The sequence below is a fragment of the Lacerta agilis genome, chromosome 11, assembly GCF_009819535.1.
Source record: "Lacerta agilis isolate rLacAgi1 chromosome 11, rLacAgi1.pri, whole genome shotgun sequence".
Classification (NCBI taxonomy): Eukaryota; Metazoa; Chordata; class Lepidosauria; order Squamata; family Lacertidae; genus Lacerta; species Lacerta agilis.
The window spans coordinates 41757168-41863459 of NC_046322.1; the positions used below are offsets into that span (position 1 = coordinate 41757168).

The following is a 106292-nucleotide window of genomic DNA, read 5'->3' on the forward strand; positions in this document are numbered from 1 at the left end:
GCAATATTTCGATAGCAATGTGTAAATTACGAAGAACAAAGTTTATAATGCTTCTGAAAATAGAACTGCATTTGCTAGAACAATTGTAATACAGTCATACCTCGGAAGTCGAACAGAATCTGTTCTGGAAGTTTGTTTGACTTCCGAAACGTTCGACTTCCAAAGCACATCTTCTGATTGGCTGCAGGAAGCTCCTGCAGCCAATCAGAAGCCACAGAAGCCCCGTCGGATGTTTGGCTTCCTAAAGAACGTTCAAATACCGGAACACTCACTTCCAGTTTTCAGTCGTTCAGGAGCTGGAACATTCAACTCCCAAGGCATTCAGGAGCCGAAGTACAACTGTACAATGTTGTTTCAAGTGTGTCTATTACATTTATATTTTGACTTTCTGTTGTCAAGGAACTTAATGCAGTTTAAGCCCTCCTCTGATATGCAAACCCTGCATTAAGTAAATGTGTGAGGGCCCCCCCAGCTCTGCTCATTGTTTCTGTCACTTTCCATAATTTGGAGAGGGACTGTCTGAAATGGGGGCCCTCCTGTACTTATAGATGCTCTCCACAGATTTGAGAACTTTGATTTTCCAGGATTCTAAAACACACATCAGAACCTTGTTTGTTTCTGCAATACAGTACCTTCTTCAGATTTAAACAAAAGGCATAAATTTCTCCTGATTACAACTGTATCGCTTTTGCAAAGTATCTTAGATTAGTTGTGCTTTTTTGTATTTTATGTTGAAAACTTTCTATAAAAAAAGATTATTAAACAAAAATACTTGACAATGTTTTTCTTTGCTTGATCCAAAAGATTTTTAGACTTATGGAGACACCTGGTGGTTTCTCAACAAATATGGGAGTATAGAGAACAGAAAGATTACTCTTGGTGCCTGATATAAAAAGGTAAAGGTAAAGGACCCCTGACAGTTAAGTCCAGTCGCGAACGACTCTGGGATTGCAGCACTCATCTTGGTTTACTGGCTGAAGGAGCTGGCGTTTGTCCGCAGACAGCTTCCAGGTCATGTGGCCAGCATGACTAAGCCGCTTCTGGTGAAACCAGAGCAGCGCACAGAAATGCTATTTACCTTCCTGCTGGAGCGGTACCTATTTATCTACTTGCACTTTGACGTGCTTTCGAACTGCTAGGTTGGCAGGAGCTGGGACAGACCAATGGGAGCTCACCCGGTCACGGGGATTTGAACCGCCAACCTTCCAATTGGCAAGCCCTAGGCTCAGTGGTTTAGACCACAGCACCACCCGCGTGGTCTATATAGACTGACTATCTATCTATCTGTATAGACTATCTCTATATAGTTGAGCCTTTATTATTTAAAAAATGATCCCTATAGGACTGAGTTTCAGATTGCAATTCTAAGGCTATAATCTTATGTGCACTTACTTTGGAGTAGACCCCACTGAATTCTGTGGTAAACATCATAAACCTATATAAGCACAGAATGAACATCATTTACATGTAAAAATAACATTAATAATGTAATAATATTTTTACTAATGCCAACTGAAGCCTTGTCAGGTGTGTCTGTTCTCATTTGGGAGCAAGCATTTTAATATAATATAATATAATATAATATAATATAATATAATATAATATAATAAATATAATATAATATAATATATATCATCATTGTTTCCGACTCTTCAGGACCCCATGGACCAGAGCACACCAGGCACTCCTGTCTTCCACTGCCTCCAGCAGTTTGGTCAGACTCATGTTGGTAGCTTACATAATACATATTTAGGTTAGATGTTAAAGTTAAAGCAGCACAAAAGTTGCAGGAAGGGAGAACAAATATATGTCCAAGGCATGATGTCTGCTTTCTGTAAGTCAGCCATCAACTTTCTGAGATACGTGTGGGATTTAAACATACCCTGTGCTCTGATCTTATTAGAGTTCAACTTGTTACACAGTATCCTGAGATGATAAGGTATTAATGAGTGGCCTGGTTACATTATCTTGAGGCTTGCTTCTGCAAACAATTGGTCTACTGAGAACAAAGGAGAGCTGATTTGGCAAAGAGAAGCGTTATTTCTAAATGCAAAAGGCAGAGGAAAGCCTTTTGTTGATTTATTATGATTTATGATTAAGTGGGAATAAAATATGTTTGGGGAAAGGAAAAAAAGTCCTGGTTGGGGAATTTGCTTTTTGGTTTGTGGTTCTCCAAGAAATAAAATTAATCTCCTGAAGCTTAATTTTTAGGCAAAGTTTCATAGCTTCATATTTTAATGACACTTTAAAGGGAGTATCTTGTACGTGTACTCTGTTTAACCAAAGTCAGCCAAACAGCCTTATTTTTCACATCCACAGATACCAACATGCTTTCTCTATTTTCTTTCTGCACCTTAGTAAAAAGAATTATACATTTAAGAGCGACATCTGTCCGGTTGTATTTCCTAAAAATAAAACAAGCATTTCATTAATAAATGAAGTGGTCTGTCGTGAATTACTCATACCAAAAAGTAGCTTAGAACATTTATTGGGCAACTGAATATAGGAATTCAGTCAGTGGATCCCTTTTATGGACTTTTGTTGGCATGCTCTGCATTCAGCTGGGGAAAGAGAAGGGCACTGAGCAAAATGCTCTCTGCATATATTAAAAAACACCTTAACAGCATCATCTTTTAAAAATTTAAATAGTTCAGCTGGAACACCATCACTTTCACTGGCCTTGTTATTAGCAGTGCTTTCTAAGTCCCATTTGACTTCACTCTCCAGGATGTCTGGCTCAAGGTCAGCAACCACACTACCTGGGGTATACGAGACCTCCATATCTTTCTGGTATAATTCCTCTGTGTATTCTTGCCACCTTTTCTTGATGTCTTCTGCTTCTGTTAGGTCCTTTCCACTTTTGTCCTTTATTATGGTAATCTTTGTACGAAATGTTCCTTAAATATCTCCAATTTTCTTGAAAAGATCTCTGTTTTTTCCCATTCTGTTGTTTTCTTCTATTTCTTTGCATTGCTCATTTAAGAAGGCCCTCTTGTCTCTCCTTGCTATTTTTTTTTGGAAATCTGTATTCAATTTCCTGTATCTTTCACTATCTCCCTCGCATTTTGCTTGCCTTCTCTCCAGTGCTATTTGTAAGGCCTCACTGGACAGCCACTTTGCTTTTTTGCATTTCCTTTTCAGTGGGATGGTTTTCATTGCTGCCTCCTGTATAATGTTACGAGCCTCCATCCATAGTTCTTCAGGCACTCTGTCCACCAAATCTGAATCCTTAAACCTGTTCCTCACTTCCACTGTGTATTCATAAAGGATTTGATTTAGATTTGATTGTATCTTACTGGCCCAGTGTGACCCCACGTTATGTAGCATATTAAAATAAAATAGAGCATGCACATCAGCAGAAACTGAAGTATTTCATCCTCTGTGGCCCACACCGGTAATCTGGTTTAACCACCAAATAAATAGAAAATGACAGAATGTGATCATCAACTGCTGCGCCAAAGAAGATGTTGTGCAGCGGACCGGTGGGGTAGCAGCTGCTGCAGACGGAAGGCCCCAGCATCTAACCATCAGCATCTCCACGTGCATTTTTGCCCCTCTCCTGCTGCAAAATGCAAACCCCAAATCAAAAGAGAAGAAGCGAGCGCGGAGCAAGTTGCGCTTTACTCTGCACTATTATCTCTAGGGTCCAGCAACCGTTTGAATGGGAACAGCGGGAAGAAGGAGGAGGGAGAGAAGCACAGTTGGTACATTCCATGTCCTCCTCATGTTTCGACAAGAGGGGGAGCGAGTGACCTGAGAGCGCGTTTGGTATATGCCAGACCTTTGAAACGTGTCTGGGCTACGATGGTTTCCTTCAGAAATCAATGAATGGCGCGGTCTGGCCTGGTCTTCTCTCTCTCCTTCCCCCAACACCCCCTCGCTCTAGCAGCAATGGTTTGGCCCGAAGCGGACGATATAAGAAGCGGCCGGAAGGGGAAGGGCGTCCCTTTCGTCGCTCTCGGCGCGCGCGAGGGAGGTGGCTGTTGAGAAAGCTGCTGAGGGCAGGAACAGAGTAATACCAAGCAGGGTGTTTGAAAAGCGCGGGAAGAGCTGCGGGAACTGGAGCCAACCAAGTAAGTAAGACTGGGGGGGGGGCACATCTGTGTGGCAGTTGGCAAGGGAGGCGGGAAACAGAGAAGGAGTGCAGGCGGGTGAGGGGAGGCGCAGGCATGGAGGTTTCGCCGAGGGGGGATCGAAGTGAGCCGGATTCCCACAGCCTCTGCCGTTTCGTCTCTTCCCTCGAAAGAATCCCGGGCTCTGCGCTTTATCCCCTCGCGGAGATGCAGTTCCCAGCAGCCCTTTTAAACGAACCGCAGCGCCCTGAGGGAGAAAGCGCTTCCTTCGAAGGCCGCAGCCTCTGCCGGCGGGAACTGCTTCAAGCCGGGGTTTGGCGAAAGCTCCGCGCGCGCCGCTTTAAGCTTCCGCGGGGCCCCGAGGTATGAACGCCCACCCCCCACCCACCCAAAAATAAATAATACCGGCGGTTAAAAGTATAGGCCCTACGCGCTATTTTTTTCTTCCCTTTCCGTCGGGGAACTGAGCAAGGCGGGCATGTAGGAGGCCTTACCGGCCCCTGAGGGAGCTCGTCCTCTCGCGCGAATGGGCGCGCGGACGCTGCGGGGCCTTGTTGTTGCTGCTTCTTAGCGCGTGGTGTTAGTGGGGCCGCGGGGGCACAGAGGCAAGTAATGGCGGCGTAGCGTGGCCGCCTCGGATTCGCACCCTGCCGAGCCTCAGGAGGCGGTGTTGGTTGGGTTTGATGGGACAGGCTAGCACAAGGTGGGGGGCATCACTTTTCGATAGGAAGCGGGGATATTATGCACGTGTGGCAAGTTCGCTGTGAGCGCAAACACGCACACACTGCACAGCAGCTCTTCTCCCGTTTCTTTTTAGAGAGAAAAGGGTAGAGGTAAATGAGATTTTGTGAGAAAGAAGCCATAGAGGAAAGAAAAATGGAGGTTTTTTTTCCACTTCAGTATTCTTACAAACAGCCAGGCTTTTTAAAATTAAGTATGCCGAACTGCAGGAAATGTATCCAGAAATGTAGGTAAGCTGTGTGTACATAAGTTCTTAGTCCCAGGTACCACTGTGTAGGCATGAAGGTGCAGGTCCTTCCTTGCTTGCCTGGTTTTGGTTCCTTTGTGTCATCTTGCCTTCAGTGTTGCCCGTTCGTTTTGGTTGCTAATGAACGTGGTGTCAGAGAAGGCATAAAACAAATCCCCCCCTTGCAGCTTTTTCCTATGCTAGGACTTGTTCCTAGCAGGCTTGCTGTATGTGGGACATCTCTAGGTTTGTCTGCCTGTGGCTCCTTGAAAGTCTTGTGTAGCTGCTTTGTGTTCATTTTAAGTTTTTAAAAAACTTTAAAGCTCCTGTCTGTATGAAGACTTAACACTTCAGCTTGACTGCAGTCCGTGTTTTCATAAGGTGGGTAACAAAGAGCAAAGGACCAAACTGGACACGACACAGTTAACAATTGCCTGAATTTTTTTTTAAAGTAAATTGGTGCAGACACCTGAGCAGTGGCATAGTGTGTAGTTTGCTCCAAAGACTAATCTCATGCCAGTGCTTAGTTAAATCAGCTTCTTTTCAAACTTCAAAATTACTGGGTTGTTATCCCTGGCATATTCCATGTTTATTCGGCCACACAGTACACCAGTACAGACAAAGCTTTCTCTGATTCAAGGAACCTGTGTGATTCATCCTCTCCAATGATATTATTGTGAATAATTGACTTCCTTGTGTGTTTGATGACCCTATATAATGTTGTATATATGTGACTAAAGCTTGGGTTCAATTTTATATCTGCTTACAGTGACTTCAAAAAACGGTTAAAAAACTGATAAATTTAAATCATTTTGTGCGTGAGGTTTTTTTTATCAAATCTCTTTGAAAGTAAGATTTTATCTAATCTTTAATGAAAGCTCATCGAATTATGATATAGGGAAATGAGGTTGTAAAAAAGTAATCACCCTATTGGACAGTGTTCTCGAAGCTACCAACATGAGTCTGACCAAACTGTGGGAGGCAGTGGAAGACAGGAGTGCCTGGCGTGCTCTGGTCTATGGGGTCACAAAGAGTTGGACACAACTAAACAACAACAACCACGTCTAGTGCAGGGGTCCCCAAACTAAGGCCCGGGGGGCGGATGTGGCCCAATCGCCTTCTAAATCCAGCCTGCGGACGGTACGGGAATCAGTGTGTTTTTACATGAGTAGAATGTGCCCTTTTATTTAAAATGCATCTCTGGGTTATTTGTGGGGCCTGCCAGGTATTTTTACACGAGTAGAATGTATGCTTTTATTTAAAATGCATCTCTGTGTTATTTGTGGGGCATAGAAATTGGTTCATATTTTTTTTCCAAAATATAGTCCGGGCCCCCACAAGGTCTGAGGGACAGTGGACCGGCCAAAGTTTGTTGACCCCTGAGCTAGTGCCTTCACCTGAAATATCATCTCTCCACCATTATTCCCATTGCCAAAGCCTCCCAACAGATGCTCCCTTTCATAGGCCTTCACCCTCCCTAGTCTTACTTATAGTATCATTCATACTGTGGGTGTCTCTTGCAAGAAAGCACTTAAAACTAAGATTTAAGTGTTCATGTAACAACACACTGTTGATGGGTGGTACACTTACACACACACACACACACACACACACACCCATAGTTATGGAAAGTTGGACCTTTGAGGGGTTCCATGTTGGGAATGTCACACACAGGCCACCAAAAAATTCATTCTCCCAGTCATGCTTTTTCTGTAGGTCCATGCATCTTGGTGCACTATGGCTCAGGCCTTTGCTATTGCAAAGGAGAAGGAGCTCAGAGGGGGAGCCTTTGACTTTGCAGTTTTCTAGGGAAATAAGTTTTCTTTCAAAATAAGTTGCTCCAACAGCAATGACAACTTTGCTTGTGATTTTTATAAGGATCTGTTACGTTTTGCAAAATTTGTGTCTAGAAGTTGAAATGAAACTTTTTTTCCCTTCTGTCTACAGTTGCCAGAATGAGTGAGCTACCCACTAAAAGACGCAGGATTTATACTTCTGATACAAAGTGGGAAGCGAATCCTTGTTTCACAGCAGCACAACTATCCCCTGCAGTGCAATCCAGGAATGCTACAATTGCATCTTTTAAAATTGCAAATTTGTTTGCTAAGAGAAGAAAATCTCTTGAAGATGCGGAGGTGGTGCAGAAGATGCTATTGGTTGTTGGGAAGGCCCTTTTTGAAGGGTTGTCTAATGAAAATGATACAATTACAGCAATAAAAATGTTGAATCTGTCTGGAGAAACACTTTCCAGAAGAATTGAATCAATTTCAAGTGACTTGGAGCATCAACTGCAGACTGATTTGCACAAATGTCTTTGGTTTTCACTTCAGCTTGATGAATTGACATACATGACAGACACTTCCCAGTTAATAGTCATTGTAAGGATGGTATTTGGTGACCTTTCTGAAAAAGAAGAGCTTCTCAAAATACTACCGCTAAAAGGAACAGGAGGTGAAGATTTATTTCAGACTTTCAGAAAATATGCCAAGGAAATAAACTTGCCTCTTTACAAATTGTCATCCATCACCACTAATGGGACACTAGCAATGGTGGACTGTATCAATATGCTCATTTCCCACTACAGGAAAGATGCATCTCTCCCAAAGTTTGTTTCATACCACTGCATTATTCACCAGGAAGCATTGTGTGCTGAAGTACTCCAGTTTAAACATATCATGGATATTACTACAGAAATAATAAATGCCATTCAGACTGTGTGCCATTCAGACAAACTTTTTAAGGCACTTGTTGAGGATTTGGATGCTGAATATAATGATCACCTCTTGTACACTGAAGGTGGGTGGCTGAGTGGAAAGGTTCTGGTCAAATTTTTAAACCTGATTGAAGATATAAAGGAGTTCTTAAAGTCTGAAGATCAGTACGTTGAACAACTTGATAACAGGCTTTGGTTGATTGACTTGGCTTTCGTTTCTGATTTGATGCAAAAACTAAACAGTTTGAACACTGAGTTTTGTAGAGAAAAAAGCCATATTTCTGGCATGATCTCTTCAGTCAATTTCTTCAAAGGTAAACTTAAGTTGTGGAAGTCACACTTGCATAGGAAATCATTACTCCATTTCCCTTCAATGAAGCAAGTTGTTGGTGAAGGTGATTTCAACAGCAAACCATTTGTTGACCAACTTGAAACACTTGAGGATCACTTCCAGGCTCGATTTCAACAACTGGTTGTTATTGAACCACTTGTCGCATTTTTAGAAACCCCATTCCAGTCTATTGATGTCCCAGATACAGCAGCAGTCATTGGGGAACTGTGTCAGGCTGGTTTAGAAGAAATAGAGCGAGAGCTTGTGGACCTTCAAAGTGATGTGGTTTTAAAATCTAATTCAAGGTATGACAATTTTTGGAATCTGGTTGATCCTCTAAAGTTTCCCTTTTTGAGGAAGGCTGCTGCAAAGATAAAATCTTACTTTGGATCAACTTACCTAAGGAATTCACTCTTCCTGGCAAAGAAATGTATTGAATCAGAAAACAGAGCACAGTTGACTAAAGAGCAGCTGCATGACTGTTTGAGAGCTGCATTGTCTTCATACATCCCCAATTATAACAAGCTTGCAGATGACATGGAGTGCCAAGCATCACACTAGTCTAGTTTAGAGTAGTGTGTTTCAGCACTGACCAGGTGAGTTTTTTCTATCAGGAATAATTAAACCTGGAAATACTATTACAAGACCTGATAACCTTGGCCTGCATTTAGGCATCATGCACATGTTCAAGGTATTTTTATAGCCTTTTGAACCATTGGTAATTTACAGCAGATTAGCAATTATTAGGAGCCTAGGAAGTGGGTGATGGTTTACCCCAAATCCTTTATCAGCATTTGATGATGATGTGGAGGTAAAAATTGAGGAACTGTTTTGAGAATAAGCCCCAATGGACGCCTATGGACCTGGAAATGCACGTAATCCGGCAGAAAAAGAAATTGACAGTTTGTGAGCAAAAAGGGAAAATTAAGGTAGAACACATAGTTAAGGACTATGCCCCACTGAATTCAGTGGGATTTTCTTCTTATTAAACACGCCCAGTCTTAAGTTGAAAGGAAGAAAATATGCTTGGGCAGGATATGAAGAAAAGCACAAATTGAGTGGGAGCAAGGTACAGGCACTTTACTTGAGGAAGGCTTCATTTGCTTTCAGGCAGATAAAGGTGGTGGCTTTGGTGAGTTGTATTGCAACAAACAAGTGAAATAACTTCTTGGAAATAGGGTAAGCAGGCAGGGTTAAGTCACAGTGGCTTGTCCATTATGTCAGCAAAATACGCATGTGTACCTTTATGTATACACCCACTTCATTCTGTTCCTGTTTTGCCAGGGTCTTGTTCCTCGCTGTTTTTACACTCCTTATTTTTCCCCTCTCCTGGGAAGCAAGGCTTCAAATCACCATGGTGTGAGGAGCAGGATGCACATCCTGGACATGGGAAGTGCCACAAGAATGTCTCACCATTACTGATCATCCATGTGGGGTGTAGCTATTTTAACTGCACAGAATCCTCTGTGCCTCAAAACATTTGCTGCTGCTCAAGCCAAAAGCCATAGATACTTTACACTTCTGCTTAATGGAAGAAAGTGGTTTGCCCAGGCCAATGAGTAATACTAATAATTTATAATAATTTATTATTTATACCCTGCCCATCTGGTTGGGTTTCCCCAGTAAGTAAGAGGTCATTCACAGCTACGGACCTGGTTATTGACATTGTTGCTAGGGCTGCTCCTGGATCCACTGCAGCATGGCAGGCAATTTGACAAGTGGGTTGATAAATGCTCTGATCTTCCCATGCTTTTGGTGAAACAAGCGACAGGTGATGAAGCTATGTTAGATAATTCATAGTTCACAGTGACAAAGGTTTGATGAGTTTCTACATTAGAAAAAAATGCCAAAATAAATTTGGCTGAGGCAACCTTCACAAAAATATGGTCATGGTTAGTGGATATCCACTTAAATGCTCTAAAAATGACTTTCCACCCTTTTCACATAACTGAATTGACACAGCACATAGTATGTAAATACAGGTTTCCAACATCAAGAAATTAGTTTGACATCAAACTAAAAAACAAAACTAAAAAAATAAGATGTCTATCAGTTAATAACTACTTCAAAAATTAGGGTAACCCAAATTCATTTCTTGTGGCACATTTTCCGTTTGGTTGCCGGTTAATTAATAGTGGAACATTTTCTTCTTTTGCAGGAATATGTATCTACAGCATCAGCTGCAACATGCTAGCAGAAGCCTGTATTAAGGAGGAGGGAAAGTAACATGTAAATATTACCTATTGGATTGTGATGATTGCACCTTGAAAGTAAATAGGGTGAACTGTTGTGAACATGCCTTGCTCCATTGCAACCACTCACCACCAGACCACGGACAGACTCTTGTTGATGGTATATAGTTTCCAGTCTATTGTTCCAGTAAGCTTTGCACACAGGGGTTTTAAAGTTAATTAACACCTGCCACTGAAATATCAGTAGTTTAACATGATGTGGCTTATTCTGCTTAACTTCTGTATCAGAGGTAATTTCATGTATAAGTATAAAGAAACATCTGTACACAGCATCTGTGTATGTTAACTTTAAAAATAAATCGATTTCAAAACACCATGGTTGCTAGATGATAAACAGTGTGATATACACACAAAAAACCTGCTACCATAAAAGTTACTAGGAGAAAAGCAAAACCAAACCAGTGTTTGTGGGCAATCCAAAGTTCTCCCCTGCAATTAAGATGTTCTGCTGTTTCAGGAAATAAAAAATGGGAGGATCTCACAATTGTAAAACCAAGGGGACAGCAACAATGAGCTAGCAGGAATGGAAAATGAAGGGCTTGACCTGCATCCCTTGTTATTTAATCATCCAGTTTGCTTGTTTCCTTGGAGTGGAAGGATGGAGAAATGAAACCTGTACTCTTTTGATATCCAGAGTTGGTGCTATTTGTAATGCCTCCCTCCTTGCCATTCTTTTCATCTGTTTCTAGGTCCTGTACACTAGGAAGCAATATCTGGAGGGACATATGCCCCTCCCTGCTCCTAAACATTGGTTGCTTAAGAATATTTCATTATATCATAGCACCTTAAGTCAAAGGTGGTGGCAACTCATTTCAAAATACTATAGCTACACCTTTTACAGCTGATCACTTTTCTCTGTTCTAAACTCTAATTTGATGCCTCATTCATAGCTCTATGAACTTCCGCAACCAGATGCCCTGCAAACATTTTTGACTTCATTCTCATGATGAGATATGTAGTCATTGGGAGGGTACCAGGTTAGGGAGGCCTGCTCTAGAACCACAGTAAAAGATCCTAAAAACATCGGCAACAATAGCATGAATCTTGAGGAGCTAATTTTAGGACATTAAAAATTGGAAGGCTGTATATAAGACAGTCTGCTTTTGTGTAACCAAGCAGGATGTAGAATTCACTGTACAGTATAAAGATAAGTTCTGATAAAATAATCAACGTTGCTGTGAATAAGAATGAGATCGCTAGCCAAGTATAGGCATATGAATTACAGCCCTTACTCTTAAATTCAGAAAACATTTACTATTGCACATTTGGCAAGTACATTGCTTTTGTATCTTTGCTGATACTTCCATTTTTTGAATCAAGTCACCCAGGGCATTGTCCATGGTTAGCAATCGGCTGTAACTGGTTTTTGCAACTGGAGTAGTTATTATCTAAAACCTTTACTTTCATAGATCTTCCAGTAAGCCAACAGCTGTTTTGTTCAATCCTCTGATCTTATTGGTGTTATCCTTGAGAGCAATTTCCCTCGTCCTCAAGAAATATTTCATAGTTTAAATCTTTGCTTTAATTTAGGTCAAAAATCCCAACTGTGCCGTTTAAGTGTCGTTGGACTTCTGTACCATTTGAAAATTCCAAGGAGCAGCATCCTCTCACAGTCCTTTGCTAGAAGAATCAAGTCTCTGTCTTAAGCCGTGAAGCTTGTACAATTTTTATTGTCTTTGCACTGTGCTTTCCATCCAGGTTGTTGATGGGTGCCTGTGCCTTTTCTTCTATTAGGCTGTCTTTAGATCCATTTTGCCTCTGAAGAAAAAGAAAATGCATTACTAAAAATTCAATGCACAACTGATGAGAATTAAGTCATGTTCTGTGTTCTGGTTACAGTCCTGAAAAAGGAATTACTGTATTTTTCCATGTATAAGACAATGCTTTTTGCTTTTAAAATTTAGTTTAAAAATTGGTTACATTTTATACATGGATGGTGAATGCACAGAGGCTGTGATTGTGGCTCTGACTCTGGTGTGGGAGGCCTGGGCTTGGGTTCAGGCTCTGACATGGGTGGTCTGGCTCTGGCCCGATTTCTTAATTTTGGGTTCAAAAAAATAGGGCTTGTCTCATAGGGGGGAGCATCTTATACACTGAAAAATACGGTACTACAGTCGTACGTCGGAAGTTGAACAGAATCTGTTCTGGAAGTCTGTTCGACTTCCAAAATGTTCAACTTCCAAAGCTCGGCTTCTGACTGGCTGCAGGAAGCTCCTGCAGCCAATCAGAAGCCGTTGAAGCCCGGTCAGATGTTCAGCTTCCGAAAGAACGTTTGAAAACTGGAACACTCATCCAGTTTTTGATCGTTTGGGAGCCGAAACGTTTGACTCCCAACGATCAAAACGACCAATGTTTGGGAGCCGAGGTACGACTACACTCCCAATATAAACACTGATTTTCTGAAAGCAAATTAACATTGTAATGCATGGGATTGAGAGTACTTCTGCGGAAGGATCCTAAATTAAATCCATTAAATTTAAATGTGGGAGCGAGGTGGCATTGGAATTGCTTGGCATTTGATTTCAGTAACATCCAAATACTGTTTGGTAAGTGTTAACAGCATATCCTAACAGAATCAATTAAGATGGAGGCAGGTGGCAGGATGGATGAGTTGGTGAATGACTGCAAGAATGAGGGAGCAAAGTTAGGCTAGGGCAGGCATAGGCAAACTCGGCCCTCCAGATGTTTTGGGACTACAACTCCCATTATCCTTAGCTAACAGGACCAGTGGTCAGAGATGATGGGAATTGTAGTCCCAAAACATCTGGAGGGCCGAGTTTGCCTATGCCTGGTTAAGTCCTTTCCTCTGTGTGCTGCAGTCCCAATGAACCACCACTATCCCTTGAGAGCATTTCAAGTGCGATAGTGTGGTATTTAGCACTAACTAGAGTCAGGCAATAATTCTAACTATAGGAAGCCAGTGCAACTTTCACTTGTGTATGTTACTCCTATTCTAAGCTCCATTCAGGACTATGGGACAGGCTACTGCCAGCAGCTGAATGTAGGTCCAAGTTTTAAGGCCTGGGTCCTAGGTCACATGACCTAAGCTGAATTACTGTAGATTTGGAAGCTGTGCAAGTCTCTCCTTGTCCTACCACCACCACTCCAAATATACAAATGCAACTTAAAATACTCAAATTACCAACCTGGTGAGATACTGCAATGGTGGGGCAGTGAGCATCTGAGGAACGAGTTACAGGTAATGGAGGTACGAGGTCTGTTTTTGAACTGAAAAAAAAACAAATTGCAAGATGTATGGCGCTTACATGTTAAGACAAGTTTTGGGGTTAAAAAATTATCTGCACATGAACAGGCATCCTATCAATGCTTTTCTCTCAGTAATAAATACAACTGAAGGGGATATATAGCTGAGTGTTTCTCCTATAACCCAACTGGAACCCAAATAAGAACTATGATCTTTGTTAGACCCCCCAGGATAGGATAGAATTCAATTCTAACTTTGAAATGTTCTTAAGTGTTTCTAATTAAGGTTTAACTGCTGATTTACAATCCTGTGTTCCAAGGGTTGCTTCCCATTTTATGATACAAGTGAGGCAGTGACCTCTTTTCCTTTAAGCAATAAAGGAGGAGTAGGAAGAGGACAAGTGCTTTCATATACTGCCCTGCCCTTTCCTCTAACAGGATAGCACTTCTGATACAAGTGTATTGTGCTTCCGGATATGCAGGAAGGTCTAATATCCTGTTGGTAATGGTGTAGAACAGGCATGTCCAACTCCCAAGAGACTGCGATCTACTCCCACTATTAAAAAAAAAAATGGCAGTGATCTACCTATTGGATTTACAAAAGTTGTTGAAGCTTTTTTGTCAATGGTTCAGGATCACAAGATCAACCTGGATCGACCTCAGGCATCCCGCGATCAACCATTAGATTGTGATTGACCTGTTGGACAGGCCTGGTGTAGAAGGTTCTAAGCAGAATGAGGAGTTAAGTAACAGGCCAAGGTGCAAATCACTGATCTCTCCCACTCAACTTTTTTTCCTGAGGAGTCAGCTAGGGAACATAAAATATTTTAACAAGTTGCTGCACAATAATTTCGTTAAATTGGAGTTGGGGGTAGGGACAGATAGCATTTATCATTAAACCACTGGCAAATTAAATACTTGACATACTTAACTTCTGACAGAACAGATCTCTCTCCGTCAGAGCACTGCGACCGTCTATACTGGCGATAACTTCTAGGGGAGTGGGAATGTCTGATGCGAACAGGGTCGCCTTGAGTCCTAAAGTGGAATTAACATTTCCAGGAGCAGATTAGTATCATAAACGATTCTCATCAAAAAGAATACAAAAGTTGACAACCCTGGAAAGTTGTTTAACCTCCACGATCAAGTTTGTTTGCATCAGGGTCTCCCAAACATGGGTCTCCAGCTGTTTTTGGATTACAACTCTCATCATCCCTAGCTAGCAGGACCAGTGGTCAGGGATGATGGGAAATGTAGCCCAAAAACAACTGGATACCCAAGTTTGCAAAACCCTGATCTAGTCCAACCCCTTGCAGGAATAAAAAGCTGTCCCATATGGGGTGTGAACCTGCAACCATGGCATTTTCAGTATCATGCTCTAACCAACTAAGCTAAGCTGTGTTGTGTCAACTGTCAAGTGGAATGTTTCAAGTTTTGGGAACCAGTGGTCAGCAATGTTGAGAGCTGCAGTCCAAAACAGCTAGAGACCCAAGTTTGGGAAACCCTGATTTTTATTAATATGTATAAGAAATTGATAAAATTATCAAACAGAATTTCCCCTCCATACAGTAGCCTCAGCTCTCAGAATTTTTTTTAAAAAAAAACAACTAAAAGATCCACGCCGAATAAGTAATGCTACCAATTAGTAATATTAGCATTGGTGAGCAAATGTTGCCAGCAAATGTCTTGCCCTATATTCAATTTTTCCTTCCTTCTATAGCCCATCCAAGTAGCCCATCCTTACCCTCCGACTTCTTAGGAAAGAGATTTGTTTCATTTGTATTCCACCTTTCCTCCAAGCAACTCAAGGTGGTGTACACAGTTTCCTTAAGTAATGCGAGCAAAATTATTTAAAAATATATTGGGGTGTGTGTACACACACAGGCTTAGGTAGGTGTGAATCGGGGTTGTTTGACTAGGGTTCAGACATTGATGACTTCAGGATTGGATTACTGCAATACACTCTGTGTGCATCTTTTGTATTTGGTCTGGAAAGTAGTACAGAGTGCTGCAACACAATTTCTGACAGAACCCTAGTCAGCATGGCTTTTCTTCAGCCGGAACTCATGGAACTCAGTCCCGGAACCTCTCAGGCAGGCGCCACTGCCATTCTAAGAGAACAAGGGAGGTGTACATGGTGAGTTGCAGCACCTCTTTTTCTAGAAAAATAGCACTGTTTGTCAGTATTTAACACCCTCGTCATAGATTGGGACTGGCTTCCAATTTGTCACTGGGCCAGATTCAATATGATTTATGTATAAAGCCTTCAACTGGTTGGGACCTGTTTACCTGAAGTATCTCCTCAACACATATGTCCTCAACCTAACTCGTAAGTGTCACATGATCTTGTCCTGCACTGACAAGAAGTTGATCCTTTAGTATGACAATCACCTGCATGTTGAAATTCCCTGTATTATTTTTGGTGCATGCTAAAAACTTTGGATGCCTACCCAGGCATGTAATTTTGACATGTGCTTTTATTAAATGTAAGTGTTTTAAAGCTACTGTTTTTATTTTCTGTTCCATAAATGTTTATGTAGCTTTTTTATTTCTTAATTGGTATTTTAACTGACTATTGTAAACAATCGTAAACTGCACAGAGGTCTTTTGTTCCAGTAAGTGGTATATAAATTTGGTTACATACAAATGTAAATTTTTCAAAATGCCATCATGATGGATTATGGCTTACTATGCACCTGGAATCAGAGCGGATTTAGGCAGCTACTTAATGAACACTGTGTACATGTGTTTGCATATTTCCCCCCCTTTGCGACACACAATCTCACTTGAAGGCCAGAGGCAAGTTACTATTCTCAGCCTCAATGTCGTCTGAAATGTAAGGTGATGGTGGTAAAATTGGGCTGCTTAGAAGGCCGCAAACAGGTATTAAAAAATAATAATGTATGACTTGGCTAAGAAAATTATGTGAGTGCAGGTGTTTTTGAAGAAGAGTTTTATGTTCCATGTCCCACCTGCAGAAGTTTACCACTGTTTGTTTATTTCATTCTCAGTGATGTGACAGAATTGCATTGTGATGTAAAACGTGATCCCACTCCTGTCAGAAGCACTTGCTCGCATCTCTACATGGAAGTCCCAAATGGGCTAATTACGAGAATGAAACGCGTGTTTGATCTGAAAGGAGCAAATGTGCTCTGGCAACTGATGACTATGTGCTAAGGAAGAAGGGTCAAGTGAGTCAACCAGTCACTTTAGGGGATCAGAGGAAGAGTAAATATTAAAGAGAGAGTTTATAAGTGAAGGTAGCTTGGGCTGAAATTCTCCCAAAGCTGCTCTAGATTTTCAGCATTATTCTGTATGCTGTTCAGCAAACTTGACAGGAGCATAGGGGATGCCACTGAGAGCCAAACTAGACAGGATGGTGTAAGTTCTGTGTAAATCCAGGTCCGTCCCAACTGCACAAGGTGGGGAGGGTGGTGGGCTTTGATGTAAACAGCACAAGGTCTATGATGGGTAAGGAGTGTGAAACCCCTTTGCTCTGTCTGTTGTTTACCTTGTTATGGTCTGCTCCCTAAGGTGATTTTATTTCAAAGTGATATGTAGGTAAACCGTATGCGGAGCGAGTCTGCCCCTGCAGCCTGATAGAGGTGGAAACAGTCTCTCATGTCTTGCTACAATGTCATTTTTATGAGGATATACGCTTGGTCTTTATCACCCGTTATACAGAAAATTTCAAGTGGGTCTGAACCTCAATGCTTAAAATCCCTGATAGAGGATAAGGCTCCAGAGATCACGCTAAGGGTGGCCAAATTTTGCGCGGCTGCCATAAAACTCAGGGAACAAGCTGTGCTATTACGAAGACCAAGGCCTCAGATGAAAACGCTAGATAATATTTTAGAGACTTAAGACCTAAACCACAATTCTAATGGCTGTCATATTCGTATTGTTTATTGTTATGTTTGGTTGTTAATTCAGCCTTAATTTTGTTGTGTTTTGTGTTCGATTGGTACTGTATGTGACTCTGGTCTGGGACCATAATAAATTTCATTTCATTCAAAGTGAGGCTCACTTCTGCCATCAAGGCTTGCTTGGGGGTGGAATTTGTGAGGGGGTGGCATACTGCAGAGAACTAAGCTGCAAGTGGAGGAGTATTCTTAAAAGTACAATTTATTGGCAACACAACACATATACGCCTGGCTGAATTGAAATGGAGCTCAGAGATTCACTTCTCTTTAAGGTCTGAGCAATGTTCACAGTGGATTGTGCCTCACTATTTAAGACAGAACTTTGCGGCTCTCTCCTATCTTGCATGATTCTTTCAAATACAAATCTCAGAGTTAGATTTATTTAGCTATATACAAATAGAAACACTCCTGTTCTCTAGGAGAAAAAAACAAACCACCACTTACTCTATTTTCGTATATGGAATCTCTCTTAATTGTTCCTCAGACATGCCAGATGGGTCCACAAGCTCCTTTCTAGAAAAGGATTGCACACAAAAAAGAAGTTATACAACCACATACATAAAAATAGATCTGTATTGTTCCATGGAAGGTCCCCACCCCTGCAGACATACTTACTGAATGTGTTTCCACAATTCTTCCTTTGCTTGCACATCTGGACTTCTCCTACATAAATGCAAACAAAAATATGCCATTTCATCAAATGCATATTCCTAGAGCAAATACAAATCCCTGAACTAAGAATAGTGATGCAACTAGCTAACATTTCTGCAGAAAAATAAGTTTTATGGTTTCATGACATGGAGTAGTGTTCAGAGTACACCCACTGAAATTAACAAACACGCCTAAGCTTGTTTCATTAATTTCAATGGGTTTACTATGAGTAAAACCTATTTTGACTAAGTAGTTCAGAGTCTGAACCACGGTTTTTCTTCCTCCAGGCAACTGTTTGACTAAGCTGCTCATAAAAATGGAGGCACTTCAGCTTTGTTTCCCCCTCCCATGTTCTATTAGCTGGAAAACATATGTGGTGTGTGTGTGTGTGTGTGTGTGTGTGTGTGTGTTTAGAGAGCAGGGTTAATGGTGACATCTCAGCTGACAGTCAACTAAAGTGTGCATGTGTATCGTAATAATACCACCTTCATACAAAGACTACCCAGCACAAGAAACTAATGACCCAATTTCTCATTCTATTTACCCCAAGGCTGTCAATGCCACAGATTATTTTAATGCTCTTTGTGTCTTTCACCTTTCTCCTCCTCCTCCTCCTCCTCCTCCTCCTCCTCCTCCTCCTCCTCCTCCTCCTCCTCCTCCTCCCTCCTCATTTCCCCCTCCCAGTGCCTTTGCCTTCCCTAAGGCAGAAGCCTGATGCATTACTTAACTGGGGGAAGGGTTAATAGTACTTTCCAGCCCTGAATGTTGAATTGCTTTATTCTTCCTTTTGGTCCCATTCATGCAAAGCAGCGGCAGCAGCTGTGTACTCCGCACATATCCCGAGGGACTGGCAAGCCCTTCTGAATCTATAATACTCAAGGCTCCAGGGAATGCGCATAAGCAATCCATGATTCACTGGGAAGGGGGAGTGAATGGCTTTGATAATGTTTATGTCCCAGCTACCATGGCGAGGGAATGCCCTGAGGCTCAGTGTGCTTGGCATGCTCACAGACCATGCTATCCGCTAGATTAGGTGATATTGGTACTTCATGAAAAATGAAACTGATTCAGGTGGGCCCTTCTACTGACAGCAGCCATAGGGATAAGAGCAGAGGTGTCAAAATGGCGCCCACTAGTTGTTGGCAATTTCAAATTCCCCCAACCACAGCCAGCGTGGCCAAGGGACAGGGATGATAGGGGCTGTAATCCAAAATCTGGAGGGCATCATAGGTTGTAAGAAAGACATTGGGGGGAGGGAAATGAACTTCAGCTTTTGATTATTCTAAGAAGGTTCATCACATACATCTGCACTCAGTGGCTTAAATGCAATGATGATGATGATGATTATAGAATACATTTATAAGCATACATGTGGCTCTGCAATATAGCCCATGCCTCTTTCATAATAAATGGGCTGTTTAGTTCTGCTACTTTTACAGTGAAACCATATTGGGAAATCTGTATTTGGACACAGTGATGATACTGCATGCATGCTATAAGCCCCACCTTCTCTTTCAAACCACCCTTATGTGAGTGAAAAGAACAAATGGTTAAGTTTGTGCTTATGTTTTAGGAAAATTGGGCTTTGCTGGATGTTAGCATGCTGCCAGCAGCAATAATATGCAAAGACACATGGTAATGATGTAGCAGAACAGAGGCAAGGTTTTAGTCGGCATGTCCTGCATAATATAAAATATTGCCATTAAGCCTCCACTGAAAAACAGAATGTAGCTGCTCTGCAGTTCCTAATGGCCTGTTCTTAGCAAGGGATGAGGAACCTGTTGCTGGACTGCAGCTCCCATCATTCTTGGTTAGTGGCCAAGCTTGCTAGGGTTGATGGCAGCTAAGTCAAGTCCAACAACTTCTGGAGAGTGGCAGGTTCTCTATCCCCACCAAGACAGCTGTTGCAACAGGAGCAAGCAACAGATGACTAGCAGATCAACAGGAACTGGGAGCAGGATCTAATTCCAGCCACATCACTAGTACAGTAGCACCAATCAGCATGCTTGCATACATCACTCCTTTCTCCTTTAATGTGTATAGAGAGTAGCTCAAATGAACAGTAGGCTTGCTTAGGGAGTAGTCAGGCACTCGAAGACACTTGTGCATAAACCTAAAACCCTAGATGGCCTGAACCGGCATAAAACCTGTACGCTATACTCATAATTGTGATTTTCGGGCTGGTTGACTTTGCTCCACTTGCAATGCCCTTTTAGCTTCAGTAACCGCTGAAGAATCCCACTAGGATCAGAGCTAATGCGAGGGCGCTTCCCTCAAAGCTCAAAGCAGCCCTGCACAACTTGTGACCCTCAATTCCGAAGTGCACAATGCTTGTACAGCAGGCCATCAGTGGCTCAGTGAACTTCACAGTTTTCTGCCTGCCCAGGACTATAAAGACATGAGCGAAATACTCAACTACATGGCTGGTGGTCTGTATTCAGCACGGAGAGCTGCAAGTTGTGCAGGCCTGCAGTTCTAAAAGAAATCTGTGGTGCACTATAATTTAATCGGGAGAGAGGTATGCGTGTGGCTTTTTGTTTTTTCTTCTCATTTTTTTTAAAGAAACTTTAACCAGCTCCTATATGCTGATTGTGTCTGTATTACCTTCTTTTTGCTTGCATTTTCACCTTTATTAACAATTCAACAAGAATTTATGATTTGCTACCAGGCAACGTTTTGTGCTTTTAACTATGGATTTTTTTTTACAGCTATTCTTAATTCTAAAAAGCCCTTTGGCAACACAGATGTTTTGTTTGAACTCTTAGAAATGATCCCCACAGCACTGGAACACTGAGCTTTTTATGCTCACTGTTGTCGTAAAAAAGAAACTTCTTTTAACCTTCCTCACCCCATCCCCAGACAAAACACAACGCACGCATCCCAAACACAAACCCACACACCCACACCAGATCACTAATATCCCTTATTAAGCCAATTAAAATTGGATGACCAGGTATATTCAAGCATTTATAAAGTTAACCCTGACTCTCTTAAAATGCATCTAAAACTTAAGTGTTTAAATGACGCTAAAGACAGCTTTCGGTGTCAGAGTGATAGCAGGTGTCTCTTTCAAATGTATTTCGTGTAGGAGGGCAAGAGAAACTACAGGAAACACTTTCATTTTGGTAACAGCTGTACCAAAACAGGCATGAAGCAATGCTGGTTGGCTGTTGCGGGTGGGGCTTGAGGGGGCCTTTAGCACACCTACCCCACATCCATCACTGACAGGCTACGAGAGGCTGCTTGGTCTCCAGCCCTTAAGAGTCTGCAAGCGTAGTACAGAGGGTGCACTTTTACTGCTAAGTGTGTGATTTTCCCAGGGGCGTTAATCTAAGTCAGTGTCACACAATCACTTTCTATGGCATAACTCCACAAACCTGGATGGGATTAGTTTAGGTGGGGTTTCCCAAACTTGGGTCTCTAGCTGGTTGGGGTTTTTTTTGGGGGGGGGACTACAACTCCCATCATCCCTAGCTAGCAGGGCCAGTGGTCAGGGATGATGGGAATTGTAGTCTACAAACAGCTTGGAAACCCAAGTTTAGGAAACCCTGGTTTAGAGAATGGGTGGGGGAATCATTGGCCTTCCAGCTGATGTTGAGACTTCGTCTCCCAAGTAGCAGGGATGATGAGACCTATAGTTCATCAACTTCTGGAAGACCAGAGGCTTCTGACTTACATTGGTGAAGTTGTCCATTAGCAGAGCAGATGCTCTCCATGTCTAAAGTCCCAGATTCAGTCCCTGGCATCTCCAATTAAAAAGGATTCAGGACAGAAAATACCCCTGCAAGGAGCAGCAGACAGCAGCTTCCTTACTCCCTATATCGTCTTTTCACTCATGGTACCACTTTGTAATGCTTTTTCCTATTGCATTACATTAATTTTTTCAGTCAAAGAAAAAGCCAGTAAAACTAGTCAGTTAACAGGCTGTCAAATTGACCACAAGAGGGAGCCTGTGCTGTCTCATTTAAGTAACAAGTTCATCCAACGAAATGAAGTGGAAAGTTAAAACAAAAACAAAAAACCTTCCTGCGGAACAGCAGTTCTGAGGCAGAGCAGGTTTTTCTCAAAATGTACAAGACTTGGTATACTTAATTATTCTGAAAATCAGAAGCACTCTATAGTCTTGCAATACGAAGATTTGCAAATACCATTTAAATTATGCCTGCATGTGTATTGAGTTAAGGCAGCATTTCTGTGCCGTCTTCAAGATGCAAATACATACTTTTAACACAGTTATTGATCTGATTCTCACATTTCCCCCACAGAAGTATTTCATTAGTAGAAAGGGCTATCTTGTAGGAAATTTACATAAAGTCACGTGCTGCAGTTCTTAAACAACCACTCTAGTCATGGGTATAAACTATAAGTCATGCAATCTATTTTTGGAAATGTATCTAAAGTAGGTGGGGCAATTGGGGGGGTTCTTTCTGAGCCAGAATTCAACAACCCCCTAAGGTCATTTTTTCCACCCATGACCCTGGAACTGTTCAGCTTATATGATCCTATATGATCAGTCTTGTTTCGTTTTTTTCCCATAGAACCAATATCTATGATTCGCAAAGGGTGTTTACACTTATATGGCAAACATGAATCAGATAGGAAAAATACACAAGAACTCATTCCCCATTTTTAAATATGCCAGTTTTTAAAAATCAGTGTGTGATTTGGAATGGGCAATCTGCATATTCAGCAAACTGCATAGCAATTGTTTAAAATCCAGCATGAAAATGCTTCTTAAAAATAGTGGCAGGTTTTGTAGATAATAGGAGTCTAGGACATTTTAGAGATTTCCAAAATAACACACACTGATTCTTTTTCAAAGAGTGTCATGTATTACAACATAAAAATAAGTAATCTATAAACCTTTGGAACGGGATATAGTAAGTGAGAAACTAAGCAACTGAAGTCTGGTTGTTTGCCCAGGAAAATAAAAAGTGGAACAGTGACTGATTTTAGCCTCTTGTCTTGTGATTCATTTCATTTTGGCTGGAATTGTACCTGCAATAAGAGTTAATAGGTCTAACACATTTAGTCTGAATTGATTGTATTATGCAGCTGACAGTATTTAAATTCATTTCCACTATAGATCTCTCTTCCTCTGCTCTGCAGACTCTATGCTAGATTTTGAAAATGCCATTTGTAGTTAGGTAGGAACTGCATGAATGAACGTAAACACGTACATATCTGTATGTATACATTTCTCTTGTTGGAGGATAGATAATAAAATATGTAGCTTTCACGTATGCAAAAGTAGAGAGCTGTAAAAACCTTGTTAGGAGCCATTATTTTAGATGCATTATAACAAGTTTAGCGGGATTAACATACGATCGAGATCTGTGCCTTGATCGCCGGTGGTTGGGATCTGATTGGTTTTTCTCTTTTTGCCGCCTCTGCACTGCTTCCCACTGGGGACCTGAATCAACCATGTCATTCTCCTGTCGTACCCTGAGGAAAGAGTGAATGTTGAGAGTGAATATCTGATGGATCAGCATTTTAGTGATTTTATACCACTTTCTGAGAAAGTACATTCAGCTTCAATTTTGTGAAAAGCTTTTTCATGCATGCAGGAGAGAGAAAGAACATTATGAGACATAATGCATGCCAGGTTGTATACACTTGTAACTCCCATTGATTTCAGTAGGAGATATTATATGCATAACAACATAAAAAAAATCTGCCTTAGAGTTGGTCAGAATATTTATCTAGTATGCTATTCTCTACTCTGACTGGTAGTTCCCAGTGCCCCAGAAATAAGGTAACAGACAAGACCCACATTGCTTTGATTTCTCTGTCATATATGCATACATGTGTACACACAATCATATTCATGCTGTTTAACTTGCCGTTATCACTGGAGTTAAAGATGCTGGGAGCAATTCAACATAATACTATGGGCAATCATTCTGTTAATACAAGCATTTCAGCTTGCCAGACATAACAATCCCTTCTCTCTTCCTGTTCTGAGGGTTCTGCGGATCCCCAGATGAAATTGGGGGGGGGGGGCAAGGGAGGCACAAAAGAGAGTGGGGAAGCTTTGTGCTAATGGAAGTCATTGCATAGACTTCTACTAGTAGGGCTCATTAAATATTGCCTGTCGCAATTTTCTGTACAACTAAAAACATATTTTTCATAAAGCAGCTTTGTGAAAAGTCCTATGTTCTTGCCTCATGGGATGACAAGGTTGCTAGACTGGCTCCTTGCTCACAAGCAGCTCAGCCTGAAATGGATGGGCTGGATCTGGGTACAGGTAGTGTCACTGGGTGGGGTGCAGCTGGGTACACTTGCCCTAGGCCTCAGAGGGCTCAGCTGGCTGGAGGGCCTCATCAGGGGCCTGCCAGGCTTACGCTGTCATGCTGTCAGGAGCTGGAGTCAGGCACAGGTCAGCAATAAAACAACAAAGCACCCAATGTCCACGAAGTTAACTATTTATTCAAAGAAACTAAAACGGTGCAGGTCTAATGAACACAGCGACTCTTCCCAGTAGATTTTGCCCCAATGAAGCAGTTGCGAGCACTGAAGGTTCTGCCTTCCCACTGCTCTCTAAGGCTCCTCCCCTGGTTCCTTCTCCAGCAGCCTTAGGCTCCTTCATCTTGTCTCTCATTGCTCTGCCCTCTTCATTCCTCTTTGTGTTCTGGGAGTCCACGGGGGAGGAGAGGTGGTCGGGGGAGAAGGGGGGAAACTCCCTGGCTTCTTCAGCAGCCTTCCTCCACTCTGCCTCTTGGCTACCTTCGTCTCCAGACTCCGCTTCAGCCTCGGAGTCATTAAACCCTGTTGCCTCTCCAGCTTCTGACACCTTCTCCTCCCAGTCTGCCCTCTCTTCTCCTTCCAATCACTTATCGTCATCCCACCACCAATCCCCTTGGGGATTCCCCAGCTGGTGCCTCCCACCAGTCCTCTGCATCCAGCCAGTCCATGACACATGCTAATAACTTTATTCTAACAAGACGCCTGACCTGGGCATCAGACAAGCTCTGCACAGGCCTGGGTGGTGCTGATGGGAGGCTGAAAGCTTTCAGACTCAGATGGCTTATGAACCTAAAGGAAGCCACCATGGAAAGGAAATATAGGCCAAGACTTCCTCTTGAGAGAGGACAAAGGGGAATGGTAGGCTGGGTTAGCCACTGTTCCCCTATGCTGAGCAAGCCTTCTCTGGTCTACCAGACAGGAAAGGATGTGAAGCCAGTGCTGCCCAATGCTCTGAGGAGTTTAGGACCTAGAAACTGTGACACCCCAATACTCCATGTTTGTTTGTGAAATATTAAAGTACTGAAAGGGCAGAAGAAATCCAGTTTTTACTAACAATGACAAGAAAAAAAACTGCTTCTACAAATTGATTAGCAAGGCAAAAATGATCCATATAGATTTATATTTAAACAAAGTGTGCCCTAAGTTAGACCAGTGGTTTTCAGCCAGTGTGCCATGGCACCATGGAGTTCCTTGAATGGTGGTCAGGGGTGCCATGGGCAACACTGGCCTCTGTCCCTCTTTCCTTCCGTCCCTCCCTCCTCTGATGCCCTCTCACATCTCTGCCTCCCAAAGGTTTGCACATCTGTTTGCTGCAGCAGCCCTGGCTACCAGCTCCGCAGGCGAATGGTGCCTCTGGGGCTGGCCAGGGGGTGCTTCCCAGGTCCCTGTGGGGGGGAAGGCATCTCTCTTTGGGGCGGGGGGCAGCCCAGAGACTAGGGGCAGCAGCAGTGGTTGGCTAGAGGACTCCCAAGGAGAGGGAAGAGGAGACTGAGGGAGCACTCCCCAAGGGAGGGTGTTTGAAAGGGGGTGAGGGGCTCTGTAGGTAAGGGGTGACATAAATGGGCTCCTGAGCCCTGCAGGGGTGCTGCAGAAAGAATGTAGTTGGTAAAGGGAGCTGTGGAAACAAATGGTTGAAAACCACTAAGTTATACAATTTGTTTCGAAAGCTGGCACCATTTCTTATTCACCTATGTCTCTTCTTCCGATGTTCTCTGTTTGAGTTTTCTGATTCACTACCACTGCTGGTATTGCAACGGGATCGTGATCTAGAAAGGAGGCAGGCGGAACAATGTTCAGAAAACAATTAAACTTGTCTTATATTATTAAATTACAACACAAAACAATGGGAACATTTTGCTACGGAATAATAGGTAAATTCTCACTGTTGCATCAGTCCTGCTATGATAAATGTTATGTTGTCCCAGTTCCACTATTCCTTTGCTGATGCACAAGGAGCTGTATCAACAGGCTTGGGAGAAGCCCGAGCTTTACAGAACAACAACAACAACAAAATACTGGGATGGGGGAACCAAAAATAGCTCAATGGCTATTGAGCATGCTCAGTAGCTGTGGAATGTCACTGTTCATTAGAAAAGACAAATGGAGTAGAATGCCCTGCTGGTTGACAAGAACCCTGAACATGAGCACCTCCTGCTAGGAAGAGACAGTGCACTGAAACATTTTATTGAAGACCCAAACTCTCACCTTCGTCTAAGTGGCACTCCAGGCTCATTTTCGCTCCCTCCTGAAGGGTGTCGTCGTCGTGAATTAGGAAATTTCGGAGATCTGTTGCGGTCACTGGGAGAATTATAAAGCCCACTAGGGTCAAAGAAGATTGAAAATCAACCAATAAACCCCCTTGATATTCACAGCAAGTATTGCAAGGACAGACTCTCCTTTATTTATATTATTACTTCGTTGATAGTGATGGCAAATAATGACATTTTCTACACTGATGCATATGTCATTTTAACAGGTACATAGGGAAGATTTGGCCAAGCTAAGATGAAATATATTATGGCCTTTTCGGAATAAATTAAATATATTATTCTGAACTCTGCAAGTAAAGAACAATTGTATAGAAATGAATGTTTACGAGACAGTAAACGCATTTCCACTGATGCAATTGATTGAAGTAGTCATAAAGCAGAAGGGGGGCATTATTTCATTCATAGGAGGATTTTTTGCACACACACAAAAGTCTTCGCATACACTATTTCCTTATAATATTAGTGAAAATAAGACCTGCACTGACCACTGAAGTCAAAAGATGTAAAGAACCTAGTTAGGAACAGAATTACAACTTTATTATCTGCATATATCATCTCCACAAATATCGTTCATTAATATTCATTAAGAAATTCCTAATGCCCCATAATTCCTAATGATATTAATGAATCACCAAGTATTCACAGTTCATTTACATGAAAAATATGCAAGTGGGGCCATGACATAACACTTGGATCACCTAGAGTTATTTTTTTTTCCTGGCGTCAGCCTAATGGCTTCAGGTACAGTATGTGTGCTGAAGTTTTGCCTCACTCATTCAATAATGTAAAAACGTACATTTACTGGGCTTTATATTTTGAGCAACTGAAAAGTGTTTGATTAATACAATCTGTAGATCTTTCTACAGACATAAATACTTGTTTACATCAATATGTACCGGTATACCCCGTATATGAAATGAATCGTGTCACATATTTTTGCCAGGAAAATATCCGAGGCACTCCTACTGTAAAAAGAGCTAAACATGGTGGGAAGGAGCAAAGGGATGGGTCTGCACTGCCACCATCATCCACTGTGAACAGCATGTTCCCACACATATTTGTGTTCAACCCTTACGTAATATGGAAGTGCACATGGGTACACCTAATGCATTTTTGCACCCACATCTGCACCCACAAAGCATTAGCAAAGAAGCCTCCTTCTCTGCCCTCTCCATACAGCTACCCAGAGGTGCTGGAGGGAATGGAACAGAGATAAGGAAACACTTTATCCTTCCCCACCAATGACCTATCCCCTGGAATTCCACATAAACACATGGGAATCCACTTTCCTATGCCAAAAAACCCACCCACCCACCACACTTCTTTCTCCTATTTTTTCCTCTTCTTGTGACAATCCCTGGTGCTTTTTGGTCTCAACTCTCCATCTACAGGGATAGCAGTGTCAAAGGAAAAGGAAGAACGGCTGCTGGCAGCTCCCCTTAAGGTGGAGATCAAGTTGAATGTGGGCAAGCACATTCCAACCTCTCATTTATCAGTACTTAGCAGGCAATGCCTAGGACTAGGAATTGGTTTCACACTCACACCCACACACATTTCGGATGCAAGGACAGGGCACCTCTACCATGGGCAGAAACTTCTCCTGCTTACCCAACACTCTTGTTTTTGTCCTGTTGTCAGCACAGCCTGAATGTGTTCGGATGTCAAAAGCAGTACACTCACAGGTTTTTAAAATGTATATACTTTGCTTAGCAAAGATAGATAGATAGATAGATAGATAGATAGACAGACAGACAGATACTACTGCTTACCTCTGTGGGCAGTTTTCTTCCCATGGTGCACTGGTTTTGCTTCTTTGGGTTTCTGGGCTGCTTTCATTTCTTAATTTTTTGAAACTAATAAAGTATAGAAAAATAAATCCCTTAAGAGGATCAAATCATAGAAATGAAGGAATACAAAGGTGTGTTAAAACTTTCTAAAATTTATTTCTACAGGTTTTGCTAAGAAGTGTGCATGAACATGAAAGCTTATACCCAGAACAAACTTAGTTGGTCTCTAAGGTGCTACTGGACTGTGTGTGTGTGTGTGTGTGTGTGTGTGTGTGTGTGTGTTTCAAATTTGATTACCTAAAGGACCAACTTCCTCTGTATAATCCTGCCCCCAAACTGAGAAGTTTCACAGAGTCTTTTCTGTAGCAGTCTCCTTTGCTCAGGGACTTCCTTCCCTGAGAGATCCATATGGAGGCCAGTAAACACTTTCAATTTTAATCAGGATTTTGATCCTGCCTAAATATTTTGGCTGCTGTGAGTTTTGTTGTTTGCTACACTTAGTCCATCTTGTTCATACAGTTGTTCTATATATATATTTAAAATAAAAGGAAGGCAAATTATAATTCCCAACATATCCCCCTGCTACTAAACCGAATTTGGTCCATTTTTATAAAGATTCCCCCCCCCCTGCACATTGATATGCAGAATGCTGTTATGTCTAAGGAAATTGTGTGTGTATGTGCACATGTCCAATATGGCTTTAAAGCAGAGTGAACTAATCCAGGCTGCTGGATTGTTTGCATTAGATTTCTAAGCTATTTGTCATTTGTAGCAGACACACATTTCACAGCAGTAATGCTAAATCGCAGCAGCTCTCTAGATACGAGGATTATCTCCTGCCGAACACTTAAGAAGGGGATGAACTGGTTCAGATTCTTCACAGAAGGCTTGGGATGTGTATTTCATGTGTGATTTCTGTTCCTTAATTTAGAGTGTATACAGATAGATAATTGGTTCTCTTTTCGGCAATGAACAAGAGGTTAAGCTTTGATCATTAGGCTTACAAGTATTACTTGGAAAGCATTTCTAATGTGTTCTGTGAGAGTGATTATCAGACCTGGAACCAGGTTAGACCCTCTTAACCAAATTAGTTGAAAATGATAGACAAGGGCTCCTGAAGTAAGATTCTCAACAGCAAAGCTCCAATACTTTTTTGGCTTTCTTCACCCACCAAGGCAGGACTACTGAAGGAGTTGCAGTCTGAATCCCAGAGGCACCACCTAGGCAGCCTTACAGGCCACATTAGTTGATTCAGTACTTGGTCTGATGACCTAGGGAATGATCTGGCCCTATCATTAGGCAGATGGAGAAAGCTGTCTCAGGTAGCAGATTTTTTTAGGTATCCTTCAGTAGCACTAAATTGTTATTTCAATTTACTATAATTATTATTGTATGCTTAGAGGTGAGGAGCAGAGTCTAAGCTTCCTAAGTAAGAAGGCCCAGACAGAAGACCTTTGGCTTCCCATCATTCCTCACAGCAGCTGCTGTTTTGTAACCTGACAGACAGATAACGTCAGGGTGTGGCTTGGCCTCACAGGCCAAATTAGGGCCCCTGTTTGACCTAATCATGTCTGCAGGTTTCCTGCTGCTGAATTAGAGCTTCCATATAAGGAAAATGACCCTTCACAACAGCAGCAGTTGGTGATATCACCAAATGCTACTGCTGCAAAGAGTCATTTGCATGCACAAGTTCTAATGCATTTTGGTGTTCAGCTGCTATTTAACCCCCTGCTTTCGATCCATGTCTATATATGTCACAAAAGCTTATAGTGTGATAAAATGTATTAGTCTTTAAAGTGTCACAAGATTCTTTGTTGTTTTATGTGAAATTCCGTGGTTGTGTTTATAAAGTGAGGCATGGCTACTTAATTATAATGCACCAATAAAATGCAAGCTTTTTAAAATAAACTCTCATTCATTCTTGCATCAAAATGCAAACATGCAGTTTAGAGAAGTAGACTCTAGACTAATTATTTGCTTATGGGCATTGAATAATTCCTTCGCTAATGTGGGTCTGGGACATAGATTTTCCAAATCCAAGAAGGCTAACAGCCTGGAACCAGTCTCTGGTTCTTTCTGCCTTTAAAAACTTATCAGCATTTCAAATACATTGCTTCAGACTTGCTGATTCACCTTATGGCAAAATAAAGCAATAATAATTATAATATCACTACCTTTTTATTGGTGAGGGTGCAATAATTTTTGTAGTTCCTTCATTTTCTCCAGTTACAGTGTGATTTGTACAATGTGATCCTGAAAGATAGAAAATCGTATTTTTACTAAATGATTTTAGTGGTTCTCTTGCACTTTGCAACACAATATGCACCTAGACTTTTGTTGGACTACATCTTTAGTTTTTGACGATTGTAACTGTGGGGTGGGAGGGAAAGCGGACTGAGAGCTATGAGGGGAAAGTAGATATTATGAACATTTCTAACTTTACTTTTAGTGACTGCCTTTGTTGAAGCAGCAGTGTAAGAACCACCAGTTAGATTCTGTCCATAAGGCACATTTCACCACACTTGGACTGTGGCTGAAGAAAATGTGCTGGTGGCATGTTGTGCCTTTACCAGAGTTCGACAGTAAACACTATATTGAAAATACCAATGACAATGTTCTCATGGGAGTTTTTAACCAAATGAATTATCATCAGTTTGCAAATAGCTCTGTAAAAACACAATTTGCAGACTCCGTCATATATTGGATCAGAAAGAGGTCCACTCAATCTAAGCAGCAATCATAATAAACTGAAGGTCTGTTTTATACAAAAGCAAAGCTTTTCCAGTAGGACACATAGTGCATTATTTTTATAATTTACGGTAAAATGTCTGGTGCCAGAAAACGGAAGTGCCAAATGACGATCCTTTTGTCAGGCATAACGCTAAACAAACTAACAAATGCACGGATCAGAGTTTTTGTACTCTAGTTTTTAATTCCTTCTTCATTTTATTTTTAATAGTGCTAGACTGTTCCATCTCAGTGGAATTCTGAAGTAGTGCTGAAGTTCCAATTCATGATTGTAGTAGAAACAATAACTGAGTAATGAGTAAGCTTTGGTTGCCTGTAAACATTAACCACTGTGATCAAAGAACGGCAATTTATCGACACTAACATAGACCTTCCCAATATTAATGCAAAGCATATTGGAAATCATGCCAGTTTTGTTAGTGGGATGTTAAGAAGGGATTTTCTATACCTTGGTCCATGGATAATACCCCACTATAAAACATGCAACCTATATTTAGGATGTCCAAATCTTCAAATAAGCTTACTGGATCAAGTTGTTAGATGCATGTTTGAGCATTCCATTATAAACCAGATAATATACTCTGTTATAAAAACCTACTGTCATATGGCCTAATAAAATAAGTATATACTAAACAAAAAATATAAAAGCTATCAGGGGCATTACACAGCAATATCTGAAAATCTAAAAGATGTAATCTTATAACTAGTTTAACATATGCTTATACAATTTTTATGAAAATCACATAATCCAACACTGTGCATGTGAAGCCCTTAAAAATAATTAAAGCCCCACCAATCAGCTAGCTGGCAGGGGGCTGGTTGTGGCATAGCCTGAAGCCAGACCCCTGCTTCTCCCCCAAATGGCGTAACAACAGATTAGTAACATTTTTGAAAGTGTTTCATGCACAGAGCCCAGCTGTTGAACAGGAGAGGTAAGACTGCACATGCAGTGCGTATCTGAATACATGATTTCCTATCCGGATGCATATACAGTATTGAAATTTCTACCATACCTTTCTATGCCAATTATAATTATAGCAGTACAATGAAAACCAACCTGCAGCAATCTAACCGTGGCAATAGCAGCAGTAAAAAAGATTGCAATAATCCAGTCCTGAGGTTACCAGAGCATAGAATTCTGCAGCCAAGTTATCCCTTTCCAAAGTTGCCACAGTTGGGTTTACCTGCTGAAGCTGATAGAAGGCAGTGTTGAACACCAAGGCCTCATGTGACAGCAGTGGCTCCAGAAGGGCTCTCAAACTACAAACCTGCTCTTAGGGAGCATGGCCCCATCTAGAGAAGGCTGCATACAACTCAACCAGGAGCCTTAGAAATAAGAGGCTTGATTCACAGGCAACCAAACAATTGTGGACTTTAATTTATTGGGGTCTTGTTATTGTTAATCAACATGCTACTTCTCTTGGGCTCCATGATCACTGCAGATGGTGACAGCAGTCACGAAATTAAAAGACGCCTGCTTCTTGGGAGGAAAGCAATGACAAACCTAGACAGCATCTTAAAAAGCAGAGACATCACCTTGCCAACAAAGGTCCATATAGTTAAAGCTATGGTTTTCCCAGTAGTAATGTATGGAAGTGAGAGCTGGACCATAAAGAAGGCTGATCGCCAAAGAATTGATGCTTTTGAATTATGGTGCTGGAAGAGACTCTTGAGAGTCCCATGGACTGCAAACCTATCCATCCTTAAAGAAATCAGCCCTGAGTGCTCACTGGAAGGGCAGATCCTGAAGTTGAGGCTCCAATACTTTGGCCACCTCATGAGAAGAGAAGACTCCCTGGAAAATACCCTGATGTTGGGAAAGATAGAGGGCACAAGGAGAAGGGGACGACAGAGGATGAGATGGTTGGACAGTGTTCTCGAAGCGACTGGCATGAGTTTGGCCAAACTGCGGGAGGCAGTGGAGGATAGGGGTGCCTGGCGTGCTCTGGTCCATGGGGTCATGAAGAGTCGGACACGACTGAACAACTGCTCCTTTATGTAAAAAACCAAGCAGAATTCTGGGGAAAGAGAGGGAAGCTTGGACTTTTGGGAGAGCTGAGTCCTCTTTTACGCCTTTGTTAAACAGAAGGAAAAGTTCTGTTGGGAAATTGACTGGAGTGTAACACATCCACCTCCATTTGTGAGGTGTATGTTCAAACATGTGGATTTTATCTGGTTGCTTTTTCACACCATCACTATTGGTATGCGACTGTCAGGTCAGTCAACCATATCAGGATATTTCATGAGTGCTGCAATGGTATGCCTTAACAAACACAATATTTCAGTAATTTTCTCATCAGAACATTGAAAATCCATATTTGGCACTTGGAGGTAATCCATGAAACTAAAATAACTGATAAATTTGGTCCACTTAAAAAGAAAAATTGAATTTCTCTAGAACTGTGATTATATTCTCTAAATCTAATGTAACATGTTAGTTTAACCATTATTATATAATCCCATGTACATTCTTTAATTGTTGGACTTTAATAATTTGTACATTGCCAGTAATAAGCAGCAGGAAAAGATTTAAGAGGCCACTATTTACTTTCAACAATTAAAAAATAGGGAGTCCCTTAGAGGACAAACTACACCTTTTGAAAAGGTCTCTTTTATACAGGTATTAAAGGTGCAGAAGCCTTGACTTCTTTTATACCTGGTCAGTCTACCACCACTAGTCATAAAGGAAAACATTACAAATGTGTGTATAGTCCATTAGAAAGCAGATACACTGCTTCTTTAATAATATGACTTGTAGTATTTCTCATTGAATATATTGAAACTTTACCTTGTCCTTGACACACATGATCTGCAGAGTGGATCAAAAGCTTTTTTTTTAATAATTCAAAGTATCAGTGAAATATTATATTTATTCTATTCATTATTCACTTAGTTAAAGTTGTGCTTGCAAAAATACCCACGGAAAAAGACAGGAAGTGTAATGCTGCTTGAACTGTAAGCAGAAGCGAAGCAAGAAACAGCATAGCTGATAGCTCAATAACATCAATGTTATGCTGCCCTATATTATCCAAAATAACAAGCTGTTTCCAGAGGAAGCTGGGCGCTTGTTTAAACCAGAAAATGTGCAATAATCTGTAAGGAAAGGAGTGTCTTCCTGATACAAATACACACCGCAAATCGCTTCTAATTTCAGAGAAGCAGAACTACAGTCTCTCCCTAGGTTACATCCAAACCTGGAGGGTGGAATAATGTTTCTGCTGGAAGCACTAACTTCTGCTAGACATCAAAGAGACCATAAATAATGTGGAATATTCCTGGACCATGCAGCTGCCCAGCTCTTCTGAACTCCTTGCTTTAATAAGGTGTTTTTTGAGAAATCCCATGAGAAGAACTTGTCAAGATTTCACATCCAGGTTTCCCCGCCCATTATTTTTAAAATTCACTGTGGTATTTCTCTACTCTTTATATAACTATTTAAATAAACATGTGTGGAAGTTACTAGCATTTAAATTAGATGCTTTATTTTCAAATGGGGTTTTCAAAATCGCTCAGTACCAGATGAATTCTCCTCCCATCAACTGTGAAGCTGGAATCTCTTGCTTCAGTTAACTTAGGAGCCAGACTCCATATGAATGTTGGTCACAAGTTTAAAGAATGTGCTTAACCTAGCTGCTTCTGATTTAGAGAAAATGCAGCTGCAGGGGCCAGATTCAGATCAGGGACCTATCTGAGGAGGTCAAGGGACACGTGCAGCAGGAAGTAGAAGGTGAAGCCTCAGCCTTGGATTCAATAATGGCCCTCTCCCCACCGCAGTTGAGTGAGCCCAATGACATGGAGATGGAAGCTTCCCCATTTCCACACTTTCTAGCTCCTCAGCCACCCACTTCCAACCACATCTTATCCACCCACTGACTGATGCCCTCCACTCATTCCTTCCATGGTCAGCAGCCTAGTGCAGAGACCAAGATGCAGCTCTGAGTGACCAGCTGTGAACTCATCCAGGCTGCCAAGTTCCTGCTGAGGATCTCCCTCAGCATCTTTATTACGGCCTCTCCTTCCTGCCAGGGTGGACTCAACTAGCCGCCCTACTCGCTCCCCTCAGCAGCCAACTTTGGAAAATTTGGAAGGAGTCTGAAACTAGTCAATCAATTGTAGTTTTGTAACTGACTAAAGTATTCCCTTCTGCTTAAATTTCAATGTAACAGGAACTGTTCTGTTCAGCAACGCTTACCAATCTGTTGTGTTTTGGATGCTCTTTTTGGGTAAGTCTTACTACGACTTCTTTCAACTGTTTGGTCAGGTCGAGGAAGCTGGACAGAGATGTCTTTGTTCATTTGCAAAGCTGTTCTCCCACTAGAAAATGAAACAAAATGTACTTAACACATAAAAGCTGCAACATTTTTTAAAAAAAAACACTAAAAAAACTTGTTCATATTTTAGGAATAGAAATTCATCTATTTTAGTTCCCTCCAAAGCTCCCACTATTTACCAAGTTTCATCATGAGTCAAGTAGGTTTTCTGTACTTCAAACAATTAAAAGGAAAAATGTGGCCCATTGTCCTCATAATATAACAACTTCCTTCACCACCCCTCCCTTCCGCTGCCCTGCAAGTTTTCCAGTTTAATCTTAAGGTATAACTGAATTCCCTTCCATTTACCAGTATGTGTGTGTTGAAATGACACAGCAAATCTGAATTTTGTACTTCCATAACTTTCATCTTTGTTTGGGCCAGCTAAGCACTAAGTGAATCTCTATCAAGCACTCTTGCTTCCCTCAACAAGGTAAGTAACAAAACTTCTCCTAGCAATAAGTCTTGAAAGTGCATAAAACAGATGCTTAAAGGAGGTAGTTTTCACTACTCCTTTGGAAACGCCAAAGGTTGCAAGGCATATGCTCTGCTATTGAGCCTTCCTCACCTGTAAGGTGTTGGGGGTGTGCTACTCAAACCAGGGCCTGCCACAGGCAGTCTCCAGTGCCTTCACCCCTGCACCAACAGCATTCTAGTCCTTAGAGGAAAACCAGGCAGATTAGGCTTCATGGATCAAGAGCAGTAATAGTCATATTTAGATTTCTTATCTACACTTCATCATGAGGTCCCAGTGGGGGTTAAAACAATTTTAAAATACATTGAAGTCAGTAAAAGCGAATTACGGTCAATATAAGAGTGGGTACTAAAATATTTTATGTATCAAGGCAGGGTTAAGATGTACCTGAAGGAGCGTCTCCACCCCCATCATCCAGCCCAGACACTGGGGTCCAGCCCCAAGGGCATTCTGGTGGTTCCCTCACTGTGAGAAGTGAAGCTACAGGGAACCAGGCAGAGGGCCTTCTCGGTAGTGGCGCCCACCCATCAGATGTCAAGGAAATAAACTATCTTTTAGAAGACATCTGAAGGCAGCCCTGTTTAGGGAAGTTTTTAATGTTTGATATTTTATCACTTTTTTATTATTAATATTCTGTTGGGAGCCACCCAGAGTGGCTGGGGAAACCCAGCCAGATGGGTGGGGTATGTATAAATAAATAAATAAATAAATAAATAAATAAATAAATATTATGTTTTCATATGATGAAAAGGAAGATGACACCTATGTGGGGAGGGAATTCCACAGCTGAGGGACTGTTATGGAGAGCAGCAACCTCCCCAACCCCAAACTTCTAAGGGCAACAGAACTACCACAAGAACTCCTTTTGTTGATCTTAACACTGAAGAGAGGTGAATTTTGTGGGATGTAAAACTGTAGTCAAGTACGACATTCCTACAGTGGACATGTTAGGGATTTTTTTGTACCACTCAGGAGAAGGCTTCCTGTTTGCTCCTGAGCTGGGACAGACTTCTACTACATGTGACTTGAAGAGGGTGTGGTCTGTTGTACTAGCATGGAGGAGCACACGGCCTCCATGTTCTGATCAGTTGTGTTCTCCATTTTGTACGTTGCTGTGTGTTTGGAGAAGTGACTGCTTAGTCGCAGTCACTTGGAACTAACTTCTTCATGGAATAGCTCTAGTTGTTATGTAACCTAAGCCTGCCTTCAGGGATATGTCTGTGAACCTGAATGAATCTGTGAGTAAACTACTTTTATATTAACATTAATCAGATTCTTGTGTTTATTCTTTTGAAGAGGGATTAGAAGGAATTTTACCAGGAAGGAATCTTTAATAGTAAGACTTGGATGAGTCAGCAACAAGCTGATCACTGAGTAATTTAAAAAGGGGGATGTTTGGAACTCTGCTAGAATATGGAACTTGCTAGTGCAAGTTAGGTAGGATATGATTAAATAATATATCCTCTCCTGCCTCCCTAATCATCCCCACAAATTTCAATAGGGGAAAATGTAAGGTTCTGCACTTAGGCAGGATGAACCAGCTGCACAAATACAGGGTAGTTGAAGTCTAGGAAGGCATCACCCAAGCCTTCAATCTGACTTGGAGGTCTATAGCAGACACCCACAGTAAGATCACTGTTGTTTCCGTTTCCTTATTTTGTTATCCATATACTCTCAATCTGCCTTCCATGCTCTGAGTCATGGAACCCTTCACAAGTGTACACATCCTTTATATATAATGTTCTTCCTCCTCCCTTCCTGTTTGGTCTATTCTTTTTGAGTCTCATTCCTCCAGGTTTCAGTAATACCTATGAATGAAAACACCCTTGATGTTATATTGTGTGTTTATTGGACTGATAAGTCCTGTCTCACTTGCTCAATGCACTACTTGATTACCAACCTTGGCAATCCTGAAGTCCCAGCTATGGCTGGTACTGGAGCTTGGCCAAAGCTTGACAAAACACTGACACCCTCCTAAGAACAAAAGCTGCTGTTGAAATCTGCTCACTGGAAGTGAACAAGGGTGGAATCATACATCCTCTAAAACCATGGCCACTACCAAAATCAAAGATCACATGGGTGAACCACTACTTAATCTGGTGCATTCCTGTGAACCAGCTTCCTGTGAACTGGCAGAGATTCTCACCACACCAGTGGAACCACTCTTGCTCAGCACTAAATCACCATTGCATCTTTCTTGTGCAAACATGTCTCTAGAATACTATGTTCTTAACTTGACCAGAAGCAAAATAGGTCAAAGCAGTTATTCTTGTAAACAGATGTGCAGAAGTGAGAACAGCAGCAGATTAAGCTTTCCCCCTCAGAAATGACAAGTTGCAGAGACAAAAAGTGCCACTTCTAAATTAGCTGTATAATTAACTACTACCTTAAATATATACCAAAGTTAAAAAGTGCTCCTTCCTTCTTTGTAAGCTCATCGCCCTATATGATTCTGCTTACAGTGGCAGCTGTCCCAAGAAAACCGATGGATGGCTTTTAAGAAACCTTGGGGATCTTAATTCAAGTCTTGTGTTTACAGGGCTACTGAGTATCATTTTGTTTTGAAGCAAAGCTAGTTGGTATTTTTCCCAAAGGAAATTATATTAGAACCCCCACAAAATGCTTCATCTTCTGGGAAGAAAAGAATATAGCAAAGGAAGGTGCTCATTTAGTGTGGTCCTATAGAAGCTGTTCCCTACCTGTTGCCCTCCATATGTTTTGGACTACAATTTCCATCAGCCCCAGTTGTCATCTTCTAAAGTATCAGAGGGTATCAAGTAGGGGAAGGCTGCCTTATAACACAGCCTACATCTTTTGAAATATATTTAGGATGCTGCCACTGAATCCTTAAAACTAATTTAGTAGAATATTTATCTGTACCAAAATGTGCATTCAGCATTTGCCCAAACTGATCAGATAAGTGACTGCTTCAGTGAGAGAAAGAACATGAGAGAAAAGAGTAAGTATCGAATATAACAAGAATTCCAGTAAATAGGAAAACACACTGTCTTCCATTTGCTACCAGAACTGCTTATTCACCATATAGACCAGAGATGGCTAACCATTTTGGCCTTGAGTACTGCCCACATGCACATACAAAGTGTCAGGGACTGGACTGAGGAGGAATGGTGAAGACCGCCTCCCCCCCCTCCTCAACCTTCCAGAGAAGAGGAAGACAGTATGGATTAACAATAGCAGTTTGCAGAAGGTCACAGCTCTGAGACAGAAGAGGGGCAAAGCTGGGAGATAATGGGAGAAGAGGAGGGGGAGAAGCAGAGCCAGAGCAGCTGGCTGACACATTATCACTAGAAAGCATTCCTGACCCCCCCCCTTCTCCCAGAACCCAGTGAGCAGTGAAAGTAGGAGAGCAGAGAGCAAAGAGGCAAATGACCTGGTGCTGTTGACAACTGTTCTTTTAAAAAAATAAAAACAACAACAACAAATCCCAACACGATAAAAAATAATAATAGAGCGATGGAGTGGGGAAAATTCCCCAACTGCTTCCTCAATTAAAATAGAATTATAATATTAAAACAGAAAATATTATTGTGAAGGCAGGGCAATGTTACATGACACAAAACAGGCCCAAGAGCCACCAAATCCAAACTCTCTCATGCCAGAGAATTCCACAGTTAGTATTAAAAAAAAAATTGGGAAAGGGTTAGTCTAAAATGTCAAGATTTAACTATCAAGCAAAATGTTCTGTGAATGGCATTAAGAAAACATTTTAAAACAAGGAGCCATTTCGCAGCTAATGTGCTCTTGTTTTTCCTGTCACACAATAAGATCTGATAACATTATTTCAGCTTCAACAAAAGCAAAATTCATTGACTTGCCAAGCTTTGTTCTTGAACAACCATTAATGGTGCAAAATACAGCACTTTCCCAGCAATAATTCCCAGTTGACAAAACATCTGCAGCTGAATGACTGAAAAACATCCAGGTGGATTTGTCTAATGAGTGAAGAGCAATTATACTGTATGTAAAGAAACAGTAATTACTGACGGACTCGTATGAATAGGCTCTGCAGGGACAGGTTCTCTTTTACCAACAAAATGCCAGAAGGCAGCCAAAGAAGAAAACTTAAAAAAAATTCTCCCTAAGCATCCCAACATTTGCTTAGACACGTGTGCATTTAGTGGGTTTACAATATGAACATTCAGTTGTGTAAGCAAGAAGCTTATTAGAAACTTAGCTTTATATACCTTTTTTAATGCCAATTTGCTTGTTAGCCAGAAAATATGAACTGCTAATTCTCAGGTCATTTAAAGCCTTGGTCACAAGTGGTGGACTTCCTTATTTATGAAGACTTACTGTACATGCAGGCTGCTAGGCAGTTTCAGTTTGACCCATTCACTTATGCAGAGCCAATGCTTTGGGGGAAAACCCACAGATTTTGATTGGCCATAGACTAGTTATGCAGGGGACTTGGGAAGATAAAACGTATGCAAATGATAAACCAGATAATCATGAAACAATTTACATTTAAAAAATTGAAGCCTTGCAAGACAAATACAGTATTAGCTCTTCGCCAAACAGGGCATACCACCCCAGACCATGGTCAGTGATGATGAGAGCTGTAGTCAAGGAACATCTGCAGGGACACAGATTCCCCAACAGATTCTGCACAACTGATCAAAGCATATTCTATTTTTCATGGAACCAAACACTGCATCTATTATAATTAGAGGTGGAGGTAGATGAGCTCAGGGAGCCCATTTTTAAGCTATGCCTATAATATAGCTACTCCAGAAAGATGTAAGGAACAGAAATACACAGTGAAGGACCTCTAAAATAATAATAAGATCATAAACATGAATATGTTAAAAAAAAAGAGAGAGAGAGCTTAGTATGAAGGTTTGGTATCATACTAACAAAGTTGCCTTACCTATACCGGTGCTTATAGCCAAGAGGCCCAAGTTTGCCAAGTTTTCTTGATAGAGAACTGGATTCGTTTTCTGGCATTCTGTATCAGTTTTAGAAATAAGTTAATTAAACATGGTACAAAGCTATGCAAGAGAACATAGATTGTCTGCAGGCTTCTCCAAGTGACAAGATGCACATTACTTCAAAGTGTATCCCCTGGAATTTTAAGCTTTTTGCTCCGTTGGACGGTAAGCTGTACTTCAACAGAACATAAATACTAAAAGAGTGCATTGAGATCCCACAGCTGAAAAGTTGTATGTTAAGGCTTCTATAAATATGGGGCACAATTCAGTCGAAGTTAAAAACGTCAGTGTTAATAACTTTAAAATGCTGCAGTCCTGCACACAGTTACCCCTAGGTAAGTCCTATTGATATCAACAAGACCCAAGTACAGGTAATTTATGTGCTGGGTTGCTTCAGATTCTGCCTACCACACTCATCTCATCTCAAGACCACTTGCATGAAGACTGAAGACTTTACCGATTCTATGAAACTAAGAAAAATCCTTCCTATATCTGTCTCATGAAAGTTCTGAGAAGAAGTTTCACAAATTCTATCTCTTGAAATTATGTGATATGCATAATAGAATATTTTACCCACTAGGTGGGGCCACACCATTTTTCAGTAGTATATATACTATTTGCTTGTAGAGCTTTATAACAGAGATTAAAAACCAGCTGTTCAGAGGAGCAAGCTGGGAGCTGCTCTCTCTAGTTTTAGAGAAACAAGATCTTCACAGTAACAACATGTATAGGTGCAAAATGGAGCTTCTATTGTATCAGATGGCACTTAAGGAGTGTGAGTGAGGGTGGGAAACCTTTTTCAGCCTGAAGGTCCTATTCCCTTGGCCCTAGCGGCTGCATGCCACTGGTGAGAGAAGTTGGAGGCAAATCACAGAATTGGAGAGTTGGAAGTGACCCCAAGGTTCACTAGTCCAAACTCCTGCAATGCAGGAATCGCAACTAAAGCATCCATGACAGATAGCCATCCAACCTCTGCTTAAAAACTTCCAGTGAAGGAGAGTCCACAACCTTCCAAGGGAGACCATTCCACTGCTGAACGTTGTGGGCAGAGCAATGGATGTATTTCTTACTTCTGTACAGTAGATCACACTGCAGCTATGCAAAAACCAGTAGTATACACAGACACCTTTCTCCATCCAGACAAGCAAGAGGCATCATCACAGTTCAAGGAGATATTCCAACTATGTGGAATCACTCAAGGAGGGACATGAAAAAGGGCTATTGAGGGTGGCAGCTTGGGGAGGGGGCATTGTCTAGGAAGAGGCCTGATCGATGGATAGAGAAGTCGGGGGGGCTGCATTTATTATTAGTATTATTTCTTATTATTTCAATTTATATACTGCCCTTTATCCAAAGATCCCAGGGTGGTGTGCAACAATAAAAACACATTACAGAATTTCAATGATAAAAACATAATAAAAAGCATACCGGCAGACAGTCTAATAATAAAATAGTCACAGGTCATGGATTATTTAATAGCCATAAAGGTAAAGGTAACCCTGACTGTTAGGTCCAGTCGCAAACGACTCTGGGGTTGTGGCGCTCATCTCACTTTACAGGCCGAGGGAGCCGGCGTTTGTCCGCAGACAGTTTTTTCTTTGTCATGTGGCCAGCATGACTAAGCCGCTTCTGGCGAAAACAGAGCAGCGCGTGGAGACGTCATTTACCTTCCTGCCGGAGCAGTACCTATTTATCTACATGCACTCTGACGTGCTTTCGAACTGCTAGGTGGGCAGGAGCTGGGCCAAGCAACAGGAGCTTACCCAACCTTCTGATCAGCAAGCCCTAGGCTCAGTGGTTTAGACTACAGTGCCACCCACGTCCCTTAACAGTCATAGGCCTCAGTAAAAAGGAATGTTTTTGCCTGGTGCTTAAGACAGGTAATGATGGTGCCAGGTGAGCCGCTCTAGGGAGAGCATTCCACAACTGGGGAGCCACCACAGAAAAGGCCCATTTGACAGTAGTCTTGAGGTTTCCTGAACCAGAGCTGGAACCTCAGGATAGGTGTCATTCAGAATGAAAGATGCCACACAAAATGCAGGGAGATGTTATAATGAAGGAAGAAAAGTATGTTGGCTTGGTATGTAGACACCCATATATATATGTGTGTGTGTGTGTGTGTGTGTGTGTGTGTGTGTGTTTTAAAAACTGGTTGAAGATGTAATGGGCCTAATGATTATCAGGGCTATTAAAAAATGAAAGGAAAGGAAAATAGTATTTTAAAGAAAACTACTTCTCTTTTTTGCATTAAAAGTTCTTGCAAAACTCAGTCCAAGCAGACAAAGCTGCTAAGTGAAATTTGGGGACAACTTTGTATGCTATGAGCCATACCAAAAGAGGTTAGCAGGACACAGCAACCTAATAGCCACTGTCAACCTAAGACCAGGAAATGAGCCAGAATGGCAGTTAGTGATACAATTTTTTAAAAAAAAATTCACTCATCCTGTGAGCACACCAGCGAGTACTGAAGATGCATAGTTTAGTCATCCTGGATAAGGGAGCATGTTACACACACACACACACACACACACAAAATGTGTGTGTGTGTGTGTCTAAATTGTGTGTTTCTGAAGTTAGAAAGAAATGAGAGAACAATTAAAAGGCCCAAACTAGTTCGAGACAATCACATTTTTATTGCTTTTAATTTTTTTCTTCCAGTATAAGTATGCTGGTTAAACTCCAGTAAGCCTTTTCCATTTGGTTGTTTAGACAGACAGCTTTTCTTCCATGAATGGATCCCTACCTCCTTTACCTCTGTAGCCCCCCTGCACACCCTGACAATCTGTTCCTGGGGGTTGATGAACTCCTGGGAATGGTGTGGGCTGCAGATGAAAGGAGAGTTGGTGGAAACTGCTCCCTTTCTTGCACAAATTGGATCCAAGCCAAAGACATTTAAAAAGATACTTTGTGTGGAAAAGTATTCAACCTTTTTTTTTTGTAAAATAGATCAACCTATGTCAATTTTGGCAATTCTAGGATTCAGAAGAATTTTGCCCTAATAGTCTGCTAACAAATGATCAGATAACAAAACTGTCAACACACTATATAATCTCTGTGAAAGCCTATAGATTGGGACAGCCAGCATTGTGCCATCCATGTGTTGCTGGACTATAACTTCTATCATCTCACATCATCAATCATGCAGGCTGGGGCTTGTGGTCCAACCTCTGCAAGGCACCACTTTGACTAATCTTGCTATAGATCAGTGTTTACCAAACTTGGGTCTCCAGCTGTTTTTAGGACTACAATTCCCATCATCTCATACCACTGGTCCTGCTAGCTAGGGATGATGGGATTTGGAGTCCAACAGCAGCTAGAGACCCAGATTTGGGAAACACCGCTGTACAGTAGTTGGAAGAGGATGACTTATTTAGACAGGATAAATGACAGGAAATTAGTAATAACACAGCTCAAACTGATTTACTGTTCTCCTTTCATTATTCTCATTTAAAACACTGATGTTCCTTCAGGAAAAAAAAGATTTGGATCCAAAATGTGGTCTTTTTTTGCATGCAGAAGGTATATTCTGCTCATTCAAAGGCTGTTTAAGTGAAACTGAATCCAGATATCTTCTTCCACTTCTTGTAAGAACTGTGCAAGAACTGCTATAGCATTGTGCGTGAACTCTTGCAAATGCATTTATGGAACAGAGGCAGTGGCTATTTATCTCCCATTCACTGGGGTTTTTTCTTTGGATCAAATCCAGTTTGAGGAAACCAGCTAGGGCCTCTTATCTTTTATAATACAACCAGGTCAGTTAAAGAGATCTGAATACACTTGCCTTTTAACTGCAGATAAGCACTAGCCTGAAGCTCTAAAGTGCACCGCCCTGCACCACCCATGCCAAGATGTGTCTGTCTTCTGTCATCGTTTAATAATAGACTCTTTACAGCTGTAGCTTACCTACCTGAAGAATGTGTGCTGCTCTACGCAGCATTTCCATAAATGCTTGCATGCAGTTTTGCTCTGTGCCTCGAAGAAGAAGGAAGTTTCATTACACTGAAATAATAAAAAGGAAGCGCTGTGAAGGATTATTCTGATAGAAAGGAATTATATTTAATAATCTGGGCACATGAACACAGACTCTTCTTTCATTTTTAACCATGTGGAATCAGGAGAATTACACTGATGTAATTCTACCGGCTTGATGTGAAAAATGTTCTCTTAGTCACAATCTTTAAAAATGTGAATAATTTTAACCATCTTATCATAATCAACACCAACTTCAAGGATCACTTCATGATTTTATATTTCCCAACACTAAGGTCACAGCCACACAACACATTTTAAGCACTTGTGCCAATTTCATGGCTTACCTCAAAGAATTCTGGGCACTGTGGTTTGTAAATGGTACTGAGTGTTAAGAGACTCTATTCTCCCCGCAGTGCTATAATTCCAAAGGTCCCCTGGGAAGATGGATTGACTGCTAAGCCATTTTGGGAATTGCAGCTCTTTATCTAACCTATTTATCTAGGTTAGCAGGAACTGGGACAAAGCAACGGCAGCTCATCCTGTTCCACGGATTCGAACCACTGACCTTACGATTTGCAAGCCCAAGGGGCTCAGCGGTTTTAGACCACAGCGCCACCCATGTCCGTGATCTAAGATTAATCATGTTGGGGAGGGACACCATTGTGAATTAGTAGTACAAGTGGTTTTGGGGGTCATCCTATGTGTGTGTACACACCAATGATTCCTCAACATCAACTTTGTTGAACTGTGCTCCAGCTGGAGAACAGCCTTTACCAAAGGCACCACAGACTTTGAAGATGCTCGAACTCAGGTCAAAAGGGAGAAATGTGCTAAGAGGAAGGCATGTTTGGCAAACCCTCACCATGATCAACTCCTGCCTGGAAACCTATGTCCATGCTGTGGAAGGACATGTGGATCCAGAATTGGCCTCCACAGTCACTTACAGACTCCCTGTTAAGACTGTGTTCATGGAAGACAATCTTACTTGGCCACAAGTGATCGCCAAAGAAGAAGAAAGAAGACAAGTGGGTTGTCTTTGGTCCATGCAGTGGACGGCATCAAACATACATCATAGTTTCATGGCAAACAGATACTTATTTCTAACATACACATTGACCTCCATGATATAAAACGTAAATGTGAAGTATATTCTGCAAGATAAACACCCAGGCCTCATTTAAATAGTAGAGTGCTTGGTATCTGGTGGGCGGGGCTTGTGTGTTTTGCTCCGGAATAAGCCCCTCCCTCCAGTGTGTGTGTTCCGTTATGTCCAGTTAAGAACGTCAGTTAAGAGGGACCAACTGCCTCTTCTTGTTTTCTTGCCTCAGACTTGCCTCATGTTGTTGTTTTAGTTTCTCTCAGACATTATGTTATTTTGTTAGTTTTCTCTCAGCTTATTATTAAAGCTTGTTTACATTTACGTGAGCCACTTATTTTTCTGCTGAAGAATGGTGGAATATCCTAAACTTGGGTGAGAAAAGGGATATTCCCAGTTTTCTGGGGGATTGATTTTGTTAATCATCCCACCACCTCCACAACGTATTCACCACATTACAGGACTGAACCTGTTAACTCACTAAAGAACTGAAAAATGTTTACATAATCAGAAACCCTCCAAAGTGGACATTTTTATAAAGAGTACTAGTGATTAACGGTAAGGTGTGGTATGTACGCAGCAAACAACGGTGACATTGAAGAATTATATAGTTACTTCAAGAAATAGCACCCATCAACTGGGTGAGTTATAGCTTTTGTCTGAAAAAAGGGGGGGAATGCAATGCATGAGAAACATCCTATGGCATGCCATAGTCAATTTAATTCACTGGAAGCCTTCAAAGAATGCCCCTGAATCTAAGGTAAGTTACTCATTAGACAGAACACAGTTAACCAGTCAATGAATGAAAAGCCAAGTGTGATTTATATAATGCCTAACTTTCTAAACTCCAAAGTCAATGAAAAGACTCACAGTGACAATAATGCGGCTGAACTGCATTCTAAAATGTACAAAGCCTTTTGAACCAGAACATTCATCATGCGTAGGATTACAGGCCTTAGTCACCCTTTCCAAGTTGCCTTCCTTTCCTGCCCTAACAGTACCTCCCCATGCTGTACGCTGGGCTGCAGAGAGATTTCAGTAACAGACACTAGCATGGTGAATGTGGCAATGAGTGGGGCTGAAAGAGAATACTAACAATTTGTGCCGAACCTGTGCAAGCCTTTGGTTGCATCTGAAATTGCTTTCTTCATTGATATTGTATGCTATGGGATTATTATTATTATTATTATTAGAATATTAAAAACACGATGAAACATCAAACATTAAAAACTTCCCTAAACAGGGTTGCCTTCAGATGTCTTCTAAACATCAGATAGTTGTTTATTTCCTTTACATCAGATGGGAGGGCATTCCACAGGGCGGGAGCCACTACCGAGAAGGCCCCCTGCCTGGTTCCCTATAACCTTACTTCTCACATTGAGGGAACTGCCAGAAAGCCCTTGGAGCTGGACCTCAGTGTCTGGGCTGAACAATGGGGGTGGAGACGCTCCTTCAGGTATACTGGTCCAAGGCCATTTAGGGCTTTAAAGGTCAGCACCAACACTTTGAATTGTGCTTAGAAACGTACTGGGAGCCAATGTAGGTCTTTCAGGACCGGTGTTATGTGGTCTCAGTGGCCACTCCCAGTCACCAGTCTAGCTGCCACATTCTGGACTAGTTGCAGTTTTCAGGTCACCTTCAAAGGTAGCCCCACGTAGAGAACTATTACTGATGGTTTAGTTTACCCAGGCTCTAGCTTTTGGGGCTTACCCAGGCTCTAGCTTTTGGGGCTTAAGTATTACTTAAAAGTACATAACAGTAAATAGTAAACACAGTTTTGATTAATAAACACTTCGCCTCACAGACCAGAATCCAAAACAGCATGCAACTAGCTCCACACATCCCAAGGGGGCTTTGAACTTGCATTTCTGAAACCGCACTTCTCCATGCCACTTAGGGCATTTAAGACCCAGAGTACAGTATTTTCAGAGGAAGTTTGTAACACAGCACAAGAGTCTGCTAGTTAAATAATAAAAGAAAAGTTTTTTTTTAATCTTTTATATAATCTCTTGGATCGATGACTTTCCCTCCTAGCAACAAGATTGGATCCCAAAACGTTTTTAGCTGAACTTGGATGTCAGTTAGAGAAGGCTGGGAAAGAGGGATTACAGTATCTTCATTTACAGAAAGTTCAGCACAGGAGCAAACCCCACTCGGAGCACAGAGCAGACCCAAATTGTTTTCATTAGTACAGAATTTGTGCAATTCTATTAAACCCAAATTCTGTGAACTTTTTTTTAAAGAAAAAGAACAAGCAAACTACAGTTTCATAGAATCATTGAGTTGGAAGAGACCACAAGGGCCATCCAGTCCAACCCATTGCCAAGAAGGAAGCACCATCAAAGCATTCCTGACAGATGGCTGTCAAGCCTCTGCTTAAAGACCTCCAAAGAAGGAGACTCCACCACACTCCTTGGTAGCAAATTCCACTGCTGAACAGCTCTCACTGTCAGGAAGTTCTTCCTAATGTTTAGGTGGAATCTTCTTTCTTGTAGTTTGAATCCATTGCCCCGTGTCCGGTTCTCTGGAGCAGCAGAAAACAACCTTTCACCCTGCTCTATATGACATCCTTTTATATATTTGAACATGGCTATCATATCACCCCTTAACCTTCTCTTCTCCAGGCTAAACATACCCAGCTCCCTAAGCCGTTCCTCATAAGGCATCGTTTCCAGGCCTTTGACCATTTTGGTTGCCCTATCCTGTAAACTTACTCAGAGAAGGGTCGGGAGGAGTAATAGATTGTAGGGACCAAAACAAAAAGTCTGGCAAGCTCTGCCCAGTAGTGTGACAGCAAACAGTAAGACAGCAATGAATATGGTGGGTGAAAAAATGGGAGTGTGTGGATCTTCATACACCACTCTGAACAACCTGTTTCCAAGATAATGCCCCCATCTGGACACAGCCTAAATAGGGACATTACTCCCTATGATCTGTCCAGGGTACTGAAGGAACTCTCTCCAAATACCACCTGTTTACATTTTATTTGCAGTCAACAGACCATTTAAGCATTACTAACAATTTTATAATAATTGACTATTAATAACATCACTAAAATATGAATTAATACTGTACAACTGAAAAGTGCAGAATAACAATGCTAAGCTATCTACATATATCAATCATAAGTGGTCTAATATAGCAGGCCATATTTGAAAACTTTGCCACTTGCTCTGTGGCTGACACAAGGGAGCCCTGAAGCAAAGTGGTCATAAATAAGAGATTCAAAAAAGCAGACAGGGAGAGACTGCATAATAGGATAATTAGGTCTTTCCTAGCCGCTTGACACAAACGTCAATAAAAAGGACATGCAAGATAGAGTCCACCTCAACTTTGTTACAAAGGCAGCATTTATGGCTCACTAAGGTTTTATTATAATGGAAAATATTAAACCTTGCCAAAGATAAAACCTTCCTATATTTAGGGTTAGTCAAACATACAAATTATGGCATTCCATTTTTGCAGGGGAGGCATGGTAACCCCAGTGACTAGGGAACATGGTGCCTCTGCAGTTCCTTAGATCTCTTGGAAATCCAAAGGCCTCTGTCTAATTGATTTGTCACCCATAAGATCCATAGTTAACAGATGAAAGGGTGCTACACCTGTTGAGATTACTTTTTGCGCCAAGCTTGTTTAAAAAACCTGAACATTGCTTTAGAAACCATGGAGTTAGAGTTGAGCACAATCCAGTAGCCAAGGCAAAAATTGATAATCTTGTTCTCCAGTTCAGTTCCTGCCCTCAGATGGGACATGCAGCCCTTACCTGTCTACTGGATGTCTTTACCCTCAACTGAAGACTGCGTCTTGGACCTGCTTCCTTGCAAACCTTTTGTGGACCTTTCTGGGATAGAACAGCTTTGACTGTGCCATCAGTAATATGTCTGCTGGGTTTACTGTTTGAACCAACAATTACCAGCACAGGAACAAGCAAAAACAAAACAAAATATTTCACCTCAATCGCTATAGAGACACAATTCAATTTAAATTTGCGGGGAGTGACAAGACTAAATTATTTGCTGTTCCCATGGAGGCCATGCCACGTGGTGTAATCAGTAGGTTACTCTTTCTTTCCAACCTAATTTGGATCTATGGTAAGGAATAAAGGGTCTGAAGCAGTATGGCAATATGGGTGGGTGTTGCCTGCCTGAATTAAACCTCAGCTGAGTAGCTCATTGACCACAGGTCAATGCAAGATACCGGTAGCTATTAGCCAAAGCACAAATTCCTTCCCTGATATTGCATAACTGATTGCTTGTTATCTTTTCTGTTGCAGAAGCATTCTGTTGTAAATGCTTCTATGAAATATTTGAACATACTTGGAAAACCAGAACTTAAGCTCTCAAGCAAACAAGCTTTAATTCCATTCAACAAAAGACAGAGTACAATAAGGAAGGTATAGGTTTCAAGAGGTTTCATAGAATCTGCCAAGATACAGCAAAATGGGAAACTGAAAGGAACATACTGTCAAACTTCCTCTTTTCTGTAGAAATAAAAGGGGTGTGGAAATGTAGAAGCGGCATGATTATAAAAAGAGAAAGCTCTCAAATCTACCATCACATTTATAAATATTTCCCCAAGTTAATTCACAGGTCAAGCTCCTTTATCTTGGTCATTGATTATCTACATCCAGTGACTGCAGAATTGGGTTCTGCCAGCCTGAAGAGATAAAATGTCCTTTTTTGCACAGAATAAGTGCAATTCATATAGAGAGACTGAAATTCTACTTTGGTGAAGGTTTGCTGCATCTCCAGCTTCTACAAGATTGCATCACAGAGGTTTCCACTATAACAAGCAACAGATTGATTAAATTTACCAAAGAATCTCAAACAAGATTATTCATTGTATTGCCTTTTTATATTTCTTCTATCTGTCTTGAGGTTTGGTTTCGGGTTTTTTCCCTCATCTTCCCTTCTCTCTGTTGCTGAGATACTATGGTGACCTGCACCACATGATGGATGAGATAAGGTGATAGCAGCAACCAGGAAAAAGCAAACTGTAAGATTGGAGCAGCAGGTCAGGCACTGGTCCTGGCTCACCTGACCACTTAATTAAATAGCCCTGTCATTCAGGATGGTCATACTGTCAAAGTGAATTAACAAAGCAGTATGTTCTAGCTTTGGCTTTTGTTTGCTTAGCTAACCAAAATAAAATCCTATAAACAGCTAGATCCATCATTACCCTGAAAGTTTCCTCATTAACATGTCCCACATTATATATTATATCTAAGCAAGACTTTAGTTATTAAATCTACTTTGTGGAATTGCTTGTCTTTTTTCCATTATCTCTAAATGAGAGTTGGATAAGGGCTTTGAAATTTTCACTGGTGTCTTATTTTTAATTTAATTTGCCTGGAGGAGAAGCTATAAGTAGTAACAGCTTCCCTCAGATAATTATAATGTGAAGTTTTATCACAGCAGGAATACAAAGTGCTAAATGCAACAAACTGTTATCTTATCTATTTGGTATTATCTGGAGAATAACCTACATTCCCCAGTCTATGTCAGTCAATATCAGCCTCCACTAACCAGATGCTGCCTAGCGATTTTGGACTCAGACTCCCATCAGCCCAGCAAGCAAGTCAAAAGGTCAGGGATGGTGAGGATTATAGTCCAATAATACATGTATGGCACCAGATTGGAGAAAATTGATTTATATTCAAGAGATGTTCAGTTTAAGATCAAACAGTAAAACTTTGTTTAAAGACTGTCCATTGATATGACATTTAAATTCCTCAAGAAAAATCAACTGTGCAGCATAATTTCTGAATAGGTTATTTAGCAGAACTAACAAATGTATTTAACCTAATATCCTGCGATAGGATCAATGCAGACAGAATCATTAACCATGGTTTTGGAGATAAACTCTTGTACCTGGACTGCCCCCACCCTCTCTATTCTTGTTCACAATGACACCTGACACCTGAATAAGGGCATTCCTTGACAGATTTCCACCGGAACTGGTAACTTTGAAGCAGAAAGTAGAATGGGTGGGACAAACTGGTGTGTGGTTCAGGGAGGGACACACAATTCCAACACCGAGTCCTAATTTCTATCCAAGTTTCATTAGTTCAGTGTAGAAGACATTTTTAAAAGACAGTAAAGTGTACATAATATTTTGCATCCTTGTTCTTTGAAATGCTTCCTTAACAGCATTCTTGTCAGAACTTGACATTACCAAATGCTGTCAGGTCTTTTAAGCACAACAATGAGCTCTCATTTTAAAAGCCCAGTCAGTCACCAGCCTTAAAACCAAAAACAACAGTGTTTCTTTTCTAAAGCTTCCAGATTTCCCATTTATCTGGATAATTTCAAAGCATTTACCAACAAGGTAACTGTAGCAGCACTTCCAAGCAATCTAATCTATGCTGTGTTAACAGATGGCAGAGATAAAGTCCCACTAGTCTAGTCCAGTCCACACATAATGCTAAGGCAACCATGGTTTACTGTGAACAAGCAAATGTGCAGCCTCATAGAAAGGATATCGCAGCTGCTTTGCTCATCCTCTGGTCATTCCACTGCTATACTATGCTACGCTAAGCCATGGTTTGGCTTAGTTTATAGGCTGAATCCTAACTCTTGGGATAGCTGGCTCTAGACAAATCATGAGCTGTAACCAAGAGAAGCTTGCATGTTTCGCTTGTTCACACTAAGCCATGTTTTGGTTTAGCATTGTGTGAATGAGGTTGACCTCTTCTAAGAACTTTACAAAACAAGCCCCTCAAACTTAATGGACAACAGAAACAAGCCTGATTGTGAACGCATCACTTTTGTCCCCCAAATGTTTCTCGCCTCTCAATGTTACAAGTAGTATTAACAAAGCAGATAATTTAAAGAGAATTTCTGACACAGACAAAGACCAAGCCTGTTTTGTTTTGTTTTGTTAAAAATCACTTTGTAACTATGAGTTAGATACAAATACCACACAATCCTATTCATGTTTGGTCTAGAGAGGTTAGGAATACATGTTTAATAAGCATTGTTTTCAAGCTACAAAATATAAACTTACATCTTTTCCCAGAACTCTGAGCTCAAACTGAGTTTCCTTGAAGTGGACTTTTGTAATTCTAGGCCTAAGTGTTAGAAAAACACACACAAAAAATACATGAAGATTAAGCCAACAGATACATTTAAAAAATTGGAACGGTTGAAGGTTTAATGACAAGTATATTCATTAATGAATTAGCCAGTCTAGCTATGAAACATGAAAGCCAGTAACGATTATCATATAAGTAGAAATATCAACCCACAGCCTATTTTACTTTTCTACAGCAGATATTCAGGAACCGCTTTCTTTTGAATGAAGTGTTGCTAGAAATGGCTCCCAATTAAAATTTTGCAGGAAGCATATTCATCACTGATGAAGTTTCTCTTTTTTTCAATTTGTAGGTTGGTAGGTAGCCTTTAGAGGGAAATATTTAAATGCACTCATATTAAACAACTGGGCCAAATACAAACTTCTCCCTCTCTGAACAGATGGACTGTTTCCATTCATAGATGGGGCTAAGACCCAGCAGAGGTTCCTGCTGCGCTAACTGGAAGCTCCTAAAGGCAGAAGGAAAAGGAGATATTTGGCACACTTTCCTTCCCCTTGTAGCCTTCTGCACCACTTCCCACAATGTTCCAGATGGACCCCTAGCCCACTGGAGCAGCTGTTTGGGTTATAGATGCTATTAAAGGAGGGGTAGAGGAATTGACAAAAATACTTCTTCACCCTGCAAGAGCACCCAGTTAGCAGAGCTCCACCAAAGACAGGGTGGACCCAACCCATTGTCTCCATGTTTCCAGTTTGAGATATACGAAACTGCTCTATGTCCAAAACATTTATAAATGGAAATATGCCATGCAATCTTTTTTTTTAAATGGGGGCTACAAGATAGATGAAACTTACCAAAAATACTTCCCAACTTGCTTTTTATTCTTGTAGACAACCACTCCTACAGGGGTTAACCCTAGGAAGTACTCAGATTTGTTTTCACCCTGCAAAACAGTTTTAACATTATAACATAAACACACACGTAAATTTACAGAGAGCTTCCTGTCTAAAAGATTAACTTGAGCCACTGTGAAAATAGGCACAATGAACGTTCCTTAAGCTGATGTAATGTGGTGGTTAGGAAAGGACATACAATGCAGTATGACACTGAAGATTCTTTTTATATGTCCTGCATATTGAAGGAACTTTCAACGTTAATATTAACAAAACATCTGTAGCTCTGAGCTACTAATTATCTATTATTTCTCGTTACTTTGAACTTTTTAAGGGCCTTACTCAGATTCTCGGTGTTGCTTTCATATTTCCTGCCCAAACACATTCTTTGCAATGAAACCCTTTTATCTTATAACAACACTTAGAATAAATCCCTTAGATTTGTACCCCATATTATTCTTCCAGAATAGTTAATTGCCTTTTATATGGAAATGCAACCACATTCTTTCATAGAAAGGCTCCTTAATCCATGGTTCTCCTAAGTATGTGTTCCTATGGATTTAGACTCTACTTTTTTTAAAAAAAGAAGAGCATGGGATTATGAAATAGAATAATTAGTGTTTTGCATTCTGTGGTGCCAGTCTTCCCTAGCCTTTTAAGGGCAATTGTTTTGAGGATTTTTCTACAATCAAGCAAATATATATGTTTTATGAAACAAACAAATAAATTGTTGAGATTGTTGAGGACCCAAAGAACTGCATAGCCAAGCCCATGTGCCGAAAGGAGCTCTCATTGTAGGGGAAACTCCTTTTGAAACATCCCGCACAGTGTGCGCATGCACGGCAGCCCGTATGGTCGCCATGTGAGAGGCAGCCCGTACGGACGCCCATATGGACGGCGCGAGAGAGCGGCAGTCCGTATGGACTGCGCACGCCCTCGGCCACTCTACAGCTGGGGGGAGGCAGGAGCCATCTTGTCAAACCCCCCCCCCAGAGTGGCACCCAGGGCTGACCACCCCCTCCACCCCACACTTCCTACGCCCCTGCTGGGAGCCAATGTAGGTCTTTCAGGACCAGTGTTATGTGGTCTCGGCGGCCACTCCCAGTCTCCAGTCTAGCTGCGGCATTCTGTATTAGTTGTAGTTTCCGGGTCACTTTCAAAGGTAGCCCCACGTAGAGCGCATTGCAGTAGTCCAAGCAGGAGGTAACCAGAGCATGCACGACTCTGGCAAGACATTCATTCATTCATTCATTCATTTTAAATTTGTATAGTACCCTTCATACAAGTATATCAGAGTGGTTCACAGCATAAAATATATATAATACATCAAAAATGCTACTTACATAAACAGGATGAAGATCAACTCCATACATTTCAAGTGTCTTTGCCACTCCTAAGTAATTCTGTTCTACCTCAGCCGGAACTTGTCCCCTGTTTAATATAATAAAATAAATTTTATATAGAAAAAATATTTTAGAAATTATGCTTGCCAAAATACTGACATAGCTGTTTCGTACATATGCCCTTGAACATGCAGATGATGTAACATATGAGCCTCTCTCTCACACACACCCTTAGCAAAATGCTCCCCTTTCCCCCTTTGATGGAGAGAAGCTGTGCATCAGGATCTCTGAGCATTTGTGTGAAGTCTGCCTCACAGTTATATCATTTGCATGTATGCCACAAACAACATATGAACCAGGGCATGAACTGACACTCTCTCTGAGGCTTATTTGTATGCTTGCTGCAGGTAAGGGCTTTCCAGGGAGCTTCAATCTCCCTTAGGTATTCTGCTAATAAGTCTTATAGCAAAATATTTCACTTAGAGTGAAGATTTAATACTGTTTGCGAGAATACAATTATCCGGAGATGTGTTTTAACCAGATATATCACAGACCGAAGATGATACCAAATTGTGAAGTCCCGTTTATTTAACAGAATTTTTATACCACTTAATTGTAAATAAAATCCTGAATAAGTGCTGCAACACACATATTAAGATTCTCAAAGAACCATCAGATGCAGGGCTTTTTTTTCCCAGCCGGAACTCACCAGAACTCAGTTTCAGCACCTCTTAGGTGGGTGCCATTGCCATTACAAGAGAACAAAGAGAGGCATTCATGGTGAGTTCTGGCGCCTCTTTTTCTAAAAAAAATAGCACTGGTCAGATCTATAACTAAATTTCCCACGTGACAGCACAGAATTTATCATTTAATATTACTTTGAATGGGGTTGTTCATTGCATCAGAAAAGCCCTCAAAATTATTTATATGTATGTTTTTATGTTTGTTTTTGTTAGTTTTAAATGTGTATGTGTGTACGTTTATTTTATGTGTTAAAAAATTTCAATAAATATAATTTTTTTAAAAAAAATTGTTTTTATCACAGAATAAGAACATTCATTTTGCAGCACATTTGGTAAATGTGAAAACATTCCTTGCCAATATCCCCTCCCCCCCCACTCTCTGCTTTCTCTCCCTGGCTTTTTTTATTATGCAAAGCTGTTATATACTGTATTGGCCCAAATATTCCAGCTTGCCTTCAACCCAAACTGCTGCAACCAGTCAGCTGAGGCAGATAAGCTACTAAATGACCACTGCAACTTGCTGCACCCCACAGTGGCATAATGCACAGTAATTTATGAATATCAGGTGGGTTACTTAAACAGATATCCCCACAATATTAACCAAAATTAGCATCACTTTTCATTATTAGTAAAAAATGATAATTCTGCTTTGTGTTAGGTTTTTTAAATTACTCAACTTATATTACACTCATACATGAGTTCCTAGTGATCCTTACTGATCAGGAGAACAACATCCTAATTTCAGGAACTGGGTCCCCACTGCATTTCCAATTCCAAGAGTGAAAAGGCCCAGGAAGCTAACAGGCTTAAAATCCTAGTTCAATTTAATTCTTGTTTTGGAGGAGAAAGAGGGAAGATTTCAAAATAACTTGTCAGAATAAGGTTACATTTTTCTGTTAACCTTTATAAATAGCATCTATAGTCACAGTATGTTTCAACACAATGTAATGCAAGTGTTTTTACAGAATCACAAGTTTTTGCATAGTTTTGCATATCTCACCAGATAGTTCACCTTATTTTTCCATTCTTATATATGAATAAATTCCTTTAAATCTGGTTTGCCAGCTCACAAATTCTGCCCATCACCCATCTCTCCTGATCAAGAGACATCTCCTCAGTGTTTTTCAGCTCCTACACATTTTGGCATTCAGTTCTGCAATCATCTTATCAAGGAGGCCTTATCTCTCTATTTATTTGGCTCCACATTCCATAACTTAACCACCTGACTCATCGCTCAAATATGTTTTTCCGTCTCTCACCTTTTTGATTAAGACATGCAAGATTTTACGAAACAGCTATTGCTGACTGATGAGCTGATAAATCTTATAAATTATAAACACTGACAACCTTTCATAAGTTAATTCTCCTGCCACTGTCTCTTTTTTCTTTCTGCCATATTTTTCTTCCTGAGCTTCAGCATCTATATCATAGAATCATAGAGTTGGAAGAGACCACAAGGGCCATCCAGTCCAACCCCCTGCCAAGCAGGAAACACCATCAAAGCATTCCTGACAGATGGCTGTCAAGCCTCTGCTTAAAGACCTCCAAAGAAGGAGACTCCACCACACTCCTTGGTAGCAAATTCCACTGCTATATAACTTTAAGATTGCCCTGCCTTCTATGTCTACCCATAATGTAAGAAGGTAAGATGAGCCTATTGGGTAAAAGTTAATGGCTCATCTAGCCTGGAATCCCAGTCTCACAGTGGCTAACCAGATGTCCGTGGAAAGCCTATACGCTAGACATGAACACAACAGCACTCTGCCCACCTGAAATTCCCAGCAACTAGCATTCAGAAGTATAATACCTCCAACAGGGGAAGCAGAACAGAGCCATCATGAGCAATAGCCATTGACAAGCTTGTCCTCCATGAATTTGTGTAATAGCACCTATGATTATAAGCTGAAGACATAGAATCATAGTGTTGGAAGGGACCCAAGGGTCATCTAATCCAACCCCCTGCAATGCAAGAATCTCAGCTAAAACATCCATGACAGATGGCCAAGCTCTGCTTAAAAACCTCCAAGGAAGGAGAGTCCACAGTGTCCCAAGGGAGACCGTTCCACGTTGAACAACTCTTACTGTCAGAAAGTTTTCCCATATATTTAGTCGGAATCTCCTTTCTTGTAGCTTGAAGCCACTGGTATGAGGACTCCTACCTTCCAGAGCAGGAGAAAGCAAGACTGTTCCCTCTTCCATATGACAGCCCTTAAGATATTTTGAAGATACATGGTAATGTATACATTGTAATGTACAAATGACAAAATGCCAGAATTAAATGCATTGGTTATATTTATGACCATTGCAGAGAAAAACAGCTCATAAGAAAGCTGATTTAAAACAACAGTCAACAGTTCGACTCACAAAGGAACTGCTTCTTCAGTGCCCTTTTCCTTGTACAGTTTTATTTCCCAAGCAACATTAGTTTATAACCTGAATTCTTACATCAGAGTTTTGTGTATCCGTTCTACAGCATCTTCTAGTTCTTCTTTCTGGTCTGGAACAAAGCGGTATTCCGAAACATAACCTGCAATATGCTTGTATGGATCATAGTCTCCAAGTTCAGCTGTATTTAAAACAAATTTTAAATACATATTCACTTTCTGACGTATTTTACACAATTTTATTTTATTTTCCTACTTTGCTGGTTGTTAAATATATTTTCCCACTTAATTCCTAGTAATAGTATTTTGTATTTGTGAACCTGATTTATGATATTTAGTGTCTCCTTCAGCCCACATAAGCTTCAAAGTGTGATCACTGTCACCCCATGAAAAAGAAGAGGAGATGTAGACACTCCCATTTAAAACTGGAGCTCTAACAGTGCTTTTTTCCAGGGGGTACTCAAGGGTACATGGTACCAGTACCTCTTTTATAGTTGTTAATAACTGTGGCGCTTACTGTAAAAGCTTCATGGTGAGAACCAGCACTTACTTTTCTAGGAATAAAGCACTAAGCTCTAGTATGAAGATGCAAGAGTGGGAAAGATTGGATCTTAGTGCTATCTCTCAGCTTTCAACTATTTAGCATGTGTTTTTGTATCGTGGAATTCCACAAGCTATAACAATAAAATGACTCAAAATGTAAACCTATCCTAATCTACGTAATGACTTGCAACATCCTTTAAACACCCCCCAAATCAGCCCTGGAAATATTATGCTGTCATAGTACAAACAAAACAAAATAAAATAAAAAAATTCCTTCCAGTAGCACCTTAGAGAGGAATTTTATTTTGTTTTGACTATGGCAGACCAACACGGCTACCTACCTATAAATAGTACAATCAAGTACGATAAAGCTTTTCACAATTTTCCTGTCATCTATTTATGACGCAGAGTCCACAGTACCTGACTTCGCAAGAATTTAAACTGCATGCAAATTGGCTCTGCATAATCCATTTGGGGGGGGGGGACCAGAGTCCTACGGTACCTGTAAAGACTAGCAGATTTGTTGTGGCATAATCTTTTATGGACTAGAGACCATAAAATAGAGGGGGATATCAAGAAAAAAGGAACTCCAGTACTCAAAAACTTAACCACAACAAAGCTTTACACAGTCAGAATTATGTGTGATTGTTTCCTGCAACAGACTAACATGGCTGGTCCTCTGGAATTTATCTCGAGACATAATTAATATATAACCCTCAGCATTAAAGTTCACTGTAATTCAGGTTTCTAAATATGACCAAACCTAAACAAAATCTAGTATTTATGAAGGGAAAAGCAGTATGAAGCACATACCCTGTATTGCATATGCTCCCAGCTGAGCAGCAATGTTGACAGGGCAAGGCAAGCGGCCTTGCAAGACATCTTGCTTCACCTGTAAGAAAAACTGATACCTAAAACAAGGACAGAAAATAGAAGTAACTACGGTATATAAGTATAAGGATCCTAACATACAAATATATTGCTGTTGCAGTTTTATTTAAAAGGAATATTGCTAGGTTAGCTTGGGAGGGGGCAAGCAGCAAGCGCCACAAACAGGATATGAAGTTTTGTTTCCTTTGAATATCTCAAATCAAACATAAGTGGAAAAGCTTGCCCAGCATGTAAGCTGTGACAAAGCATGACACATGTTATGAATGCACCGCTGTGAACTTATGATGACAAAGCTAGGAGGCGGAAGCTGGCGCTACAACTAGCAGCCTTGGGATACTTCTGGTGTTCTAGATCAATCTGATAAACAACTTGGCTATCACAGCTTCTTTAAAAGAATCCTGGCAACTGTGGTTCCATAAGGATGCTGGGAATTTGCACAACGCCTTACTGTTCAAGAATGTTTTCATTGAGTTGTATCCAAGCATGATCTAGGCACAGCAGACCCAATGAAATTAATTAACCTAAGCTAGTCATGCCCATTGATTTCATCGAGTCTGCTCCAAGTATGACTAACAATGGATACAACTCATTTTTTTAAAATTCACTTTTCAAACAATGTATAATCCATTACTTCGAAAACATTTTCATTTTTAACACAAACGTTTCATTTATTCATAACCAGAAATGCTGGTGATCTGACTTACTGACTCTTACATGGTGACTAGATACTTGGAGGGAAAAGACAAGACACACCTCAAGCCATTTACCAATACAGTATGTACCAAGGATGGGGAGCATGCAGCCCACCAGATGTTGCTAGACTCAAGCTCTCATCAGCCCCAGTCAGCATGGCCAATGTTCAAGGATGGCAAGAGCTACAGGTCTGGACTAGATGAAACATCTGTACAGTTATCAAACTACTTTTACCAGGGTTAGGGGGGGTTAAAGGCACTTACTACACTTCTGAAATTATCACATGTATATAACCTTATAAACTGCATGCTCATCAATGTGTTTATTGTCTTCTATTTCCCCAATTATCTGGAATTGGGGGCTGGTAAGGCTGTAAGCCTATAGATATACAGTGCTTAGGAATACATGCAGACATTACTGAATTATTGGATATGATGTGCTGTCTCCAATGCAACATGCTTTTATGGACTAAAAAAAAGCATATTAGTATGCAGACTGCATTCACTGTATCAGGGCGAAGGTTGCATGTTGAATAGGGCCACTTAAAATGCAATACAATCAGCAACTGATTATCATATATGTTAGAATAAAAACAAAAGCTATGGGAGAACAACAAACTCTCTGCAGAAGTAGATCTATAATGGCAAAATAAAAAGCTGATAACCACTCAAACAAGAAAAAAACATTTCCGCAATCAGGGCAAAACACAAACATAAGCAAAGGCAAGGCACATGAATAAGCAGAATTTTGAATTTAACTCCATCCCTCCAACACACCAGTGAGAGTTAAACATCATTTTCCAACAAGGATTTATAGCAAGAAAATTAGAGTCCCAAGTTGTTCTCCATCTCTCTGTCTCTCTTTTAAAAAGGAACAAATCCTTGATGAACTTATATAGTTATTTTACTAGATACTTTAAAAGCACCTGCTCACTTTTATTGCTAATGGTTAAAGGTTATTCATACACTACCTTGTGATTTCTTCTTTTAATTTGCATGGATCTTCTGCATAGAATTTAACACCAAAGTACAGTGTGTAGGGTGGACCAGCTATAAAAAATAAGAACATTTAATTGTGTGTGTTACAGGTAGGTAGCCGTGTTGGTCTGCCATAGTCAAAACAAAATAAAAAATAAAAAAATTCCTTCCAGTAGCACCTTAGAGACCAACTAAGTTTGTTCTTGATATGAGCTTTCGTGTGCATGCACACTTCTTCAGATACACTGAAACATAAGTCACCAGACCCTTAAATATAGTGAGAGAGTGGGGAGGGGTATTACTCAGAAGGGTGGTGGGAATGGGTGATTGGCTGATAGGTGTGGAAAACTTGTTGATGCAATTGGTCTTACAGGAAAAAGCAAGGGATGAGATGGCTAAAGATAGCTTTGTCATGTATAATGAGATAAGAATCCAATGTCTTTGTTCAGACCAGGTCTCTCCATGGTTTGGTAATTAGTTGCAATTCAGCAACCTCTCTTTCCAGTCTATTTCTGAAATTCCTTTGTAGTAAGACAGCTACTTTGAGATCTTGTATAGAATGTCCTGGGAGACTGAAGTGTCTCCCAAGACAGAGAAACCAGTAGGAGAACACAATATTCTTCAATCTAACTAAGTAGAATAAACATTTCAACAAATTCCACATTAATAAGAGCACTAAGTGAAAACTCCTAGCTTCTCCATCACAGTTATCCTGCAATGCCTTTTCAAGCCCTATTGTGATAATCTACCTTTTCTGCAAACCTGCTTGTTGCAGTTCCACAGTTACTGCTCAGGCTTCTAGATATCCGCTTCAAAAGGCAAGTTTAAGAATTCAAATCAAATGCAAACCTTGTTTATACAGAAACAATGTAATTTAGAAATGAAGAGTTCTGGCATTGTAAGGAATAGTTTGAACAAACAAATATATGTGAGACTGGAAAGAGAAGAAGCAGGTATTTAGCAGTCAAACTGGTGTACAGTATACACTTTTGAGATAGCCACATATAGCAACATTGATCAACGTCAAGGGACTATCAGACCTGTGCACTCAACACCGTTAGCTTTGCAGATGCAGTATTTTCTATGCCACTCCATCACGAAACAGTTTATGATGAACAAATTGTATATACATACTGTTTATTAGTTCCTTATGTTCTGCAAGGGTCTTTGCAGGATCCAGCCAGTACTGTGAAAAAAGTAATAGAAACCAGTCGTTGTGTTATTTCATTTTTTTACTGTTTAAATTTCTATACTGCCCTTCATCTGAAAAATCACAGGGCAATTTACAATATAAAAACACAAAAATAAGCAACAAACAAAAACAACACCCCCCCCCCCCGCACACAGAGAAAGAGTTTAAAAGGCCATAGATTGTTCAATTAGCCAAAGGCCTGGGAGAAGAGGAATGTTTTTGCTTGGCACTTATAGATATGTAAATGAGGTGCCAGGTAGGCCTCCCTGGGGAAAGTATTCCACAAGCGAGAAGCCACTGCAGAAAAGGTCTTCTCATTTGTTGCCACCCTCCGGACCTCTCGTCAAGGAAGCATGCGAAGAAGAACAGTTATAGCAAACTATTATAAATACATAAGGTTATATAAAGAGACTTTAAAACAAAGGTATTACCTTACCCTGAAAAGAATAAGCTAATGTTATCCTAGAATAACTGAAGACAGTATACATCAACTTTCTATATAGTTATGCAAAAAGCATCTTGCTTGCACCCTGAAACAAACAATGAAGCCCGTTTCCAGTATGATACAAAATCCAGAATTTCAGGTCCTGCTGCCAGGGAGCAAATCAGAAGTCTCATTTATTTGTTCTTTGTATACCGCTAACTATGCTTTAACCATGACATGCAAACTGAGCCTACTGTCCTCCTCTGTCCTAGATATACACAGAGAGAAAAAAGAATGTACTTTGTAAGCATCTAACATCTGCAAAGTTTTCCAAAGAAGAAAAGTTAAAATTACAAACTAACATTATATCTGCTTCTACATTATTATTCCTTCAGCATCTTTTTTTTGTGTGAAAGCCAAAAGCTTCTCTATACACCTCAATGGCAGTCATGATTATCTTCATAAGGTTAACAAAAAGGCACTGCTGTTACTTATTTTTTAAATAATTATGTGGCAAATCAATCTTGGACACTGTATTAAATGAACAAGGCATTGCCAACAGAGCATTATAATGTAAGAAAAGGCAAATCACTGTGCTCGCTTCGGCAGCACATATACTTTTGTTGTTGTTGTTCAGTCGTGTCCGACTCTTCGTGTCCCCATGGACCAGAGCACGCCATATACTAGAAAAGGCAAATCACAATTCATCCTTCGCTTTAAACTGAATTCAGAAGAAGATATATAATCTCCAGGTAAAGTTAAAGGTAAAGGGACCCTTGACCGTTAGGTCCAGTCGCAGATGACTCTGGGGTTGCGCCGCTCATCTCGCTTTATTGGCCAAGAGAGCCGGCGTACAGCTTCCGGGTCATGTGGCCAGCATGACTAAGCCGCTTCTGGCGAACCACAGCAGTGCATGGAAACAGCGTTTACCTTCCCGCTGGAGCCGTACCTATTTATCTACTTGCACTTTGACGTGCTTTCGAACTGCTAGGTGGGCAGGAGCTGGGACCGAGCAACGGGAGCTCACCCCGTCAACGGGGATTCAAACTGTGACCTTCTGACCAGCAAGCCCTATGCTCTGTGGTTTAACCCACAGCGCCACCCATGTCCCAGGTAGAGGCTGTTAAAAACAGATTTTGAACAACCTGGAAACTCATAGCAGGTGCTTCAACCCCTTCAGCATCAAGGTGCAGGATCCAAGCATACAGTTTATGAGTACGTGGATATGCATTTTGTTTCAGGCCTTTTTAACGTTAATAATCTAATTGCCAAATCACTATAGGGCTCTATCACAACCAGAAACATGAAAGAACATGTCCTACAATTACAACGCCCAGACTTACCAAAATATACTATTTGCCAGCATGTCAGCTGCAAAAAGTCATGACACTGTGTAATATTTATGAGTTGCTGCAGGCTTGGTACTTATGGCACAGATTTGTTAAAGTGGGCATTTGTCCTCAGTAACAGAGAGAGAAGGGAAGGAAGGAAGGGGCACACTCCACACTAATGATTTTGGAATGGAAATGGGATGTCACTTAACTACAGCAGAAATTTAATGTGGGAGATTCCCTGGGGGAAAGTCAAAAGTGCAGGAGAAAGCTACAGAGCTACCTGATCCATTTGTCAAACTTCTCATTCATAAGAAAGGAGCCACAGATGAGGAAAGCCACTAACTCGCTGCTACTACATGTACCCTAAAGGTAAAGGTGCCCCTGACTGTCAGGTCCAGTTGCGGACAACTCTGGGGTTGCGCTCATCTCGCTCTATAGGCCGAGGGAGCCGGCATTTGTCCGCAGACAGCTTCCAGGTCATGTGGCCATCATGACTAAGCCGCTTCTGGTGAACCAGAGCAGCGCACAGAAACGCTGTTTACCTTCCCGCTGGAGCGGTACCTATTTATCTGCTTTCACTTGATGTGTTTTCAAACTGCTAGGTGGGCAAGAGATGGTACTGAACAACGGGAGCTCACCCCATCGTGGAGCATGTAATTTTTCCTGGTCACAGGAAATGGCATCTCTCCAGAGGGAGGCTCCCTTGTCTCTGTGAAATAGTTCCTCTATTCCCCCCCATGCAACAACAAATCTGCAAAAATGCCCAATGTTTTCCTTTAAAGCCTCCTACCAGAGATGTCAAGCTCTTTAGTCGGAATTTCACAGAAGCCTTCAGCTAGGTATGATAGCTTTCTAAACTCAAGTCCACCTCAATTTCATAAAGACTTTGGGATTTAATTTAAAAGAGTAAAACAAGTACATGGGTAAGGAGTGCTGGATCTTAGCATCTAATGATCGGCACTCTACAAAATTGGCGAAGCCAGTTTATAAGCTGTGGTCAAGAGCAGTGTGTTTTAAACTGTTCCAAAAATAAAAAGACACATAAGCTGAAAATTCCAGTGATGTATGACTGTACTTAAGTTCTAAGTGAGAATGGCACTGTTAACATTCTGTTGCTGTGTACCAAGTCAAATTAAGGTCAAGCACTCTCAACTTGTTTGTAAGAAGCCATTAGCTAGGTTGAAAATTATCCATTTTCATGGATGGCGTCAATCATCAAATGCTTCTGTTACAGACGCTCAGACATGATTCCCCCGCCCCCTTTTCCACTTCCACAGAGAAGATGCTTGTTCAACAGGTCCCTTCTGCTTGCTTATCTGTTACAGATTCATCACACTGCTCTACGGTTTTCATGACACACAAGTACAACTTTGTTCCGCTATTGCACAGTGCTGTGTTTAAACTAGTTCAAACACATACAATTATTCAGGCTTCAACTCGCTTATACATGTGTAATATCATACTGCCAACCCCAGCCTGTGTGTTTCATTAAAATCATTCGATTACATTCATCAAGCACTGCTTGTAGGCACCCACAATCATTTTCATAGGGTGGACGTCGCATTTAAGCTAACAAAGGCTGCATACCAGCTAAGTCCTCAATGTGTAATTCCGTGGCTCCTTTTGTTTTGTTAAGGACAACTAGTCTTTACTGCTACATGTCTCACAGGGAAGGATCTCAAAAGCAAGGCCCTGAGATCTGCTTGTCTGGCTGGGAAATATTAATGAGGAATAGCTTTTAAAACACAAAGAAAATGTGTAATTATTCTTATTTAATATAGAGGTCTTTTAAAAAAAGAAAAAAGAAACAGCAGGCATACAAAACTCCATTAAAAAGATATTATTAAAAATCATTAGAGAATGTCAGGAGTCTCTGCTTGATTAAACTATGGCTTACGTATTCTTAATGTAATACTTCACATTGATGGACACCTGTTGTTGTTGTTGTTTTTAAAAAAAAACAATATTTCAGTCAAACATACATAATCAAGGTTTGTCTTTGTTTTGTTCAATAAAATATGTAATTCATCTGAATGTATGATAAAGTACTTGTATGTTTAGTGGAAGTTTTGCACAAGGACTTTTAGTTGCTCAATGGAGCTTCTCCCCATCTCCTACCCCAGTGGCTCTGGGGGTGTCAAGAGAACCCCCAGAACAGAGAAGGGAGGAGAGGGGGGAATGTTCTGTTTAGCAAGCCATAGTTGAAGGACATTATTGCCCAATTCCTTATGAATTTGCCCATGTGCCTGAAGATTCACCCCATTACTTACCAGTTTGCGCAATCTATAAGGACTTAAGAACAGCCTTGTTCAAAGATTTGTATCTCCCAGTTGAAAGATTGATTGGGCATTTGATTAAATTTTTATTAGGAGACAGGTTCCCCGAAAGCTCTGAAAAAGTAGCCTTTTATGCCTTTGGTGTGCCAATTTTAAGGAGAAAGGTTTGTGGGAATGATAAGTGAAATTCTTCATGGGGCAAACTCTTATCTGACAGAATGCCTGGTTTTAACATTTTAACATTAACATTATTTTAACTATGCAATATATTTTAATCTGTTTTATGTATTTTGTTTTGTAATTGCTTCAGCTACACAAATAAATAATATTTGTATTCATTTAGCAAGTTGGAAATTTTGCACAAGTAGAACATTTTAAAGAAAGCAATGTTGAATTCCACCTGTTATCTTTACTCCAATCATCAATATCAAGTAAAGAAGGAAATGAGACAATAGACTGAAATTTGCACACACAGTATGTGTAATCATGGGCAAGTTCTTGACTTTCCATCACTCATTTCCATCACTCCAATATATGATGGTACATTTAATCTTGAGTCAGGTTTACTCATACCTACCCACATATACATGCATGAACTGTCATCTCAGTTCAGCACATGTACCTTTCATTCAGACTCCACAAAAAGCTTAACCTAGAAATGACAGGTATCCATTCAACAGAGTCCACCTCCCACCTAATACCCTTCTATAAGAGACTTACTGGAGGTGTGGCACCAAAATCATACAAGGGAGAGCTGGTAAGTAGGGGAACATGTCTAGAGTTTGGCATAGTCACAAATAACAAGTAGATGACAGCTATAAGTTAACTTATAAAGGGAAATCTGCTCAACCACTTGCTTGCTCGATCTTTAAATACAACAACTAAATGTTGTAATCATGCAGGTAAACCTGACACTTGCTCCTATGCATAAGAAGATCTACTCATTTGAACAGAAAAGCCCATCTCTTTTAAGAACTCCAAATAAATAAAGAAGTATTTATCTGCATATAACCATGACAACTCAATTTAGGCCGGTTTAAAAATTAACTTGCTGACAAGAGTATATGCCAGTTTAAAATATGACTGGAAAGTGGTAAACAAGCAGGGTTAGGTTTAACACTGGAAAGCCACTGTTGTGCTTTTACTCACCGTCTGGTGACTTCTGTCACAGTAACGCAGTCCAAAGTAATCTATCTCCACAAGGTTTAAATGCCGGAATACGTAGCCTAGGACAACCGAGCCTTTCGTTGACTTCTGTGGGAAAGAATGTAAAGAGTCTTTTCATACAAGTCTTTTGTTAGCTACACAGTGCCATTCATGCATTCACTTAGCCTTGTCTACGAAAGAAGGTTGTTTTATTAGTTAGAAACAGCCTTACTGTCTTTATAACTAAAATCTCAATGACCCTTATATATTCTTTTTAGCTATTTTGCAGAAATGAGCAAATACGCTTGTGTGTTACTCAGCATTGATATTTTGAGCGTCATGTATTTATGCTATCAAAGTCCTATTCTGTGACCTGCAGTAGTCCTGCACTCTAGGTTTGCATATGCATGTCTTCAAAGCTTTGCCATTTCATTTTGTCCAAGCAGAAAAAGAAGAAGGGGAATGGTTCGAGGCTCAAATCCAAGTTTCCCTGTAGTGTTAAAGAAATGCTAAGGTGGGTCACACATCACCTGCTTTCTCAGTGCAACGTTACACACAACTATTTCATGAGCAGACTACAGGCATGTTACACATGCATCACTGTCTGATATTGCTGAGGCTAATCTTCATTTATAAATCATAGAATTGTAGAGTTGGAAGGGACCCCGAGGATCATCTAGTCCAACCCATTGCAATGTCAACTGCCAACTGGAATGTTTCTAGTTATGGGAACTTTTATCACACAAATGTGGAGAAGTGCAAAATCCAAAGGATAATTATGTAACAATCTGCACCTTAGTCCAGATGGCACAGACCAGGTCTGTTCATAATGAGCTAAGAAATTACTTTCCATGACAAATAAATAAATGTTACAGACTAAACTCAAAACTCCAACAGAGGGAGGGAAAGAGAGAGAGAGAGAGAGACTGGAGCTGCTTCTAAACTTACACAATCTTTTTCATACTAAAGATCAAACTTGCTAGAGGCTTGCATTCTTAAAGGGAACAAGTTTATTTGAAATACCATCAGTAATGCTTTCAAGAGCGAACAAAGATTTGTTCAAAATGAGTCATAGGGCCATGCTTTATGGTAACAAGACTATAAACCAGAAAGGCAGGTTTCTACCGGTTTTATAAAATGACAGCTAGAACCTTCAGAGAAGATCTAGTTTTCCTTTTGACAGAAAATGAAATTGAACCATCAAAACACTGCAACACACAAATCTGTTTTAAAAGGTGAGACCAGCTTTTATAAAGCTCTAAAACAAGTCTGACAAATCAAGGTTAAATGGTTCTGAGTATTCATGCTGCACAGAAAATATAAATATGACAAACCCCAGATCTGTAAATGTAGCAGAGGCTCAATGTCTTTAACAGGTGCAACGCCATCAAAAGTTGACAAGCGCAAATTTCACATCTAACACTAAAACCACAAAAAAACACAGCTGGTAAACTCAGGGAAGAGTTAAAAAGCATGGTAACCTGTTGGAATCAAGCACCAGCAAAGGCCTGGGAACACAGATCTGCTTTAAGAAGACACCAAAATGTCACTGAGATCCATTTTCACTAATTGTACTTCCTCAGCTATTGATCCTCCAGATCAGGGATGGGGAACCTGTGACCTTCCAGATACCTAGAGCTGCAAACCATCAACATCTGGAGGGCCACAGGCTGCCTATTATTGTTCTAAAGTCAGTCTTCAACAAAAAATACATGAACAGACTCAAGCAAAGTTCCCTACTCGGCTGATGTGATCTTCCCCTAGGAGCCAGATACCCATGCAACTTTCAGCAGTACTGCCTGCCCCTACACACAGTTAATCTAAGGGAGCACCAGCCACAAATTGCAGAGCAATTGCATTATGAACCTTCCAGGTATGCCTGGGGATTACCAGGACTCCTGTGCTGGCAAAGGGAGGAGTGTGTTTGCATCAGCAGGAGAGAAATTTTGCAAATGGCATCCTAAAGCATATCACTTAACCCCTTAGTCCCTATTCCCAACAGAAAAGTACTGTAAACCTCAGTACATATAATTAAGGTGCTTTTGTTCACTTCATTCCTTGTTGCATGTTCCCTTTCCCCCCCCCCCCAAGTATTTCTCTCTCCTCTCTTTGCTGTCTTCTCTGGGTGGTAACCATTTTATTTATTTATTTTGCCAGATTTGAGCCTTTGAGTAGGTTCAAAAATTCAGTTCTACAGCATACCCACAACTCTTAGCATGATTAAACTTTATGACTGATATAGTTAAGCACATAAAAATGACTGATCTAAGGCAATGATAACAAGGCTAGACCACAACTTGCAGAATGCATGTTCAAGCAAAGAGTTTTAATTTAATAATGGTTAATATTGCAAATATTTACCAAGACAAGGAGCTAGAGCTTAATTAGCTGGATACATGTTCAAACAGAGAATAAACTAATAGACACTTATATATGTATATATGTTTCTCCTGCTGGCAGCTTGTATCCCAATATGCATAGATGTTAACAAAGAAAACCGCAGTACGAATACATCCATGATTAGAATCTGCTTCGCACACTAAGCATAATCATTTAGTTCACATTTTCATATCTAATCTCTTACTCCACAATCCAGTAGCATCCAGAAGCGGGGGGGCGGCGGAGGGATGCTGCTGGTTCTTCCCCGCCAACCCCAATCGCAAAAACAATCCTGCTTTGGTGATCAGGGTTGGCGGGGAAGAAGCAGCAGCATCCCTCTGCCGCGCCCCCCCCCCGCTTCTTGCTGAACGCAGCGGAGGCAGGGGCAGCGGAGGGGTGCTGCTGGTTGCTCCCCGCCAACCCCTTCGCCAAAGCAGGCTTGTTTTTGCGATCGGGGTTGGCAGGGAAGAACCAGAAGCACCCCTCCATCACCCCTACCAGCCTTTTAGAGGAGGAAAAACAGAAAATATTTTTTTTCCTTGTTTTCCTCCTCTAAAAACAAGGCGCACCCTATGGTGCGGTGCACCCTATGGAGCGAAAAATACAGTACTTTCAAAGCTCTAATTATCACCAGCTGTAATTTTTGCATCTCATTGCCATTTAACAGCCACCTGCCAACAAAGATATAGAATCATAGAAATGTAGAGTTAGAAGGTATCCCAAAGATCATGTAGTCCAACCCCCTGGAATTATTTTTTTGGGGGGGGGGAATAAATCAGTTCTGCCTCTTATTAAGTATTTCTCCTTCTTCCAGGCGGTTCGCTCAGTACTGAAATATACACAATGCAAATATCAAGAGACTTCTTATTTGCTTTCAATAACTTCTCCTTGTAGCTTGTGAGAACATAGTTTCATCCCTAGAGACAAATCATCTACTCCAGAAAAATTCACCAGCAATTAGTAAATGATGGAGAAATGATCGTCTTAAACAAACCAACACAATGGCCCACTTTGCACATAATGCAAAACCCAACTAGGAATAAGCATGAATGAGCAAACGTGCAGGTGCACAGAACGAAAATCGTGTCCACATCACTCCTTGGGATGTGGAGTTTGCAGAGTTACATTCCAATCACACTCAGTGGAGTTTGTGGCCCCCCACCCCCACTTTTTTATTGCAGCAAGGCACCGTGTCAACTCATTTTGAACGTCCTCTCATTTTCAAAAATGTCCATATGACACTGAGGATGGGGGTGGTCTATATGAAAAACAGAAGTCCAAATCCAGCTAGAGCACATGAAACGAGTTGCATAGTTCTGCGGGTCTAGGTATATGTAGGGAAGCTACCTAAACATCAGGTAGCTTCCCTACATATTTTTACTTTGAAATGACAATTGCTCTCACATGCATCTCGAGGACTGAGATGCTTTTAATTAATCAACCAGGACCTCAGCTCACTTAAGATTTTTGAATGCTTAACCTCTTGTGATCACATTCAAGATTTCTTTATTCACAGAGCTAATGAAAAATGCATTACCCTCCAACAGTTAGACCAACAGACTCTTGGGGTTAATTAATAAAATGCTCCAGGCAAATCCACCCTTTCTTTAAATGGATTAGGGTTTGTTGTATTCTGTAAACCTTATCAGTTATTTGAATATATTGTTTTATTCAACAGATATAGAATGAGATCTAAAACATCAAAAACGCCCTTAGCAGTAAAATACTAACATTGTTTCAGTAGATATATATTTGATAAATAGGCACAACAGCTAATTAATGCCAAGAGGCCCAAACACCCATTGATTGTAGGAAATGAAAAAAACAAACAAACCTGGGGAGCCATCTAGGTCTACTTCTAATTACGATTATAGACTTGTTTTCAGTAGACTGTCATTGAATACTTTATATGCCTAAAGTACTTTTCTTATTGCAAATGCCACTGTCTAAGCACCTTGATGTGTGAACAGGACAAAAATAATTTGTGAATGTTTTCGCACAGAATAACTACATTGGAAACAGAGTTAGTGGAAGCAAAGCTTACAAAGCAGTTACTACCAAGGGATTCATATGTTTTGTCCTGACGCCAAAGCCTCAACCAATAATCTGGTGTTAAAGTGTGCTGGGAAGAGATGTGGAGGCCCGGATTTGGGGGTACAAAAAATAGGAGGAATAATACTTTTTTCCCAGGGGGTTTTTCCAAGATCCTCACATTTCTAGCCAGGAGGAAGTAGGATTTTTCCCACTGGGCAACTGCTGTCTTTGCCAGAGGGTCTCTAATAGTAGCTGGAAGAGGAGAGAACAGAGGATGAAGAAAGAGCTGTGAGTGAAGGGGAGCCCTTTCTCCATCCTCTTCTAGACCCATTAGGAAACTCATCAACATGCTATACCTAGTGTGGAAAGTGCAATTGAATTGGACACAGCTGAGGTCAGCCTACAGCAGCACCATCCATCTTGGGCATGCCCATAAAAAGAAAGTGAGTGACGGGGAGTGATGTGTGTTGTTCCAGGAACCATTCCCATTGTGAGACTTCTGTGGGTGAGTTGGGAGTTTGTTTGGGCCCTGGGTGAGAATTTGGAGGCTGAGATGGAGAGTGTGTCAGAAGGAAAATAAGTTGCATTAATGTAACATTTTTATACGTAACTGTGTATTTTTGTAATAATTTGTTTTATTTTTGTCTGTTGTTGCTTCAGTTTTTTGTACACCACTTAAGATAGTTTTAATACATTAAGCGGTATGGAAATTAAATAATCCAATATAATAATATGTAGTTACTGGGACCATTTACTGAAAAAAGTATCACTTTAATTGAAAATTCATAGACAATTTAGTTCTTTAAGTAGGAGTCCCTTATCCCAAACATTGATTTAAAATGGATTCGTCTGTACAGCTTGGGTGAGACTAGCTTTCCTCAAAGTGATAATATTTTAACCACCAAATCTGAGGGGGCCCATGAAACACCCCAAAACAGAGGGAAAATTCAATTCACTGTGAAGCTTATAAATCAAGGAAAACCTGGACTGAAACCCCTCTGACAAAATGATATGACTACAGGTTACTACTTGAAGGGGGAACCTATATGCAGCTACAGAATGTTTCAATCAATGTTCTAAACAGATTTAAAGTAGGAAATTTCATATAACTTCAGCCTCCTTCCCGTTAATTATCTGTTAAGAGTCCTTAATTTTGCTGCTTCTTGTTAAAAGGAAAGACCAATTTGGTCTAAACCACTGAGCCTAGGGCTTGCCGATCAGAAGGTTGGGGGGTTGAATCCCCACAACAGGGTGAGCTCCCGTTGCTCAGTCTCCGCACCTGCCAACCTAGCAGTTCGAAAGCATGCCAAAAAGTACAAATAGATAAATAGGTACCGCTCTGGCAGGAAGGTAAACGGCGTTTCCGTGCGCTGCTCTGGTTCACCAGAAGCAGCTTAGTCATGCTGGCCACATGACCCGGAAGCTGTCTGCAGACAAACGCCGGTTCCCTCGGCCTATAGAGCAAGATGAGCGCTGCAACCCCAGAGTCGTCTGCAACTGGACCGAACGGTCAGGGGTACCTTCACCTTTACCTTTTTCTTCTCTACGTTACTAAATCTTCGTCTTTATTTTGCAGCAAAGTCAATAGCTTGTCATAAAATACAGCTTTTAAACCAGGGCAGTCCATGTTTTATATGTCTTATATGTATATAAACTGATGAGACAAAAACATAAGAATTTATTCATTAAGACTGCAGATTGCATGATACAACATGATACATCATGTTAATTAACCACATTTCTCTCTGCCCTCCTGAGGACTGCTTCAGATACACGCTTACAACAACAAACCCTGCAAATTTCCCTAAGTGTGTACATCCAGAGCATAAATTCCATAGGGCTGCTTTTCAGTGGTATACTGCTGAAAGCAGGTTTCTGGAAAACCACGTACATTGTAAAACAGGCTATCACGGGGGTCAGCAACCTGCGGCTCCGGAGCCGCATGCGGCTCTCTGACAGGTCTCCCGCGGCTCTGGCATGCCCCCTTTCAATGCCCTTTCAATAATAATTAAATGGTTATCGGCAAAAACAAAAAGGGCCAAAAAACCATGAATAATCCGCATCAACGTTGAAGAGCTGGGCGGTCTTTCTCAGCCCTCTCGGGGTTCCCGAAGACAGACCCAAGATTGATGTCCACCTTGACCACTCCCAGAGAGAGGAAGCAACTTCTTCACACCAATAAGCGTGTGGGGAGGGCTGAGCTTTTACCACCTCGGCGTGCCGATTGGCAGGACAGATCGCCCGCCTTGGTGCATAGGCTCGGAGCCGGGGCCTTACTGCCGAGGTAGCCACTGAGGATGAAGGCGGGATGCGGGCACGGGAGAGCGACGCTTCGTCCGGCCAATGAGCCGCCGGGATGCCTGTTCCTGTTTGAGGGGAATGTGCCAATGAGGGTGGCATTAGGGCGGCGAGAAGAAGGAGCTGGGCTTTGCGAGTTATCGAGAGAGAGAGAGAGAGAGAGAGAGAGAGAGAGAGAAAAGAGTCGGGATAATAAAGGCAGCGGGAGGTGGCGGCGGCGATTGGAGCGGCCCCTGTTCTGAGCAGCCCCTGTCGGGCGGAATCCTTTTCAAAGCGGCTGCGCAGAGGGCGGAGCAGGCGGGCCAGGCGTCGCCGTGACGGGAGGGCGGTGATGGTCGCCAACAGGATGAAGTAGAGCTGCTTTGGAGCAGCGGCGGCGAAAACGTCTGGACTGCTTCTGAAACCTCCGCCAACCGGTGCTTCGCCAGCGCTCGCTGCGGGCGGTGTACATGCTCAACGACAGCCCCAAGGGCGGCTCGGGGGCCCGGAGCCCCGAGGCCGGTGCGCTGCAGTGCCTGGCGTGATTTCCCCCCCCCCCAAAACCTGTTTTTTGCTTTTTGGCTTTTTGCCTTGCTCTCCCACCCCCCTCTCTTTTTCTTCCTCCCCTCCTTTTTTAATCCAAGGGGAGAAATCCCATTTTTAAAACAAACAAACAAACGAAAAACAAACAAACACCCCCACAGCTGCTGCAGCCACTCTATTTGAATTTTTATTATTACCCTTTTCTCCCTCTATCCCCCCTTTTTCTTTTCTCTTCCCCTTTTGTTTTTGTTTTCAAAAAAAAGAAAAAGAAGAAAAAGATTTCCCCCCTTTATTTTTATTTTTTAAACTACTACATATTTTTAATAGATATCCTCCCCACCCCACCCCACCCCCAATTTATATTTTTCCACCCCACTTTTCCATTTCCACCCCCTTTTCTTTCTTTATTAGTTCGCTTGCCAACCTATCTTAGAGGGGGAAGCCCTCTCTCCCACCCACCACACCCCCCCAAACAACTTTGAGCTGAACCCCCCAAAACAGGGGTAGATCACTGCTGAAAGTACCGGTAGATCACAGTTTCTTGGGAGTTGGCCACCCCTGGTATAAGACATGTAACTAGAATAAAAATTTAAAAAAACCAAGCAAATAATTGTAATAACTACTGTAATAAAGCACTGCTATAATTATATATAATTTCCCTAAAATTTTGGTTTCATTCGCCTTTCTGTGCTGAAATGTCACAACCTGAACGACCATGGCTTGCCCCCCCCCCCAGTTTTGATCCTGGGGATGCCCCTGAGTCAATGCAAAAAAGTAAGAACTTATTCTTGTTGTTTTTACTAATTATACTTTGCATTGGCTCCTATACGTTATTTATTATTATTGCATTAAGGTAAGAAACAATATATGCAGCGTTATATTTGTTTTAAATGTCGCAATGGTTTTGCGGCTCCCAGTTGTTGTTTTTTCCTTTGGAAATGGGTCCAAGTGGCTCTTTGTGTCTTAAAGGTTGCAGACCCCTGGGCTATCACAAACGCTGGGGGTGTGGGCTAGACAAGCACAACAGTTTTCCAAGCAAGGCCAAATGTACGTAAACCAAGAAATATTTGCAGCGTATATTCCAAAAGGAAGCTGTGCAACTTTTATCACAGCAGAATATGCTACTAGACAGTAGATGCATATGAAACAACAATGTTCTTGAAAATTATCTCTAGACATTTTCCCCATTTAATGCTTACAGATTAATGCAAATATGATCAAATATGATCTTTATTCTATGTGCTTTCAGAATCAATAACATCATTTCATTCAGTTGTGACCTTACCAGCAACCTAGCCTGCAGTAATTTTATTAAGCCAAACCATCCTGTAGTTATGTCAAGACCAATTATTTTCATGGCAATGCACAGCCACAAAAATGAGGAGATAGCAGCACAGAAGAGTCCATTCCTTCTTCCCTCTGTCTTTCCTCTCCCATACACTGCAATTAGCAAGTGCCGGCATTGGAAAATCAAACTAAAATCAATGCCACATCAGATTTTATCCTTTGCTATTAGGAACCTAGGATGTGGCTTTATACCTTGTCAAATCATTGGTCTGTCTAGGTCTGAACCGGCTACACTGGATGGCTGCTGATTTCTAGCATTACCCTCCTTGATTGAACCTTGCAACTTTCACATGTGCTGTATTATTAAGTCATGACACCTTCCCCTGAAAACCCTAAAATAAAACAGGGCTGCAGCAGGGGACACAAACCCCCCATGGCTCCCCACAACTTATTGGCTTTGTGTTGAATACTGTACCTGTAATTATTCTGAGCCTTCATAGCTAGATCACAGCCCTGCCGCATCTACTCACTCTGTCCTAAATTACAATATTAGATCACACACTAATCACACATTAAAAGAAATCTTAATATTGAATATCTCTTAAATCCATACTCATAGTCAATAATCAATAACCAATACAGTTCTGACAATATGGTCTTACCATATGGAGAAAGAGATTGCCAGGGAATAGAAACTATGGTCATTCGTTTACATGTTCTAGCTGAATATTGCAAGAATATTGCAGGTTAGTGCTATTGCATCTGTAAGAAGGAAGCCGATTTTGATAATGAGGTCTTAAAATGTTCAGGTTGTTCAATGAAAATTCTAGGTATATTAACAAGGTCCTGAAATTGGTTCAATTCCTTTATCAAAAGCAAGTATGGAAGTTGATGCATGACTTGTGGTTCTTGATTCACTTTTCTTAACTAATCTGCTGCTCTGTATTTGCTTCAGCACAGGTCTCTGTCAATGAGTCATCACTGCCCTTGCAACAAGTCTTAGGGACACGAGTGTACTCCATCTTTAAAATGGGTAAGTTGTTAAAGCCTTTCTAAACAGGCTAGAATAAACTATACATTGAAGAAATGTGTGATTCCTTGATTTTGTAATATGTTACATATAGGCATGTTATCTCTTGGTGGGTTGACGTCTGTGGATGTGATCATGTGCTTGAGTGATGGCTCTACACTTATTTCTAGTTCTTGTGTTATTTTTGTAGCACATTGCACTAGTCTAGATTATGACAGTTTGACGGAGTCTCATCATTGGGGGTGGGTTTGAGGCCTGCCTACCTTTTGAGTTAGAAGTCCACTTGATTTCATTTCATTCCAAATTTATGCGTTAAGGTCTGGGAAATCTATTTCCACAAATACACATTACCTGAAGAATGCTCAGCTGTATCCCCATATCGGTTGCATCAGGTGAGCATACCTTTAGTAAACTGAAACTCATAAAGGATTACTTAATATCTACCACAGGGAAAGAAAGGTGATACCACCTTATTATACTTTCAGCAGAATGTAAACTTGCTAGCTAGCCAAGCCTTTTTTTGACAGTTAAATTTATAAGTTTGCCGAAAACAAGGAACAAGTCATTCAAGTAGGTTACAAGTTCAAATATTAAATGATTAGTTATTATAATAAAAGACTTTATGGTTGAATTACTCATTTTTTAATTCTAGTAATTTAATTTCAGCAATTGTCAATGTTTATAGAAACTACAATGGATTGCAATTTGCAGGTGTTGTAAGCAATTCCTTGTACATTCTATTAAAATACGTTTGCGACTCAAGTGGACTGATATTCGTGTTTATTAATGAATTTATCATCATGAAATGCCACCTATTAAACTGTAATGAATGTGTTGTGTTATTCCATGCACTTATGGTATATTTTCTACATGTAGCTTTGGGGGGCGGGGAGGAGAGAAAGGCCTCCAAGACTATGCTTTGCCCTGAATCCCAGGTTCTCTCTCTCTCTCTTTCTGCAGCCCTGTTTGTTTGCACGTGTGCCAACAGTTTAATATTGCTGCTATAAACACAAGCTTAACATGCATTACAGCTGGTGCAGATGTTGGCACTCTTCATCTTAAGCACTTGTGAGCTGTACTGCAGGTTTCCCATCATATTTACCCAGATTTAAACCCCATTAAATTCAACAGGACTTGTTCCCAATGAATATGTTTAGGATTAAAACCTTGAATTGCATTTTATTTATTTTTTTACTGGGAAGTAAGCTCAATTAAACGGTGGGATTTACTATCAGCTAGGGATATAAAGAGCAAGCTCTTTAGTTTTTCAATAACTTGGGAGGGGTAATAGATCCATCTCCCAATATCATCAGGGTGATGCACAGAAAGAATGTTTATTCCCTAAGATCACACAGCACAACTTTGGTTATTTACTAGAATGAGCGTTCCCCACATCAAACGGGGTGTGCATGTTGCGGGGTTGCAAGGAGGCCCGTTGAATCATGGTGGCAGCTCCTGGCAGTTGGTCTGGCTTCACCTTCCCAGGTTGGGATACCTGTGGACTCCACCTACACCAGCAGCCGCCCAATCCTGGCTGGGGAGGTGTTGCCAGGGGGATTGGCCAGGTAGAGGGAGGGATTATGCAGTACACACAATAGAACTTGAGTCATACCTGGAAAAGGACTTCAAGCGCATACAGATGCACTTACTAACTGGGGCCACTTGGTTCTTTTTTCTGTTGTGGATTGAATTTGGTTTCCCTATGGCTTTACTCCCTAAACATACTTGTTATGAATTCAGTGCTGGTTTCCTCCCATGAGTGATAGGGGGCTGGCTTTTAGGAGAGACCACCTATCTGGTAATATGCCAAGCACTGGCTGGCACCACCAGTCAGCTGCAAGGCAACGCTTGGGGTACCCGATGGCACTGATGAGGACTGTTCTTCTGACAATACTCAGCCCTTCCTTTACGTCTAAACCTTAAACACTGGGACCCTCCCTGGATCAGAGTCCTCTAGCGCCACAAGTCCCCCCCCCCCCACTTCTCCTCCTTGTCCAACCAATCCCATAAAGATGTTCCCACAGGGCTCGTGACAGCCTCAATTCCATGCACAGATCCCTTTTATTAGATGAAAGCGGCAGTGTTAAAGTAGTAAATTCTTAATGAAAAGGACTGTTTCCCTTCCTGACAAACGGGTCCAACTATGCCAAACGTAAACTGCAGTCTTGTGTGACGGAAAACGTGAAGATGAAAAAAAGCAACACAGGAACATGTAAACAGCAAGGGAACAAAAAACAAGTGCTGTTGTTGTTAACAGTTTCTGATGATCATAAATCCATGTATATCTGTTTTCAGATGCAGTTTGGTAGTATGTTTTTAAATGTGCTTCCTGAGAGTTAATGGAGGGGAGATTAGAACCCTTTTGTATGTACACAAAGGGAAATATATGCATGTCTTGCCTTCCCATCTACCCTGGTGTGCAAGAAAATGAAGCAGGAAGTTTGTTTACTTTTCATTCAAACATCTTTTCAAATCGTTCACAGTGGCATGTTATTACAGCAGACAAGTGGGGGGTTTTTTCACACCACATTCTTTTGTATCCCTAATCTAAGGGAACAAGGTTATAGTGCTTCAACCCAGTCAATGAAGTGCCATACCATTTGCTTATCAAAACTTTTGTATCTAATATGCTTGATGTGCAGCAGTTTTATTAAAGGAGACAGCAACTTCCTCACAGGCATGATAATTCCACATCATGCAAAACATAATGAGCAAGCATAGCTACAACTGAACTTGATTACATTAGTGTTAAATATAATCACAGACTGCCCAAAACAGTTAGCCGTTGTTACTCCATTGTAAATTGGAAGACACAACCATTGTTCAGAAGACTGTTAGCAACTGTTGAATGATGGAAGGTAACAAGTACAGGTGACCCACTCAATCACATCATGCATAAACTCCCCCACCCACCCACTAAATACTCAAAATATATTTTAATTATATAGAGAGCTTCAAGTAAACTTTTTAAGAATTCCTAATTTTACTGTAAAGAAGCATCAATCCATTGCCCTATTACTATCCAGTTTAGTGAAGAGAAATTACACAGCAAATAAGTTTGTATGTAATTTGTGAGGAAATAGGGGTGAGAACAAGAGAGAGAGAAAGCAAACTGAGCACATTCCTTGAGAAAATTCATTATACAGCACTTAAACATGCTGGTCTGCAATTTGCAAGTTTATGAGAGTTTCTGCATTTATAATACATTCCCTCATCATGGGGAAGAAATGAAAACCTTATGAAAGGAATAATTACGAGTGTATGAGTTCTGTTCATACTACTGAGCAATAAGAAATGTCAACCCAATTATGAAACTATGGAAGCAAAACTTGGGGAGAAAATACAGCAGTGGCTCAACTGCTGCACAGACAATCCTTCAAATTAAACTATTGAATTAAATGGGTATATGGGGTGTTAGGGGAGTGGTAGCACTTCTAGTAGGGGACATGTCTGACTTCAGCCCCAGAGGCGCACTCCATTTTCTCTCGAAACAGACAGATGCCTATTATTATTATTATTATTATTATTATTATTATTATTGGAGTATGACTTTAAATGAAACTTCTACAACTTTAAAACTAAATTTTTACTTTAATTACCATATGGCTAAATAATTGTATAGCCACCCAATCTCACAAAACTGATTAAAATATTTTTATAATATGTTTCTTGATGATAATAAACCGTGAGATGTAGATAAGAAGCATTGTTTAAGAAAACTAAATGTAAAGGCAAGATGAAAACAAGAACCAAAAAACAACACTACCCGCATGGTTAACAGATATTTCAAAGATTGCTCTTCAATCTCTTTTTAAACTTAAAAACCATATTAGACTAATTGAATCATAGAACTGTAGACCTGGAAGGGACCCCGAGGGTCATATGGCCATTAACTAACATATAACGTAATTATAAAAGTTGTATAACTATAACAATGCAATAATCATGAGTATTGAATTGCTACTAACAAATCTCACAGACCTTGCAACAATAGCATATGATACCAAAGCATAGCCACCATATTAAATAACTGCATGAACAGGAGTGGTAAAATGGTAACATGGAGCATTTAGTTGCTATTTTCTGCCATAGAATATTCTCTGCCATTGCATCTTTGTGTCAGCACTTTCAGGTCCTACCAGCTACTACCAGCTTTTCTTGCTATACTGTGCAAGATCAAGCCAGGGTTTGGTCAACTTGAGACCTACCGGTAGGTCTACTGAGATACTCACACTGTCATGAGTTCAACATCCAAACAATATATGCATTTAAACAGGCAGTGTTTTTTGTGATTCACTGATCAAAGGCAGGAGAGAGCAGAGCCGCAGAGTTAACGGGGGGGAGGGGCCTACAGGAATCAAGAGAAGTATTGGCTGGCTTCACGGTTTTTCCCACATTGTGATTTTTGCATAGCACACACACACACACATCATATTGCCTGGTCAAAAATTGCGAAAGCTATATATGAGATGGACTTCACGCCCAGCCCTAGTGTGTAGAGATTCTTGTCCGAAGCAAGTATGCTAGTACCTGGAAGTGTCTTAGAGGGCATTCCCAAAGAATAACACTTGTCATGGCCTGAAGAAGGCATCCTCTCTACGTACCTGGATGTGTGGACTTATAAGTAAATGGTGTTGCTGGGAGGCCCATGTCCCATCATGAAAACTATGGGTGCCACAATTACACAAAAATCACTTGGAAGTCTAGTTCAGGGGTTGGGAAGGTTTACCACACCTGGGCCGGTTCACTCCAGGGGAGATGCAATTTCCAGCGCCGCAAAAGCGAGTCCCCGCACCATGCTGTGCCAGTTGAATGGGCGGCTCGATTTGGGGGCGGCTCGTGGGCCAATTAAATGACCCCCGCTTGTGGCCCATGGGCCTTAGGTTGCCTACCCCAGTAGTCACTCCTCACCCCCCCCTTCTCCTATCATCTGCAGAGAACTGCATTAACATTGGGCATTTCTCATCTACACCAATCTTGCTTGGAGGTGCCAATCTTTCCAAGGGAAAAGCCTGACAAGTATGAAAAAAAGCATACATATACAGGACATTCCCTGCAAGATACATTTAAATGATCTGACATAAATCAAGTAGGCCTTTTTACCTCCAAGTTTTACCTTCACCATCCACTGTATCTGCTTTCTGAAGACCTACATAGCTGACAATTCTTGCAGGGAGAGAAACTTCAGCAATTTCTTCCACTTAGTTATTTTACAAGCAGAAGGAAAGAAAAAGCAACTGCGAGACTCCTTATGCCAGGATCTTACTTATGAAAGAGAATGGAGTGCCCTGGCTTGCCTTTTATCCCGCTGCTGGCATTGGAAACTTTAAAGGATACAAGATAATACTTTCAAAAACAGACAAAGAAGATAAGGGATTCTGTCTTGGAGTTATTTCATGGTATTTAGCCATTGTCAATTCCTTCTCCTCGACCAAAGAACTGGCAGCACAGTAGATATTCCAGATTAGCTCGCGGTCTTGCTTCTTCTTTTGAACAAAGAAAGCATAGAGCAACATGAGCTATGCACTTCCAAATATTATTATTTTCACTTGACTTATGAGCTATCCTGATTCCTATTCATTTCAGCGCATCCAGTAAAAGGGGGGGGGGCAGGATTCTGCAATGTTCACACAAAGAATGTGCCAGGTTTCTTTAAGCATCTACATGTTTGCTGGCCTATGTTTTTGTGTCACTTTTTGCATATAAGAAAGTCCACTAGCATGTGTGGGTGGCTAAATTAATTGTGTTCGTGGGGTTCCCCTAACACATGGTCCATGATATAGCCCCTATATCCTTTAATACAGCTCTTGGTTTTGGGAAGCATTCATATATTTACTACTTGGCTTCAATAATATCATGCAAGAGTGTTAATCTACTGCAACAATTATCACCAGATTGGAAGCATGGGGGGAACTACCATAGAAGAATTCTTATGCTATGCCCTCAGTGAACTTCTCAGTTATTCTGTATTTAACTCAGGGCTTACCCAGGTGATAAGAGAATAAATGCTCCCAATGAGATGCTATCATTTGCGCAACAGGTCCAAAGCACTTATTCAAAGACATGATCCTTGATATAGCTCAGTTGGTAGAGCATGAAACTCTTAATCTCAGGGTTGTGAGTTCGAGTCCCACGTTGAGCTAAAGATTCCAGAACTGCAGGGGGCTGGGCTACACAACCCTCATGGTCCCTTCCAACTCTACAATTAATTCTATGATATCCTGCACGCATGTTATTACTAATGGGAGGGAGAAAAGCTTTGCAGGTGGACAGACAAGATATGCCAGCAAGGGAATATTTTGCAACTTCAAAAATATCACTTCCTTAATGGTAACTTTGTAGTGTTACACATACATACATTCATGCTTGCAGCCCTGCAGTCAGTTTAGTCACCAATCTAAGCAATTGCAGAAAACTAGAAACCTGATCATGAGACTGAATCTGCTTATAACAAAAAAGCAACGTGGGAACTGGCCTTAAGGCCCCATGACAAATCAGCTGCAATAGAAATTATGGAGAACTCCAAACACCCACACAAACCACAGTCCAATTCATCCTGTCTCTCTAACAATGGCATAGTTTTCATTATAATTTGAAGAAAACTGCTACCATACTGGCTCTTCAGAGAAAAGGTGGCGAATAATTAATTTTTAAGACAGAGGTTAAAGAGGAATACAGAATGCAAAACACTCCATTTTAATCTCTTGTTACTGATGCAATTTAAGAGCAGAATCTCCATTTTAAAAAATCAAAAGATCAGTGGTGCAGTTAAGCTTAACTCTCATTTTTGACACCAGAATCAAGACCAGTGTGCATGTTAATACAGCTTAATTAAAAGCAGATTTTTACCATTTTAAGAGAGAAGCAGCTGCTACTGACACTGATAAAGAAATGTTTGCCTCTAAGCTATGCTCTCTAGTGCTGTATACATGGGAACTAATTAAAATCTATTTTCAGAAAGAAGCTTCTTGACAATCAAAGCCATTTGTTGCATTTATTCAATAATACTGAGTTTATAATCCCCTCTGTAGGATTGTATGATATTTTTCTAAGTACATACAATGAATTTCTTCTGATTTTGCTTCCCATGTCCCCCATAATGAAAAGTAAAGCACAGAAACAAAAAACAATTTTGTTCTCACTTGCCTGCAAGTAGATACAGGCTGTGATACACAGAGATCATTTTTTAGCCTTTAAGCTCTACAAGGAAAAGGTGAATGGAACCAAAAGGTACATTTCTTTTCTCTGAGTTTTGAAAACTTCCTCTATGGAAAAGGTATGATACATATTTGGGAAAGGGCTGTTTGCCTGTTCACCTGTTCCACAGAGAAGTGTGCAGAGTCCAGAGAAAGAACTGAGTGACCTTTCCCCATCCTTGGGACCCCCTGGGAAATTCACAAACCTGCTGCACCTGAAACGGGTGTGGATATTCAACAGAATGTATTGAATATGTATATGAGCTAGTTCTCCGTACTGCTGACCTAGAAATAATGTAAGAAGGATCCAAAGGAGGAAAACTGTGTACATTTCTAATGTTGATATTTAAAAATAAATAAATAAATAACAGTGCGTTCCTCCCCAACCCCCAAAAAAGTATTTGATAAAAAGTGGAAGTATTATTCTCAATGTGATTAACAGAAGGAGAGCTTCATGAATCTCCATTACTATGCAGACTGTCTTAATACAACAAACCAAGAGGTCTCCAAGTCCTCTGATAAGCATTCTTCCAGGCAGGAATAGAATCATAGAATCTTACGAGTTGGAAGGGATCCCATGGGTCATCTAGTCCAACCCCTTGAAATGCAGGAATCTCAGCTAAAGCATCCATGACAGGTGGCCACCCAATCTCTGTTTAAAAACCTACACGGAAGGAGAGTCCACCACCTCTCGTGGGAGTCTTTTCCACTGCCGAAGAGCTCTTACTGTCAGAAAGTTTTTTTTGAATGTTTAGTCGGAATCTCCTTTCTTGCAACTTGAAGCCCTCCAGAGCAGGAGAAACAAGCATGCTCCCTCCTCCATGTGATAGCCCTTAAGATATTTGAAGGTGGGTATCATATCTCCTCTCAGTCCCCTTTTTCCCAGGTGAAACATACCCAGCTCCTTCAAGTGCCTCCCCATAAGGCTTAGTTTCCAGACCCTTGAGCATCTTGGTTGCCCTCCTCTGCACACATTCCAGCTTGTCAACATCCTTATTAAATGGTGGTGCCCAGATTTGGACACAGTATTCCAAGTGTGGTCTGACTAAGCCAGAATAGAGTGGTACTATTACTTCCCTTGATCTGGACACTATACTTCTGTGCTTGCAGCCTAGAATAGCATTCCTTTTTTTTGCTGCTTGACTCATGTTAAGCTTGTGGTCCACCAAGACCCCTAGATCCTTCTCACATGTACTGCTAGTAAGCCGGTTGTCCCCCCAGCCTTAACTTGTACATCTGATTCTACCTGCCTAAGTGCAGAACCTTACATTTTTCTCTATGGAAATTCATTTTGTTAGCTTGCGCCCAGTTCTCCAATCTGTTAAGGTAAATTTGAATTCTGATTCTGTCTTCAGCGGCATTAGCTATTCCTTCCAGTTTCGTCATTAATGAGTACTCTTTGGGTTTGGTCAGTCAACCAGCTACAAATCCACCGAACAGTTACCTTGTTCAGCCCACATTTTACCAGATTCATCGTGAGAATATTATGGGGAATTTTGTCAAAAGCTTTACTGAAATCAAGATACACTATGTCCACAGCAATTCCCTGATCCACCAAGTTTGTAATTCCATTAAAAAAAAAATCAGATTGGTCTGGCATGACTTATTTTTGAGAAACCCATGCTGGGCCTTAGTAATCAAAGCATCCTTTTCTAAATGCTCACAGACCGACTGTTGAATTATCTGTTCTAGGAACTTCCCTGGTACTATTGATGTCAAGCTCACCGGACAGTAGAAGAGGAGGGTTGAGTGCTCTAGGCACACCAGTTCATCAAAATTTACATCTGTAAGCAACAGCACGACTGAATTCCTTTACAGATCTCTGCCATTTAGACTAGTGAGATCTGCTGTCAGTAGTAGAGTTCCAATTAATGACGATTTCTCCAAAACTCCCACACTAACAATGTCATCATCCTTGCACACCATCCTTCCCTTTTCGCACACACTTTAGCGCCAAGCTAGTCCTGTTATCATTAAAGCAACTAAAAATGATTTTTTTTTTTTACACTTAATAGCAGGTGTTAGACTGAATCAGGAGGAAGGGGGTTGGGCACTCTAACCCTTTAACCCCTGCTATGGTTTTAAACTTGATCAGGTCCCCATTCCTGTTATTTGCATCAGGAGGAAAGCTCCTGTTAGTGCCAATGGGAGCTTTCCTCCAATACAAATAGGTGTAGGATGCCCCTCTTGGTTATGCCCATGATCTGTATCATAGCATGTTCTCCACCATTCATGCAGTTGCTTTACACAGGAAGATCCTATCTCAACAACTCTTGTAAGTTATCCTTTTAAAAGTGCCAATAAACACAGAGAACATGCACGCATTTTTAATAAAGTCAAGAGCCATATCAAGAATACTTTCAATATTCAGTGGGCAATCTGAAGACCAATTAAGAGTGCAGCTGTGATTTTATGCATACTGACGGGGGAGCAGGGGTGCCATTTGAATAAAATATTGCAGGGGCCCAGGTAAGCCCTGCCCTGCATAATTGATCACATGATATGGTGCACACACCCCATTTGAATGGCAATTCCCATTAACTTGGAGGGGAGGCGGCTCCCTCAAACATTTTATTGGGGGAACCAAAGCCCCCTCGGCCCCTAGGAGTAGGTTCCTATGCTTGGGAGCAACTCCCATTCAAATCAGTGGCACTTACTTCTGATTAAATACACACAGGATTGGGCTGCACGTGCAGTTTAGACATCCAGATTAGACAATGGATTTCAACTTCGGAAATGAGTGAGATCATAAATTAAATAGTGAATTTTGCTCCGCTACCAACTTCTCCAATAGCTTAGAAGTACCTAGATCAAAAGCAGGTGGTAAACCACACTGGATTTCGACAGGCACAACATTTCACACTAACCCCTTTATAATATTCTTCATTGCAAAACACAGACAATGGGTTATGTTGTTTGTTTTTCATTCTGCGTTTGACTGATCTGTTCAAAGTGGAAACTTGCATGAAAGGATACTGATCTTAGCTAGGGCTTTTAGAGTAGAAATAGCAGTAAATTAAGGGAAAGCGAAAAGATTCTCTGAAGGAAGGCGTTACACGAAGGGAAGGGAAGATAAAAGACACTGTCTGCATTTAAAACTATTTTATTCTTGCACCTTGAGAATATATTACTGCATATAATTAAAAGCTTTCAACGAAACATCCACGGCCTTGCCTTTCTTTTCTTGAAAATATCTGAAGAAGGTGAGACTTAAGAATTTCAGAGATTTTGTTTAAACTTCAAAGATTTTGTTTGGGGAGTTTTGTATTTTTTGTTTTTCTCACTGGGATTGATCCAAGTCTATTGTGGCCCCAATTTTACATCTGCTCTTTGAAGAAGTTTCCACCACATGTCAATACTTCTGTTTCCATGACACTGTCACATGTTACTTCAATTGTGCAAATGATTCTGTGCATATCTTCAAAGATAATCTCATCAATCTTAGACAGAGTTCTTCAGAGGCTTGCTAGGCAAAGATGTTCTCTCTCTTTTTAGATAAAAGAAAACATCTTTGTTCAGAAGGTCCCCAGGTAAACATATTCAGATGGATCACTTTCCGATGTACCACATTCAAAACTTCAACCAATGTAGCTGTTGTCTAGATATAGAACTGACCTGAAATGAATTAACATCAGAAATTAAATATTCCTCCATCTATGCCTGAGTATAAATTTTCACTTTGCTCAGAATGCAAATATGTATGATGGAAAAGGACAATGGACAGAGGGGGAGTAGGGTGAAGTATTAAGTGTACTAATATGGTCTGTTATGGTAATCTGAAATCGGAGGGTGAAGACTATAAGTTTTATTTTGTTTTTTTTACTATGAAAAGGGATATTTGGAATTTCATGTTATTAGCAGCAGTATAAAGGATAGAAGAAGTTAGTATAGATCTGACATAAGAATAATTTGTTAAGATTTAAGGAATTATTATTAATTATTAGAGATTAAGATGATTGCTTATTATTAGTTATTAAAGATTAAGATGATTGTTTATTATTAGTTATTATAGATTAAGATGATTAAGATGATTATTTTTGAGATGATGTTATTAAAGTAGATTATGGAATTAAAACCGAAGGTGAAAAGGCAGGGGAAGCCAACAGTCAAGATTCAGAAATAGAAATTTTTCTTTACATATATAAATAAGAAGAAGAATCCTGGCAATATCTGTATTTGTTTTAGGTGTGGGTGTGGGTGTATGTTTTGTTATGAAAATGTCAATAAATTCTTATAAAAAAAAACAGAATGCAAATATGTATGCAACTATATTTGTCATCTAAATTAAGTGCATCAATGTATACATATCTGTATACTGAAGCTGTTTTGGACAACCTGTGGTAAGGGAAACAGAATATCACCAGCAATTCTTGCCACTAACCTCCACATGTTGACCATTGTTTTGGAAACAAACAACTATACACTCATAAGTTGTACTTAGAAAGGCTCTTGCCATGAGATTGGGTTATAGACACTGCAGTCACATGCATAAATATGCATTTACATCTTGTAACACATGTAGCTTTGCTCACAAAGGAACAATGCTGGAAGCCAGGAGCAGGGACAGCAAATATTATTCTGTACTCCCTTTACACATTGACTGTACACCTACTTAAAAACTTCAAGGAAGAGCCATAGCTCAATTATAGAGCACATTTTTCACATGAAGAAAGTCCATAAGAGCCTCTTAGGAAGAACCTAGTTCGGACAACTAGAAAAGACCTGATTCACACCACTATGTCCAACATGTTCATACCATTAGTACAGGCTTTCCAAGCTGCCGCCCCTACCCAGTAAGAAAGCTTCCAAAAGGAGAGCTATATCAAGAACCATCCATTACACTATTTTGCTTGAAGATCGGAAATGCGCATTTTGCCCTTAAGAAACAAAATTAACTGAAGAGCAGCTTGAGAATCTAAAATGATCACAACAATTGTGCCAGCACTAAAGTCAAATGGTAAGGAAAGAAAAGACTGCAGAGCTTACAAGCACACTGTAAGGCACTTAAGCAGTATCGTTATCTAGTTCTTGTGATTAATTGACTGCTGAGTGTTCTTGCTGAGGGCAAAGTGTTTGTAAAACTCGACCTTGCCAAAGCACGTTGGCAGCAAATTGTCAATGCTACTGCTACTGATTCCCAAGCAATCATCACTTACCTAAAGAGATAAGAATATTCCATTCCAGGTACCATATTTTGATACTGTACTAATCATTGGATTAAGAAAGTCTCCACAAAGTCCTGTTTTGTTTCGATAAATTGGGTATCCACACTTTTATTTTTTTTTATTTTATGTTTCTAATATTTACTAGAATGATGCACCAAGTTGAAAAGCAAAGCAAGAGTTACGTAATTTATAACTACTCTATTCTGAACTTAAAAATGGAAAGTGTAATGCTGGTGGTCAACAAAAGAGGTTTAAAGACTCTCTCAAGTCAAATCTTTAAAAATGTAGTATAAAAACCAATAACTGGGAAACACTGGCCTGTGAGCACTCCAATTGGAGAACAGCCTTTACCAAAGGTGTCATTGACTTTGAAGACACTTGAACTCAGGACGAAAGGGAGAAACGTGCTAAGAGGAAGGCACAGTTGGCAAACCCTCAACTCCCGTCCGGAATCCTATGTCCCCACTGTGGAAGGACGTGTGGATCCAGAATTGGCCTGCACAGTCACTTATGGACTCACTATTAAAACTGTGTTGATGGAAGACAATCTTACTCAGCCACGAGTGATCGCCAAAGAAGAAGACTTAATTTATACAGTGGTGCCCTGCTAGACGAAAATAATTCGTTCTACGAGTGTCTTCGTAGAGCGAATTTTTCGTCTAGCGAAGCGGCAATGCAGCGCGGAGGTTTTTGCGCCAATTTTTTTTTCCGTCTTGCGAGGCTGCCCCATTGACATTTTCGTCTTGCGGGGCAGCCTTCCGCTAGCGGATGCCTTTCGTCTAGCGAGTTTTTCGTCTAGCGAGGCATTCGTCTAGCGGGGCACCACTGTACCACACTTTCCTTCCACAAAAAGCAACCCTTGCTGAGTCATCGCCGTCTTCATTATCTGCTTGGAAAGTACTTCCTTGAGAGTTGGACTCCCTAGTACAAAGGTACTTTCCAGAGTGCTAAAAGGTTATTGACTTCTAATTTTGTGCCGGTATATTACAATGAGCAGAAACCATTATTCCTTAGTGCTGACCTTTCCCTATATTGGAGTTATTGGAGGTATTTGGTGTTATACTGGAACGTGCATTATCTGGTGCACCAATTGCTTACCATTCAAGAACGATGTCATCCACTAAACAACTATGTACAAATAAGCAGAGCCTGGACAGCTCAGCTGGTTAGAGCATGGGTGCTGATAATGCCAAGGTTGTGGGTTTTATCCCTGTATGGGACAGCTGCATGGGATTGGACTTGATTACCCTTAGGGTGCCTTCCAACTCTAAAATTCTATGATCTATTAATGAGTTCTACTGTTATCTCTATGGCATGTAGAGAGGCATTTTCCTTTTCAGTGTGCATTAACAGAAACAAGGTCAAACACAAAAAGTTAGGAAGGAAGCCAAATAAGTTGCTATTTCAAAAATATTTAGGAAAGGCTGGGTATGTTCAGATCAAGACAGATTCACTAAACAGCAACATTTGACTTGGCAGGATGACAAGGCTAAACTCTGTAAAATGCAATTCTTCAGTTATGCATTAAGCATTCTTTTTCTTAACACACTTCTCCTTAAACTAAAATAAAGTATGTGAAGAGATCATACAAATGAATACTAATTCAGAGAATTATCAGAGTCTAGTTTCTAGAAAGAGTTCTCAGAACATTTCTCCACCTGTGCTTCTTCAGTGTACCCTGAAGGTCAAACTATACATGACATTGGAGTTCTGCAATGGAAACTCCCAACATCTATTTACTGTATTTTGTAAAATGGAACTGTGGGAGGGGACAACTCTAGATCAGGTCAAAGGGGGGAAACCTAACAGTTGATTCTCACACCAATTCCCTAACTTAATTCACCTTGTCTGAAGCCATTCATTGTGCAGGGAATTTATAGTCTTAATCTCTCATGCTTGTCAGTTTTCTCCTCTATGGCTAAAAGCATCTGGGAGTTCAGAATAGAAATCAGCATGGCAACAAAGAATTAGAACCTTACCCACAGCACCACAACCCCAGTTGAAATTGTTCCTCCCCCTTGTTTCTTACTGTGATACAAAAGGGGACTGGGAGTGCCAATGGTAAAACATAAATGTTGCATGTGGCTTTTGAACCTCACCTCCATCTGCTTTCTGTCTCTATAACTACCTCATTCATAAGCACATTAATTTGGAAGTAAGCTCTGTTGTTGTTCAGTCGTTCAGTCGTGTCCGACTCTTCGTGACCCCATGGACCAGAGCACGCCAGGAACGCCTATCCTTCACTGCCTCCCGCAGTTTGGCCAAACTCATGTTAGTAGCTTCGAGAACACTGTCCAACCATGTCATCCTCTGTCGTCCCCTTCTCCTTGTGCCCTCCATCTTTCCCAACATCAGGGTCTTTTCTAGGGAGTCTTCTCTTCTCATGAGGTGGCCAAAGTACTGGAACCTCAACTTCAGGACCTGTCCTTTTAGTGAGCACTCAGGGCCGATTTCTTTGAGAATGGATAGGTTTGATCTTCTTGCAGTCCATGGGACTCTCAAGAGTCTCCTCCAGCACCATAATTCAAAAGCATCAATTCTTCGGCGATCAGCCTTCTTGATGGTCCAGCTCTCACTTCCGTACATTACTACTGGGAAAACCATAGCTTTAACTATACGGACCTTTGTCGACAAGGTGATGTCTCTGCTTTTTAAGATGCTGTCTAGGTTTGTCATTGCTTTTCTCCCAAGAAGCAGGCGTCTTTTAATTTCGTGACTGCTGTCACCATCTGCAGTGATCATGGAACCCATGAAAGTGAAATCTCTCACTGCCTCCATTTCTTCCCCTTCTATTTGCCAGGAGGTGATGGGACCAGTGGCCATGATCTTAGGTTTTTTGATGTTGAGCTTCAGACCATATTTTGCGCTTTCCTCTTTCACCCTCATTAAAAGGTTCTTCAATTCTTCCTCACTTTCTGCCATCAAGGTTGTATCATCAGCATATCTGAGGTTGTTGATATTTTTTCCGGGAATCTTAATTCCGGTTTGGGATTCATCCAGCCAAGCCTTTCGCATGATGAATTTTGCATATAAGTTAAATAAGCAGGGAGACAATATACAGCCTTGTCGTACTCCTTTCCCAATTTTGAACCAATCAGCTATTCCATATCCAGTTCTAACTGTAGCTTCTTGTCCCACATAGAGATTTCTCAGGAGACAGATGAGGTGATCAGGCACTCCCATTTCTTTAAGAACTTAAGTAAGCTCTACTAATCCATATAATCCAATAATCATTTTTTGTGTGTGTGTGGAATTTATCTCCTGGAAAGTGTTTTGAGAATTACAGCCAGCAACATCTTTGTAACACAGTCATTATCTTTCCTCTTTCTTTGAATGGGAGCAGGGACTTTTCCACAGTTGCTCCCTGTCTGTCGAATGATCCCTTTGAGGTTATGTGGCAATGCAACTTCCTTTTCAGATTTCAAAAATAATGAAACACATTTTAATTTAAAATAGCCTTCAGGCATGGCTACCACTATTAGGCTGTTTTTTATACATCTATATTTTTCGCTGTTGTTAAGCTGTGACTGTACAATGATTTACTGTGACAGTATTTTGAAGTTTTATAATGTTATAGTTCATAACAAGCATATGGAGAGGCAAGGTTGAAGCTCAAATTAACATTCTGTGGCTACTCAAATGTTGCCACCAGTCCCTCTAAACCGTAATGAAGTGTAAGACTGCAGCAAAAATTTTTTAGAAGTTTTATGTCCAGAAGAATTTCATTAATTATACCTATAAAGGTAAAGGTACCCCTGACCATGAGGTCCAGTCACGGACGACTCTGGGGTTGTGCTCTATAGACCGAGGGAGCCGGCGTTTGTCCGCAGACAGCTTCCGGGTCATGCGGCCAGCATGACTAAGTCGCTTCTGGCAAACCAGAGCAGCACACAGAAATGCTGTTTACCTTGCCGCCGGAGAGGTACCTATTTATCTATTTGCACTTTGACATGCTTTTGAACTGCTAGGTGGGCAGGAGCAGGGACCAAGCAATGGGAGCTCACCCCGTTGCGGGGATTCAAACCGCCAACCTTCTGATCGGCAAGCCCTAGGCTCTGTGGTTTAGACCACAGTGCCACCTGCATCCCATAATTACACCATTTGTACTACTGAACAATATTAGCAGTAATCTCAGCAAACTAACACTTTCCTTTCATCGTCCATTTCACTTCTTCCACTTTTATGACTAATTTGCATGTTAATTAGGATATATTTACTTTCCTTCCTACAAATCAGTAATTGATGATTCAACCGTACCAGTGACTACCTTGCCTTTGACTATGAATATTGGGTACCGGGGGGAGGGAAGCATCTGTATTAAAACTGGTATTTTGTTTTTCAAAAGAATGATAGAATAACTTCACAAGTATTTGGAGCATGCATAAAATAACATAGACAGCCAAACCTATCCCAGATGTTGGCAAATGAAGTTCTACCGAGAAGGCTGAGATTCTGAAAGGTGCCTAACTCCAATAGGCACACATTGCCTATACAAAAATGAAAATGGTTTGCTTTACTTTTCATCTCTACCAAGGCCATGTTCACACAACCACTTCAATGCATAGCAGCTTTTGTTCATCTCATAGAGTGCTTGCGAAGCAACCAGAACAGTGGGGCGATTCTGCAGAGGCACCCACACAACATCAATATCACACAACCATGAACTTGGACAATGTATCAGCAGGTAAGTGGCCATGTTGGATCTGCTGGGTCACCAGAGCAGTCCAGAGACCTTCTTGCTTTTCCTTACCCCCAACACCATCCAGGTAAGTGTCAGTGACACCAGCTTTGAGAGAGAGGTTCCACAACAGCCACTCCTGGGTTGTGTGTCATGCAGATACCATATCTCAGCCAATACTATCATTGCCCAAAAAGCTTTTGAATCCAAGCACAGTTTTGTTTCATCACGTGCCAGTTGGTCATTCAAGACCATCCTCAATAAAGGTTTGCACAGTAACACAGGCCTCAGCATTCATCTTGCAGCATAAATCCTACCTGCTAGAGAGTCCCTTTTATGCTTAGTGACAAATTATCAAGGAACAATTACTGCCCTACTAGGGCGGTTCATAAAAAACTTTTTTTTTCATGCCTGCTCCAAAGGTCTTATCTTACTATACTAGGGATTATATATGAAATTTCATGCATATTAGTTAATATCTTGACCCTCCTCCACCAAAATAGCTGTTTACTTGGCTGTTTTCCTGTCGTGAAGGCTGAAATTTCAGTTCAGTGGAGCACTTACTGTTCCCAACCCTAACCCTGTGGAAAGCCATCTAATTAGACTTTAATTTGATTTTGAGATGTTTTTAGGAGGTAATTTAATTATTGCTTGATTTTATACCAATGTTATGTATCTGATGTTAGCCACCCTGAGCCCGACTTCAGCTGGGTAGGGCAGGATATAAATAAAAGTTTTTTACTATTATTACTTGTTATTATTCCTTTGTAAGAAAATATGAAATAACGTAAAACCATTTTTGCAGGGGGGGATCAATGGGGGGGGGTGACAAGAAATTTTCTGCACCGGGTACCACCTGACCTTCCTACGCCTCTGGTCCCTACCAGGACACAGCCCAATCCAGGTCACTCTCAATTTGATAAATAGGAATTTCCTTCCATGAAAGTCAAAAATTCTGTAGTAACATCTCAGCAGAGGCAGGCCTCCTCAAAAGTTAGGCCATCTCTACTAAGGACTGATTGCATCAGCACAAGCTTTTTAAATCAGAAATATGAGGCTTTAAATTCATTCTGTTCTTGGATTGGAAAATAGCATCTTCTTTTTTTAAAAGGCTTTATAATTTTGGCATGGTAGTAAGAAATCTCAAATTTTAATATATTTCTATACATATACATATATACATATATATAAATATATAAATATATATATATATATATATATATGAATGAATGATATCGTATCGGGCCTCTCCACATGTCTGTTATTCATCTGGAAAAGACCAAAAGGAACAAAAGATCTTGCAAATCTTTTCATAAATTAACCATTCTTCGAAACGACTGTCATTATTTGACATAGATTACTAATTTTTCCTGCATCTTTACAGATGAGACCAGCAATTTTGAATTCTCCATGGAATATCTATATAATGAATGAGTATTGAGACACTTTATTTTCCCAAGATGCATCTAACTAAATTAATGAAACTGGCATGACAGCATGACAGAAACCCATTAATTTTTAAATGAAGTTACCTCCTGGTCAGCCTGAGGTTTGAGCTATAATGTTATTGGCTCAGGCTGTTATACTCGTTTTAATGAACAGTAATTTTCTAATGCAAGCAAAAAACATAAGAATTGTGTTTTTTAAATCTAATAATCTCCCTTTTGCTTGCCTAATTTCAACTTTTGTAGTAGCAGCAGCAAATTTAGGCTGCATACAAGACGAATCCTTCAAAATAAATTATATTCAGCTTTGTCTCACTGAAAATTGCAAAATTGCAAAGCTACAACTTTTGAATTATAATTATTAGAAACGCCTTCAAAATAAATTATATCCAGCTTTGTGTCACTGAAAGTTACAAAATTGCAAAGCTACTAACTTTGCAATTATAATTATGAGAAAACAGACTTACATTAACTTGGGGGGTAGGGGACTCCGATTCTTGGCAGGACTCCTGTGCTTGAGAAAGAATTATGAAATGACAAGAACTATACTTTGTATTGTATTTTGTAATTTGATTGCCGAGGCAGTATTTGTACAACAACCAAAGAAGATGTGGTAACTTTCATAGCATCATGCTGTCCCCTTATGGCAGATATATGGTCTTATTAGAAACATTACACTTGCAATTTTTAAAGTGTAATTAATTTTTATTCAGTTGGTAGTTGCCTAACACACAAGGGCTGTTCTCTAGGAGTCTTACAATCAGCTTTGCAATCAAGTTTTTAAACATGCAAAATTGTGAAAATCAGCCACCATAAAAAAAATTAAGCTGTCAGATCAATAGATTAAAAAATATATATCATTCTCCTCGGGGTAGCGTGGAAGCTTAAGAGCTGCCCAAAGCTGCACTAACATAAAGCCTTGACTTGGCTGCATCAAATTACTCCAATCACCCAGGTGAAGAGGAAAGTCTTAGCCAGATGCTAAAAACATGTCTGTGGTCAAAGCCACACTATACATTTAAAGTACATTACTTCCCCCCCCCCCAAAGAGTCCTAGGAACTGCAATTTGTTCAGGGTGCTGAGCATTATATCTCCTAGGATTCTTTGGGGAAGGCCATATGCTTTAAATGGATGGTATGGATGTGCTTGCCATATTGAGCATAAACCTATCTCACCATATAGTCTGAGCTTTTTTCAGGGGGAACTCACAGGAACTCAGTTCCAGCACCTCTCAGGTAGGCACCGTTGCTGTTCTAAGAGAATGAGGGAGTTGTTCATGGTGAGCTCCGGCACCTCTTTTTCTAGAAAAATAGCAATGTATATACAGTCATACTTTGGAAGTCAAACAGAATCCGTTCCAGAAGTCCATTCAGCTTGCAAAACATTCAGAAACCAAAGCACGGCTTCTGATTGGCTGCAGGAAGCCCCATTGGACGTTCGGGTTCCGAAGAACGTTCACAAACCGGAACACTCACTTCCGGGTTTGCGGCATTCAGGAGCCAAAACGTTCAAGTACCAAGGCGTTCAGGATCCAAGGTATAACTGTAGTCCTTTGGGATTTTTAAAAGATCATGTAACCTTAAGTTGTAATTGGTTAGTTATAACAATACCACTTGTGCCAGAACTACGCTGCTACCTTGTATTAGCCTTTGCTGTCCTCCATGTTGACTGAGGCTCATGGGAGCTGTAGACAAATACTTATGGGGGGCATCAGGCAGGCTTTTGTCACAGTTTGCCACCTCTTCAGCTGCAGATAACTTCCAGCTTCTCAGACTTCCAGCTCTTTTGGGCCTCTGCCGCCTTCAATTCTCTGAAGCCTCTTCCACCAACAAAATAATACTGCTGCTACAACAATTGCTTCTGCAACAACAATTGCCTATTGTTACTGGTACACTCTTGTTTGGAGTCTGCCTTCCCAAAGGATAATCCCATCCCCAGCAACCAAAAATAGACTGCAAGTGTAGCTGCTCACTTAACAATGAGAGGACTCCTAATCTCATAGGTCAGGTCATGGTTTGGTAAGTTAGTGGTGGAGTTGAACCATGAGCTGTACAGCACCTTCTCATCCTGCAGCCATCAGTTTTGGGTGAAACTGGTTCAGCAAACTAGCAGCAGTGGGTGGGGTACTGGAGGGGATTCGTGGGTAAATCCCACAGTGATAAGCAATTCCTCCTTCTGCACAGACACCTTTGCAGTCTGTAGGAAGTTCTCAAGAGCTTTCATGCTACAGCTTACCAAAAGAATTCAAAGGGTTGCAGCTGCGTCCTTGTCTTTGCTGAAGAACTATTTAGCACAGAAAGCTCTCTTATCCTCCTTTAGGGCAACCAAAGTGCCAGAATTGGTGCTGAATGGATTCCCCGTTTGCAGCAGCATCATTGAAACCTCTTCAGTCTCACTGGGCAGAATCTCACAGAGGTTCAAGGACTGAATAACAAAAGGATAGCTGCAATTTGAAGCCCAGCAGATATTACTGATGTTTTGTCTGAAGCCTATGAAGTAGCCTTTGATGATATTCAACGGCAGCTCCCGCTCTTGAGGTGCAAGGCCACTCTTGTCCCAAAGCTGAAGAACGCTGGACTTCCAGGTGTCCAATGTGCCTGTCTCCACATCTTCCAGAAAAGAAACTATTTGGGATACTTTGTCATCCTCGTATTTCTTTTCCTTTTTATTCTTTTGGTTTCAGCTCATTTTACCACTCAGCACACACTCAGTTGATACATGACACCTGCAACACCTATTAGACTTTACCATTATCACACACAAACCAAAGTACATCCACAGGTTGAACACTGCAAAGGAAGTACCAGAAATTATTGATCAAGCTAGGTATCTTTCTGGGAAGCCTGTTCACCATTACTGATCTTCTCACTGAGAAACTCCCAAGAAGGAATTTCAGAGGTCCTAGGAACAGAATTTGAAAGCCGCTAAGCAAGAGCCATTTTAACAGTAAGGCAGGTTGTTTTCTAGAAAGCGGGTCCAAGAAACCAGTAAAATAACTAGGCTAATGGTCCAAAGCTCATGGCCCTGTGAAAGTGAGTGGAGGAAGCACAAAACCTTCAGAATGGATACAAAGTCCTCCCAGGGTACACAAATACCTATGGCTGACACCAAGGGTTACTTAAATCCTAACCAGACAGCTCTGACAAGCAGTAATTCCAAAAATTTTACTCTTGAGACAGACCACATTGCTACCTCTTTTTCTTCTCCTCTCCTGATAGCAACTTATTTCACTTCCTAGTGCTCCTTAATTGGAATGCAAAAGCTACAGTGATAGAGAAAAGGACGTCAAGATCTGCTGCAGACACAGGAGTACAGCAAAAGTCTTCCTGCAGGCAACTTGCAACCACCTGTGGATAGGCACTTAAGCATCAGTGCTTTCAAGTCAATGTCTTTGGAGAGTGATCTAGGAAGTTTTCTGTTTACTTTGGCCAGTGCATCTAAGTAAACTTTATTACATCTGTGATCTTTAGCAGATTTATCCAAAGGCAAATCCCATGGACATCAGTAGATCTAATCCTCTTTTACACACAAGCAGCACAGCAGCTGCTTTTCCCATAGTGCAATACTATACCACTGGAGGGAACAGTGTCTGTACTAAGCAAACTCACAAGTGGAGTTGATGACTTAGGTCTACAACTTTGTTCTCGCCCAGCCATTATGGCTGGTTACAATACCACCAGTTATTGCACATTTTTAATCAAGATAAAAAGATAGGATTTGAACAGGAAACATCAAAATTACAAAGTGAACTTCTGCAGCCAAATAAAAAAATAATATCAAAAATATACAATCTCCTCCTAGAATGGGAACTGAAAGACGAGTTATAAAGGAACCTATGATAAAATGGTCTCAAGAGCTGGGTCAAACAATCACTTTAGATAAATGGGGAAGACTATGGAAAACAGATATAAATTTTACAGCGTGCTACTCAGTTAAGGAAAATATAATGAAAATGTTTTACCGCTGGTACCTCACACCAGTTAAACTATCAAAGATGTATAAAAAACAAACAAACTTATGTTGGAGATGTAAAACAGAGGTGGGGACGATGTATCACATGTGGTGGGGGTGCAAGATGGTGAAACAATATTGGACAATGATACATGAGGAGCTTAAAAGGATATTTAGAATTTCAATCTTGAAGAAACCAGAGGCTTTTTTTATTAAGTTTAGTTTCAAATGACATCCCTAAAAACAATAGGAATGTATTTCTTTATGCAACCGCGGCAGCCAGAATTGTACTGGCGAAAAACTGGAAATCTGACAAAATACCAGAATTAGTAGAATGGAGAATAAAGATGTCTGAATTTGTGGAGATGGCACAATTAACAGCATCAATCAGAGGGTGTTCCAATCAAGCAATTAAGAAAGAGTGGGACTGTGTTAAGGAATACATGGTGAAAGTGGGTGCTAAAGTCTGAAAATTAATATGGTATAACTTAATAGCCACAAGGTGACATGAAATCTAGTAGGAATGATAGGATAAATAAATAGATATAGTGAACAACACAAAAATAATAAATAGTACAGCAGGTAAAAGAAGATCGGACATGGATAGAGGGAAGTGTGAGGGATGGGAGTGGGGAGGGGGAAAGGGTTGTTTTTTCCTTTCTTTAGGTTTGTTTGATTATGTTGAATATATATTGTTTGTTTTGAATTGGGGGGGGTTTCTCATCTAGTTTTGTAACACTTAAATGTTTAAATAAAGTTTTTGTTTTTTAAAAAAACAACTTCGTTCTTGCCCATGCAACAAGTTATGCCCATATGGTTTCACACATCCTTTCTTGGAGTGTAGAACTTCACAGCAAAGAAACAGTAACCAGACTATATACCACACATGAGTACGGTATATCCAGGTTGCAGGGTGGCAATCCTCTTTGTCCTTCTCATTCACATATACTAGTCTCTACAATATAATTCTGAGGAAGCATTTGCGAACCATATTGATATGACCTAAACCACTGACCCCATTCATGTGTTTGTTTAATTCACAAACTGTAATACTATACAGCAGGATGGGGAATCAGATCCCAAGCCATGGGGTGGGGGAATAATGTCATCTGCAACTTGGATGCATATCTTCAAGTCTTCTCAGTGCAGAAACAGATGTAGCAGCTACAGAATCTCCCATTGTTCTGTCATGTGTCCTCACCTCCCATTCCAAATAGTACAGTGGTACCTCAGGTTACAAACACCTTTGGGTTTCAAACACTTCGGGTTACAGACTCCGCTAACCCAGAAGTAGTACCTCGGGTTAAAAACTTTGCCCCAGGATGAGAACAGAAATCGTGTGGCGGCAGCGGGAGGCCCCATTAGCTAAAGTGGTACCTCGGGTTAAGAACAGTTTCAGGTTAAGAACAGGCCTCCAGAATGAACTAAGTTCGTAACCAGAGGTACCACTGTACTTTCATAGCAAAAGGGGCAAGGGGCAGGGGCCAAAACCAGGAGCGATGTGCTTTATCTCCTACTGTAGCAAATGATTTAAAACTATGTGGGAAATGCCAGATAGAAGGTGGCAACCTTGTGGTTTTTATTTCCAGGTAAGCATATGTCATTCTGCTGATGTACCCCCACTTTTCAATACCATAACAGTGAGCTGCAGTTCCTTCAATCTACTCATATGTGAAGTCACCATCAGATAGCTCAAGCCGATCACATGGTGCCTACCATTTAAATGGTACATTTGTATGCAGCCTAAAAATGATCAGAGCCACTAACAGATCTACTTTAACTTTGCATGCTTGCCTTGTCTTTGCCCAGTTTGCTGGCCCAAGTCTGCAAATTACTGCACTTATCCCAGTTCCTCACAGCGTCCAGAAATCCCTCAGGTAGCTTCAACAACGTATTTTTATTGCATTTGGGCCCATGTTCACTCTTCCCAGTTCCCTCTCCCTGTGATACTCAAATATTTCAGCAAGTAACTTTTGTGTAAATCATGTTCTCACACTTCCCTTGCACAGCACTCAGGCCTCTTTTAGATATTTTCCCCACAGTGGCCCTGCAAGTGCTAGCCTGGAGCACTGATTCAATGAACCACTGGTTTCATATTAACAAAAGGTCAACAGGTGAACTGGCTAACAGGTGAACAGCCTACATAACACAATACAAATAAAGTCTATATCCCCAAGAAAGAATTAACTCTAACTAGTAAGAGTTATGAAAATTGCATCCATTGTAGTATTGTGACATTAACAAACGTGTTACACCTGTTTAGAATAAATTGCTTCTATCATGAACCACTTGAATTTTTACAAATATGAAGTTCAGACAAAACTGCAAGTGTTTGTAAAACACCATCCCTACAATTAACAACCAACTTGTAAACTATCTGTATTTGCAATATACGCAAGGTTGATAACAACCTTTAATTTGCCATGATTCTTCCCTGCTCCCCAGATTATGCTGTTCTGTGCTGCAAGGATACTATGCTGCAGGGATGATGCCTCTATTCTGACATTTCAGTATTCTCTAGACTTTAGCCACCAGGAATGAATTAAAAATAAATCACTACATTCTTTTATACTATTCTAATGTAAATCTGCTGAACTAGAACTCATTACAAGATAGATTAGATAGATATGCCACCATTTTCAAAATGCAAAGAAATACAAGCCTGGTTCCACTCAAAACCTCATTTTTTAATATCTGTATGATCCACTTATTTAACACATATTGGTCATATTTGCATATTAAAGTTTGCACTTAAATCATCTTAGGTGTACTCCTAAAAACAATGCATAAAGCGAACCTTAGGTGTACAACTAAGATTCCTACATTAAAGTCACAGGATCTGCTAATACAAATGAACCTAGCGTCTCTTAGCATAAAAACCTAAGCATTGTGTACATAACTAAGTCCCACTGAAATTAGTAAGACCAAATTCCTAATAGTTCTTCTTTCACTTAACTGAATGCCAAAAATTTTCCAACTGCCACAGACAGCTTCCGTTTCAAGCAGTTTTGTACTCAAGATACCTGTGTTTACAAACTTGTGTACAAACAAGTCAAACTGAATTGAATAGATGAACAACTTCACTATTATAAACATGTAGCCCTTTCTTTAGTCCTAAATCTAGCACATGCACAGTAATCAAGGCATATACAGTAATAATATATTGTTGACCCACTAAAAAGGCCAAGAGAATATAGTATAGCCATATATACTTAGAATTCCTAGACAATTGCCTTCTCTTTCCCTCTAGAAACATTCACATAAAATTATTCCCCATCAGGAGAGAAGGTTCATTGCAAGTGAAACATGGCCTACCAGCATTCAGTTCTATAAAACAGAATGCACAATGAGTATTTGAATGACTTAAGAAGAAGTAAAAAAAAAAAAAAAACCTAGAAAAAGATTAGCATGTATAGTCTTCCTCCCCAAGCAGAAATACTGACCCAATCCCACAGAGACTGTATTAGAACAAGGCCCACAAATGCCTGTTTAGAGAACTGGTTCCTGTAGCTCTTGTGCTAATAACCACTTAAAAGCTAAGTTATAAGCGTTTTAGTAGGCAAGCAAATATCAGTAAATTCAATAAATAAATAAATCCAAAGTTAAAGCATTTTTACAGCCATCTATTTCATCAGGAGCATGGAGCACATAGCAATATAATTAAGGTTATTCTTGAAATTACTAAGAATTAAAATGTGCTTAAAAGGGCTGGTGAGTAACAGACTCCTCAGCAGGTGCAGACTGGCACTCTGGGCCTTTGAAAAGCACACTTCTTATGCAAGCTTCAAGTATAATTTTATTAGGCAAACCCTGAAAATATCTTTGCTGATCATGTATACATTTCAAAGTGCCTGATTTCCAGTGTAAGATCTTTGATTGCTAAGCACCCTTGCAACTCCTGAAAATCAGAGCGCAAAGCAAATCATATAAAGCAAAGAAGTCAACCAGGAAAACATTTTCAAAAGATCTCACCCCGCTAGTATATAAACCTCTGTGACAAAGTTACCTAAGTGTTATTTCTTCTTTTATTATATTCTATAATATTACATCACATAACATACTTCATACACACTACCCAAATCACAAGACAACCCCGGTCAACACTTAAAATCCTGTTGTTCACCTTCAAGACTTCTATGTTCCTCTTGGTTTTTACTCTTTCAACTTCGCGGAATGTGATGCGAAGTTAAATGCCACTTGACATGTCCATTTCCTGGTCATTAGAAACGAGCCTGTTTTGATAGGCACTCTCTCAGAACAGTATGCTTCCATGCATATTTGCCCCTTATTGCTCAACTCCAGACAAAGCATTTCAAGCACTACTGGCAAGCGTCCGGGAAACCCCAACGAAAACAGAGCAGGAGGCGGGCACTGCTTACCTTTATCCCCTGCTGCTGGGTGGTTAAGGTCAACTTGGATTCATCCAGAAGCAGAACTTCACAATAAAATTCCTCCGGGACGGCGCAGAAGCAGCCCATGGCGGTCTCCGTGCTTTGATGTCAGAGGGCAAATGAAAGCAAGAGATGAAGGCAAAATGGGGGGGGGGGGGAATTAACTCAGCGCCGGCGAACAATACATGACATGGCTCAGCAACCCTGAAGAGAGCAGGTTTTTCTTCGGCCTTGTCAAGTTGAGGAGGCTCCAGCTTCACATATGGCGAGGGAGCTAAATGCTAGAGGAGGAGGGAGAAAAAAGAATCCTGTTGAGACATCCCACAAAAAAAGCCAAAGTTCTTCTTGCATGTGGAGGGGGGGGGACGACATTAGTTGCTAGGCAGCAGAGAGCGAAATTCAGGAATTGAAAGTTTCCACAGGTTAAAGTTTGCAGTCCAAGCACCTCTCAGGGCTTCTTTGTTCGCGGTTCAGCCATGATAAACCGCTGACCTTTGGAGCACAGGAGCCCTATGGGTAAAAGTACTTGGCCCTGTTGTGGGCACCCCGACCCGGATCAGGGGAAACACGACCTCCCTCAAGGCGCCTATGCGCGAAGCAGCCCTTCAGCCGCCCTCCTTCCAGCCTCGAGAACTTGAGAAAATGACATGTGCCCGGGCGCGCGCTCCTCTTCCTCCTCCTCCTCTCTACACACCGGCTGCCATAGCGCGGCTCTCCGCCCGAGCCATATTCCTGGGACGAAAGCTTAGCAGCAGCCGCGCGTCCCACCTCCCCGGCTTCGGGGCTGCTCCTTTGTGTAAAATACTGAAGATAAATAGATAAACCACCCCTCCCTTCCGCACGCGCGCACCCCGCGTTACCTGCAGCGGGCCAAGAAAAAAGCGGCAGCGGGCAGCTCCTCCCTGACAGGGCGTGGGGAGAGCGAGGCGCCGGACTGGGCGCAAGGCTGCCCGGGGAACAGCAGCAGCAGCAGCAGCCTGCGCGCGCTTTACAGAGTCAGCTTCCCAGTCTTTCTCTCAAGTGCTCCTCCCGTGGAAAGGAAGCTCCGGGCGCTCTTGGTATCTGACGCGGCCACCTGAAAGAGACCTCAAGCGGCCTGGGGGGGGGTGGCTTTTTTTTTATTCGGCTTCTTCTTCTCCCCCTCTCGGCGCCCGCCCAACTCCGCCCGCCAAAGTTGGGGCTGGAGAGCGACGCTGGCGGCCGAGCGCGACGGAAGCGCCACCTGCCTCGCTCCGACTCGCCCCTCAGGAGAAGCCGAGCGCTGCTGCCTCGCCGCCCCGGCCCTCCTCTCTCTCTCTCGCTTGGACGAAGCTCCGCTCCCCCGCCGACGAGCCACCCTTGCCGGGCCCAGGAGGCGGGGCAAGCGCGCGCGGCGGCGGCGGCGGCGGCGGCTGTTCGCTCCAGGACCTGACAGGGCTGCCGCGCGCGCGCTATCCCCGGGGCAGGCAGGCAGGTCGGGGTCGCCCGTGAGCCGAGCCTGCTCGGTCTAAGCTGCTGCACTTGCAGCGTCTTCTGCTCCTGCTTCTTCTCCTCGGGGTGGCTCAGCTGCTCGGCACCTCGGCGGTTTCAGTGTCCAGGTCGGCTGCCCAGCCGGCGTTGTTTCGCTTCCCTGTCCCTCCACCCTTCTGCTCCTGCCAACCTTTCACCTTCCCTGCCGGCAGCAGCGCCAGCTGAGGAGGAGGCAGCGAGGCTGCTCTGGAACAGCAGTGGCCCCTGCTGGGCGATTCGGGGGTCCGGCACTGGGGCTGTTGCTGCACAACCATTATTAAACCACTTGCATGGATTAAACAAGGCAAAGAATCGCTGGTTCCCAGGGGCAGGGTAGACCCGGGAAGTCTTGGGGGTCCTTGAAAACCCACCAGTTTTATTATAGAACAAGCTTTTGTGGATGCATCACACAATACATTTGTGAAGTCTTTTAAGGTGCCACAAGATTCTTGGGTTATTTTTTGCAGCTGCGCCTTTGGAGCATCTCATCGAGGGTTGCTTTAAGGGACAGAGCAGAGGCAGCATTTGGTGGTGATCCTTGTTCTTGATGAATTGCAAGTTTGAAACTGCTCTTGGAAATTTACCACC

At 41.1% G+C, this 106292-nt stretch overlaps 2 protein-coding genes and 1 non-coding gene across 4 annotated transcripts; 2 read left to right on the forward strand and 1 right to left on the reverse strand.

Moving 5' to 3' along the window:
• Positions 1-3968: 3968 nt before the first annotated feature.
• Positions 3969-10652, forward strand: LOC117054688 (general transcription factor II-I repeat domain-containing protein 2-like). The gene is made up of 3 exons (XM_033163673.1): positions 3969-4073; positions 6988-8680; positions 10243-10652. The coding sequence occupies exon 2, from the start codon at positions 6996-6998 to the stop codon at positions 8643-8645; it is 1650 nt and encodes a 549-aa protein (XP_033019564.1). The 5' UTR covers positions 3969-4073; positions 6988-6995; the 3' UTR covers positions 8646-8680; positions 10243-10652.
• On the forward strand, positions 5148-5282 carry LOC117055363. The gene has a single exon (XR_004427618.1). It is a non-coding gene; the product is annotated as a small nucleolar RNA SNORA13 (small nucleolar RNA).
• Positions 10653-11564: 912 nt separating the features above from the next.
• EPB41L4A (erythrocyte membrane protein band 4.1 like 4A) lies at positions 11565-105299 on the reverse strand. Of its 2 annotated transcripts, none has more exons than XM_033163671.1 (23): positions 105077-105299; positions 104205-104497; positions 67843-67947; positions 62602-62653; positions 61461-61539; positions 59720-59817; positions 58425-58545; positions 55237-55324; positions 53855-53943; positions 52973-53036; positions 44807-44898; positions 40839-40916; positions 35358-35479; positions 30592-30670; positions 28400-28483; positions 26566-26679; positions 26049-26126; positions 23440-23559; positions 18079-18126; positions 17908-17976; positions 14468-14578; positions 13483-13564; positions 11565-12094 (listed from the first exon to the last, which is right to left on the reverse strand). In XM_033163671.1, exons 2-23 carry the CDS (start codon positions 104301-104303, stop codon positions 11966-11968), a joined length of 2001 nt encoding a protein of 666 aa, XP_033019562.1. In that variant the 5' UTR covers positions 104304-104497; positions 105077-105299; the 3' UTR covers positions 11565-11965. The 2 variants fall into 2 exon arrangements, with proteins under 2 accessions (XP_033019562.1, XP_033019563.1); XM_033163672.1 differs by lacking the exon at positions 105077-105299 and adding an exon at positions 104911-104930.
• Positions 105300-106292: the final 993 nt, after the last annotated feature.

Coding starts and splice junctions, on each gene's coding strand:
- EPB41L4A (XM_033163671.1), bottom strand. CDS start 104,303: ATGGGCTGCTTCTGCGCCGTCCCGGAGGAATTTTATTGTGAAGTTCTG. Junction 62,654..67,842: donor GTGACAGAAGTCACCAGACG/GTGAGTAAAAGC, acceptor CTTTTTTCACAG/TACTGGCTGGATCCTGCAAA. Junction 58,546..59,719: donor GGGAGCATATGCAATACAGG/GTATGTGCTTCA, acceptor TTTTAAATACAG/CTGAACTTGGAGACTATGAT.
- LOC117054688 (XM_033163673.1), top strand. CDS start 6,996: ATGAGTGAGCTACCCACTAAAAGACGCAGGATTTATACTTCTGATACA.